This window comes from Alosa alosa, chromosome 3 (genome assembly GCF_017589495.1).
Source record: "Alosa alosa isolate M-15738 ecotype Scorff River chromosome 3, AALO_Geno_1.1, whole genome shotgun sequence".
NCBI lineage: Eukaryota > Metazoa > Chordata > Actinopteri > Clupeiformes > Clupeidae > Alosa > Alosa alosa.
The window spans coordinates 16155265-16258430 of NC_063191.1; the positions used below are offsets into that span (position 1 = coordinate 16155265).

General features: G+C 42.2%; 7 protein-coding genes and 1 long non-coding RNA gene across 10 annotated transcripts in view; 4 read left to right on the plus strand and 4 right to left on the minus strand.

Moving 5' to 3' along the window:
• LOC125292565 overlaps positions 1-967 on the plus strand; it is an 18226-nt gene extending 17259 nt beyond the window's left edge. The window contains exons 2-3 of the long non-coding RNA XR_007193224.1: positions 479-761; positions 867-967. This is a non-coding gene — a long non-coding RNA (uncharacterized LOC125292565). The remainder of the gene's footprint in view (positions 1-478; positions 762-866) is intronic.
• Positions 968-12148: 11181 nt separating this feature from the next.
• On the minus strand, positions 12149-28435 carry tmem163a (transmembrane protein 163a). Its single transcript, XM_048239440.1, has 8 exons — positions 28152-28435; positions 24976-25095; positions 16194-16237; positions 15484-15575; positions 15196-15292; positions 14867-14978; positions 14378-14519; positions 12149-12818 (listed from the first exon to the last, which is right to left on the minus strand). The coding sequence occupies exons 1-8, from the start codon at positions 28321-28323 to the stop codon at positions 12758-12760; spliced, it is 840 nt and encodes a 279-aa protein (XP_048095397.1). The 5' UTR covers positions 28324-28435; the 3' UTR covers positions 12149-12757.
• A 689-nt stretch (positions 28436-29124) lies between these two features.
• Positions 29125-34236, plus strand: acmsd (aminocarboxymuconate semialdehyde decarboxylase). Its single transcript, XM_048239409.1, has 10 exons — positions 29125-29225; positions 30152-30196; positions 30353-30449; positions 30534-30583; positions 30878-31114; positions 31479-31572; positions 31847-31942; positions 32143-32315; positions 32937-33035; positions 33160-34236. The coding sequence occupies exons 1-10, from the start codon at positions 29169-29171 to the stop codon at positions 33220-33222; spliced, it is 1011 nt and encodes a 336-aa protein (XP_048095366.1). The 5' UTR covers positions 29125-29168; the 3' UTR covers positions 33223-34236.
• Positions 34237-39527: 5291 nt separating this feature from the next.
• On the plus strand, positions 39528-49947 carry ccnt2a (cyclin T2a). 3 transcript variants are annotated; one of them, XM_048238981.1, is made up of 10 exons: positions 39531-39733; positions 41652-41733; positions 42254-42382; positions 42707-42767; positions 43377-43439; positions 44015-44099; positions 46103-46266; positions 46512-46582; positions 48185-49418; positions 49538-49947. In XM_048238981.1, exons 1-10 carry the CDS (start codon positions 39576-39578, stop codon positions 49609-49611), a joined length of 2121 nt encoding a protein of 706 aa, XP_048094938.1. In that variant the 5' UTR covers positions 39531-39575; the 3' UTR covers positions 49612-49947. The 3 variants fall into 3 exon arrangements, 2 of the variants coding, with proteins under 2 accessions (XP_048094938.1, XP_048094939.1); XM_048238982.1 differs by having other exon boundaries at positions 44054-44099; XR_007193094.1 differs by lacking the exons at positions 46512-46582; positions 48185-49418; positions 49538-49947 and having other exon boundaries at positions 39528-39733; positions 44054-44493; positions 46103-46238.
• Positions 49948-51242: 1295 nt separating this feature from the next.
• On the minus strand, positions 51243-58500 carry map3k19 (mitogen-activated protein kinase kinase kinase 19). Its single transcript, XM_048238980.1, has 10 exons — positions 58446-58500; positions 58249-58358; positions 57500-57560; positions 56648-56735; positions 55164-55390; positions 55009-55049; positions 52993-54924; positions 52805-52897; positions 51633-52330; positions 51243-51530 (listed from the first exon to the last, which is right to left on the minus strand). Exons 1-10 carry the CDS (start codon positions 58471-58473, stop codon positions 51455-51457), a joined length of 3354 nt encoding a protein of 1117 aa, XP_048094937.1. The 5' UTR covers positions 58474-58500; the 3' UTR covers positions 51243-51454.
• Positions 58501-58660: 160 nt separating this feature from the next.
• Positions 58661-60370, minus strand: LOC125291619 (death-associated protein kinase 1). Its single transcript, XM_048238443.1, has 3 exons — positions 60206-60370; positions 59351-59542; positions 58661-58825 (listed from the first exon to the last, which is right to left on the minus strand). Exons 1-3 carry the CDS (start codon positions 60335-60337, stop codon positions 58661-58663), a joined length of 489 nt encoding a protein of 162 aa, XP_048094400.1. The 5' UTR covers positions 60338-60370.
• A 1236-nt stretch (positions 60371-61606) lies between these two features.
• Positions 61607-65105, minus strand: LOC125291883 (FAST kinase domain-containing protein 3, mitochondrial-like). Its single transcript, XM_048238842.1, has 7 exons — positions 64901-65105; positions 63333-64640; positions 63052-63137; positions 62613-62787; positions 62222-62291; positions 61956-62070; positions 61607-61866 (listed from the first exon to the last, which is right to left on the minus strand). Exons 1-7 carry the CDS (start codon positions 64965-64967, stop codon positions 61774-61776), a joined length of 1914 nt encoding a protein of 637 aa, XP_048094799.1. The 5' UTR covers positions 64968-65105; the 3' UTR covers positions 61607-61773.
• Positions 65106-65110: 5 nt separating this feature from the next.
• Positions 65111-98310, plus strand: rab3gap1 (RAB3 GTPase activating protein subunit 1). Its single transcript, XM_048238843.1, is given in 26 exon segments — positions 65111-65171; positions 65294-65349; positions 67116-67191; positions 67701-67833; positions 68753-68831; positions 69081-69200; positions 72032-72197; positions 72970-73069; positions 73442-73523; positions 74065-74133; positions 74972-75045; positions 75506-75598; positions 76157-76326; positions 77624-77734; positions 78192-78364; positions 78728-78782; positions 79592-79966; positions 84713-84889; positions 87846-87875; positions 87877-88041; positions 89651-89747; positions 90001-90104; positions 91615-91733; positions 93405-93507; positions 95941-95961; positions 97024-98310. Coding segments are annotated over 26 exon segments (3015 nt in total). The 5' UTR covers positions 65111-65150; the 3' UTR covers positions 97270-98310.
• The last annotated feature ends 4856 nt before the right edge of the window (positions 98311-103166 follow it).

Genomic DNA, 103166 nt, shown 5'->3' on the forward strand with positions numbered 1-103166 from the left:
GTTATTTGTTTGTCCTTGTGAGCGATGAGCATTTAGGTACTGTTTGTCTATGTACTGATATGTGAAGGCATGTATGGCCTATATTAGATTATCACTACCAAGATTACCTGTATCAAAACCCATTATACCCTATTTCATTAATACTTTTCTGTAAGGGAGGGAAGGGGGCGGGGGGTGGGAGTTGGGGGGAAACTGTTTCATTGTTAGTACCTTGTTTCACAAAATTAATCTTTGTATTAATTTCACTTCAGGGATGAGGTGTAATATGTATCTGTTATTCTCAAAATCCCACAAATAAATCATACAAAAAAAAAAAAAGATGATGTTGACAGTTGATGACTTGGCATAATACAGGAGGATGAAGAAAATGTCTGAGTCTTTTGCTCTGACTCTAACTGTCCTGATGTGAGGCATTTTAGTCTGGATGTAGTGCATGTAAATAATCACCCTAACATCTGTTTCTTCATGTTTTGAGCAGATCTCCGGGAGAAGTTCCTTCGACACAAATCCAGCATTACATTCTACCCTGTAGGCTTGACCAGCCTCTATGAAAATGACAGGCCTTTGGATGACATTTTCCATCATATCTTGGGAGCTCCAGTGATCCAGTAGTAAATGAATGAGTGCCTTCTTGTTTTCATCGTTTGTGAGAAAGGCATCTAATCAGCGGGGCGATGAACATTCAGCCCATTCACAATAAAACGTTCACCACAGCCTCTGCGATCTCTCTCAGCTGATTTTGGTGAATGAAGATGGTTCACGTAAGTGTCTGTGCTGAATATTGTTTCAGCTGATGCAGGTAGACTTGTGAATGTTCTCTCTGACTTGAGCCATTTCATAGCATAGTTGTTTTGTCTGTGTGGCAGCGGTTGCCTGGGATCTGTGACCTTGAAACACAAGAGAAACAGGTTCCTCCTCTAGGCCAATGTGCTCTCATTCAGGATGGAAATTCCTCATTGTACATGCGTGATGTACCCCAGACAATGAAGGCAATATCAGAGAGAACATTCACAAGTCTACCTGCATCAGCTGAAACAATATTCAGCACAGACACTTACGTGAACCGTCTTCATTCAAGAGAAATTAAAATAAAGAAGATGTGTGGGTCAAACCTTCGGATTCGTCAGGGTCTCTCAATTGACCTATCAACTTTCCCACCAGGGTCCTCAAACAGCACATCAAACGTACAAACTTTCAAGTGTGCATCTGGAAGAGGGCCCATGAGCATTACCCAGAGATCCCAAGTCCACTTAACCATGGGTTTCACATAAACACAGATACTGGGAAGCTTGAACCACTATGGTTTGAGGGTGATGTAATCCCAAAAGCTCTAATTGATGTCTTGGCAGAGGAGGACACGGATGAACATGACATGACTGATGAAATCCATACAAATGTGGATGAAGATGAGGAAGAGGATGATGATGATAATGATGATTATTAAATGATGATTGAAAGTTCTTATTCACATTCTACACTACTGCTGTCCAATACAAACCATTCCTTACATACATTTCTCATTTGATACATTCCTTTTGTGTGATAGTACCATGTGTTGCATCCTGTTCACAGTCCACCAATAGGTGGTAACATTAGTTATTTTTGGTAACATTAGTTATTTTTGATGCTATTCACTTCATACTTTCATTCATTTCATTCAGCCATTTTCAAGTCAAGGTCAAACACTTTAAAAATATGGTTTATGTGAAATTGATGTTCATAATCCCATATGAAATGGTAATGCCTGAAAGTGTCTGAATGCCGGCCAGGAGGCTAGTATTTTCGGATAGGCTACAGTGAATAGCTTTGGACATAACAGCTAGCAGCTGTCAGCTTGGACTTAAATTGAAGCTCATGAACTTGGGTAGTTTTCTATTTACATTTGAGGGACTAATGCATATCATAACAGAGTTGAAAATGATCAAATTTGAAGACAATTTGTCAGGCGGACAAGCATTTTTTGGGCTTTTTGGGTATGTTAAAGATGATATTTGACAGAAGAAAAGCACCAAGCCCTGAAACATTTTTCAAGTTGGTTCCCCTATGTGACAGGGTGATCCATGTAAATTTACAGGGTTCTAGGACCATTTTTGCAGTTGCAGTACCTTAATATTTACAGCTATATAATTTCGCCTGCAGATTTTCCTTAAATTATGGTTTTTTGGGCCCTGAGACCAAACGGGGCCGAGTTGGGAGTTGTCCCTATCAACTCGTTATGGCCCAGGGTATAGGCTAACAGGAAATCATAGTGAAAAAAACATAGCAAAAAACATCCTGAGGGGTATACGTGGCTCCCGGCCTATAAGTAGTTAGAGAGTAATTATCCCTTCTATCTGTGCAAATTAATATAAGCTTGGTTAGTAGCCTACATATTGTAGCGTCGTCGGTGGATGTACATGTCTGATGTTGAATGAGTGTTTCCCAGAATGCAGTGCGAGTGAATGCTATAATGTGTAATGTCGGTTATAATAGTTGTATTTGCGTTCACCGTGTTGTGTATTTGTTAGCGTGTTAGTCTCTTTGGTTGTACCTCATGTGTTATCCCCGTGTTGATGTGTGTGGTAAACCCTTATTGTGTGTTACATGTGCGGCTGAGACTACCCCTGTGTTGCCCTATGTAGTTATCTGAGTCTGTCTGTGTTTGCCTTGATACTTTTTCTAATAAATGACCGTCTTGGCCAAAGGTGATTCTTGTCTGTGGGTGAGATCGCTACATTGGTGTCAGAAGTGGGATGGGCCCCTCCAAGGGCGCAAAGATCCACGCCAGATCAAGATGGAGAAGAAGGCTGAAGACCAGACCAGTAAGATGGTGGCAAAACTCAGCTGTTCCAATTGTCCTTTTAAGGACTAGCCAGCTCGCTGAGCTCGCCACTGCGGAGGGTGGAGGACCTTCTGGCAGGCGACCAGCGGGGCCAGCGCTGGAGGAAGCGGCCCCGGCTGATGTCGCGGAAGTGTCCGCCTCCAAACGCCAAGACTTGCGAGCGAACAATTCACTCTGAAGGGAGCCTACAGCTGAACGTTAACCTTAACAGACAGTAACGGTTCTAGCTGTGACCCTGTTAGCTCAGGCTAAACACCAGTGTGGAGAAAACAACAATAATTCACTGTGTAAAAGGTAACGTTAACACAGATAAACCACCATGTGGAGACAACATACAATGAGCAAAATAGAATAACCCCCAAGCGCTTTCTGTTGGAGCTCGTTGGTGCACTTTGAATTCAGCTCTGTGAGCTGAAGGCAGGGTAGCAACCGCTACAATGCCCGTCCGACTCGCCGGTCGCTCGTGGCGGAGACCAAGTGTGTAAACTCAGCTCCTTGGGAGGTCGCAGGTCGGGTAGCTCCGGTGGGTCCAGCACCGGAGGTAAACAATTGAGTCCCTCTCCACAGCAGGAGATAACAGGCGTCGAGCTAAGGAGTTGAGGGCCTATGAAAAGCACACGTTCAATGGTCTCCCCAAAACCAGCTACTACCGCAAAGCACACCCTCTCTCTTCACACAACCCAGTCTCACTCCCAACTCGTCTGGCCTGACGCATGGTCAAGGGTCCTTGGCGTTAAATTCCAACGAGAAAGGTGTACCTTCTGCGTTGTTTTCCGACGTGGGGGTCCGTCAGATAGACATTCATGTTAATCCCTCATCGTCAAATATAGACGAAAGGAAATAAATGTCCATCAAAGGTGATGCCGTCACGTTAGACTAATGATTTGTTTGAAATGATCTAAAAACAAAAATCGCAGACCATCAGAGCCATAGGCTACCGGTTACTTTAGGTTACACTCCTCATTCATTCAACCCTGCTCAACTTTTGCCACTTGCTCCGCTGAACTCGCTCCTGAAGGTCACATTCGACCGTTTCTCGGAATCATACCAACGTCAGTGAATGAATAAGTCTGCACTGCTAACCTGTGGTAAAAAAGACTGGCGCAACTATACTGTCACGGAAAAAAAAATGTGTTGGTGGTGAAGAATGTGATTACATTCTACAGAACCAAACGTAAGTTAGTGTCTCTTTCTAGTTATTCAATCAAAGTGTCCTTCAAGTTAGTGAGGTGCAGTGGTAGCCTGCTAGCTAGTAACATCAGACCAGCATTGATCAACGTTGTCTTTGAGGGCTGCGTTTCACGAACCTGAGCTGATCGAAATGTCCTGGGTTGCGGGAGATGATGATACACTGTGAGTTTCCACTTCTTGTCCCTGCTCTGCCCTTTTTTTCTAAAGAAACTTCTAATATCCATTTGTCCTTCTGTACACTTATTTCGCTAAGGCTAGTTAGTAGCAGCACGAAACAGCAATGCGTAATAGCGTAGAGGAGAAGGTACTTGAAATTGCAACATTTTGCAACAAATGATTCTAAACCTACCCAGATCACGTCAGATTTTCTTGCGCTGCTGTTAATGCACACAATGGACACAAAACACAAAAGTCTCTTCTACAGGGCTATTTATTTCATTCACGATTAGAGTTTTTGTTGTTGTTGTTGTTGACGGCCCATAGAGCTATAGCCCCGAATGCCCAGGTCTAACGACGCGCCTGCTTCAAAGACCAAGGAGATGGTGGTGGATTTCCGCAGGTCTAAGCCCGCTCTGCTACCAGTCTCCATTGATGGGGTCAATGTGGAGGTGGTAAGCACCTATACATATCTGGGTCTCCACCTGGACAATAAACTGGACTGGTCAGCCAACACTGATGCACTCTACAAGAAAGGACAGAGCAGGCTGTACTTCCTGAGGAGGCTGCGGTCCTTCAATGTGTGCAGCAAGCTCCTCAGGATGTTCTACCAGTCTGTTGTGGCCAGCGCCCTCTTCTATGCAGTGGTATGCTGGGGAGGAAGCACAAAGAAGGATGCTGGGCGACTTGACAGGCTGGTAAGGAAGGCGAGCTCTGTAGTGGGAGCTGAACTGGAGTGCATCACTTCAATATCTGACAAAAGGACCCTAAACAAACTGATCAACATTGGACAATGAATGTCATCCGCTCTACAGCACTATCAAAAAGCAAAAGAGCTTGATCAGCTGGAGACTCGCTCACTGCCATGCACAACTGAAAGGCTGAGGAAGTCATTTGTTCCTAGGCCCATTGAACTGTTCAATGCCTCACTAAAGGGAAGAGGAGAGATAGACTTCTCTGCTTAGTCTGTCTGCCTCTCCACCCTCTCCATGTTTGAGTACTGACTGCCCACTACTGCTTTACTACTGTTTTACTACTGTTTTACTAATGTACACAGCCTAATGTTTTCACTACTGTTTTACTGCTACACTGTTTTTCATGCTATATTAGCACACATGATCAATGGCTGCGGTCAGGCTTCTGCTACAATACTGAATGAATGAATGGCTATAACCCTATTACCTCAACCTGTTCTTGCACTGAAATAGTTTTTTATTTTACCTTGTCTACATTATACTTTACTCTCCTATTTGTCCATATTATTTATGCTGGTCTCTAGACCTTACTCTTGCACTGTTGCACTGTTGGACTAATGTTGGACTACTTTTTGCACCTTCACCATGACACTCACTCTCTTGAGCACCTTGCCATGCACACATAACTAAAGGACTATGGTTGGACTACTTTTTCACGTTCACCATGACACTCACCACCTTTAGCACCTTACCAGTCCCGGCCCTGTCACTACAAGCGTCTTATGCTTGATCACCCTCAAGCACATTGGACTTTCTTAATTTAATTTATATAGTGTATTTAGTATTTAGTTTTGTTAGTTTTCTTATCTTTCTTATCTTCTACTGTCTTTATTGTACAGTGGAGTTTAATTATATGTTTATACTTATACTTATGTTTACCATTTCTGCTGTAAGTGCATGTTGTGTGTGATGTCTGTATGCTACTGAGACCCTTGAATTTCCCCATGGGGATCAATAAAGTATCTATCTGTCTATCTAATTACAGTTATACCCAGTGCCAGCCAGCCATGAACTACATGGGGAGCCTTTCATGCTGGCATCACCAGCATGACTACTCAAGTACTTGCTCCACTAATTAACTATACCACACCCATCCCTGAAGTCAGACAACTGCCAAAGACGTAGGCAAGGGCCAATTAAAAATGGGATGATTAATAAATCTTGTTTATTTTTGTACTGGAATCACGTCTGTCTTCACTTATGTTATCTGTGTGTCTTGTCAAGTATACTTGGGTTTACAACATATCTTGGTGTGAAAGGCCCCAAGTGGCGTAGTCGTACACGTATTTGGAGCCAAGACCTTATGATAGTCTTGGCTCTGTATCAAAATTAATTATCCAAATAGCTTCAGGCAGTCCAACTGAAATGTCAAATGAAACTTGGGCCTAACCCAACAGTTAAAAACAGCCCAAACAAGATTGTTGTAATTTCCCGAAACTCAATCTCAACAACAAGAGAAATTAAACTGCTCCAACTTGTCTTATAGATGTGGGAGTTGTGTAGCACATGTTAATGTAGTGAGTGTGTGGAGCGTGGGAACACTGAAATTAATTCAGTGATGAGCAAGTTTGCCTGTGCAAGTTCACAGAGCAAAAGGCACCGACAACGCCAACCAGTCCTATTGCCTCAATGCCAATCCTTAAAGGAAAATTCCAGTATTTAGCACTTTGAGTCCCTTTTCTGATTTGTTTTGGATGAACTAGAGTGGTGGACACCGAAATTTTGACAATTGGTCCTGTCTCGACTTTTCTGACTCGTTTTGAATCGCCTTTGACTAGTCAGAGTGGCTGCCTACAGGCATGCTCAAACATGTCCTAAAACAACCCGGGTCATTCCACATCAATTCAACCAGGGCCCACACACTTAGGTCTAAAAAAAATCTGAAAAAATTACCAGGTGTACCTATGTTACCCAGGAGACACACTGTAAAATGTATTTTATGTAAGATCAATACTTTCCAAGATACAGCCAGTTTTACGGGGGGAGGGGGGTGTCGATTTTGTTCGGCCTCTTTTTTTTTTGTCAAAGTTCACAAGCCCATAGAGCAAGAACTAAACCATGTAGGAGGCTCTGTTTAGGCCTTCAGAAGACCAATTTGTACTCAACAGGCTCTTAATTTATTTTCCTTATTGAGATAAGTAGAAACACTCTCACAAAAAGTAATCAACAAAAAATAAATTCCTTCAGGGTCTGAACAGCAGACCTCACAAGTCTGAAAAATCATTTTGGTTCTCATTTTCAGAGCATCCAAACACCTTGTGGGAATATACAAAGAATTTTTTAATATGTTTTTCTTTATTCTCCATGATCCCTTCTTTTTAAAAAACACCAATTTGACTTGTCTTATGCAAATCTTTCTTTTTTATTTTCCTCCCTGAACATGGTCAAAATGCCCCACAGGTCTGAGAATGCGTGCGCTACACAAGTAGTGCGAAGGACGGAAGATGATGAATAACTGAATAAAAAGGCCTAGCCTAAATGAATAAAGAGTAAGGCAAAACAAATAGCCTAGTAGCCTAATGAAACATAGGCCTACGGATTGATGCAGTATCTTTGCAACATTATTAAATTAATCTGTCACCATAGGCTATGCCTACGTTTGCAAAGAGGAGAACATTTTAATTTAATTCACAATGAAACGTTACATTTAATTTACATGTTAACAATGAGTAGTTTTGGTTGTTGTTGGTGCCGTTATTGCATCCCTTTATGAATGCAAATTTGTTCCCTCACATTGGAAGCTCCTGTTGTCAAGATAGGCTACATTTCAGAACATCATAGCGTGAAATGCCACAAAAAGCTGTTTGTGAATAGGTCTTAGTGAGTTTGGAGTCCTCTCGACTTCTTTTAAGCTGTCCCAGAGTTAGGTGCTACTTTTAGGTCTAAAATGCTTCGTGAATTACTTTTAGTGAAATTAAGTCCTAAAGTTAGGAGTGACACGCCCATTATTTTTAGGAGTTGCTCCTAAATTCGCCACTTAGGAGCTACTTTTAGCCTTAAAATTATTTGTGAATACGGCCCCTGAACTTTAGACAGGCCATTTTAGCACTCTTACAGTAACAGAAATATAGTTTAAATATGTGCAGAATTAATTTTTACATAGTTTTCTTGAAATATTCAAGGTCTTACAGCATTTCTGTATCATGTCTTAATAACATTTATTTTTTGCATGATAGAGTTTACACTTGCATTTATGAATGGAGCATTAAACTGTGCTCATAGACAATGGTATCAGAAGTTTTCCCAAGCCCATTTAATGATTTTCTTTACAGAAAAAGGTCTGGTTTTAATGCAGTGCCATCTGAGGTCTAAAAGACATTTTTTCAGCTCTGTCCCTTGTTTTAAATATTTCTCTGGATTCTCTGAATATTTTAATAATAGCATGTACTGTAGATGATGGAATCCCCAAATGTTCATGTTAAGAAACATTATTCTTATATTGTTTCATCATGTGCCCACACAGGTTTACACAGAGTGATGAATACCTCCACATCTTTACTTCTGAGACTCTTTTTTGTATACCTAATCATGATTCCAGTTCACCTAATTGGTTGTGAAGAGTTTCTCCTTTTGTTGACTTAATCATTACACCACTTTTCCACCCTTTTGTTGCCCGTCTCTACTTTTTTGAGACTTGTTGCTAGCATCAAATTTAAAATGTGCTTATATTTCCCGTGAAATAGTCAAATTCAACATTTGATATGTTGTCTATGTCCTTTTTGCAGAAATGTCTTAATAACATTTATTTTTTGCAGATGATTATATTGTGTTTTTATTTACATTTTACACGTCACAACTTTTTTGTAATTCGGGTTGTATAAATTTGTTGTCTTTTTATTAGTTTTCACCACGTATGTCTATGTGTGTGCTAAACATACTATAAACAGCCAGTATTAAGAATGTTCCATGTAGTCATTTAATCTGGGGGAGCTACGGTGACAATCAACATGTTATAAGGTGTCCTAGAAAGAGTCAGCCTTGGACTGTGTACATCAGTCAATAATGCTCCTTAGTGCCATCTAGTGGTACAGTAGAATAATTCAGAGCTGTTGAGAAAGCAGTCATTGGGGAGGCATTGCAGAACAATGTATAGGGATTTATTGCTATTGTGTGGTTTTGCTGTTATGGTGAGTTGAGCAACTAAAGAGTTGACAATGACGATTAATTAATATCACATTGAATAAAGCTATCTTTTGTTTCAGGTGAGAAGGGGAGGTGTCCATTGTATTGTTACGGAGAAATCAAGCTATACCAATGCAATTGATTAGCTTCTTTAGCTTTTTTCCCATTTACATGATCCCTGCTCTACAAAGGCTTCTATAGTGTAAGTGATGTTAACCATGTATATTAATAGTATACTATACTTGAATGTGTAAATTCAAAGACACAACTCCTAGAAGGTCCAGGGTCATATGGTGCATCAAAGAAATTGGAACTATGAAATGACACTTTGGGACAAACATTGTTTTTAATTATCATACCAAAATATTCATCCTAGTTGATCCAATGTCAAAACATTTCAACTGAAACTGAATATGCAATTTTAACTTTGGTCCAGTATACTGTACATTTACACATGGGTGCATTGATATGTGTGATGGGGATAAACAAACAAACTTAGAACAATACTGTAAATATGTAAGCTGATGTGTGAACAGCATTATGAGAGTCGTGCAATTACAGATTTTCTTCATAAATGCATTTTGAATGCAGTTTCAGAAAATGCATAAAGCCACCTTCTCAGCAAAGAAAAAATAAACCGAGAAAAGGTAATGTGAAATAAATATGTAACACAAAGTAAAGTACATAAATATCATGATGTACATTGCTGATACATTCAAAGAAAACATTTCCCAAAATGTTTGACTTGATTTAAATACTCACAACTCACAAAATCACTATCGTGGCCTGTAAACACAATATGTGCATCTTTTGAAAAGGCCTATAGAAGTTTTGGCTTCTATACATCTCGTATGTGAAAATCTATAATCTATAGGTTCACTTGATTACAGTCAAAAGGATGTGAGATGCATTGGAATGTCTGTTCAGCCATGTGTGTGTACAGTAAGTGAATAGAGGTGGTTATTATACTAGCATGTATTAGAGTAATGTCCACAGAGTGCAATGTGTCTATAAAGTTACAAACCCCTGTTCTACTCCAAAAGGAGGCGATGATGGTTCAGCAAATATTGACAGTTCATCAAGTGACAAAAAAGAGAATAAAGTCAAGCTGCACAGTCCTGTATGTACAATGTGTGGTACATTATCAGCATTTTGGTAAACATTCTTGACCTGAAAATGGTGAAACACAGACAAAACTTGAATACTGACAACTTATTCTAAACCTTTCAATAAATATTTCATAAGTATGAGCTTCATTGTTTTTATCAGCAGGTGATTTAACATCAGAAAAAAGCACCTGAAAAAAAAAATCAAACTTCCCTCATGTGGTCATCAGAGGTATCAATAACACGATCGATCATTAAAAATAATACACAATATCATGCATATCTTCAGAAAGGCCAGGGCCCATATTCACAAAGCATTTCATCTTACCACTAGGAGTACTCCTAAATCGCACTAAAAAGATTTTAGCTAGGAGTTTTCTCTTAAAAGTTATTCACAAAGCCTTTCAGACCTACTCTTAGTAAGGAAAAAGGCCAACTCCTAAACTAAGAGTGAGTCTTCGTTGCTATGGTTGACGTCATTACTCATGCACGAGCTTGATTGAAGTGACCACCTTGTTTGGCTGATGATTATAACGCGGGAATGATGCCAAAAACCTCCCCTACGACGATGAGTGACAGGTGACAAGTCTTTGCTGGTGAGAATGCGTGCGCTACACAAGTACCGCGAAGGACAGAAGATGATGAATAAATAGCCAAATGAATAAAGAGTAAGACAAAGCAAATAGCCTAGTAGCCTAATGAAACATAGGCCTACGGATTGATGCAGTATCTTTGCAACATGTTTTAAATTAATCTGCATGCAGACACGTAGGCCTATACATTCGCAAAGAGGAGAAACAATTGAATTTGATTTAGGCTACAATGAGACATTACATCTATGCAACGTGCAATTATAGTTTTGGTTGTTGGTATTGCATCCCTTAATTAGGCTACAGTGCAATTCATTTCAAAACATGAACATGCGACGTGAAATGCCACTAAAAGCAGCTTAGGATTGTTTGTGAATAGGTCTTAGTGAGTTAGGAGTCCCATTTCATTTAAGCTGCCCCAGACTTAGGTGCTACTTTTAGGTCTAAAATGCTTCGTGAATTACTTTTAGTGAAAAAAATTAGGAGTCCTAAAGTTAGGAGTGACACGCCCATTATTTTTAGGAGTTGCTCCTAAATTCGCCACTTAGGAGCTACTTTTAGCCCTAAAATTCTTTGTGATTTTATCTTACCACTAGGAGTACTCCTAAATCGCACTAAAAGATTTTAGCTAGGAGTTTTCTCTTAAAAGTTATTCACAAAGCCTTTCAGACCTACTCTTAGTAAGGAAAAATGACAACTCCTAAACTAAGAGTGAGTCTTAGCTGCTATGGATGACGCCATTACTCATGCACCGCAGCTTTACTGAAGTGACCACCTTGATTGGCTGATGATTGTAACGCGGGAATTCCAAACACCTCCCTTACGATGATGAGTGACAGGTGACAGGTCTGAGAATGTGTGCGCTACACAAGTAGTGCGAAGGACGGAAGATGATGAATAACTGAATAAAAAGGCCTAGCCTAAATTAATAAAGAGTAAGGCAAAACAAATAGCCTAGTAGCCTAATAAAACATAGGTCTACGGATTGATGCAGTAGGCTAGGCTATCTTTGCAACATTATTAAATTAATCTGTCACCATATGCCTACGTTTGCAAAGAGGAGAACATTTTAATTTGATTCACAATGAAACGTTACATTTAATTTACATGTTGACAATGAGTAGTTTTGGTTGTTGTTGGTGGCGTTATAGCATCCCTTTTATGCCTACAATGCAAAATTGTTCCCTCGCACATTGAAGCTCCTGTTACATACCCATTTCAAAACATCGCAACGTGAAATGCCACAAAAAGCTGTTTGTGAATAGGTCTTAGTGAGTTAGGAGTCCTCTCGACTTCTTTTAGGCTGTCCCAGACTTTGCTACTTTTAGGTCTAAAATGCTTTGTGAATTACTTTTAGTGAAAAATGAAAAAAATTAGGAGTCCTAAAGTTAGGAGTGACACGCCCATTATTTTTAGGAGTTGCTCCTAAATTCGCCACTTAGGAGATACTTTTAGCCTTAAAATTCTTTGTGAATACGGCCCCTGATGATTAAGGGCTGTTAGTGGCATGCCAATTTATGTTTTGGGTCATTTTGACACTGTTCAGTGCTGAACATTAATCAAGGTCAACAAAAACCTGTTAAGCAACTCAGAGTCCACATACAGTATCAGTTGCACAAGAACCCTGATTTCACCATTACGCAGACACTAAATATTCAGAGGACAGTTTGAACAGGTTGTAGTGGTTGATGGCCCAACAAGCGCCATCTACTGGCTGTACAGTAGAAAAAGTAACAGCAGATTTTGTTGGTTAGAGAGGCGAAACAGACACTCTTTCTATCTCCTCTCCTCCAGGTTAAAAAAAAGGGCTTACAAGGAGACTATGATGGTCAGTGGCCAGTAAAAAAACAAAATGACGTTGACGTGCCTGAACAAACAATGGTTTTTGTTCTATCAAAATGAGACACAGAGGGAGAGAGGGAGATGGTTAGAGGCAGAGTTAGTGTGGCCAAAAGATGAAATGAATGGCACAAGCGAGCGAGACCATAATTCTTCTGCTGCCTGGCAGGCACTTATTCACTCGAACCGCTCATAGCTGTCTGTTTGCCTCACCCTGGGAGCCATATCAATCAGTAGCCTGTGGCAGAGGGAGAGAAAGAGAGGGGGGGCTTACATAACTCATCACTGTCCTTGAAAACAAATGATTCAAAACAACAGAGAATATGATTTTAACGATTTCAATGATTCACACATATTGAATACTCTTGATGTATGCACATCCACCACATGAGAGTGGAGCCAACCACTTTCATCTCCGAGTTAAGAACACATGAACATTTTTACTCTATGCTGTAATGTATAATTTATTAAAGAAATGATAGAGTATACACACCAAATCTTGCTCCCAAAAACATTAATGTCTTACTAACATGTTTTTTGGGAACAATATCTTGTGTGCAGAGAGTCCTTTTTCCCAGAAATTGCTCTCAAAAACACGTTCATAAGACATAAAACGTTTTTGGGAGCAATATCTGGTGTGCTGACTCATTTTTTTAAAAGATTTTTTCCTCTGGCCAACACCCAAAGTTTACCTGTGTTGGATGTGTCTGTACTTTTGTTGATTTTTTCACTCTCGTATCATGTATGATTATAACTCCCTTTCGTTTTGGTGTGCTAATCTTTGTCTGTCTTGAGTTGGGATTGACTGTGAATCTGAGTGAGACTGTGAGATTGTGGGCTGTATTTTGCACACTGGCGCATGGAGTAAAACTCGTTTTCCACCCGGCGCAAAGTTAAATTCCTTATTTTGCACATTTAATTTTTAAACAATGCGCCCAGGGGTGTGGCAATTAACAACTTAGGGAGTGGCTTAGCGCATTGTCTAAAAATCGCTATTTTACACGGTCAGAAGTCTATGGCGAGTTGTTTATACGTTATTTTAAGAGCGCATTGTCAACAGTCATATTGGCGGGTGCACCTATCATCCATGAACGCACACCGGCCACGTCCAAGCAAAACATTAGAAATTGCACGATTACAATAGGAAACATAATTAGAATAAAGATTACAAAATCCTGTACATCTCATGATGAGTAGTTATTCACCATCATTTGCAAATTGGTAATTTGAGCAATATTAGGGTAAGTGTTGCTTTTTCCAGCCTGTGTTTTCGATGGTAACCCATTGTCAGTCAATAGTGAAAGTAACTGCATATGTTAGTTAGTTAGTTTATTAGTTGTCCCCTTAGGGAAATTCTTTTTCACATTTTCCATACCGCTTTTCATCCATATAACTGTCTTGTCGTTGACACCATGGTGAAGTTAGTTTCACTTTGCCAATGAGTTCAAATAATAGGAGTGCAAATGCGTGAAGGCTATGCTAGGTTTTAGTAAAGCCTGGTTTGGTGGAATGACTATTCCATACGGTCTCGGAAGCAGATGTCAGATGTCAGATGTCAGCAGATGACAGATGTCATTCTCATTGGTTTAAATGATGTTATACGCCCCAAACACACCCATGACTGATTAAAACACCTAGGAACACCTTGTTGCGCCATGCGCTCGACGTTTGATAATGAAAACCCTCCCAATGTGGACTGGACACATCCTACTAAATTTGAATAAGCTTTTGACGAGTGACGATGCGCTTTTGACTGTCATGATAGGGCCCTGTGACTTTGGTGGCGTTAATATTTACTTGATTCCATAGGCGAGGATGGTGAGTCCTATGAGGATTCCAATGGTGCCATCCAGGAACCAGACGCTGTCGTAGTATCGGAAGACCTCGGCACTGATTAGTATAGAGAACCCCATGATTCCCCCGACAAAGGAGTTAAATCCTGCAAGTAACATCGACAGATTTAATAAGTGTAAACATTTCTTTACTTGGAATACAGCTTTCTAAGAGCTAAGTAAATGAGAAAAAATATACTGTACAGAACTAGAGTACAGAATTGCTTTGCATCAAGGCACTTAGGCTGGAGAAAGGAAGCAGTTAAGGTTATAGTGAATTTTCAGCAGAACATCTAGGAGTTCTCCTAACCCAAACCATAATTTCTTTAAAATAAGATTCAACTATTTGTGTACATTTAAAGTAAATAAGTACAATATATTTGATTATAAAAAAGTGTTGCCTTGAGAGAATAAAGGAGTGAATGAATGAAAGAGAGGTCCTGCATCTTTATACCATCAGTGATGAGTGCTCTGCTGGTGAGAATCTTCCCCAGTAGAAACTTCAGCACTGCCAGGATGAGACACACCACCCCACTCACAATGGACACAATAAAAAGAAAATCATCCTACATCAGGGCAAATCAGTGAGAGAGAAGGTGTATTAAAGTTGTATACTGTTTTTATTATTGTCTATTGTTGTTTTTATAAAAGTATACCTGAGAACACAAAAACAAATTACTTTCTTAGGGGTGAATCTACAAGCATCAACAAGAGTTAACAATTTACACAGGTATATGCCGTCATACATTATTTATTTTTTCCGAGTTGGCTCTTGATACTCACCACTTCAGGCAAGACCTGAGTTACCAGGTCATGGATAGCCTTTCCCAGAATGCACAGGGAGGACAGGATGAACACAACCCCCAAGATCAAACATGCTCTACACGGTAATTAAAAATAGAAAAAAAAAATAGTTGGTTTATTCATACATTGTCATACAAGTACAATTGTAGTGTTAGAGAAAGAGAGAAAGAAAGGGGTTAGAGAAAGAGAGAAAGAAAGGGGTTAGAGAGAGGAGAAAGGGAATAAATGAGAACGAGAGGGAGGCTAGAGTGAGGGCTGGGTACTTGCATGTATTCTCTGTAGGCTGAGTGCACAGCTGCTGCATTGTTATAGCGCCACAACACAATAATTGAGGACAGTACATCTAATGTAGCATCAAACTGATGAGACAAAAGACAGAGAAAAAAATTACAAACATGAAAACCCAACAAGAAAATTGCACAGTTGCCTCATTCCCCATAGTGACAACTTCGAATAGCCTTCCTTTCAGTGATTCAAAGCAAGCTTAAACCAGTTTAACTACACTGATGACAGTTCTGAAAAGTATCATCTTGTGTCTTAGCTGTAATTGCAAAGCTTCAGCCCTACCTTCTCTAAAACACTGCTGTCTCCAAGAGCGGAAAGATGTAACATGACTTAATTCTGGAAGGAGTCATCCTTCTAAAATAGCTCCACATAGCTCTTTACTGTCTAATCACCAGGGATGCTATAAACTATATAAGAGATAGTTGATAAAGCTAAAGTTAAACTAAAGTATATTTGCTGTAAATGTCCATGCCATGACCTTGGCATTATCAACCAATCAAACTGATTTTTTTTATCCAAGGAAACTAACACATCTGTAAACACTGCACGTCAGGTTATGGTGTGATTTATGTTTTAATCATAGGATTCACTTTTATTAAATTATTGTAAAGTGTACCATAAAGGAAACCGCTCCATCTAAACAATCACTATTTCTTGTGATCAATCAATTAATAACAGTAAATGGAACTTACACCAAATCCAAAGGCTGACACACTGTTTTTCATAATAGAAACAGCTAGGGGGAAAAAAACATTAATTCATGAGAACATGAATGCATGAAACTCTCACAATATTCTATATTGTTAAAAAACAGTAATACTCAGATAACTAGGAAATATTCACATATGTAATTTAGACAGGGTTAACCATCCATTGAACCTTGGCAATAACACATATCTCATACATGTCTCTCAGCTGTTCAAAGCTGCATCAGCAGGGGCGGTTCTAGAGGCGGGGCCACAGGGGCCCGGGCCCCATCTGAAATCTCATTGGCCCCTGACTGGCCCCTGTACCGTCAATCATCAATAAGTGTCAAACTTGTTGAGAACGACGTTCAGAGATGCAATTCCATTCCCAAACAACTGGTGGCAGTAATGTACCTATGAAGCCTGAAAGCTAAAGCACACAGTGAACTGTAAAGGAAAGAATACATTTGGCCAGAGAATGTCTAATAGGAAGACGGGCTCTGATTTGGCTAATGTGTCTCTGCTAATGTGAAGAAAGGATACATTTGGCTAACGGAAGTATCAGCTAACGTGAAGAACCGATACATTTGGCTAACGAAAGTATCAGCTAGAATTCTAACGTGAAGAACCGATGGCAGCGTTTCATCCTCCACAGAAGTTTCTTGGTGAGTCACAAATCTCTATGTTGGTCATCATCATTATGTGAAAGGGACGTTTATTTGTTGCTGTCCCAATATGTTAAGTTTTTCAATTAAATTACAAAGCAGCAGCAAGCTTGCAGTGAACTGTTAACTGACTTAGTCAGTGAACTGTTAACATTAACTTAACGTTAGGTTACTTGAGTTGAGGTTTGATTGTTATTTATTGTTAGCATGCTGATAGATTTTATGTAAGGTAATGTATGAAGTGTTTGAAATGGTGTTATATGAAATGCAGAGAAATGGACATCCTGTTTGTTTGGGGTCCGAAATTAATAATATTACATGCGCTAGTGCGCCTTACCAAATGTATATAACGTTCGATTTGTTTTGCTTGAGGAAAAAGTTTGGCAGCTGCTAACATGAACATGAGAATACATGCCTAATAGCTAACGCTACGTTTTTGTAGTTAATGTGAGCTATCATTGCAAAGTTATTAACCACTATTCTGAGTTTATTTGATTCATGGGCTTCGCATGAATTCTGTCTCAAAATGTTAGGACAAGGAGAGTTTCATTGAGATAAATTGGTTAAATTTTCTACTCTATTCACTCAAGCTTTATATGATTAAAAAAAACAATAACTGGTTTTACAGTTGCCAGACGACATGCTGAATACAAGCATGGATTTTGTGACACGCATTTGTGTTTCACCTACAGACTGGGATGGCGCAGGAGCTGGTGACTTCAACCAAAGTCCTTGGTTCTCAACCAAAGTCCGAGATAACAACACATGATTGGCAAGATGTCTTCACAACACACCATATGATTGGCTCAATGTATTCACATGTCGACGTTTTGCCGAGGAAGGGGTGGGATATGTGTAGACAACGGCCATATTGGCGTGACAAACTAGCCCCATGCATTTCTATGGAGTATTTTTTGAGTGCTGTGTCTCCACATTACAAAGTCTCTGCTTCAACCCACAGTCTTCAGAACCACCAGTCACCAAGCATAGCTGCTCCTAATGGTATGATGCTATTTCCTATTGCCACTACAGTGAGCATATTTTGTCATTCATTTTAGAAACGCCCGGTTGACAGTGGGTTATGAAAGTTAATAACAATTAAGTTACTCAAACTTGTTTCATTTTCTTCTCTCCAGACATTTCCCATTCTAGAGCAGATGGTTCTGTACAACCTCTCCTAAACTGGTATTCCGCAAGATGCAGCACGGAAATGGGAAGAGGCCACTCAATGACTTCTGATACAAAGACTTCAAATGGTAGGAATCAGGCTTGGAATTTCACCATTTTGGGGGCAAGGCCACTTGGCCTTCAGTTGGGTATATTTGGTGGGGGGCACAAAAGGCCACATGTCAGGGCACCAAGGCCAAAGTTAACCATACAGTAGGCTATAAAAATGATTGAAATTGTATTTAGCCTATTCAATAGACCTGCATCACTGTATGAAACATTACAAAAACATGACATATTACATAGAACTGTAAATCATCTGATCATCTAATATTTACAAATATCTAGGCTATATTTAACATTTATTTTATATTTAGCGTGTTATGAAATCATGTATTGAACAATTTAAGCACAGCTCAGCTTTAAGAAACTCAAATAGCCTAGATGCATGCTTAGCATTTTGTCATCATTAAGGCTACTTTAACAAACTCTAAGTCAGCTGTATATCCTCTGATTTTAATATTTACCGACATCTAGGCGATATTTGTAACATTTATTTTGTATTTGGCATGTTATGAAATCACGTAGGAAAAAAATTAAACACGTTGTGAAACTTAAAGCCCAAATTTGGAGACATGCATGTCGAAATTTGCTACAAATTCAAAACCGGATTACTCTGGAATGGCTTACTATACAGGGGACTGCTTTAAACCTTCGTGTTCGGTAAGGTCTGCTGTTTATTTTGATATATGGTTTGCCATGTTTTGTATTTCAAGTATTCCAAGATGAATGAGGGAGATGGGCGCAGATCCTAGAATTTATGATTCAATTTAATCATAGTATTTATTTGTCTCGCGAACCGTTCACCAAATGGCTAACATCGTTTAAAAGCTGAGAAAAAGCTCTTTCATGTGATGTGATACTTGTGATGCCTGTATGATGAGAAGGCGACTTCGCGAATAGTTCAACTGAGAAGAATGGGAATCTGGAAGCACTTACTTTCTTGCCGTGCGCTGTCACTTTTCCACTGCGTAAAATGCTACAATAATTTGCGCTGTGAAAGATTATTTTGTCAGGCCATAGGCTAATAAAATACGCTATTAGTCCGACGCAAACCAGAATATTGAGAGAAGGGGGCACCAAGGCCACAGTGGCCTGTAAACCTCTGATTTTCAAAGGGGCATCTCGGCCAACGCAAGGGGCTACGGCCGCCGTGAAATTCCTACCCTGGTAGGAATATTCCATCTTTAGTGTTTTGCTACCCCTTCCGTAATTTTTTCGCTTTCAAATGACCCATCGTCAGTCTTCAAATCAGAATCAGGCTTTTCTAACTGGAAGCAAGACGGTGGCTTCAAAGACTATTCCAAATCAAACCATTGTAAAAATAGTTGTTGAAAAAATTGTGTAAATATGATGTAGTTGTTGCTCATGCTATGTGTGTGTACTATGCGTGTGTGTTTGTTTTAATGTACGCAAACTGGCAGTGAAAGTGGTTTCTCTTATCAACAAAAGGGGAAAGAGTTAAAGTAAAACTTGTTTAATTGAACGAAAAATGTGTGTATGATGATGTATGATTTCTGTTTAAAATATCAATGTATTTCCACTGAAGTGTCTATTATATTTTAGTTTTATATTGTGTTTTCAATGCACATTATAAATAAATGGGAAAATTGTTAAGAATTGTATTGGCTTTTTTGTTTTTTAGCATTTAGCATTCAATTTGAACAAGGTAAGACTGGTGAAATGTATGCACCTTACTGCTGTGATGTAGGGCCCGTCCCATTTCTCCCCCCTTAAAACTTCCACTTGGTTTTGATTGCCCTCAACATTAAAGCCCCCTCGACAAGGGAAGTGGGAAGGGAAGATCTTTCTCTATGAATTGGGATACCACTATGCAAATTAGCGTAGCGAACGTGCTCACCTATGTCACGAGCAGCGCCGACGTACCGGTAGTAGGCCTAGCCTGCTACAATTTTCATTCAGGAACATGCCCGTTCCAGCGGTCATTGTTGTGTGGGCTGTGCTGGTTTATCTACGTCTGGTTAATCAACAACGTGAACGCCAGAACACACCTTAAATATTGACAAAACTACCCAGATCAGATATATAACGTTATTTGATGGGCAGACTCTCTCAAAGCACTCAGCAGATATCATGAACATCGTCAGATAGCTTCGTGAGATATTTTCTAACATTAGTGTTCAAAACTCAACAATCCATCAGATCTGCATCAAACTAACATATTCCAACATATTTCGAAATTTTAATATGCTTATTTGCGAAAATATAGGCTATGAAAATTTTGTCCGGCTCGCTGAGCTCGCACGGTATCCTGGGTAATTTCATCTCCCACTTCGTTTTAAGCCTGCATCGGTCCTGGCTATATCTTGAGGGTTGCACGAACATTTCTGCCGAATAGGATGCCCGATGAGTGCCAAAAAAGCGTTGCAATATGGCCGTTGAGTGGAGGGACTTGCCTAAAAGGACTTTGGGTATACTGCGTATATTCCTGCATATCACGTAGACTACGTGCCTCTGCCTTACTGAACAAGGGATTTTCTGTGTATGGATGTTGACCGGTTCTTGGCCCCTCAGTGTATGATGTGGCCCCTTTGTGGCCCCTGTCTCAGAAAAATCCTAGAACCGCCACTGTGTATCAGAGCTGACCTTGGTTAATCTCAGTTTGATGCAATACTCGGTCTCCCCTTATTGAAAAGTATTCAACATGTAATCCTGATGTCTGAACCCCAACTCTAGTCAATACTCATGAGGTCATCACACCACCTGAACATCAACACTTTACTAGAGACTTAAATGAGCTGGAACGGTGTGGTATGGGTTAGAATGGAATGCTGTAGATGGAACACAGAGACCCCTTTAAGCAATAAGCCTCAGGAGGCCGTAGTACCAGTGGTTTTAGAACAACTAAAGCCCAATTCACACCAAAGATTCGCAACGAGAAAAAAACGTTGCAGAAAGGAGTTGCAGCGGTGTGAATTAGATGTTGCACGTCGTTGCAAGCTCTCGCAAAGCATTCACCATGTCTAGTCGCAGTTGCAAGGTTTTAAAACGTTGCAGCAAGTTGCTGGTTTATAGAATGTTGCAGCTCCTCTCGTCGTGAATCTTTGGTGTGAATTGGGCTTAAGAGGCATTGTTCCCACATCCTGTGGGAATCAACCACAATATATAAATCTACACCCCTCGAGGAGAGACCATTGTAAACCAATCGGGCTATTTTAAGCCCAGGACTGTCTACATTCCAGAGCGAAATCCATAAGAACACAGAACAAGGTGGGGTGGGGTGGGATCACAAGGAGAGGATCAGGAAACACATGGTCAACACAGCCAATGTACCAATGTTTAGACATCCATGGCCAGTGACTACTTACTACATGGAGTATTTTCACTTAGTAAATAAGACATATCACTCAAGTCTCTACAACCAACTCCTAATTTCCTGTTTAACTAGCTACTTCGTTTGTAAAGAAAACATGCATGCACTTCCAACACCGTTCCTCAGACATACTCAACCAAGCCACAAACAACCCAGCCCATACACCCCAACAACCTCTCCCACAAGTCTGTATAAGAACAGAATGATAATATAATATATTGGCCCACAATACGATCCCATTACTGCCTTGAGGCAGCTGCTGAAGATGTTGACGAATTCCCTTTCCGTGTTAATTGCCTGCTGTTACTGTGCACCCAAATTAGGGTGAATGACTCCCAAATCACTTCCCAGAAGAGCTCGAGAAGGATAATTTGAGAAAACCACAGTAAGCTGAGCACTGACAATTGGATTGTGTATGTCAGTTACACACTAATGACTCTATACAAAACACATTTGACCAACACACATTTTCCTATGATATAGTGTATATGCTTGTGTAATTTACTGTACACAAATATACTGACCTGTACATGTAGGAGTTGTTCTCTTTACATTGTGAAATACACTCAATACATCTATTCATTTCCAAATGCATTTTGCACTGGAAATCTGGATATAACCCAGTCTTTACAACCAATGTTGCTCAAATTATTTGATACATGAATTTAGTCTTTGTCCACTCGCTACTCCATGTGTTTACTATGTGTTTTGTAAATCAGTGTGTGTAGAGTTGCAAAAAGTGTGAAGCTGACAATTTGCTAATAGTTGTGCAAATCTGTCTTGTTTTGTTTTCATGTCAACACTTTGCTGACAGTAAGAGATGCGGAATGTTTACATTTAGTGTTATGGTGTATATAGGTGCTGTTTGTGGTTGGGGTAGGGTTGGGGTTTGAGGATTAGGGTCAGGGTTGAGTGATGAAAATGAGTAGAGTAGTCTATCATTGTAAAAGTTAGTGACAATTATATGGCTGAAGTATATAACAGTAAGGCAGATAAGCACAGTATATTGTAACATCGGCGCACAAGACATTGCGTAGCAAACTTTCACGCAGGGCATGCTGGGATGCGGGAGCGTACATTTGGTGTTTATGTCTGTATTTCTCCTTAGTTATAAGTCTAATGTTAGCCTCTTTATTGTAACTTGTTTCCCTTTTAGTTCTCCCTCGTGTGTGATCCTCTTTGTGTGGGGGGCTGCGTCCACCCCTGTATGTGTAGCGTATGTGTGTACTTGACCTGCCCCGCGTGTATTGTGTTCTGGGTCTGTGTCCCTGCCCTCGATCCTGAATAAAGCTTGCATTGAACGAAGCTCTATGTCCTGAAACCTAAAAACGTTACAATATAATAGAGATTGCATTCGTTTAAAAACCTATTTTATAACTTATTTTACAAAGGATCATGAAGTGTTATAAGAGAATTGTGAAGCGTGTTACAACACTTCCTGAAGAAATATGTTGCCCTGATGAAGATATCAGAAAGCAGATCAGTATGTTGCTCTCTCTGTCACAGAACGCCTCCATAAACCAGCTGGGGTAACAGACAGCTTCTGTGGCCCATGTCTGATGGAGAGTGGGTATGTTTAAACTGTCAGAGGCTCTGCAGAAAATAGTCGACTTTGCTCATCTAAATGCCTACTATTATTATCCTCTTGTCTACCCTCTTGTAATTAACTCTGAGTCAATGACTGCAATAACCTCTGAGTCGCTGAGGGAAAAGGGAAAATGTCAGTGTTGCTAGTTAGCACAGTAGAATGAGAAGTTGAATTATGCTTATTGATGTTTATTGACTGGTCTGGTATGATAAATGAGAAACAGGTCTCCATTACATAATTTCCCCCAGTACAACATTCTCAGATATTGCTCTAAAGCATGACTCTTCTAATTTTTCATTACACCATTTGAACAGCAGAGTGTGCTCTTGCACATCATTCTCTCATGAGGGATGAGGGAGTTACAAACAGATTTCTTCCCCTTCCTTTTTCCCTATTTCCTTCATTTTTTTATTGCACTCAAAATTCATTAATACTTTTGAATACTTTTCCTACTTCATATTCAGTTTTAGGGTAGGATACTTCCCTGAATAACTTTTCTAAATCATGATACAAGTTCAGAGTGGTTCATTACAATGTACTTCCATACATTCCATGGTCTTAGCTCACGTTATTGCTGTTTATCAAACAGATATTACATTCTTAGGAATATTGTGACAACAGTTGGAAGTCGAATCTCAGAGCTGTGAATCTTGCATTACACACACTTCTCCTCATGGTCGGATTATGAACTTTCGGGCCCCTGGGCCCAGATGTATTAAGGGCCCCCCAGTAATTGTTGCATATGTGGGAGGGGGGGTTTGGGGGTCCTCCCCCAGAATTTTTTTAATTTGTTTGATGTGATTTCATGTATTCTGGTGCATTTTGGGGATGGCCAATACTACATTCAATCAGATTCATAGCCTATCCTAATTTGTTGATATTGAGGCAATAATTCCATGCAAAAGCTTGTGCTTCAGGGCCCCCTGACCCCATGGGCCCCTGGGCCTGGGCCTGGTAGGCCCGTGCAGTAATCCATCCCTGCTTCTCCTAGTTTGGACAGATGCCAGGTTAGCAGTGAGGCAGAAAATCCCATCTCATTAGCTGTGTCACTGACTAAACTGTGTATTCTAAATTCCATGTTCTGTCTACTCCACACATCATCCAGCAGCAGGTATTTGTGCTGTCAGATAAGGCCATAAGTAACTCTACGAGACACATTCTCATAATTATTTGGGATTTTATTTATTTACATGAATTGAGAATGGCAGGATTTGTTTTTCCTTTAGCCATTCCTCGACCATAAAGAATCAATTCTTTGAGCGTAGCACCAGCCCAGATATCATTGCATCATATGATGTGTCCTTCTGTGCGCTGCTGGCACCAAGAGGCGGAGAGTCTCTCAGGACCAGATAGAGTGGACGGAGAAAACAACAGCTTCCTGTGTTTACACTCTCCAGGACTCAGCTGAGGGACAGTCACAAGCTTAACGCAGTTGGATGACTCAGTGTTTTTTGTTTTTTTTTCGGTAGCAGACACTGGCAATCAGTATGCAATGCCTCAGTGTTCGATAAGACAATGGAATGGAAAGTGGCGAGAGGTATCTCATTACACACGTGTGTGTGTGTGTGTGTGTGTGTGTGTGTGTGTGTGTGTGTGTGTGTGTGTATGTACGGGGGGTTGATAAAATAGTGTGTATGCTGCATTTAGGAGAAGCCTCCGACTCCTGCACAGAGGATAGTTATCCCCAGAACACAAATCAGATTGCTGCTCATACCAGGCAGAGATTGTGCTAATTCAACAGAAAGACATCGTTGAGACTGTCTTTCGAAATGAAGACCTATTTGCTTGTTAATAAGATGATGGTCTGTCTTCAATTAACTGATCATAAAAAACATACTGGTATGCATTATCTTTCATCTTTCAAATTATAGAATAGTCATATACAACATATAAATAGGATATATTGTAGGATGTTTTGGATAATGTTTTGGATAAGTTGAATGTAAAGATTATGTAAGGAAATACAATACTCACTGAAGGCCGCAACAGCCAGGATGAGTGTAACTATGATGGAAATCCACGACACCCACAATGCTCTCTTGCGGTACCTCTGAGCTTCATAAGGTTTCAGTCTCAAGCTGCTCTCCAGTAAATCTGTGTGGAGAGGAGAGCGTTTACAGAGAGGTTTCCACATTACCGGGGGAAAGTCATGGGTTGTAGTTTAACAGCCAGCAGACAGTAAAATATAACCGCATGTGACATTTAGTCAGAAGATGGAGATATGTGTAGGGAACTTCTTTTGAGATTACACGAATCCCAATGATGTTAAGCTTTTTTTTTTTTTTTTGATGTGTATCTCAATACATTTCTAGATAAAGTTGCATAATTTGTGTCATATTTATACTGACTTGACATAAGGATTGCACTTCTGCTAAATGTTCCAGGAGTTAATTACATTGTACATAAAGTTATAAAATACATTTATTTCAAAGAATATTTGTTTTATATGTTGATGTAGCCACATGATAAATCTCCATATGCAAATCACGCATAGGAATAAATATAAACCCAACCAAAGGACCAAAATTCATGATACAATAGGTCCTAATTTCAGTGAGGGGTGATATCTTTCCAACTTAACTTGTGGCTGCAGTCACAACATGATTGCAAATCCAAGGCCAACAATGGTTCTATGATAGCTATGGCGACACTAAGAAATCATTCACTGTGCACTCAAACTTTGAAAAAGACCTTAAAAAAGAATCCTCACACTGGCTGTGCTAAGTGACACCAGTAGCTCATAGAGACATGGCATGCCCTCATAGAGACGTAGCCATGCACCCATGCCCTCAATGATCCCACCATTCACAATACTATCTTACAGAACCCAAGAACACCTCAGGATATTACAACTAAAACTACCATCACTGTATAGGGGAGGGAAAACATCTGCTATAGGACTCTCTCTCTCTTTCTTTCTCTCTCTCTCTCTCTCTCTCTCTCTCTTTCTCTCTCTAATACAGTCTTCAGAGATTTGTGAAGACAGTCACATGATGTTCCCTGCAGTAGAGCAGGAATGGGTTGAGTCAATATCAGATCAGTGTGATTATGGTGGAAGCAGCTGAGAGTGTGAGTGAATGTGGCCCCCCTCACATGATCCATACTTTCAGTTACCGCTGAGAACATGCGCTGCCACAGCACTAAACCCTTTAGTCTAAACACAGAGGAGGTCTATGTAAAGAATCAGGCACTGCACACACACACACACACACAAACACACACACCCACACACACACACACACCTGGCCATAGTGAGCAATGCAAAGCAACACACTCATAGAGACCCACATGCATGAGCAAAATCAAACATGCACCAACTGAACACATGCCAAGATACACAAATTCACCACCACACTTTGAAATTCTGTCAGTTGTTGACACACAAACATACAGACAGACACATACACAAACACATACACATGCACAAACCCTGCTAAAGCAATCACAGGCACATGTAAACACATGGATAACTACAAGTGCATGCTCATGTGATGTGTGGATATTGCAAGCTGCATAAGATCACTTTGTCTCAGTAACCAAGATTTTTTCACAGAGCTATGTCCTATAGAGTCCATAATCCATACCACACACACACACACACAAACACACACACACACACACACACACACACTACTTACACGTGAATATCTGAGATCTGAGACTATGGCTATCAGGAGAACGAATGACAAGTGGGAGAATTTTTTTTATCCCCATGTCTGTTCACTATGGCTAACATTTCTCTTTCAAGGAATTACAACTCTCATGACTCTAGAGTAATCCAGCGTGAGGATAATGGCAAGGTGAAAAACTGCAATACTTATGAATTGTAATGCCATCCTAATAAGACAGATTTTTACTCCAAAGCTGTTTTATTCATTCCACTGAGCGAAATTATGAATGCGACTTTTCACACACACACACACTCTACTTACACATGAAGATCTGAGATCTGAGACTATTGCTATCAGGAGAACAAATGACAAGTACAGGTTACTTACTCAAACTGTGTGAGAACAATTTGTGTATCTCCATGTCTGTTCACTATGGCTAATATTTTTCTTTCATGGAATTACACCTCATGACTCTACAGTAATCCAGCTTCCAGCTTGAGGATAATGGCAAGGTGAAAAACTACAATATTTATGAATTGTAATGCCATCCTAATAAGATAGATTTGTACTCCAAAGCTGTTTTCATTCCACTGATCAAAATTATGATTGCGAATTTTCTAAAAAAAAAAAATTACAAAAAAAAGAACAATAGGGTGGTTTGTAGTGGTGGTTCAGGACTTCATTAAGGGTGTTGTGAGGGCAAATGTAACCTTAACCCTTTTGGAAAAAATATATCTGGCCCCATGTCATTTTCCAATCCATCATCAGTACATTGCACTGCTCTCTATGGCTGGGGCATATATAGTATTTGTGACAAAGATGTTGATTACTTGGCATGCACATTGGTACTATTTTATGGAACAATTGTGGTATCAGAACTGATAAATGTGGCTACACATAACCTGTAGAGTAAAGATTAAAGCCTGTCACGTAGGCCACAGATGATTTACAACAACTTCCAAACTCGGATGCATAAAGAGAAATGGGCCTGAACACAATTCTAAATAATCCAAATGATTCATGTTGATGTGATGTAATGACTGAGAACATAAAGTTGTGCCTTCCACTACACATATGCGCACCAATACCTTGGATTTGAATACGTTAATTTGCTTTGCGTCCGTTGTTCCGTTCGAACATTATCTAGTTATTGCCAGAAATCATGTCATATCACATCAGAAATTCATGTCATTAGACATAGCCTATACAATAATCGTGGCTGTGCGAAAAAGTCCAGTCAGCCTGTTGTTTACGTGTTAATGTCTTCAAAATATTTTTTTGTGAGCATCTCATCTCATTCATGCAACTTGCTTCTTATTATTTTTGCCAATAAGTTTGTCCCTATAAGTTTTGGACTTATGTGTCCACTTTTGGCTGTATTACTACAGCAGTATCCAATTTGGATCTTCAAAACTCAGCTTTGAGAAAACGATAGAATCAAAATATTTGAATCATTAAACTCCAGTAAGTATATATTTGGCAGCTTTAGATACGACTAAAACAAGTTGCCTTGATTAGTAAGGAATACAGATCGCCTACCTTGACCCTCTGCGCCCTCTCTAACTTTCATCTCGTGGTCTCCATCCATATCAGCCGAAGTCGACCGGGGCAGGTTGCGACTCTGAGGAGAAGTCCGTCCGTTCATCACTGTTGTGGAACCCATCGTAGAATCTGGGTTAGTGTAGGATTCTGAAGCAACAGAGTCCGTCATCTTTCAACACTAAATTTGTTTTACGTAGCCTACACATGAGAGTAACAGAGACGAAAACAATTTGAAGTTGAAATGCTCATTGAATCAGCGAACGACCGACCCTTCCCCTCTCACGAGCTCGCAAACAAGACCCATTAACTGCAGCAATCGGATTAGTTCGCCTATACAAACCATTAACGCAACGCGGTTACCAACTGGGATGGGCTGAGCTGAGTCCACATGTGTGTATGCTAATGTGTTTTTTTTCAGTAAAGAGTAAAGTAAAGAACGCCTCTCCCATTCAATAGATTTTTGTGCATTCTCCATAGTAAATCTTATCATAGGCCTTTTTATGCTGTAACAGTCAGTGAAACTGATTTCCATCCACATTACTTACTGCGTCCACAAGATGGCATAGCCTGCACACTGGAAATGTCTTGGTCAACTCATAATTTCATGTAGGAGCATGGCATTTCATACCAACGTAAAGTTCAGCCTATCATAAATTCAGTGATGAATGAAGTAGGCTACTGCAATAGGCAATATTATAAAGGATTTGTATTTTTAAGACCAATATCTTTAGCCATGATCTTTTTTCAATCAGTTTTTGGAGAGGACTTTTTGAGCACTCGTAGGCCTAAGACAAACATAGGCCAACCAGTACCCTGAACTTATTTAGGTACCTAGGCCTACTATATTGATTTTACAGGTAGGCCTAGGTAGGTTCAAAGTCTAGCTTGTTTCCCGCCCTCCTTTTCATTGGGTTGCGCAGGTGGGTAGAGTCAAGAAGGAGGAGTAAAACTATGAAATGTAACGGGGAGATATGTGGTACACATCGAGAGAACAGTCCACATAGGCTCTGTGAAATGAAGATCGATATTCATAATCACATTTTACCAAAAGATTGGCCAAATCTCAAAGAGGTAGGAAAAACTGAGCGTGGTGCATGGACCTTTAGAAATAGTTTACATAGGCGTCAAACGTCTGCTGAATTTTACGCACGTCTTTTCCACTTAAAGTATCTTTTACTAGCGTTTGTTTTCCTGTGCATTGTTGAGCGCAAGTACTTTTGTGTATGCTACTGAAAGCCATCATAGTATTCACGATGTGATCATGAAACACATACTGCACAGTGACGTGCAGGTGGTGCTCTGGCAAGCAAGGTCCTCTCCGGGAAAGTAACAGCTTCATGACGCAGAAGTGATTCTTGTCTAATCTAATGTACTGCCATTATATTCTAGTCATTATAACTTTCCCGTTCCATATTGTCAAGACAGTTGTCGTGAAGCTCTTGTAATCACAGTAAATTGCACTAAAGGAAGGTGTGGTCAGAGTTCAGGCATTTTTTTTTCTGTTGAATATTAACCTTGCAACTTGAACTATATCGAAAGCAATCATATGCATAAAAACCTTACTGGTGGACGGTATAAAGAGTTGCAGGTGTGTTCAGCCTAAATTAAATTCTCATATGGATTGGAGAAAATACATTTTAATGTCAGGTGTAAAGGATTGCATTGTGACTGACAGTTAATAGGTTACTATGTATTGTGCCAAACTACCCCAGGGTTTGCCTTATAGGCTTGCCCGCTGCTATTTCATATGTCAAGGCCAGGCCTACCACCAAAACCTACAAACAAGTTTCTACTAACTATCAGACACTATAAGGATAGGGTTCCACCCCTACATTTAAAGTTGGTTTAAGTTAAAGTACTCAGAATTAAATGCATAGCTTAAAACACATTACTCTCTTAACTATCGTTTTATAGGTAATGCCCTGCCTCCTTCCAAATAGACTGTTGGATTAAGATCATTTCACTCTGTTCACACCTTTTCTTTCTGTGTTCTTCAGAGGTATGGCTATGACGGGTTTATCCAGCTTCATCACCACTGTAAAGTAAGTCACTCTCTGTAGTGTGTTAAATCTGAATTGATGACTTCAAAAGCACCCATATAACGATAATCAAACTTAAAGTGACCCCAACTCTGTTAGCATATGGACTATGTTAGCAAGGAACTTTTAAACCAGTGTCTGTGACATTTGGGGTTGTAGGGGGAGGCCCAAATGATGAAGGATGGAAAATTGTTTCGAGTGATTCAAGAGAATTGTTGGGATGCAGAAGCTCGCATTCGGGACATGGATAAATCAGGTACCAGTGTGCAAAAAAAAAGAATTAAGAATTGTAGAAGGCCTAATTTACTGAATGAGGTTTTGTTGTGTTTTTTTCCCCCAGGCGTGACTGTGCAGGCTCTCTCCACCGTGCCTGTAATGTTTAACTACTGGGTAAGAGTGTTTTCTTTTCCATTTTAAAATGCATCCTGCTTACCGGTAAACTTGTATTATTAATATTTACAGTAATATGACAGCTTTCAAGATAAAATTATTTTTCCAGTGGTTGACAGTGGGGCACTGGCACCTCTGGTAGTCTCTCTGTTAAAACAGTGGTCTAGATGGAGACACATTTTACACTTTTTATTGGTGTTCACATTGTCAGTTTTGAAAGTCTACTGAAACATGGAACACTAATTCATACAACAACATTTTATAACATTTCTTTCTTTTTTTATTTTCTCACAGGCTAAACCTCATGACACCTTGGACCTATGCGGCATCCTAAATGATGACTTGGCGACCACTGTGCGACGTTATCCAAAGCGCTTTGTTGGTCTAGGTACTCTCCCCATGCAGGCTCCCGATCTGGCTGTGCTGGAGATGACCCGCTGTGTGAAGGATCTGGGCTTTCCTGGGGTTCAAATCGGCTCTCATATCAACAACTGGGACCTTAATGCCCCTGAGTTATATCCCATCTATGAAGTGAGCTGAAGACTATTGCCTTCATCGTGATGGTTCATATCTACGTTTCTTAATTAGCAACTCATGAAAAAAAAATCACAGATTACAATCATTTATGACCACCATTGTTACAGTCATTTACACATTCTGTGTTTACTCCATAGAAAACATTGCTATTGCCATGTCTATAGTACATACTGTATCCTTGAGGTTCAAATGATTTTTCTTTATTTGTTTTTCAGTTACTTCATTACTCCTAAAACTAGTCTGTATTGCTAAGGAGAACAATATTACCCTGTACAAGCATACGAAAATATGCAATTGAAACAAAACATGGAAAATTAATGGAGAGGAACATAAATGATTTGTCCATCTTGTCCATCAGGCTGCAGAGAAGCTCAATTGCTCTTTATTTGTACATCCTTGGGACATGCAGATAGATGGAAGAATGGCTAAATATTGGCTGCCTTGGTTGGTTGGTGAGTGATTCCTCTAACATCATGGTCTAAATTGTGTCTGTATAAGATAAGATTGATGTACTAAATCAGCACCATTAGTTCGCAGGTACTGTGATATCATGGTCAGCTACTGAACTCGCAATATAGGCTGCTACTGCGTCCTTTTGACCATGATGAATCAGACATGATGGGTTATTTCCTCTTGAGGCAAATACAGGCCAGACACTAATGGACATACCTATACCTATGCAGTGTGTGTGAAAATTCATGTCACCTACCAAAAATGTTTCAACAGGAATGCCATCCGAGACATCTATGGCCATATGCTCCATGATGTTTGGTGGGATTTTTGAGAGATTTCCCAAACTGAAGGTTTGCTTTGCTCATGGAGGTAAAAACAGCTGTATGGGGAACTTCAGAAGGGCCCAGTAAAGGCCAGAGAGCACTATACATATTGACAGTGTTGTTCTTAATTGAAAATCCAAAATGAAAACTAAGGAAAGGTCACTTCTTATATTTTGTCCTATATAGAGCACAATAAAATATTGTATGTATGCATGTTTGCTACTGAAAATATTGTGATTTTTTTAGGTGGGTCATTTCCATACACAGTTGGTCGAATAGAACATGGATTTCAAGTGCGACCTGATTTGTGTGCTGTGGACAACAAAATCAGTCCACGGAAATACTTGGGCTCCTTTTACACAGACTCCCTCGTTCACGACCCCCTTGCTCTTAGGTTTCTTCTTGATGTGATTGGAAAGGTGTGCTAAATGAATAATAAAATAAGCCCTTCATGGTATATGTGATATTTATGCATTGATTACATGCAGGATTCTGAGAGTAGAACTATGTTGATTTGTCACATCACTTTAGCAACCAACTAGGAGAAAAGTAAAATGTAAAATTTCAAAGCAAAGAGGACAACAAGAAAGATGTGTGGCTTACGCATCCATAAAATCCAAAAAAGTGTATCGCTGTAGTAGAAATACCCTAAATCAAGAAACCATACATTACTTACATTTTTACTGTCTTGATATACTGTATACAAAAACTGGTGTAACTTACAGCAAAAATACTGGCAGCTGTGGTTTCTAGCAAAAATATGGTGACAATATATAATACATTACGGTAAAAAATTGTCAAATGTCAACAGCAATAGATCATATCATCAAAAATAATATATCCTCTCTTTGGAATTATTGAAGTAGGGGTCCACAGCTAGCAAAAACCAAACTGAAGTTTAGACTGTTGAGGTTTTTTCCCCATCCATTTCCATCAAACCCAGAAAACACAGATGTGCATTTAATATTGTTGCAGTATATTGTAAGTATATTGTTATTAAATCACCTATCTAATTGTATGGTACTCTCTGTACTCTCTAGGATAAAGTTATGCTAGGAACAGACTATCCATTTCCACTGGGAGAGTTGGAGCCTGGATCACTGATAGAGTCCATGGAAGACTTTGACCATGCATTGAAGGTAAATCAGATGCATCTGTTTGAAATTATCAGTGGATAATGTAATACATTTCACTGTATGTACCGTAGTTGCTTGTTACATAACTAGGTAAAATGTATTTGTAATTGTCTTTATTCTGTTTCAGGAGAGGCTACTTGCGGACAATGCTCTTGAGTTCTTAGGCCTTAAGCGACAACAGTTTGAATAAACTCGTCAAGGAGCTTGACAAAAGCATTGCCTATAGAAGAATCTTCGATAAAGACAAAAGAGTAGTTTACAGTCAATGTTTAGTCTGTGTATCTGATGCTACCAGAATGTGTGAACCTGCCCTTGGCCTACTGTGCAAGATATAACATAGTTGCAATAAAAAACATCATCTCTCTGCTTTGTCCTAAGGAAATAATGGGCAGGGAACATGTTAATGATTAAAGTGTCAGTTTTGCAAGAAATGGCAGTAGTCCCAAAAACATCCCCTCTATGCTTTGTCTTAAGGAAAACAGAAATGGACAGGGGAAATGTTAATGATTAAGGTGCTAATAGTTTTCCTGTTAATTGAAACAGAACATGTAGATAACATATTGCACGATAATGGAAAACGTTTGCACCATATACGGTATTATGGAACAGATATGGTAAGCAATACATAACACTTGTCATTATCAGCACAGACAGATCATTCCCTTTTCTCTTGATTTAGCCTTTCTATGAGACTTACGATGTTTTCACTGCATCGCACTGGAACACACTGATCCCCAGGACTATCAGGAATTTCTCCTTGGGGATCAATAAAGTATCTATCTATCTAACTACCCCCTTTTTTGTGTGTGTGTTCCTCTCAGTCTCTCAGGTCTATGTGATACATCCTGGACACATTGTCAGTGATGAACTTTGAATGGTCAGGTGTTTCAGGTTTTAACATCAAACACTCACCCAGATATTGCACGGATAACACCACCGTATTTTTCTTTGGTTGTTTAATTGTTTACTGCACTCAGGTTAATAAGGGGAGATTTGGGCACTTTGGGACTTGAGAGAAAACATAATGAGCCATTAATAATAGAATATGTTGTGCTAGTTTTCAAAAGTCTTAATGTCACCTTCACCGTCAACTATGTTGAATACAATTTACCAAGCAATGCCTTTCACAAGTGACATGCAAAATAAAGTTGATGTATAGATGGTTGGGGTAAAACTGATCAAATAAAACCTTACTGAGAACGAGGCCTGCATATCCCTGTCTAGTTTTTCAGTGAAATAAACAAAATAAGTACATGACTAATCAATTCCCCATTTGAAAAAATGATTTGTTTTTGCTCTGCTTACAGTATGGGGTTATATTTGCATGTATGGTCAGTAGATATTTGCCTTCACAAGGGCATTGCCTAAGGACACAGGTGTCCATACACAGCCTGGAGTATTTCATTCCTGTTAAGCCATTCATGTTGTTTATCCATTACTCATTTCAACCAACCAACTAACTAATTGTTACGTTGAGAGGCACAGCAGTGCTGTGCCAGAATGAACTGCAATACGGAGGGAGAGCACAGGATGCCACTCTAGGTTGCTAAAGCAGCAAGCAGGATCTCTCACTGAAATGGCTTGGGTGTTGTCCAGTGGTGGATTGAGCCTGATAATGAAAATTTCATGATCATTTTTTCCACCAAGACCAGAGGCTATATTAAACTTATTTTTCATCCATTATTCATCATGTATACTGTGCATTAAATTTGAAATGGAAAAGTTTCTGCTTTGTCTTGATTATTCAATTGAGCGCTGTGATTTGGTCATTTAAATAATTTAATTAAGTATTACTACAACTGGTTTAATCAAGTTTTATCTAAGCTGCTTGTGTTGCTCATTTGTTTGCATTTTAAATGGTCTGGCATGTGACTTCTGAGCCACATACTTATTTGCCTATGGCAGGACTGTCTGCTTCATGTAGCAGAGAACAACATGTAAGACCAGACAGCAGACATGCAGGTTAACCTCACTTTTGTTCTTCTGGGTGTTCTGTGGGGACTGGCAGATGGCCAGGTATTCAGATCTTTTTTTTTTTTTTTATCGATGAATAGAAGACTTGGTCAGAGGCTCAAGATTATTGCAAGGAGAAATATATAGGCCTGTCTATTCATGCGGATGAACAGGAATTCAACAAGCTCCCTGAACAAGCCAAAGAAACTCGCTCAATCTGGATTGGGCTTCATTTTGTTGAAAATAGCTGGAAATGGACTGATGGAGAGGGGATGTCCTTTACAAAAATGGAATGACCTCCAGCCTGATGGTTCTGGACAAAAGAAGTGTGCTTTCATTCAACAGGGCCGTTGGTTTGCTGATAAGTGTGAAACACAACATACTTTCATCTGCTTTAAGTGGAAAAGCGAGCTAATCCTGGTAAGAGAGAATACAACTTGGGAGGATGCTCTGGTACACTGCAGGTCTCACCACAATGATCTGAAAAGCCTAGTGGGAAATGTCATGCTACAAATGGTCAAGAACATCAGCCGTGAGGCCCAAACTCCCCATGTCTGGACCAGCTTGAGATTCCTAGCTGGAGAGTGGCTGTGGGTAGACAGGGAGTCCCGAACAAAAAATTAGGTACCAGGAGAACAGTATACTGCCCCAGTGTCCCTCTCAGTCCTTCAATTGTGGAGCCTTCGGCCGGCAATCACACGACTTGACCAACAGGGACTGTCAGGAGAAGCTCAACTTTATCTGCTACGGAAACATATAAATGGGGAGGGGGCAGTAGTAACAAGTGACTAAACTAGTGTAACATGACTAAAATGATCAGTAACATTACATGATAAGCAACTTCGTGATTCTTAACTTTTGTGATTTTCTATAATAGGCGTGTTTGGTAGCAACAAAAGTAAAACATTAATTCAATGATTGAAATAGGAAATAGTTTAAACAAATGTTACTTTATGTTGATATCCTGTAGCCTATAACAAATAATAGAAGTTATTTTGCATTGCAACTTTGGTCCTGTTGGGATTCTATAAACTCATTTTTAAATGTAAAGTTACTTACTGATAAAATGAGGAACACACTTATAGTTTGTTACTTAATATAACATGATGTTGATTTGTGGTGTCTTAATCTCAAGAAGGGTTCATTAATAGGCTAAGCTTTATCAAAATGTCATGCAGTGGTGGGCAGTAGCTTACTACTTGTAGCGAAGCTACTAGCTTAACTACATTTCAGTAGCTTGGTGGTAGCGTAGCTATTTTCTGAAGCAGATAGCTTTTCACTAGCTTAGCTGTTTTTTTACCATGTAGTGCAGTAACTTTTACAGAAGCTACATTTAAAGCATTTGTGGAGCTCACAGTAGAACTTCCTTCTGGCCACCCATACATGCAAGTTCAGTTCTATTCAATGGATCTGACAAACATGACACGTTTATCCACAGGGACGGACTGGGACTAAAAAAAGGCCCTGGACTTTCTTCCATATAGGCCCACTACCATACAAGGATACAAGGATACAAGGAAGTTTATTGTCACATGCATATAGTTACTAGAAGTAAGAATGCAGTGAAATTATGTCTGGTGTCAGCCTATTTGTGCAAAGTGGGGCGCATGGGGGTAAAAAAAGTGCAGTAGAAGAGGGGTTTAGTAGATTAAGGGCAAGGGCTGCATAAGAAAGGTGGGGAGGATTGGAATTGGGGGCACCAACAAGGAGCACCCAAGAGCAACAGGGGCAAGGAAAAACTCCCTTACCAAGGAAGAAACCTTGGGCAGATCCACGGCTCAAGGGGCTAACCCAACTGCCAGGGGTCTTGCATGGTGTGTGTGTTGGGGGGATGACAGAGATGGGATAGTGTGCTGTGTATGTGGGGAGAGGGCAGTGTGCAATATGTGTGTTGGAGAAGCTTCCTCATGAGACAATGTGCTGTGTATTGGGGGGACAGTGTGCTGTAAGTATGTTGGGGATGTGTGTTGGAGAAGCTTCCTGAAGAAATAATGTGCTGTGTTTGTAGGGGGGGGGGCAAAAGTTGGAGAAAGTCAGATATGTGTGTGTGTGTGTGTGTGTGTGTGTGTGTGTGTTTTGACGTGTGATGAAATAAGAAAATAAATAAAAGGTCTATAGCATAGGGAGAGGGATGTAAAAGTGCTAAAAGTCTTGTAGGTGTGTGTGGGGGGGGGGGTCATGAGTGCTGAGGAGTGAATGAGTGCAAAGTCAGTATAGTGTGAGTTTAGAGTTGGGAAATGTTTGAGAGTGCTGAAGAGTGAATGTGTGCAAAGTCAGTATAGTGTGAGTTCAGAGTTCGGATGGCCTGGGGATAAAAACTTCTCCTGAGTGGCTTTGTGACTACATAGGCGTCTTCTTGATTTCAGCGGTAGGAATAATCCATTGTTAGGATGAGAAGAGTCCTTCAGAATCTTTTGGGCTCTTAGGAGTACTCTTCTGGAATAGATATCTTGTAGAGCAGGGAGTTGAGTTCTTATAGTACGTTCAGCTGAGCGCACTACTCTCTGCAGAGTACTACAATCTCTAACTGTGGAGTTCCCATACCAGGTGATGATGCTACCAGTTAGAACACTCTCAACCGCTGAAGTGTAGAAGGCCTTCATGATGGATGTAGAAACTTTGAATTTCCTTAGCTGACGAAGGAAGTAGAGTCGTTGTCTGGACTTCTTCAGAACATATTGAGTGTTAACAGTCCATGTTAGGTCTTCAGTAATGTGGACACCAAGGTATTTAAAACTTGTGACTCTCTCTACAGGTTTCCCGCTGTTCATTAGTGGGGTGTAACTGTAGTTCTGCTGCTGCCTTCTGTAATCCACTACCATTTCCTTGGTTTTATTGATATTCAGTGTCAAGCTGTTAGATTGACACCACTGTGCCACCTCATCAACCTGATCCAAGTAGAGCTGTTCATTGTTGTTACTAATCAGGCCCAAGATCACTGTGTCATCTGCAAACTTGATGATGCGCATACGCAGTACACACACCCTTGTCCCTTGCTGTCTCACATACTTTGCCATTCAAAAATAGGTGGTCACAATTTACGAAAATGCTAATTATTTGCTTCTGGAGAATTTGAGCCCCATAACGTAAATACTTTTGGGCCTCCCAAATGCTAGGGAGGTTGGGGGGCATGCTCCCCGTTATGACATTTTTGAAAAATAAATGATGACTTCTGGTGAATTTTGTGCAACTAATTGATAAATTGACTTGAAATATATTACATGCATTAAAGGCATAATACAGTCTATAAAAACCTACACAGGTTGTTATATTCAACTCATTTTAAGCAAGTCTATTGGAAGTTTGATCTCATCACATAGGCTACTACATCAATGGAGTAAGCCTAGCTCCTGAGCAATCTTTGAACAAGGTAACGGTCACACCTGTTAAACTCACCTTAACATGACATTACTGAGAGTAGGGGGGTGGAATCCTACTGGTGAGGGCTTCGGGCTTGTAACCGAAGGGTTGCCGGTTCGATCTAGGTTCGATCGCCCACCAGTAGAAAAAATGAGGGCGGGGGAAGTGGTTGAGCACTGCTCTCCCATACCCACAATCCACGGCTGAAGTGCCCTTGAACAAGGCACCTAACCCCGCACTACTCCCCGAGCACCACTGTAGCAGGCAGCTCACTGCTTCGAGTTAGTGTGTGCTTCACCTCACTGTGTGTTCACTGTGTGCTGTGTGTGTGTTTCACTAATTCACGGATTGGGATAAATACAGAGACCAAATTTCCCTCACGGAATCAAAAGAGTATACTTATACTTAAACTTAAACCTTAAATACCTTAAATCTTATAGCCTAAAGCAACACTGTCAGTCCTACCTCTAGTCTGTAGGAAGGCAAGGGTAACCCTGCAAATAACCCCTTATAACATGTAAGTTATCTGTTTACATGTTGGGCTATAGTCTTAAATTGAGTTTATATATATATATGTTTATATATATATATATATATATATATATGGATTGTCTTGATTCATTCAGTCCATGTCCAAGTTGGGTAGGCCTTTTGGTTTCTGACATATGGCCAAAGTGCTTCTCAAACCATTTGAATTGTCTGTCTATGTGCCAATATCATATTTTTGAAAATAGTGATGATGGCCTATCCCAGTCATGTTTATGCTGTTAAAGAAATAAAGATCAAAATAGCAGATTGTTATGTAAAATGAAGTCCATGCATTCATACAACAGACCATAAAGTCAAACAACCTGTTAAATTCTCTTTGGATAATCAGCTTTGGATAAACCCAGAATCTGTGGGCTATCTGAGACGTTCTGGTGTCAGTCAGATCAGACACGACCATGCAGCCTGCACCGAATGCGCCTAATGGGCATATCGTAATTTGCCACTGGAGGGCAATCTTGTGTAGCGAATTAGTGAAATTATTATGCTCTAAAATTTCGCGTTGGGAATTGTAAATTCTTAGTGTAAAATGTAATTTCAGAATATTTCGAAGTGAGATAAAACATTTTTATACGGACGATAGGCCACCGTACGATTATTGTTTAACAATTATATCACACGTAGTTACGTAATGACGTCTATGCATTCTGTTGTGTTCCGATACTGGACGTTTACTCCGGAGTAATGGCGGCGTACCGGGGATCTTCGTCGAAATGGTTCTTCACCCGGGAACAGCTCGAAAGCACGCCGTCTCGACGCTGTGGAGTAGAACCGGACAGGGAACTCTCTTATCGACAGCAAGCGGCAAACCTTATTCAAGATATGGGCCAGAGACTAAATGTGTATCCTTTTAAATGTAATTTGCTATTTGGATTTCACAGTCTTCAATGTTCGGGGAGGAGGAGGCCCAAGAGCAATGGCGGCCTAGGCCCATTTCCGAGCGGCCTCGTTCGTTAAATTGTCGACTTGACGTTTATAGAAACGTTGTTTCCATACGAATTACCTCACAGTACAATACTATTTTGCACAGGAGCTATCCATGTAACTAAAACATTCAGTTTAGCTGACGGATAACGTTTAAGCGGGTTGTTGATGACAAGAAAGCTAGCCGGCTAACGTTAGCTGTCTTAGCTAACGTTGCATCGCAAGCTACTGGTTTTGTAGCGATAAAGTTCGTAAACTGCTGAGTTGGCCAGTTGCTGATTTATGGTGAAATGAACGGTGTCAACCCCTTCACAGATTTTAGTTCATTGTGGCTACGTTAGTAGATTGCATTAAATGCGGCACGCTATTAGCTGTCACTTGCTATGTCTTGCGTCATTAATATGCCGCCAGCTTGCTCGCCAGCTAGCACTAACGTTATCTAGCATACGTGACATATTTGTTGACATTGCACTAGCAGTGTAACTTACAGATATCCCGCGCACCCTAAAGTCAACTACATTTAATTTGCAGTGTTATCCATTCTCCTAGGGTAGAGTTTACCTTGTATGATCGCGAATGCAAACAAAATGAGACGTGCTGTCAATCAACGGTGGTTGCATGATTAACGCTAACGGCTATGTCGGACAGCAAGCTAATGTTAATTGGTAATGACTATTCTGTTGGCGAAATAAAGGTAGTCTTTACAGATGTCAGTCCTTTGCTCACTATTACAACGAACTTTGCAAAGTTGTTAACGTTATGTTGTCTGGTATAAGCTTAACGATGACCTGTAGTTTTGTCCACTAGAGAGCGTCATTATGCAGAATTGGTCCCTCAATGTCACATCTTGGTTGTTGAGACCGTACAGCTTGATCCTATAGGACTGACTAGGGATGTAACGATTACCGGTATAATGGTAAACCTCGATAAAAATGTTGACGATAACAATTACCGTTTTCATTTCAAATATCATAATTATCGCAGTTGATTACCACGGTGTGGAAACCGTGTGTTTAATCCTTCCCAGCTTTATCCGAGCCTGCTTTTGACATACAGTAGGCCCGGTACAATGGGAAAAAACTGGTACCCTACTGATTCTATTGTCTAATTGATGGATTTAACTGCGATTCGGATTAGGCTACACCAGATTTTAAAAGGCGGAACATTTTCACCGCAAAACGTGTACTGTATCATGTGGCCACTTCGCGTCTTTTTATACTGCGATAATACCGAAAACCGTGATAATTTTGATCACTATAAGCTGAGGTTAAATTTTCATATTGTTACATCCCTAGGACTGACCAACCCTGATTTATTTTAAAAGAGGTATTAGATACAGATCACGATTCATGGACTCCATTGACACCTTGTTAGAGCGTGGCTGAATGGAGCTGACAGAATCTAAAATAATATCTGAAAATGTCAGGGAGAGAATTGGGAGCAAAATTTCACTTAAAAATATCAACAGATGCCTGGGCAATGACTAGAAGTTGAAGCCTTTATTCTGCATGAGTATTTGCTCCTGAATATGTGTCAAATGAAACTGCTAATTCTGTATTGCTTTGTATTGATCCTGAATTAAGACCTGTGTCAGGTCTGTGTTAGGCTGCCTGTTCTTGTATTGCATGCCCCTCTACATTATTGTGTGCACCAGTTGCGTACATTGTGTATATCACAGACATTAAGTACAGTTTGCACCAGTTCATTCTGGCTGTTACAATGATGTACACAATTTCATGCTCGATAAGAGTTTATGTATTATTTATTTAATAGTAGATTAAGATAGACATTGAATAATAGCCATTCAAATGTTTTCCTTAACTGTATTTTTTTCAGCTCCCAACTGACAATAAATACTGCTATTGTTTACATGCATAGGTTTTATATGTACCACTCTTTCACAAAATTCCATAGAAATGTAAGTATGCCTGTTTTGCACACATTTATGCTCATATATATATATATATATATATATATATATATATATATATATATATATATATATATCAAAATGATCCGCTTTTAGATCATTGTGTAGATGTAGTATTAGACTTAGAGAACTAGCCTCATAGTGCTTTTTTATACCTCTTTTATAACTTCAGGGCTTAAAGTGTTCAGGCACCGTGCCTCAATTCAGGCGTGAGCTCAGCTGGTATGCTTAAGATTTGAAAATAGGCAATATTATAGACTACAGTATATATGACGTCCTCATAAATGTCTGATAACTTCAGGCACAGATATTTCTATTGCTTTAAGCCCTGTATCTTTGTTCACTTTTGCTTTAGTTGTATATGCAGTCTGATTAACTGTTTTGTACATGTGTGTGACGAAATGTGTGTGTGTGTGTGTGTATATATATTTATTTGTGTGTATATATATTTATTTGTGTGTGTATATACTTTTATTATTTATTTATTTATTTTTTCCCCTCAAAATAGATCATATCCCCTACCACCTTATTCCTGGCTGCCAAAGTTGAGGAGCAGCCGCGGAAACTTGAGCATGTCATTAAAGTGGCGCATGCCTGTTTATGCCCTCAAGAGCCTCCTCTGGATACAAAGAGTAATGTAAGTGCATCCGTCACTGCACACATAGTTTCATTCCCCAATCAATCACTCCCATTTTCACCCTCCCCTGGCAGAAGCTCTTTGCCTGTGTGCTTCTGTTTGGCTTTATGAGATCCCGGTCACAAACAACTGGCATTTGCCATTTTTGACTGGATGGGTTAGCGACCGATAGTCATAACCAGTAATGCACTAGGCATCACACGCCGACTTCAACCAACCAGGACTGCCAACTACTGTCTGTTAGTCAATGAAAGGGTTGCATTCTGGATTTGGGGTAAGAGACACATTACAAGCATCATGTAATGATTGTCTATTGAACTTCAGGCATACCTCCAGCAAGCTCAAGAGCTGGTGATACTTGAAACCATAGTGCTGCAGACTTTAGGTAAGTAAAGGTCAAACTCTGAGAAGACAGGTGGTCTCACGTGAGTGCATACAGTGTACATTGTGAATGTATTGGAGTGTTACACTTGGGTGTAGGATGCTCTTTTCCTGCCTTTTGTATCCCCACCATCACCTGGGCATTTTGAGGTGCTGCCTCAGGTACTGCCCTTTGGACTGGTCAAACACCAGAGACCTTTCTGAGGATCCCAAGAAGACTGTCGCGTATGCACCTTTAATTTGAATTAGGGCCATACAGAAAGCCGTGCATATTAAGCACTTTCAGCTGGGTGTTATGTTCATCTACTCCCAGTCTGTGTAACCATTTAAACCTCACACGGAGTACTGTTTTTCAACTCAACAACACCACTTTTTGTGTCACTAGTCTTCCATCATTTGAAAATTTTGCCTCGTCATCCGTTGTCTGTTGTCGTGCCCACATGCACACGGTTATGCCGTCAATATTCCATCTGGTGTGTGCTATAGACTTGAAAGAGCTGCACTTTAGTCATGTTTTAAATCAATTGATTGATACTTCTGTCTAGATATATATTTTTTTGTTGCCGTGTTTGTTGTTCAATGATCTAACACTGGCATATGTTTTTGCTTGCAGGTTTTGAAATAACAATTGAGCATCCACACACTGATGTTGTGAAATGTTCCCAACTAGTGCGAGGTAAGGTTTTCCTTCAGTTGTCTGAGTGTAGTTTTGTCTGGGACTGAATAGGACTGAAGACAGGGAAAAGTCTTTTTTCACAAATGCCTCAACAGTCATTCATTCTTTAACCCATTTACTCCTAAAATGCCTGCTAAAAACGCCTATAGAATCTTATGGCATTCTAGACTAAATAACCTGAGGGTTTTCTGAAAACATACTAAAACTTGTCAACGTCTACCAAAATTTAATATCTAAGCCTCTGTAGCACCTAGAAACATGAAATAAAAAGCATGCTGCGCTACGCAGCATCCAGCGGGAGGGTCAATGTTGCGTCATGCAGCATCCAGCGCAAATGGGTTAACTCTAGATTATGCAGGAAGTGCAATAAATTAGACAATTTTGGTGATTGGCTCTTAAAAGCTGCAGTTTTCCAAACACGATTTCAGAAAAGATTGAAGAAAAAAATCAGTTCAGCCAGTCAGTACCCACATGGCTGATAAGGATCACCTTACTTTTTTTCTCTGTTGTATGTTTGTAATTTTAGAAATTGGCAGACTTTCATTTATCTATTTTTATTCCTTCATTTCTTTCAGAAGCTAATTCTCATCCCCCTCTCTCTTCTTCTGCCACAGCAAGCAAGGATCTGGCACAGACTTCCTATTTCATGGCTACCAACAGGTTGTTATCCTGTCCCTCATTTGTTGCACTGTGACTGCACACTATAGCTTCCGTTACTGCAGGGTACCCTTGTAGTGTCCAACACCCTCCTTGCGCTGGTGGCTTCTGGAACGCCGCCCCTTCTGAAGCTTCCACCTCAGAAATGGGGGCGGGGGGTCGGGCAAGAAGGGGGCGACGGCGATCCGGGCCCCGGCTGCAGTGCGGTGTATTGTACGAGGGATCAATGTTGGCACCAAGGGGGCTGAATGCACATTGCGAAGTGTAGTGGTGCGCTTGAACCTCACGTTTACTCGGTTACAGAGGTGCATTTGTCTTTTTTAAAAAAAGACATTGTGGTAGCCTGAGTAGCAGAAAAAGATTACACAGATGTAAACATTGCATAGAAGTCCATCTGGTAAGTACCATAAGTCTTAACTTTTTGTTTCACTTTGTAATGTTTTTTGCATTTTTATAAGATTTTTATAAATAAGTGCGTGTTGAACACTATTTAGTGGAAATGTGGGAATCATTTATTTTTTTTATTTTTTAATGTCCAAGTGTTGTATTGACTTGAATTATTTATTTGTTCATGTCTGTACTTTTTTTTAAGTTGGCGCCTAACCCATTAAGGACCTATTTTTAAGATTGAAGGCCATAAGCTGTTTTAATAAACTAGCCAGTGTGATATATCTTGCATTTTGGTCTTGTAATAATATGCATTGGTTTTGTAACAGAGTCCCCGACATTGTTCGAGTCCTTAATGGGTTAGTTGTAACAGGAATTTGTGTGTTGCATAGTACAACTAGTTTAGGCGTACTGTGTGCTAGGTAGTACCAGAGATGCTTTGGTATGCATTTTCTTTCATTGAAGCCTTACAATGCCTGGACGTGCGATTCAAATTACAACTACAACTACCATTGCTGTTTTTATAGGGTTTGTCAATACTTTTGAAACACTTAAACAGTTTACACCAAAAGAAGCGTCTCATTTTTCTGCCGATTTTTATTGAATACATTCAAAGTTCTTAATTTGCCAAGATGACAATCTTCTTTTGGGTTGTCTCTGTTTACTGTGGTCAGCTGTGGGCGGGGGGATGCCATATTGGACATTAAAAGGTTGTTTTCTGTAGACAGACGGATGTTGACCTAAAAGAGCATCAAAATGAAATGTGGGCCAATCTCTTTACAGCTTCATAGGGTCAGCGCCCAGACATTGTTCTTGTTTGAAGCACAAGGGTACCATCCAATGTTTACCATCACTATATTAGTCATTGGCTATCAATGACCTAAAACAAATGGTGTGAATGTCAATGTACCTAAATTTTGACTTGCTTCTTGGTGTAGTGTGACACTTGTGTACTCTCTCCTTTCTCATGTCACACTAGTAAGGCTTGTCTTGTGTTTTGGATTTCCTTTGTTTCGGAAGGGCTTAGTTCCTGCTGTATTTGTCTAGAGGTGAACACGTGGATGGTAGCTGTGTGGCTCCTGCCACATTTGATGTGATTACAAAACAAAAACTCCTATAAACAGAATAGTCTAAATGAATTTGCATGATCAGAACTTTACATGTTATATCCACGATATCTGTGCTTATTATGCTAACACATATATGCCAAAGTTGTCCTTAATTTTGAATGGAAGTGTTTTCCTGTCATCACATGTTAGTAAGCAGTTATAAAAGTCACCATAATCTCCTATCAATGCAGAAATATATGGTCTTAAGGGGCCAAAGAATGTGTGAATTACTCCGAGTCATATATGACTAGAACAGAATGAATATACCATAAATAAATATATGTAAATAAATTATGTGCATGAAAATGTGCTAGGTCTATATTAAATACTACGTCCTTCAATATACACAAGTCACTCACAATTGAGGACACACTACTGCCATGATATTTTACTACTTTTAAACAGTTTTATGGTGAATACTGCCACTGTTATTGAATGTTGCCTTGCTGCTGTTGTAAGTATGTACGCCCCTCTCTCCCCCTCTTGTCCGTTCTTCTCCCCCACCTGCAGCCTCCACCTCACCACCTTCTGTCTGCAGCACAAGCCTACGGTCATTGCATGCGTGTGCATACACCTCGCTTGCAAATGGTCCAACTGGGAGATCCCAGTGTCCACCGATGGGAAGCACTGGTGGGAATATGTGGACAGCTCAGTCACCCTGGAGCTTTTGGATGGTGAGACAGCAGATTAGTTGTATGCACATCCAGCCTGTTTTGAGGCCAGGTGCCAGACAAAGATACACGAAAAGAGTAGAAGTATCCACACATTTGAATACAGCTCCCAGTATTAAATTTACTACAAAGACCTAAAGAAGACCCTTTTTGATTGAGATGTTGCCTTTGTAGTCAATTATATGTATCTTTTTTTTTACACCATAAAGGACCACAAATCAACAACTTTTTATTTTTCTCCCCCTCAGAACTGACCCATGAATTCCTCCAGATTTTGGAGAAGACACCGAGCAGGCTAAAGAGGATTCGTAATTGGAGGGTAAAAATCACTTCATTGAACAGAGTGTGATGGTACTTGTATGTTCTGATGTGACCGATGGTGATTGTTTTCACCTTATAAATCACATTGCTTTCAAATGGACCTTGCATTAATATGACCGCACTTGTGTAGAACTTACACGTGTACCTAAAGAAGTGATTACACTGGTGGGTGGATGTCGTAGTTGTGGCTGCTTAATGTCATCTGTCTCTTAAAGCATTGGTTCCCAAAGACTGGGTCGCGACCCACAGGTTGGTCGCAGGAGATTTTATTTGGGTCACCAGCATAGCCTAGTGACAATTTATGTTGTGTAATAGGCCTAGCTTATACCTTATATAGCTTAGGAAAGCTAACAGGTTTCTATTAGGATCTAGTTTGTTAACAGTCATGGTTTTGTCATAACTTCCTCTGTGCATTTTTTAGTTATCTCACTTAAACAATATTTCTGTCATGGACTTTTGCAAAATGCAAGGGGACATGAATCAGCCTATATTTGCACAAACAATAACAGGCTCTTCAACTTGGCCCGTTAAAATCTAAAAACTATCAACAACTAAGCAGACATCCATGGACCAGGACATAAGGCTATTACATTTGCGTCATAGGCTGCAGATAGCCTACCGGTAGTTTCAATTGTAGATAGACCTATTCTTTAAAGTTAATAGCAGTCTCCTCACATTCCTTCTTATTTCGGATTTCAAACGCACAAGAGTGCATTAGATTAGGCTATAATTTAAATTGACATTTAAACGCTATTTGCCTCTTTCCATTTCGTGAACTGTAGCTACAGTATGGTGCATTATCATTTATCTTTCGGTTATGTTGCAGAAGCCTCTTGTTCTGATATTTATTAATTTCATATTCTTACAACATAAACACAACACCAATAAATAGGCTACAATATAAAGACTTGAGTTGTCCACGGTGTTATGGATCCATTTGTCTGTAACGCAACAGGCTACAACAACATCTAGGCTATCTTTAGAAATACAGGAGCAGCTTACTATATGCTGAAGATGGATGACTGCGTAGCATGCCAAAATATCCCCAAACTCTTGGATGTACATTAAAATGGATCTTTTCGGTAGGCTAGTCATTTCCAACTTCTCAAGCTGATGGTGCTCAAAATGCAACACAACCGTGTTCAAAGCAGGATGAGGACAACCTGAGGTTGTGTGTTTATAGATAACTGAGCTAGAATTGAACATATTTGAACATATTTAGCATTGTTTCATGAGTGTAATTGAGATTGCAGAATTGTGGGAAAACTGAGGAGTCAGTGCATCACCAAACCCTATAATAGTAGTGGGCCAGACCAGGCGCTAGATATCTATCCAACCACTTAGATATGGCACTGTAGAATGGTTATAGAAAAGTTTGAGAACCTGTGGCTTTAAACATCAACGTTTTGGGCAATATTGGTGGTTGCATGTTAGATCTGAAGTGAATTGGGTCGCGATAGTCTGTCATTTAAAAAAAAAAAAAAGTGGGTCCCCAGAAAAAAAGCTTGGGAACTCTGTCTTTAAGAATGAGCTGATTGTAATATGAATGTTTGGAATGAGCTGATTGTCATACGAAGTGCCATTTGGGTCTCTTCCTTAGGCGACACAAGCTGCCAAAAAGCCCAAAGCAGACGGCCAGGTGACTGACGGCAGCGGCACTTTCACGTGTCCATCCCTGTCGCAGGATCATTCCCTGGTTGATGCCATTCCTGGCGTGTCTGGAGACGCTGCCTTCTCCAAGGCCTCGTTTCCTGTCGGCCTGTCGGGCAACTCCGGGAGCCTCTCCCTAGATGCTCTCACCGGCGTGGGGGGCACCGCCTACACGTACACGGCCCCGAGCGACTGGCCTCAGGACCAGGGCCACTCGGACCCTCTAAAACCGGACACCCTGGGTCTCCAGCAGGGGGCAGCACCGTTGCTGCCCCAGCACGGCCCCTCCTCCTCGCACCCGCACCGACCCGACAAGGGTGCCGAGTTCAACCCCATCAAACACGAACACAAGGCCGGCGGAGGGGCCAAACACCAGCCGCCGGTCTTTCCCGCACCCGCACCTCCACCACCTCCCACCGTCAAGATGACTCTGGACAAGTACCGCGAGAAGCAGGCGGCCGAGCTGGCTGGGCAGAAGCGCCGGCATGAGCAGCAGCAGCAGAGCTTGGAGCAGGAAGGTCGGGACGCGTACAGTAGCGCCGCCCTGCAGACTGACCACCGCAAGCACCTGCAGGCCCACCTGCACAGCCAGCTGCCGGGTCCCGGCAGCAGTAGCCTGTCCACCGCGTCCCCTCTGAAGATGAAGCTGCCCCTCCCTGGCCAGGAGAGGTCTCAGAGTGGCGGCAACAACGGCGGAGGGGACCGGCGTGAAAAAGGCGCCTCGCTGAAGCTGCGCCTCCCGATCCCTGCCCCGGGCGAGAGGAGTGGCTCAGGCAGCAAGGAGGAGCTCAAGATGAAGATCAAAGTGTCGTCGGAGCGGCACAGCTCCTCGGACGAGGGTGCTGCCAAGAGCAAACATTCCAGCCCGCTGGTGGTCAAGGAGAAACACCGGGACCGGGAGCACTCTGGCCACCGGCACCACCACAAGCATGGGCACTCGCATTTCCACGTGCACAGCGGCAACGGCCGAGGGGCCCACGAGGGCTCAGGGTCCGGAGGCGCCCTCCTCCGCAGCCCCCTGGGCCTCGCCGCCGACGGGTTGACCATGATGGCCCCCAGCGCCTCAGCCACTGCCACCTCAGCGTCCTCCAGTTCCTCCTCCTCCTCGCGCAAGAGGGGCTACCCCGAGAGCAGCCACAACCACCACTCCTCCAAAAAGAACAAAAGCTCCAAGGGCAGCTCAGGTAGTTCCTCTCATTGTTGCTCTGTTGCTCAGCAGGTGTGTGTGTCGTCTCTCTCGCAGCTCTGTTCTTAACCTTCCCTTCCCTCCTCCCTCCTCCTCCTCCTCCTCCCTGTCACGCAGCTGGAGGCCTGCGGACGTCCCAGCAGCACCCTGGCGACATGGGACAGGAAGCCGGCGGGGAGCCGCGGGCCTGAGCGCGTCGAACAGCCACCAGCTCGCGTCGGTGAACTACAGAGACACTTTTTCACGTGCTTGTCTCGCTGTTGAGCGCCCCCAAGGAATGAACGCCTGAAAGCCACCAGTGGGAGAAGAAACGGGGATGTAGAAAGGAGAAAACAATAGAAAGAATAAGAGAAAAGGCTACTTCAATATAGATGTTTTTCTCTTACTGGAGAACTAATGAGAAAAAAAAAAAAGAGATTGCTGATCTTTGGTTTCCTTGGCAATGTCACCCTGGTCTCCCCTTCTCTCTGTGTATGTTGTTGCTGGTCTCCTACAAAGCCCTGTCAGTGGGTTGTGGAGAGAAGGCATGGGGGCATTCTAATTCAGATGGATTTAAAATCTCCATAGACGCTAGAAGATGATTGGGAGTTGAATTCTAAATACTTAAAACTGAATGATGCAACAACTTTGTTTTTATTTTTATTTTCATTTATAATTTAAGCTATCTCCACAATTGTAATTCATAAATACTATTAGGCTCTTCCAAAAATGACCTATTTCCTGTTCTGAAAGTGGATGTTTGTGTGTGTGTGTGTGTGTAAATGTTTGAGTCAGTGAGGGCATGAATGATGTCTTTCGTTTCTATACTGTATGTATGATCTGCATGTTTCAATCAAAGGGATGAAGAATGATAGACTGCTGTTTACAGGAAGTGGAGATAAATGTACATACATTTTTGTATGCTTAAAAGTGATAACATAAATACTCAGGTTTGGAACTGCTTGTAAGTATAACAAATCGTGTGTGTGTATGAGAGAGCACACAGATATGTGCGCCTGTATGTATGTGAATGAAATAATGAAAAGAAAAAAAAAGACTATTATAACTTGATAAGAATCCATTCTTTGATTCTGACTGCAGCATTCCAGTGACGTGCTTATAAGCCTGTATTCTCTGCATGGGCGGCCAGCGAGGACCCACCATGCTTAACCAATCACCTGGCTTGTCAGAGGCCTTGCAGTTTTGTCCTTTTCCTTCCCCAAGGTGACTTTAAGCTGGATGCCAAAGGTTGTGCCTCAAAAGAAGAGAAAATAAGAGGACCCTAAAGTTTACATAACCTTTGCTGTGAAGTGCATTTAAAATCTCTCGGCTTCAAGCTGTAGCCTATAGGTGCGACACTGTAAATCAATAATGGAAAAATTTAGGATTACCCTTGTTAAGTGCAGACGCATGAAGAGATTATTTGGGAATTTAATCAGTGTTGAAACCATGGAGTTTTAAAATAGTTTTACTTTTCCATGTCATGCATTCCTGCAATATGCATTATTTTGATTGTGGGGTGAAGGTTATTTCTGTAAACGAGTCATTTACTTCATTGAGCAGAATTTGTACATGAGGTCAAGAACTGCAGATTGTTACTTTATTCAAGGGCACAGAGTTGGAGGGTTTATATACAGTGGAACATATCAACATCCAGTCAAGTCTGCCCCCTCCACTACCCTCTCAGTTAAGTTGTACAAATAAATCCCAAGGTTTCCACTACATGAATTTTGAGTGTGTGAGAGAATTTTTGACATTAATACACAATCATATAACAAATTAAGTTTGGCACCTAGGGTAAAAAATACCATAGTTTTACTGTTCCTTTGTCAGCTAAACCTGGACAGTTAAAATATTTGAAAAATCGGCTTCAATTTTATTATTCGGTCTGATATATTGAATGATAAAGATAATTGGTCAATACTCCTGTACAGCTGTGTTTGTACATTTTAATGCAGTTTGTTTTTGATTGTAAGGCATTTTGTAATTTACATTCCAACGTAGCATTAATCTGAAATGGCGAATCAAATCAATTTGTCTGGTGAACAGGGATGTTTAGTCAAACCATCGTCCATGCATAATGAAGGGATGTTCCAATAGCTGCTCTGCAGACGGTCTCAGATGCTGATCACTGCAAAACAATAATCAAGATCTTTAATGTTCTCTATCCAGGTGTTTCCTGCTTTCTAAATGTTTTATCTAAGACAAGACAAAAAAAAAAGAAATCACTAACCTTGTCAGACATGCTTGTACAAAATGTTTCGCATGTTTGGAGAAGTTGTCAGGCAAAGATGGCATCAGCCCTTGTCGAGCCCCTATGTAGAATAAAGCAGCCATCTTGTCCATGTGAGTCAGTGGCGGTTTGCCAGTAGCCATCTCAAACACAGTGCAGCCAACACTCCAGATATCCGACTTCCGACCATGCCCAGTCTCATTAATCACTTCCGGTGCCATCCAGTAGGGCGTACCGTGTGCAGACTTCAGAAGGTTGCCGTGACTGCCGGTTTGGTTGAAATGGCTAAGCTGGCGGGCACAGCCGAAGTCGATGAGCTTGACCACACCAGTGGGCATGAGCATAATGTTGTTCCCCTTCAGGTCTCTGTGGATGATTCTGTTGCTATGTAAGTAGGCCACCCCCTCCAAGATCTGCTGGGTGTAGATGGCAAACACCCTTTCCGGTAAGGGACCGAAACGATGAAGAACACTGGCAATGGATCCTCCAGGGACGTACTCCATGAATATGCTGATGATGCTCTCGCTCAAAGAGGTGCCTAGGAAACCAACAATGTTGGTGTGGTGGAGGCTTTTCAGCAGGTCCACTTCTCTTTGGAGGGAGCCATACTCCTTATCTGCCGTCTCCTTGTCCATGGCATCCAGAATTACTTGTTTCACGGCAATAAGCTGCCCCTGGCTAGTCAGACCACAGTAGACCTTAAAAGTGAAGGAGAGAAATTTAACAAGCAAACATGACTCGGAGAGAACATGCCCCCAATATGACCTCACCTGAACTGCACCTGTTATCAAATCATGCTCAGACACTCAGCTGTCCAGTAATTGGAGTTTAACCTCCTGTATAGGCTACGTGCACCAAAGGCTCTCTGTACGCTCGTTTGTTTCCGGTGGAGACAGGTGTGTTTGAACCTGCTGCTATTGGTAATGTAATTAGAGTCTACACGGACCTGGTTTGGTGTTGTATTAGGGAATCAGCACGTTAAGATAAAGAAGGATTAATGCGGGTCTTGAAATTGTTGTTATTGAGCAAAAAAGATATTCAGTGTCCAAGTGAAGATGTAAGGAGCAGAATATAACACAAGATGCTGTTACAACACAGTTAACTCTACTGGAAATAAATGAGCATACAGGAAAAGTCTTCCGTGCACGTAGAATGGTAGTAACATCACTTACTGTTCCATATGCCCCTCTACCCAGGACTTCTCCTTTTGTCCATGTGATGGCTCCATCGTCATAAGACCCTTCCATGTTGACCACCCCTCTGGCCTGTGAGTTAAGCATAGGTGACATGCATGGATCACATTAATTTATCAAAGGGATGATATTGATATTCAGTCAACACCATGAGTTTGAACGTGTACCTTGTGGAACGTTTGTTGGGTCAACAGTGGAGCTTCTTTTCTGTGCCCGTCAACTCTGGTGTTCTCGGAATGGTCAGTTTCTATTTCTTTCTCCTCCAGTGATATCAACTCATCCACCAGGCACTGCATCAGCTCATCTGTAAGAGGTTCGTCCTCTTCTTTATCCCCATATGTCTGAAATAGAGGCAGGCGTGTTCGCTCCTTTGTGCTTGATGTCCAACTGTTGACTTTTCCCTGTGCAGACCATTCTTGTGAACTAATAAAGTCTGGACTTTGATTACATTCAGTGTTCGGATCAACCTTCACCTCAGGTTCTTCATGGACTTCCTGATTGCTCCCTGTGAGCTGAGTGGAGGCTTTCCTTTTCTCAGCAGAAGTGCCAAGATATTTTCCTTGCAACTGATTGCCAAGCATAGGGGCCAGGGAGCTAGATTGAGATAGAGCTTCTTGAATTATTGATAATACATGCGCTTTTTGTGTTTGATCTTCACTTTCAGTAGCCTCTATTTCTTCATTTACCTCAACAGATGATATAACCTCTGGCTTCCTTGTGCTGCTGGCATGATTTGGATTGGAAAATGATTCAGTGTTGTCTATTTTCAAAGATAGTACATTGCAAGGCTGTCCTGTGGCTACAGTCTCCCTATTTCTTTTCGGTTTATTCTTATCAGCCTGTTTCTTTTTCTTTCTCTCCACTTTTTTGGGACACCTGTTCTTGAAGTTTTGGATCTGGTCCTTGATTGGTGGAGCTGACTGCACCTGCCTCTCTCTGTCAGAGGACCTTGCCACTCTGAGTTTGTCATACAGCGGGGTTGCGAACATCTCAAAGATGGCCGGCCCATTGTCTCCGTGCATGATCTCGTGAAACATGTCATTGTACGTTACATAATCCACAGCTGATTTGGCCTTGGGTTGTCCTACAATCTCCGTATTGGGGAGGTGTTTGGTCCTATTCTGGTCCTTTTGGTTGAGTTGCTTTTGACTTTGTGACCTTATATTACTCAGACGTTTCTTGTCAGCACTACCCCTTCTGGGCTTTACTGACTCCGTAACTCGTTTTCGAGTGCTTGCTTGTGCTGTGTGTGTGTGAATACCTTTAGACATATTTTTGTTGACTAAATCAGATTTTCCATCTTGACACTTTACATGGAATGGAACGGTTGGATTTTTCCTACTCTGGTTTTTACATGCCAAGACATTAAAAGAATTATTAGTTTGAAAAGGAGTGCTTCCCTTTCTGTCTATCTTCAATCTTACCACATGTTCGTCCTTTGACAATATGACATTTACAGTTGGAACAAGAAGAGGCTCAGTACCAACTCCCACACCGTGTGAGTTTTCAGTTATGACGTCATACACTGGAGTGTCCTCAGTTGTGGAATGTGACTTTGAATGTGATTGCTCTGCCCTGCATGCCTCTGATGAAGGATTTTCAAAGCAGACCACCTTCTGCTTAGCTTGTGCCTCATCTGCATAGTCAATCTGAGGGTCTTTGTCACCCTGTGCTGTTTCAGTGTTAACGTCTGTATGCTGAAATTCACAGTTTTCCTTGTCAAACAGAGATATGACACAAACACCTTCCTCAAACATCACACCAGTAGACTCACCATACAGACTGGGTTGTCCTGGGTTTGCTGCACACTCAAACACACATGAGTCCTGATAATCCACCAGGCTCTCTTGATCACAATTGTCCCTATTAGTGTCCTCTCTACCCAGTGGCCCTTGTCTACCACTGGCACAGCTTCCTTCTCTATCCTCTCTGGCTGCCTTTTCTGTCTTGCCTGAGGGGTCAGAAGATGGAGGAAATAATCCAATAGGTTTGAGTGGACGTGGTGCGCGAATAAATGATACTTGAGGGATATTTCTGCACCCTCTCTTCAATGGAGCCAAAGTTCTTGGAGTCCTGATTTTCCCTGAATCTGGAGAACCCTGCAAGACATTTTTCTTAAATATAAATATCAGTCATCACTGATAACCTTCAGTGGAAAACATTTTTCAGGAGTTAATAATTACCTTCTGACCCCATTCATCAGTCTCTTTGGAGTTTGTCAATCCTGCAAATAATATAGATGACTTTTCACATGTGGAACAACTGGTTCCTAAAATGTTATCTATGAACACCGTCACTGAACATTTTGGGCTGCTCAACATGAAAAAGATTTACGTACGATTGTGAATGTTAGTCCGCACTTGTAGAAGGGAACTTGCACCAAGGAAAGGCTCCATGATGGTTGGTGCAGACCGGCTAAGCAGCGATGACTGTGGAGCCGGGGAGGCTGGAGGAACAGGCTTGGTGCTCATGTCTGTCCAGCTTGCAGCTGATATGCCATTGGGCTCTGTATTCCGCAGCATAGTGGTATTCATAATATCTAACTTCGGAAGAAGTTTCGTTCGACTGAGGGGAAACAGTGAAGAAGAGAGTTCAGATATTCAAGTAAACCAGAGGTAGAAATGTTCTCTCTGTTAATGGGAATCTACTATTTCTATATAAGCCAGTCTAATATTTTCCTCTTAATGTTCATGATGCCGTGCCATCTGATTATTTTCATTACATCCTTAACTCCAACAGACAATTTGTCTAACCAACCTTAAATATAATGTCCCACAATTTAGTGACTTAAATAAAAAAGGGTCTGAGAAACTGCGCATCTAGGCAGCAAAGTGATCGTCATATATTACTGTTTTCTCATCAGAATTGCGGATCTTCAATGAAATTTGAATATATATTTAATTTTAAGTTGACTCTGACGTCATTGTAGTCACAATAGACAAAGGACTTGTAGATACAAAGGACAATTTTACCTACAAAAGAAGTAAACTACAGTCTGGTCCAAAATATGTCATTACTTTGTCAAAATATGTCACTTTGTCATGACATTATTTACGTATTATCTTTTAGCGTGAGGTAAAATATGACAAAACTACCAACTACCTCACAGTACTTTTTATCCAGTATTTTGGTTCAATAACAAACCCAAACTCTTCATTATATTCAAGCATGCTGCGTACTGTAACCTGTTCATTCATACTCAAGGCAGTCCAGAGGAACTTGGCATTACAAAACAGCAATACAGAGGAGCAGTGAGCTCCTTTCAGCAACAAGAGATCAACAAACAAAGGTCTGTTTCACCCACGAGTCTCTCCCCCTGTGCCCCTGACTCTGCCCTCTTCAGCTCTTCTGTACACTGTTCTGGGATAATAGCTCACCTTTGAAACAGGGACAGGCATGCTGGTCAGGTAACAGGATATTTCTGTCCTGTGTTTGTCAAAACCAACACTGAACAGTGCACAACACTGTAAATAACAGCATGTCGTTTGTTAAGAAATTAAAAAATCCTGAGTGGATCACGCTGCCTCTTCAGTAATTTTCACCTTTTGAATGTGAGCTTCAGTGTTGGTTTTGAGAATTTTTTTCTGTTTGGAGCCTACGCACCACCACTAGTATTATAGCCTAACATGTGCGGATTCACTCTTGCATAATGAACCTGTGTTTGTGGCACAGTAAAAATAAGATGCAATGCATCGCAACATTTTCTAACAGCCTGATGATGACTTTCCTGTTTATTCTGTTTTGCTGTTGACTCTTGTGGGTGTGTTTGAGGTGTGTTACTACTGTTTGTGTTTGTAACTTGTTTCTTGTGAGTTGACCCACCTGTTCTCCTTCCTCCCAACCTGGTCAGCATGTCTCATCTCCCTTGGTGTGCCCGGGCTACTCCTGGTAAACTTCGGGATCTTCTTATCTGTGGGACAAGTAACACAGGCTCAAGTTTTAGGTCAGGTCAACAGGGATGACAATGATCACTTCAGTCGTGGCTGTTCAGGTACTGAATCTTGCACATAATCTTAACGGGATACAAACTTGACTAATAATATGAGAAGAATATATTACCTGAGAAAATTACTACTATTTATAATTAAGCGCGCTACAAATTGACATTAGACCTCATCTCAAGTAATAAAATGTAGTTTGAGGTACCTTAGAAAGTGTAAAGACTAAAAAGTATTCTACAATTTATTCTTACATCTTAAAACATACTGTAAATGACATAGGCATACATAAATTCAACAACCAGGATTAGATACTTGAAAGTTTTATGATCTTTTATCATCTTATCACATGAGCATAGTGCAATCTGTTACTAAGCATTACTTACGGTGACTGACAAAGAGCAGATAAACACCACATCTGCTACCTGTTGCCCAACCTGCTTGTCCGGAGGATGAATGGTCAGTGTTCAGTTACACTCACAACTCACAGAGACACTGTGTTCCCTGCCTCACAGCTACTCGTTTCAGTGTGACAGGAGTCAAGCAGGCTCTCTCTACCTCCTGTGTCTGCTGACCCGGGGAGGAGTGCTTTAACTCACCGGGAAGGACCCAATCAGCTAATACGGACACACCCCTCCTCTTTGTCCCTGACCATCTGCAAGATGGTCTGTATAGGGTGGGTTTGGTTATATAGTAGCTGAGCAAATGACAGGGATGTGTGTGTGGGGGTGCTTACCTTGACTGTTTATTTGGTGCTGTTCTGACAGGGGCCCACCATCCAAACACTGAAGTTGACTCTGTAGGAAAGAATGTTGTGTTGTTGAGTAACAAGTATGCCATTGCTAACTGACAATTATCAGGGACTGTAGCATGCATTATGACTCCTTCATTATAGACTTCTTAAAGACGGATTAACTTGAATCTTAATTGAATTGATTATCTAACAATATTAGAAAAACTTGTCTGTTATGTAATACAATTTTGTATTTTTGGGCATCACCAAAATGAGATGAGAATCATTCAGACATGAAAACCTTTTTGAAAACACTTGGGCTTTAACTCCAACTTAGGCAGTAGATAAAACTTTGTAAAACTAATAGTTCATCCACAGATGTGTTACACTGAATTCCACCTCAGCCAGTCAGCCATTATTCAGTCACCCTTACAAAAATAGGTTTCTGGCAAACAGTTGCGGTTAACTTTTGGCAATGTTGCAGCAAATTTGCAGCAATGTCATATGTAAATTAGGTGGCACTGGTACAACATTGGCAAACCTGGCAATATTCTCTAGTGAACTCATTTGTTTCCCACAAATCACCCACAAGTTTGCTGCAAATCTGCCACAAACATTTCATTTTTGAAAGGCTTTTCGGACACAATTTCATTTTATATTCTGTACAAGCTTACAAACTGACAAACACTGTGAGTGCATTTTCCTCATGATTAAACGCTGGAATAAGCCATAAACAAGAGTTGATGCCTTACCTCAGAAATGCCAGATGTCTGCTCAAGGACACCACAGGGCGTGAAGCAACATGAGATACTCTCAGAGGATTCCTCATGATCCACCATCTCCAAGGTCAGGTACATGACTGCTATATGACAGAAGGGGTGATACTGTTTAAATCAAGAGACAGAGACAGCAGTGTGTAGCACCTGGAATTCCTGTTATCTCACAGTACCTTGCCGGTGGTGGGCATCCATTATCATCTGCACCAGCTCCTCTCTCAATAAGCAGTTAATTTCATAGGCGTACTGCAGTGCGGAGTAACCCCTATGGTCACATACCTCCAGGTGACTGGGATAAGGAGACAAGAGAGATTCTAAATGACATAGAATGGGGAATAAAGAAAACAAACGTTTATGGTAATATGTCGCTATGCCCTGTATGTTTCACTTACGCAGAAGCGGTCAGTAGCTCCTCCACTACTCCCAGTGGATTGTGTTCCCACGGTAGACTTATGTCCAGACTTTCAAACAGGTCAACATCTCTCACAGCTAGCATGAGAGGGGTTAGCCCATCCCTGTTTGGTGCATTCACGTCCACACACTTGTTCTGAGCCTTGGAGAGACACATTAATGTGACAACTAGAAATGTTTCACCAGATAAACATAAGTACCAGAATCACCACAGATTACAATGTGAGTAATTTAGTCATCTAAAGAAAGTACTGTAGGCCAATTTCTACAAAAAAAAAAAAATATATATATATATATATGAAGAGTTCAGATGCAAAACCCTCTAAATCCGTCTGACCACTTTTCTTTTAAATGAACATTTCCTATAAATCGATATTTCAGACCAGGAAGAGAGTGGTATTTAGGGGGTTTAGAAGTTAAATTATTTGATTAGCGTATACTATGTGTGGAGAGCATCCCCTCACCATCTTTATCTCATTTTTGACATAGGTGGCATTTAGAGGCTTTTGCATCTGAACCCTTCATATATATATATATATATTTCAATATAAGATGCAAAATGCCAGTAAACTAAAATGGTTTGCCTTGCCATGTCTGATACCATTATTAGCATCATACGTAGAAACAGACAGGCGAGATAACAAAGTGTTTGAGCTTTATCTCGTACCAGCCAGTGCTGCAGCAGGTGGAGGTTCCCCTGCCAGCAAGCCTGTCGGAGTTGTGCCTGGGGAGGCAGCGGCCTGAACATGGCCAACAGCAGCTCCTCTTGGAGCTTGGGATGGCACACATGCATAGCTGTCTGGTTGCTCTGGTTACACAGCGTGACATCGGCTGCATGCTCCAGAAGGGTGTGCATTATCTGGCATGTACAAAACAATAATATGACATGTTACCACCATCACAACACTGAACAAGTGCAGTATACAATACTTAATTCTTTATCTTTTTGGTTAATTAAGTGATCATTGCTGTTTGGAGGTGACGTCATTTGACATTGACCTTACTTGATTAAAAGACCCAAACAACAATAGGGAAAAACCCCCTCGTTTCCCTGTTGGCCCAAGCAATTCTATACAGTCAGGTGCTTGTTTTGTTACCAAAGCCCAATGGATTCATTGTTATGTATACAGATTATGTAATTAATTCCCTAATGTACATAAGTCATGTGTATAGCGACTTTAACAGCCACACATTATAAATTCATTCTACTGTATTCACATCAAACTGTTTAAGTTTGATTTCACATTTTTTTCCATGAATTAAAAGATTACATATGGCTACTACACAACCACACTCACTTTTACTTACACACACACTCTCACTCTCTCTCTCTCTTTCTTACACACACACACACCCACAGACACACTCACTTTTACCACCACACCAAGAGCTATCAGACCACTATCCATTTCCATCCAATTTCCCAACAACCCACTGCTTTTTATTAGTGCAGCTGCCACTGGGCTGTAGATCCATTCCCAGATAAGCCCATTTTACCCATCTCTCCCTCGGCACCCCTTACCCTGTGCAGGCCCCTCTGGCAGGCACTGATAAGCGGTGTGGAGCTCTCTGCATTGTGTGGACGGTCCACCTCCTCCCAGTGCCCGAGCTCCAGCCGCGAGACCACCGCCTCCAAGTCCTCCTTCAGATCCATCTTCAAAGAGCTGTTGTCCCTCTATGCCTTCGTGCTAAGATAACGCTCTGTGGTGCGGTGAACACAGCAGGAGTCGGAACCTTTAGTCTTCCAAATTTTGAGTCACACAAGGCTTATTCTGTGATCTCATGCTCTGCTAGATTCTTGATGAAGAGCTACACTTGTGCACTGATGATGTTACACCTGCTCTATTGTTTGTTTAATCTATGACCTCATCAGCCTAATATATGCTGGACCTGTTTATGTAGTCTAAGCTTGTTGTCATGAGTCTCAGGTGAATGGGACAATCCCCAACAGGGCACATTCACAAGGGGGGCCCAGCAGACTATCTGATAGTAATTTTCCACAATGAAACACAATGGTGTTCAGATTCTTTGCAATGTGGCTTTGACTGAATGAACACACTTGAATGGCTTAACAGTGACATTAGTGAAAGCATTGCACACGGTTTAATGATTGACAACTGAACATACATGCTTGCAAAATAAGTTTAAAAACATTCTTTATGAGTGTTTTTTTCTCTTAACAACTATGTGCAAAAGCATTAAGGTCAGGTTAAGTTCAGCTAAAAAATGTTTTGTCAGGTTAGAAGGCACTCACCTTCTGTCTTCTATCAATCACGTGGCATCTTGCCTCATGAAACTTCCAGAATATTCAAACTTGAGCTTATCCTGCACATTTAAAACGACACATAGTATGACTATGAATCCAGCATTTTACATTGCAGTTTACACCTGGAATGTCAAACTGCCTCCAGCAGTCATCTGTTCTATTTTCTCCTACAGAGTTTACATTCCGTTGCCAAGGAGATAGCCGAGCAGACAGACCATGAAACAAACGACCCTCTGATTTGTTGAAGTTACTTATTAAGGCCGCCTTGTACAGGTCATTTTCCAAATGTTTTAGTTTGTCAAATATGTTGATGGTTTTAGTTAGGCTCATTTAGGCTGTTATGAATGCTTAATTGTAAACTCAGCACAAGCAACAGGATGTATGCTTAAAATAACAAACTAACTGTAGGCTATTATTTGTTTGTTTGTCTACCTGAATGTGTCTATAGAGGGGTGCATAAGTAGGCCTAACCAGACGCAAAGAATAAACAGGACTAACAACTTACAAAATTAAATATTTATTGTCAAAACTTCCAAATATACAGTATGTTTTAACTACCTTTCTGCAATAAAGTGCCACCAAAGTTACAGTATTTAAAAAGCTTAAACAAGCAGTTCAGTTTACAAAAGTGCCAATATAATTTAGATTTATGGAACATATTAAATAGTTAAACAACTTAACACAGTTACAAATCTGATGTGTATCTCAATTTCAAATGAATTATTTTAGATTTTCTCATGTTTAATGTTTTCAACATGAATTAAATTGTAACATCAACAACACCATTTTGCTTTGGAGTTTTGTCACATTGAAGAATCCATCCTTCATCCTTCAGAGACTGTGTGACTTATCTTCTGATGAAGATATCGTGTTTGCTGTCTCTGTGTCCTCAAAATCTCATATTCAAAGTAAGGAATCTGTTGTAAGATAAAAAACATCTTTATGATTAAAACCACTCTAAATTAAAAGAGTTGCCAACCACAGTCTTTACACAAAAGTATCTCACCTGTATCACCACAAAGCCCAGCTTTTGGAGATGTCTCCTCTTTGTGACCTCCTTGCCCAAAAGGTGGTGTGTATTTGTGCAGAATCGGTCAGGCCCATCCAAACAAAGGGCAATTCTGCAGGAAGATTCCAACACCTTCACTTTACCTCACTTCCAAAGTGCAGTATCATCCACTCATTAAAATGTGGTATGGCCTGTTTGTTAAATCTTTAGACATTATACATACATGCATATGGGTTTGCTTTTGCCATAGTGATGGACATTACCTTTTGTGGGTCTGATCCCATTGTGTGAGAGGCAAAATCAGGCCTTCTTCATCTAAGCAGATCTCCACATCTGAAATAACACAATCAAAACAAACAGTTCTGTTAACTGTAATGGCAGGAAAGAATAAATTGATGCTTCTAAATCATTAGGAATTTAGATAGTTTCTGCATGTGTTCATGACCAGTTAGTTGAAAGACATATTAGGCAGACAACACTACAAAAATGTTCAGATATCAGGCCTGTTATAGCAAATATATAGATGTTTTAGCACTAATACAGGTCATGACTAGTACAGTACAGATACAGTACTACAGTACTACTGTTCTTCTGTACATTTCCACCTTTTTACATTTTTATCTTGTATGATGACTACAGTATAGCAGGGCTTACCAACAGTGTATCCATTTTGTGTGAAAACCCTGGTGGAAAAATAATTCCTTCCACCCAGCACCTTGCAAAGAGGACCATGGACCTTTCTGAACAGAAAGCGGTCCAGCGGGCTCTCGAAAAAGTACTCAACTGCTGGGAACTTCTTCATGTGGTAATGATATGGAAGTTTTGGCCCCTAAAGGAAACAACAAGGAAGGAAGCACCAAGCCCAAATATTAGAATTTCAGTACAGAACTAAACACACATATCTTTACTTTTATGCCTTTATTCAAATAGGGCAATGAAGACTGGCAGGAGGTGAATGGGAGGGAGATAGGGTGGAATCAGGATATGACCGCAGGTTGGATTCGAACCTAGGTCCTCGTAGGCACTTGGACCTGAGTGTGGTACAGACCTCTGAGTGTCTGTTTTCTTTTCCCTAATGCAGACTGTTACCAACCTGATAGAAGGTGCACTCCAGCGAGGTGCACATACTGAGCTGTGTGAGCTGTGCTAATGCTTTTTTGTCCAAGCCATGACCTTGCACTGTGGGAAAAAAAGAAGGGTTTTTTTTTTTCAGTTACTGTACCTCTTCCATCTCTCACCATAAGGCAATGCAGTGACAAACATTAAAAAGCATGAAGTTGAAATCACACACAAGAACTCTAGTGTAAATGCATTTATATACAGTATGTGCTACAGGATGTTGACCAACATAACACACAAATGACATTAGGTTACCTTCTAATCTTTGAAGAAAGGTGGAACTGAAGACTCTGGATACAAAGTTCAGAGGGAACCTCTCCAAGTGGATGCAGGAGTGCAGCATGTTGAGTAGAGTCCGGGGCTGGAACTGAGAGAACCTTGAGGTGAGGATGCTCTCCAACTTCTTGAACATCTCACTGGCACAGCTTGGGAGATAATTCAGTCTTCCCATGGCAACAATTTGCTGGGCAATTTGAGTCGTGCTGTACATCTCTGCATTTTGGACTAATCGCTCGGCGACGGCTTCAAATACAACGCTGGTGCACCAGCGCACATGTAGACAGTATTCCATTACTGAACTGATAAGGTCTGGATCACATTCTTCTATTCTGTTAACTAGCTGATGCTCAAGGGAATATAGGAATTGTGCATCGTACTGTGATAACCGTGCAAGAGCACGGAGAATCCCACTAAGTTCTGCATCACTAAATGATCCCATGGTAAGAGTGGAGCGCTCTATAAGCCTGGGAATAAGCGTGACAGACTGACCTTCCTGCAACACAGCCAGGGAATGAAGGATGTTGCTAATGGCAGTTGGCGGTAGTCTGTGTGCCAACCTCTCTGTGCACCTGTTCAGTCTTGTCATGAGATGTGGGTGAATGTGTTGGGTCCCAATCAATGCAAAGAAGGTGTAGAGATGAGAAGCATCCAGTGGCGTTAGATCAACATCAACACTATCACTAACTGATTTCAAAACTTCACTGAGAAGAGGTGATGCACCCTCCAAGCTATACACCACCTCCCCAAGAAGGCACAAGTTAGTGATAGGCACATCTTCTTCATTGAGTATCCTAAGGCACTCCTTTTTAAGTTTTGATATGAGGCCTGTTGGACTGTCAGGGTCCATGCCGATCTTGACACAGATCCCCATTAAGGTGGCAAGACCAGATATGCTCACGCCGTTAGGGGTGTTCTTTACAATGTTCCACATCTCACTGTCGTTAAAGGACTGAAGAGTCTGAAGAGTAGCACGTCTATTCGCAGGCGAATGTGTTAAGTAGGCTTCACCGGTAGGCAGTGTATTTGACAGTGTGCGATATCTTTCAATTTGATTGATGAAATCGAGACTGTCCTTCTCAGTCACGTTACTGAACTGAAGCGCTTGAGAACCCCTCCCATGTGTCATATGCATGTTACATACATGTACCAGCTGCTTTGTACATAACCCATATGGTTCAGTTCTTTGAATTAACCTCCGACACGCTGAGTTGGAGGTTAACTTACCAACAGTTCTCACAGAGGTTGATATATAAGATATTGAATTCATTGTTGCGGTGAAGTTGCCTAGAATAGAAATAGATTGTATTAGCCTATTTCACTGCAGGGTAACAGAATAATGCACTTTAGTTGATGAAAGCAACATAACAGTGATTTTGAAAATGTTGTTTCTCTGATAATGTGATGAACATTTAATGCACATTGTTCCACAAAACTTTGTTAACGTCGCATGCCTCCTGTGTAAAAAAAAAAAAGACGCTACAGTCTGGTAAGTTAAGGATGAGCAATGAACAAAATACAGAAGTAACAGAATGTGTAAGACTTACCGCGTGTTGCTGTTTGAAACAGGGGAGGCTTGTACACTGGCAAACACCCAGCGTTTTCAACTTGCATTGGACGTTTGATAACACGTTGTGTAAGGTATTACATAGCCCATACTAACATAGCCCATTCCATAAGGCTCTGGCCCATTCTTCTCTATGCTGCCCCCTGCCGATGGAATATATAGAACCTTTCATTTTCTCGCTCATCAATCCCACAATGCAACGTAGAGGCAGAAAGTAAACAGTGGAATCCATGATGGCGGCTGACAGTGATGTGAGTGATGTGGCTCTTCTAGTGATATATTACTCTAGTTCTCCTTTATGCATTTATAATGTCACTTTCAATCGATGTCAGTTTAAATATATGATTAAAACTCAATTCCTTCGTCATTGCAGCCTGAGTCGGAAGTGTTTGAGATCACGGACTTCACCACCGCGTCGGAGTGGGAGAGGTAAGATAGGTGGAGAAAATTGTTGAGCTAACCAGCAATCGTTTGCTAACTTGTTACAGTTGTCATACTCTGGCTGGATGCATAGATAACATTGTTTGATAGACAAGCACATTAGTTGTACTATACATTTGTAGTTTACCAAAATAACGTTACTTGCAGCTTTAAGGCTACGGTTTTACTAGACCGTCATGTGGAAAGTCCAACTGCTAACGTTAATCTGGGATAAATAAAACGGTTCGTTCTTGAACGATATGCTGCGACTGTCCGTGGTTGTCTATCGTTTTATAAGAACTGTCAATTTGCTTATGGGCAAGCAGTTGGCTTGGATCGTTAGTAACAACAAGTTAACAGGATGTCACTAAGTATTTCTACATTGATCTAACGTTAACCAATAACAACAAGCTAGTCAGCAATCTTTCTAGCAATCTTTTCAGTGAGCTAGCAATTAGCTAAATTCCACATAACATTGATATAGTTAAGTACCTAGACAGCTGTTCGACGAGGTGTACTGTAATAATGTTGTCTAGTCTGAGCCTGTCTTTATAGGCCAGCATTTCAGGCTTGTTACAAACGCATGGGTACGTCAGACTGTGGTGTCTGCATAGTTGACAGAACAGATATCAGTATTGTCGTGTCAGATATTTTTTTTGTTGTGTGTTCCTGAGTGATCCTTTGCAGCTGTTCAAATATGTGGCTGGCAAAGAGCTTGTAGTTCTCCCCAAGACACTGTGATATATTTTTTTTAAGTATACTCTTTTGATTAGTGATGGGCAAATGATGATGATGCCTTGGTGAACCACTGAACGACAGCAGTGTGAACCTAGCGACACTAGCTGAAAAGCAAAAAGATGGCCGTCACACATACATTTTTCAACATAAAAGTCCTTAGCAAACCAATCATTTTGGTTACATAAACTGGTTTGGGTAAGGACTTTTATTTTGAAAAATCGACATGTGGCAGCCATATTGGATTTTTTCATTAGTGTTGCTAGCTTCACACTGCTGTGGTTTAGTGGTTCACCAAAGCTTCATTTGCCCATCACTACTTTTGATCCCGTGAGGGAAATTTGGTCTCTGCATTTATCCCAATCCGTGAATAAGTGAAACACACACAGCACACAGTGAACACACAGTGAAGACACTAACCCAGAGCAGTGAACTGCCTGCTACAGTGGCGCTCGGGGAGCAATGAGGGGTTAGGTGCCTTGCTCAAGGGCACTTCAGCCGTGGATGTGGGCATGGGAGAGCAGTGCTCAACCACTTCCCCCACCTACTGGTCGGGGGATCGAACCGGCAACCCTTCGGTTACAAGCCCGCAGCCCTAACCAGTCAGCCACGGCTACCCCAAATGTATTGCAAAGACAGTTGTGCTGAAAACACACTTTCCATGTGTTTCCTTAAGCACCAATGTGGTACCTGTGTTGTTGACAATGTATTGTTGACTCTAGGCACTACTGGATAATCTGCAAGCCAGTGTAATTAGGCATAGAGAATTTGTACTATGTGTTGTGTGCATCATTTTCCTGAAATCCTATCTAATGATGGTAAGTATTTGCTGTTTGTGGCAGTCCTGAGAAAAATAAACTTTTTTGTAAATATACTTATTTTACTATATATTTGGAAAAAAAATATTTTTGGCAAGATTAGGAAAGTAGTTTAAGTTGAGTCATGTTTCATCTGTGTTCGAAAGTGCCTGTTGGTGCATCAAATAGAGGCTTGGTTGGAGATGGTTGTGTGTGCATGCTGATGGTCTTTTATATTTTAAGGTTTGTATCAAGAGTGGAGGAAGTCCTAAATGACTGGAAACTCATTGGGAGTATTGCTGGAAAACCCCCAGAAAAGGTTGGTTAACTTGATGATGGGTCTTTTTTAAATTGGCTTCTTTTGATAAGTTTTTATAGCATTGAGGAATGTCATGGACTGAAACGTTTGCACAGCACTTTGCACTTTTTGTTGCACCTTTTGCACATTTGTCTGTAGAGTCCTGGATATATACATAAACAAATCTAAAGATGTTTTGAGACTTGTCTGTCTTTTTTGCCCTCTGTATGCGCGTCCATCCTGCCTGTTTTGTAGCATTTCTTGCAATCGAGAGTTTGCATGAAAGAGTGCTGTGTTAACATACAGTCAATATTTGGATGTTATGTCAACAAAGGATCATGTTTGCATAACCTAACCAGCTACTCTTCACAACTCACACAATAATGCACACTAACTAAAATATAAAGTGACGATGTAGCATTTCTCTGAAGGATGCCCATGGGATCATGTTTGATATTTATCAAACCATAGGCATTTATTTGCATGGTGACTGTCTGTCTGTGTCATTCCTCTGTGTCACTTGTCTCCAGGGAGATTACACGAGCGGCACATGGGAGGAGAAGAGTCAGGAGATCAACTTTGCAGATTTCAAATTCTCCATCGCACACAATTATCTTAAGCAGGAGACTCCGGAAAATGAGGGCAAAGAGGAGACGGAGGAAGGTATAGCAGTTCACGAAAGCACAATCATGAGAACAGTTACCCACATCATGATGAGTGATTGGGCCTCTGTACTGGCAACATTAATGGCAGTCAGATGTATAATGCTCAGTTATAGGATAGTTGGTGAACAAGTCTAGTGATAAGGGTACATTTTGAGAAGAAATACTTTATTTATGGTCAGCACTTATAGAAGTATACTGCAGTACAGTACAGTTTTAGTTTTTTTTTAATAGAGATGCATATTGTGTGAGGAGAAAGCAAAAGGGTTTATTTAGGAAAGCAAGTAAATGCATTGGGCATGAACATGGTGTCATCGATCAGATAAAATCTAAGCATGCTTTTTGTCAGTTGCTATATGGAGGAAAGATCAGCTACTGTACACATTCGATTACTTATGAGAAGTCAGTCCGTGTTTAGACAAGGTAATAAGCTAATAAGCTTATCCATCCCACATTTTCCGTGGTGAGTAGTATATTTTCTGGCTGACAGTCTGATTACCTCCTTCAAGTTGGAAAAAGTCGTTTTTGATTATTTGCCTCAATAAGACTCATGTGGTTACTTGAAACTAGAACCTACTGATAAGGGTCAGCTTTGGATTTTGCCTTGGGATTGTGGAATATGTTAATAGCTCGTGTTAATATTTCACACTATCAGGATTTTTTCTGTGTTGCTAAATGTTGTCAGTTATTTGTGGTGAAGCATTGTTTATGTGTTTTTCTTTCTTTCTGAATGAGTATATGACTGCATGAAAGTGCATGGACGTTTGATTGTACGATCGTAAATGTTTATCTGCACGTTTGTCTTTTGACTGTTTTAAGATATGTAAATATTAATGTAGATAAGTAATGCATTCCTTCCAGAAGACAGTGCTGAACTTGTAGGTCGGTCCTTGATCTGTCCTCCGTTGTTTTTCTCACAGATGCATACCCTGCGGCCATGCAGGACCTGCTTTGCATGAACAATGACTTCCCTCCCAGAGCCCACTGCCTCGTCCGATGGTGCGAACTCCACTATGAGCCCAAACTGACTTGATTTAAACTGATACAAACCCGTAACCTTTTTCTAGGGGTCATAGCTGGGGGGTGGAGGTCAACTTTGATAAACAGTGTAACATTTCAGTGTCCATACCCAAACAGTCTTTTATAATGTGGGGCAAAGACAGAGCACATCAGGTCAGTCCTGAATCTGTTGAATGATGAATTGGGCATGAGGTTACATCATTTGTTTATGTTTGTGTTTGTCTCCAGGTACGGTATGCGTGAGTTTGTGACCATCTCTCCCGGGGCAAACTGCGAGGCGATTATCAGCGAGTCCAAGTGTAATCTGCTCCTCAGCTCAGTATCCATCGCACTGGCGAACACGGGCTGGTAAGCAGCATGGTGCAATTATCATAATGACTATGTCTGAAACTGAAAACAAAATCCTGCTTTCTAAGATAGCATTAGGTGGCAGCCAGGCATATCCGAATCAAATATTTCTATAAAATGCTGCCTGCTAAGATGCCTTTGTTTTGCCGAATTTTGCCAGCGTGTGCTGACTTCAATCAAAGATTCTTTAGAATGTCTCTGCTTCATCTCTTACTGATTAGGTCAGCTGTCGGTAGCCTGGCAATAGCGTTTCTGTGTTGTTATCCTGCTACACCGTCTGAAAGAAAGTTCATAGCTACTATCTTGATGCCTTGACAAGTGACTCGTTAGACAGTTGAAGGCAGTGAGGCAGCAGGCAGCTGCCTTCCGTAACGCACACACCCACAATGTCTTCTGAAGTGATGCATGTCAGGTCTACATCTTAATGTAGATTGCAGCTAATAAAATGCTTTGGTCAGTTGACTAAATTAACAACTAAGTGGTCAAAATGATAGTGTTAATGTGATAAAGTGGTTGGGTCCTAATTTGAATGATGGGACAAAGTTTGAAGTCTATCAACAAGCCAAGATGCAATTATAGCTATCATGTGTTATGTGGCAGTATAAACTCATCATGAGAAAACATTATTTTATTTGCCTCTAGTCCTACTGTACCTTGTTCAAACAAAACCATATCTAACATTCTCAAACAAAACCACATCTTACGTCATTTCTGAATGCTGAAGCCTCTATCTCTTGTCATGTCAACATGAACTACCCACTAGTCTGTATAGTTAAAGGCTTAAATTCACTGGAAAGTGTTTCGGAGGCTGTTTTTAGATTATCATACATATCTCAGAATCGGAAAGCCTAGATCTCCCTGTATCAATGGGTTTCAAATAACAAATGCGTGGTGACAAGGGGAGACCTTGCAAGGGTTGTTTATTGCAGATGTGATGTTCAGCATGTGGTTCATTATTAATTCCTCTGCAGCGATTGCTGTGTGTGCTTGTCTTCCGTATGATTATGTTTTTATCCCTTAAATTAAGGATTTTTAATTAGAAGCGGAGGAGGAGGAGGACGTCAAAGAAACATGGTTTGTCAACTGATAAACAACGTCCCAGAAGGAATGATCTGAGACTATTAATGAGCTTAGTGGGAATGAACCTGGCTGGTATATCAATAACGAAAGATTAACAAAGCTCTGAAATTATAGAAGCTTCTTGGAAACCCGCCCCAGAACCATTCATTACAAGTTTGGCTGGCATCCTTTCGGCAGCTTAGATAAGGGGAGTTTCACTATTCCCCTTGGTGTCTTTGAAGGACACTTAAAGGATATAGAATGCAAATATAAGGCTGCATGTATTGTACAGCATGTGTACATTTGACAGTTATATGCTATGATGATATATGATATGTTTATATTTATAATAATATTTATTATTATTATTATTATTTATAATAATATATTGAAAAATGTAGGTGGTTCAGTCTGTGCAACATATGAAGCACCTGGCCAGGTATATTTATTAGGCCCAGCTGCTGTTCATTGACCTTGTACAGGTGGAGCATACGTCTGAGATCGAGAGTGGGAGAATCTGCTCATCGGGTGGTGTATTTGGCTTAAGGATGACCTTTTTACCCTGGTCAAAGTGAGCATGAAAGTAGTTGAGCTCACTGGGGGAGGAAGACCGAGTTGGTTGGGGACACAGTGCTGGGTGGTTTTTATGTCTGTGATAGACAGACAGACAGACAGTCTGTGACAATGGGAGTCAAATACTAGTATAAAAACCCAGTGTAAGCCTGGTTTCACAATGTTTTTGAGGTTTTTGTGGTCGAGCCTGCTGGCTTCCAAAGCAACATGCTTTCAATAGGTTGTGACATTTCACTTAGCAACTGAGGCAGAAGATGAAAGCATCGCCCTGGCAACGTGCCCCTGTGTGTCAGCCGATGTCCTTGGGCCACGCAGGTGGGATCGGGCTGAACATCTGTGCAGCCATTCTGAGTACATGACGCCTGATCTACAACTTTCCAAACAGCCAAAGGGTCTTAATTTACTTGACAAAAAGGATGTTTATAGGCTGACTGCTATAATATGGAAGTATAAACTGTTTTAAAGGTGATACCAGATATTATTTGTTCTGTATCCTTATTGTAGGCAATTGCTGTTGGTTTTGCATATAATATACTGTAATGCATAACAATACAATAAAATAGGTAAAGCTATTGATGAACAGAATTGCAGTTATATAGCAGTTATGTATCCTCAAATGTGCTTATTGCAAGTCTAGAAACATTTATTTTTGTTGGTGTCAAAAAAAAAAAAAAAAACTATTGCCTGTATTGTTATGTTAATGACTCATAGCTTCCTGCAGACTATATAACCCCACCTGACTGTAATATGTAGATGCTCTTGGAGGGCCTGAGTTTTAGAGGCAATCACGATCTATGCTCATTTTAGGTGTAGTGGATGTTGGATCAGAAGCATGTCTGCAGTTGATTTCAGTGGAAGCTGTCTAGAGAAAATGGTGTACATAATGCAGAAATAAAGGTTTGTACTGGAAATGCACACCAATGATAACCATTTTTTTCAAAGCTACCACTGTAAGGTTGCCACCAGGTGGCAGTGTTGGGCTACAGAAGCACAGAGAGACGCAACCCTCAATTCTGCCTTTGAATTGCAGTCATCAAATATCAGTTTGTGAAATGAGTTACAGTGGCCTTGACCAGTTCTTGATGACATGATTCTCTTGCACACATTGGTCAATGTTAGGATGCTGCGGCCGCTATCTTCCTCAGGTTTAACACACAGGACTGTAGACCTGTTCACCGGGCGTGTCCTTTTGTCTCCAGCCAGGTGCCGGTGTTCGTGCAGATCCAGCAGAAATGGCGGCGCATGTACACCGGTGAATGCCAGGGCTCGGGTGTGCGCACCGACTTCGAGATGGTCCACCTTCGCAAGGTCCCCAGCCAGTACAACCATCTCGCCGGACTCCTGGACATCTTCAAGTCCAAAATTGTAAGACAAATCACTGTCTGGACACTGTGTAAGCTTAACATGCATTTCTTTTGTGCTGGAGATTTATGCTAGACTCCTCCCCACCTAGGTCATGGATAAAAATTGAGACATATACACCCCTCTGTCGCAGCAATAATCCATCACTGTTGGTTTATTCACCTGAATGTAGCACCTAAGAAAGAGTTCACAAGCCTCCCACCCAAAAACTCAGTAGCTGGAGGTGTCCTCAGCTTGATAAATGGTATGCTGTTCACATATGAGTAGCTGTGAGCCAAAGGTGCTGGGTTTGGGCTCAGCCGCACCACCCCGTGACTGCCCTCATCTGTCACACCGCTGGGCTGTCGCAAGATGGCAGACCGCAAAAGAGGGGCCGTGAATCTGCTGAGGGGTGGGGGTGGCTCCGGGAAGAGCCGGGTCATATGTACCTGCAGGGCATCGCTCAGAGAGAGCTAATAGAGTCCCCAGGTTAAAGGGTGGAGCCCCTTCTTGAATATTATTAACATTCAAAAGATGCTCAGTCTTGTTTCAAACAATATTACAAAACCACAAAGGCGCATATTAAATTAATTTAACCCTGGCAGGCAGGTTGTGCATTATTCGTGTAACCACCAAGGCTTTCTGAACGGATTGTCTGTGTCGTTTCACATTCAGCTCGTTACCAACGAACAAAAGAGAGACTGTTTACGTTTGTCCTCCTCCTTCTCTCTCTCTCTCTCTCTCTCTCTCTCTCTCTCTTTGTTTTGTCCCTTTCACCTTCTCCTACACCCACCAGGGCTGCCCTCTGACGCCGCTGCCACCCATTAACATTGCCATCCGCTTCACCTACATCCTTCAGGACTGGCAGCAGTACTCCTGGCCACAGCAGCCCCCTGGTGAGTAGTGAGTGATGGTACTGGTGATGGGCGGGGTAGTGGTGCTGGTGGGGAGAGTTGGGTAGGGTTAGGAACCGCCTTGCTCATGGCCGCAGCTGCACGCAAGCTCAGCTGCTGTTGTTTGCTGTTGTTAGACTTCTTTGCAACAGCAGTTAATTCCTTGAACAGAAATCATTGACTCCAATAATTGGCGAACGAAAATAAAAGTGTTATGATGAACGATACAATGAAAATCTTACTGCCAATTAGATTCTCCAATTATTAACTATTGTGTGAAGATTTTTCTAATGCATTTGTGTGTCGTAAAGACGAGCAGTACAGCGGTAGGCTGTATAGATATGTTGTAAGATGGTTCTGTTGCTCTCATGGCAGACTTCGATGCTCTCCTTGCTGGAGAGGTGGGTGGAGTGGAGTTTGGAAAGCTGCCTTTTGGGGCCTGTGAGGATCCAATCAGGTTTGACTTTTTCTCTTTCTCTTTCTCTTTCTCGCTCTCTATCTCTCTTGCTCTCTCACTCGCTCTCTTTTTCTCTCTATCGCTCTTTTTTCTCTCTATCGCTCTCTCTTTCTTCCCTCCTCCCGTCCTCTCTCCCTCCACTTTGTAGAATGACATTTCCCCAGGAACTACAGAAATATTGATGTAACACGTGACTTGTGTCTGTATGTACTTTATCGATGCTGAGGTGTAAAAACTATCAGGAGTCTTAAGGGTCATTCACACCAAGAACGATAACTATAACGATAACGATACAGCAAAAAGTATCATCCCAGCTAACATGAAGGACAATGTCCACACATAAACGATAACAACAAGAAGAATGATATCGTTGGGGATCACTTTCAGAGCAATTTTGTGAATGATAAAACGCAGCCAATCAGAGTCCATCAAATTGTACTTGCACTTGCCCTTAGATTAAAAAATGTTCTATTGCATTGATTGTCCTTGATATGAATATTCTCAGTTAAAGTATTTGATGTCTTCCCTGTGTCCTTTCCAGTGAGCTCCACCTTGCAACCACTTGGCCACATTTGACAGAGGGGATTGTGGTGGATAACGATGTGTATTCGTGAGTACATGACCATGTGTATGAAGGCCTCCCTCTCTTCTCTTTACTGGAGTCTGGGAGGTTCCATGTACATGTACACTTACAGTTACATGTATTCCTTTACTCATTTAGAAGATGTTTTCATCCAAAGTGACTGACGAGTGAGGAATGATCTACTTAATGTTAAATTGCTCTCCTGCTACACCTTGCTGGCTTTAACAACACTGTTCGAACACTTGACATCAAAGTTAGGCTGTGTGAAGAAAAAATTGAGAGAGGGATGAAATTAATTCACAGTAAATTGCTTTCCACATCTGTGTCTTGTGACACCAGGCTCGGTTATCTGCCCCCCTTTTTTTCTTTTCACATCGGTGCTCTTTCACAAGTTTCTCTCCCATCTGCACCCAGTGTTCTTGCTGATGTTAGAGAATGTTTCTATTTTCAAGAGTGTCGGACATATTTTTTCACTTTTTAACAAGTAGGGCCAGAAAGTGGAGATAATGTAAAGGGAACCTTGTATGGGCAGCAGATGAGAGAGCAGTTGAGAGGGTTGATGGTGGTATTTATATATTCCGCACCAACACTGGCAATCACAGCCCCAATCCCAGCTGCATGCTATTTATTTCTTGTCTTTGGCTGCAGTCCTAGTTGAAATGGATATTAATTGGAATTGACACACGAAGGGAGTTGTATCTAAAGGTCTTTTAATTAAGACGATGATAGCTACTTAACGCATTTTTGTGTCCAATTTTTTTTCCTAGCTGACAACTTTTTTTCTTAACTATTTTGTCTACTTTGTCAACATGGTGGTTCAGTTGAGTAAAAATGGTTTGCGTGTTGTGTGCATGTTTCTTCTCAGTGACTTGGATCCTCTTCAAGCTCCTCATTGGTCCGTGAGAGTACGCAAGGCGGATAACCCCCAATGCTTGCTGGGTAAGAAACTTCACACCCATCTAACTGGAAGGGCACTCCGAGGAAGTTGTATCTTGCAGGTTAAAAGATGAAAATAAATAGCTGTATCTGCTATCTTGTTCTGGATCCACTCAAAAACATTATGTATGGGTATTCATTGACTCCATGCTACACTCCTCTGCCAAGTTTTATGAACACGGCCTAGTAGTCTGTACGTTATTCTGCTGATTAACAAACAAGCAAGCAAAGAATAGCATAGTAGATTTGATGATGATGATGATGATGATGAGGACAATAGAGTTGAAGTTTGTGTGGTTGATGGCAGAGAGGGGGATTAAGGATGATTATGATGAGGATGATGACTGTAGACTTGATAATAATTACTTTAGGTAGATTGTGTCTGGTTTGACTATATGCATAAACCTTGAATGTTTCTAAATGAAATGAGCTGAGGTACTGTGCCATGTTGCTCTGTTGCTAGGTGAGTTCCTGCTGGAGTTCTATAAGCTGTGCCAGCTGAAGGAGTCTACTGAGGAACTGCTGGGTAGAAGCGCCGGGGAGGAGGAGAGCAAAGGTAACGCATCAGATCAACCCGTTCCCTGTGTGTGTGTGTGTGTGTGTGTGTGTGTGTGTGTGTGTGTGCGTGCATTTACTCGAGACGCTCACTCTGAGTCATGGGCTGCAATACACACTGAATCATCAGCTTAGTGCTCTCCGCCAAACATGTCGCATATTTTAATGCGATTACCACCACTGAATAATATCAGTGATATGCAAGGTGGTTGCAACACAGCAGGCGAGCGACAATTTGACAGAACGGGAGGGGGAGAATTGCCGTGATAAAAAACGAACATGGTCATGCCCCCTAGGTGTTTGTTTTCATCATTTAAATAATCACTAGGTCCTTTTTTCATCACTAAATGTTTAATGTCGTTCTTCTCAAAGATTGGCTATGGTGCAGTCCTCTTTTTGAGTCTCTGAATCTGATTTATGAATATCATTGTGGGTCTGTATTTGTTTAGCCTGTATCACTGTTGAAGACAGAACTCCATGCACCTCGTGTGTGTGTGTGTGTGTGTGTGTGTGCGTGTGTGTGTGTGTGCGTGTGTGTGTTTGTTTGTTTCCTTGTCAGAAAACGCAGACATAAGCCACGCGCTGTCCAAACTGACCGAGCCCACGACTGTGCCCATGTCCAAGCTCTCCGTGTCCAACATGGTGCACAGTGCTCGCAAGCGCATTCGTCGCCACAGGCGTGTTGACGAGTCACCCCTCAACAACGACGTCCTCAACTCCATCCTGCTGGTGAGAGAAAACAAACAAACACAGACCCATTGTTAGGAATTAGCGTGATGATTACACACTGAAATGACATGAAGCTGGCTGCAAATACTGTCTTTGAGGGCCCAGAAGGCCAAGTAGGAGATCTGGTAAAAAATGAGAGCCTTGCTAGTTATTGTTGCAGTAGTAGGCTTTTATAATAATATCGATACTACATTTAACTTAAAAAGTGCCTTTCATGACACCCAAGGTTGCTATACATATATAAGTAACTATGAAAACTGATATAACAGTTGGGGGGGGGGGGACAAGTCTTAAACAAGTCCAACTAACCTCAAATTAGCCTAAGGAAATCACATGACAGTATTCACCATAGGGCCAGTCTGTAGAAAGGTCAGTGTCTTGGTTATTCACCATAGGGCCAGTCTGTAGAAAGGTGAGTGTCTTGGCTATTCACCATTGGACCAGTCTGTAGGAAGGTGAGTGTCTTGGCGATTGACCATAGGGCGGTCTGTAGGAAAGTGAGTGTCTTGGCTGGCTTCTGCAGTAGGCTGGTAATGAGGCAGACAAACTCAGAAAGGAAGGAGAGCAGCAACAGCAGCAGTAGTGTTGTTGTTGGTAGGAGTGACACTTCCATTTCAACGTCAATTGACATCCAGAACCTCGGTGCACTGACGTAGGTGGAGCTTCCCTAGACTGCAGAGGTGGACAGTGCCAAAGCTGAGATTGACAGCGGCGGTGAATATGCACTCGGTAAACATTGTAGGCTCGTCATGACAAAAACTCTGCGACTCTGTCTGTCTGCAGTCAAGGCAGAGCAGACGGTCACAGGAGATGCCCCACTGATAGCATACAGCCACCCAACACGTCTGTCCACTCGTTAGTCGGTCTGTCAACCGTCCGGTCAGCTGCCGCAACGATCAGGAGCAGGAGGAATATGTCCAGTCGTCCGACAGCTGAGCAGAACAGCTTCCTCAATGGAATGAGGAAGCTAGACAGTTAAAGTTGGATTTAGTCTTGAGCAGCAGAGCAGTAGACTATTACATCACCAGATGTGCTATTTTAGCTCTGAAGCCCAGAGCAGTTGTTTATGTTCTCAGTGGGGTAACTTAGTTGGCAATATGCAAAATAAAATAATTAAAGAAAACCACACACAAAACATATGGAAAATGTGTAAATAAGTTAAGAATTAAGAAATAAGATACAAATTAGAGATCGAAAACAGCCTAGACAGAGTGACACACAGTCTCCAGAGTCTCCATTACTAGGCAACACGTTCTGGTGTTTACACTGTTTGTGTTTATGTTTGTTTGTGTGTCAGTATCTGTTCCCAGATGCAGCAACAGACAAGCCTGCTGATGCAATCGCGGCCAAGGCCAAACAGGGGAACCCTGACAGGAAAGCAGAGCAGGAGATGGAGCCGGATGACTATGTACATGCAAATCGCTTATCCCCCAAACAAACTGTCACTGCAACCCACAGCTTATGAGAAATCACTTTTGTCATTGCATATGCAGATATTTCAGCATTTATAGCTTTAGGCTTAAGATGGCATTGCAGCTGAATTGTCATTAGAATTCACAGTATAGTCCAGGCTTGAATTTAACATAAGGAGATTATGGCAGATGGATTTTTGTACTAATTGCTCAGTAAAATTCAGCTCCCCAGAAAGCTACTTAAGGAAATCTGACAGTTAACTACAAATGTAGGTGCTGAGGTATAAAAATGCCCATTTTTTCCCTTCCCTTCCTCCTTCATTTTCTGTAAGAATAATTGAACAGTGTAAATATTTAAAATTGTAAGATTATTTCAGTTTAGCATTATAAGATCTTTTAAGTCTAGGCCACTTCAGTTCAGTCCTCTCCTCTCCTCTCCTTCCCCCCTCTCAGAACTTATTCAACCAGTTCAAGTCTGCGCCCTCAGACAGTCTGACGCATCGTCTGGCCCTGTGCATCTGCATGGTGAACTTCTACCACGGGGGCGTGCGTGCGGTGGCTCACCTCTGGCAGGAGTTTGTGCTGGAGATGCGCTACCGCTGGGAGAACAACTACCTCGTCTACGGGTAACGGCAACCCTCTCTTAAAACAGCCACTCCGAATACCTCGAAATGATGGACACATAAGAGACGCACACACAGTATGGCAAAGTCCATTGGCCGTTAAAGTTGTTTGACTCCTGGGGGGAAAGCGCAGCATAGTGGCGGCATTACCTTCCCACATCCCATCTGGGCCTGGTGCCCATGTCTGGCTCCGGCGTGAAGTCGTCTCTCGACCTCACTCTACCTCTCCCTCTCTCTCTCTCTCTCGCTCGCTCTCTCACGCCTCCTGTTGCATCCCCACTGTACACTCAAAAAAGTCCCAAAAGTCATAATCTTCAAAGGTGTTGGCAGCCTGTACTCATGTTCTCCTGCGGTCCTCTCTTTCAGTCTGGCCAGTGGGACTCCGGACCTCAGGTGCTGTCTCCTCCATCAGAAGCTACAGGTGACCACTGCCCTCATATCACACTTAGTTCATGTTCAAGGTATGTCGGGTGATGTGATGTGTCCTGTAGGAATGAGGAAGTGTACCTTTAAAGTTGTAGTGGTTGTGAGCGCTTGTTTCATTTGCTTGCACTTATTTTGTTGAGGTTTGGGGAATGTGATTAATGAGAGCACTGACAGTGCCTCATTAAGGTTGGTATTGCATCTTTAGCATTCTTTTGGCCGACCCAGAGCTTCAGCTGAAAAAGCCATCTCATGTGTCCTGCGTCTTGGGTTGCCATTTGGGTTTGTTTTGGTGCATCCTTATCCACACTGCATCTCTATGAAGATGAAAATGACTAATAAAGGCAAAGAGAAGGCGACGGAAACAGTGTGTGTGTGTGTGTGTGTGTGTGTGTGTGTGTGTGTGTGTGTGTGTGTGTGTGTGTGTGTGTGTGTGTATTGTAATGGGATGCAGATGTGTTTAACTGCAATCAGCAATCAGCTTTCCCAAGCCGTTTGGTCATCAACTGGAGTGCTTAACTGGAGCACTTCTCTCATTCTCTCCTTTCCTCTCTTTATTCTCTCTGTCTCTGTTTCTCTCTCTCTCTCTCTTTATTCTCTCTCTATCTGTCTGTCTCTGTTTCTCTCTCTGTCTGTTTCTCCCTCTCTCTGTCTGTTTCTCCCTCTCTCTTTTTTCTCTCTCTCTCTCTCTCTCTGTCTCTCACCCACATTGGCATGCAGTAGTTAGATGCATGTTGTATGCATGGCCTACTCCACCCTTGTGAAAGTGAAAAGATCTAACGAGCAGTGTTCTACACGTCCCCCTAGATGCTGAACTGCTGCATCGAGCGCAAGAGGGCCCGAGACGACAGCCGCCAGAAGGGCGCTTCCCCCGAGGGTCCCCGGGAGCGGAAGGTGTCGGGCCCGGAGAACGGGCGCCTGCCGACGGAGAGCTCCAGCAGCCTGTCTCCCGGTGGGGCGGCGGCGGCGGCGGCCGAGGTGTCGCCCGGCAAATCATGGGAGTCGTGGAGCGACAGCGAGGACGAGTTCTTCGAGTGTCTGAGCGACACAGAGGAGCTGAAAGAGACGCCTGCCGACCGGGCCAAGGAGACCGGCAAGGCCAAGCCAGAGGGCCGTCTGCAGCCCCACGGGAACCTCACCCTGCTCAACTCAGACGAGCCCCTGTACATCCCAGTCACGCAGGTACTCTATTGATCTATCAATCTATCAATACATCGGTCAATCAATACTTCAATCAATCAATCAAGCAATACATTAATCAATCAATAAGTTAATCAATACATCAAATAATCAATAAGTTAATCAATACATCAATCAATCAATTCATTAATCTATCAATTTGTCAATCCAGTTACCAGTTTATCAATCTGTCAATCCATCTATTGATCAATCAATCAGTTCATCAATCAAACTTTATCAATATCACTTTTCATACAAATCCAATCACAAATTAAAGTGATTTAAAAACAATTGACAAAAAGAAAGCATATACCTGCATTTCACAAGGAGCTAAGACTTTTATTCCCTGTATTCTCTTAACCTGTAACCTTTTGGTCTAAAGCTGTTGCAAATTGCTGCATACTTTTTCTTTTAATCGTTATTCTGAGAATGGTAGCAACACTACCAGAGTTTTCTTTTTACTAAATTATTGATGCATCAATTGATGCAGAAAATCTGGTGTTCAGCCTCAAAGGCCAATGTAATGTATATTAGCACTCAAAATGTCTTCAAAAACTGAAAGGAATTAGTCTACCAACCTCTCACTGCCCAACATCAGGCTACATCATTAACAACTTTGTATTTTATCACTGCGGCAGAGTTTGGATGCAGGCAAGAACTCAATTTAGAATGCATTTGGCACCGCCTAGCTCTCTATCCTCTCCCCCGCCAACAATTAACACTACTTAGTTAGAGCCTGTGTAGAGGAGTACTGAAGCGATAACCTTTTTACAGAGAGTGAATATTTGAATTAGGACAAGGCTGGTAGTCCAGATTGATACGAATGATATTTTGTGTGGTGTGAACACCATATTGTTAGACTGCTTGCTTCTGCGTTCATTTATCATAAATAATGTCCTTTGATCAGTCCTAAACCTTTGGAGGCCTCTTCTGCGCCATAGGTTTGTTGGCAGTGGAAACAAATTCAGAGCGAAGTGCATACTTCTGAGGCTAATCCTACTTTATCATGTGCTGTCACAACAACAACAACAACAACAACAACAACAACAACAACAACAGGCCCAGACGACACCACTGCAGTCCCACAACAAGCCCCCATCGTTTCATGCGCACAAGGACACCTGGTATCGATCGCGGGGGTTTGGACTGTGCCTCTCGCCTTTTCGCCCCAGCTGTCTGAGTGACGGTGTGTGTGTTAGTGTACGTGGGCACATCCACCTCCACCTCATCAATTATACAGGCGCCCTGTGTTGTTAGGGCTAATGAAGGCTAACGACTGACCCCTCTGCATAATGAAAGCATGGTTTTTCATCAATAATCCCGGAGATGCTGAGGACAGGACAGAGCCCGAGCCAATGCACCAAAGGGTAGAAGAGCGAGCATCATGACCACGTATGGGGGGGGTACATCATGACTACGTATGGGGGGGGGGTGCATCACATCTACGTATGGGGAAGTGCATCACGACTATGTATGGGGGGGTGCATCACGCCTACATATGGGGGTGCATGGGCGGATTATGAACTTTCGGGCCCCTGGGCCCAGATGTGTTAAAGGAGAATTCCGGTGTGATATTGACATAAAGTGTATTGAAACATGATACCGAGTGTGAACGTATGTCTCATAGCCCATCTCGGCTTGTCCGGCTTGACAAGACGATTTATACAGACAGTATCTTCACGAAGTTTAGCGTTTGCAGCCATCTTGGATTTAGTCACGATGGCTGCAAACGCTAAACTTCGTGAAGATACTGTCTGTATAAATCGTCTTGTAAGTAAACTACCAGTGCTTTTTCAAAGTTCTCAATGTCTCGCTTAAATGTCAGGGCCCTCGAAGTCTACCAATGAAGTGTGGAGATACATTGAGCCTCGTAAATGGGTGTAAAACAGTGATTTATTTGCATGGCTAGCCCGATGCCGAAGCACCACTATTGAAAAAGCTGTTGGTAGCATCGGCTAACTAGCGCCAGATTTTGGAGTGCAGGGGACAAGCCGAGATGGGCTATGAGACAGGTTCACACTCGGTATCATGTTTCAATACACTTTAGGTCAATATCACACTGGAATTCTCCTTTAAGGGCCCCCCAATAATTGTCGCACATGTGGGAGGGGGGGTTTGGGGGTCCTCCCCCAGAATTTTTTTTTAATTTGTTTGATGTGATTTCCTGTATTCTGGTGCATTTTGGGGATGGTCAATACTACATTCAATCAGATTCATAGCCTACATCCTGATTTGTTGATATTGAGGCAATGATTCCATGCAAAAGCTTGGGCTTCAGGGCCCCCTGACCCCATGGGCCTCACGTCTACGTATGGGGAGTGGCATTGGGAGTCATGTAAAATGAAATCAAAATGTAGGCAGTCAGCATTTATGCCCTCACCATTAACATCAACTGCATCCGGCGGCCATCATTTCCATGTCCATCATGTTCTCTTTCTTTCTTTCTTTCTTTCTTTCTTTCTTTCTTTCTTTCTTTCTTTCTTTCTTTTTCTCTCTCTCTCTCTCTCTCTCTCTCTCTCTCTCTCTCTCTCTCTCTCTCTCTCTCTCTCTCTCTCTCTCTCTCTCTCTCTCTCTCTCTCTCTCTCTCTCTCTCTCTCTGGTGTTAATGGTCTATTAAGTGTCCGTGGTCCTTCAGATGGCCCCATCTCTTATTGTAGACTTGTTTGTGTCTGGCACTGTTGCAAGCTTCTTAATCCACCACACATCCATTTTTTCCGTTATGCTTTATCCCTCCATCTCTCTTGCTCTCTCGCTTTCTCTCCCCGCCTCTCTATTTAGCTGTTTTGGGCGCTGTGAACATCTGCCACTGCTGCTTGTTGTCTGATCGTCACAGGTTTCAGGTGGGGGACCTGTCACTGGTCTGTCTGCACATGTAGTCCTGACATCTCTCAACTGTAAATTGTGTGTGTGTGTGAGTATAGATGTGTATGTGTTGTTGTGCTGGTTGTGTGTGTGTGTAAATAAGTGTACGTATGTCTAATGTGTTTGTGCTGTGTGTGTGTGTGTGTGTGAGTGAGTGCGCATTTATGTTTATGTGTTGTTTGTGGGTGCTGGTGGTTTGTGTGTGTGTGTGTGTGTGTGAGTGTGACAGAAGTGTTATGGCACGGTGATGTGGGTGTTTTAGATGCACGTTGGCGCCACTTCATGTCTAATGAGGCGACCGGCATTGGAGTCTCACTTTCTCGGCTTTTAATTAGTCTCCTGATGAGGTGGTGTTTCTCCAGGCTTGTCTGGCCTATTTATACCCCCATCCCCCGCCAAACCCCCTAACACCCAACCCCCCTGAAGAGTTTTGCGAAAGGGTCCGTTGACTTGCGGTGATTTTTACATGCACTTATTTTTTATTTTTTTATATCAGTAGATGTCGCCTTGAAACATTTAAACCATTGTCTGAATTTCAGTGCGCTCAGAGAAGAGAACAATCAGTAATGGAATTCAGAAATGGCATGAAAGTAGAGACCCCTTTCTCTGACAGGCACAACTAGTCATTATTGTTCACTATAAAGCAAGGCTACGGTCTATTCCCTACACTTTCTGTAGACATTTTCCTAACCTGTCTACATCCAGCTGGTTACAGCCACAGGAGATGCTGCACAGCCTGCCTTGCACAAACAGCAGGATCGGCTTTTGTCTCAGCCATTGGACTGAACGCAAGGCGACGGTGTGCTAAAAACACTCTAGCGCTGTACCACTCGTATGAAACAAATAAAGAAAAAAGAAGAAATGTGAAGTGCAAAGATGAGTGAAAAACAAAACTGATTGTTTTGACATTTAAAACGAGCTAAATCCTTGCTGGCAGACTTGGCTGTATTGCTGTTTTACCATGACAACAGCTTGTCTCGATAGAATGTCACAGTCAAACTATTCTATTGTTTTACTTCATGCGTATGGTGCAGTTGCACAAAAGACAAAGCAAAAAAAAAAAAGATCCATTTCCATTACACTCCATTTTACATTTGAGCATAATGTTCTTCTATCTCGGGTCATCTGAACAGTCATTAAACCGCAGCAGACGCCTCGTGATGGAGAGAATAATCTAAAAGAGTTGAGCCTGGAGCTTGCTAGGCTCAGCCACATTAGAGCCGCTTTGTGGATGATGGGCTCCGTCATAGGAGGGTAACTAGGCATGTTTGGCTGTTCAGGAGGTAGGGGGTGAGGTTGGATGTGCTCCTCTGGAGACAAGCTAAATGAATGGGGAGGCCTGCTGCTTAACAGACAGGAGGATGTGCATGGTCCAACCCCAACACCTGTTTGACTTGCCTTTACCACGATGACATCTGTCTGCATTTAAAGTCGCTCTAAGCCCAAAGGAAACTGTCTCTCTGTCTTGTTTTTTCTGCCTTCACTCTTGCTGTCTCTCTCTCTTTGTGTCTTCTCTCTCTCTCTCCTCTCTCTTTATCTCTTCATTTATTATCTAACCCTCCCCATCCCTCTCTCTTCTCTCTTCCGATCCTTTATCTTTACCTGTCCATCTCTCTTGCATAATGTTTTGCATAATAATTATTCTCTCTACCCCCTTCCTCTCTCTCTCTCATGCATATTCTCTCTATCCCTCCCTATATCTCTCTCTCTCTGTCTCTCTCTTTCTTACTATCCCTCCCTCTCTCCCTCCATCTCTCTCTGTCTCTTTCCATCCCTCTACTTTCTCTCTCCCTCCATCTCTCTCTCTTTCTTTCTTTCTTTCTTTCTTTCTTTCTATCCCTCCATCTCTCTCTCTCTCTCTCTCCCATGTTCTCAACCTATCTGCAGGAGCCTGCGCCCATGACTGAGGACACTCTGGAGGAGCAGTCGGAGGTGTTGGCCAAACTGGGCACGTCGGCGGAGGGAGCCCACCTCCGTGCCCGCATGCAGAGCGCTTGTCTGCTCTCTGACATGGAGTCTTTCAAGGTGGGGGACCCTCCAAACATCTCCTTAACATCCTTAACAGTCCTTACCATCTGCAGAGCACCAGATCTTACATTAAATGAAAAATGTCAATAGCATGTATCAATTCGCACACTATAAATTTGAACTGATCTCTACGAACAATTTGCTAAAGCATTAAACAATAGAAAATAATGCATAGAATTACTATACACATGCGCATAGAATTGAGTAACTGATTTAAAGAATAAGTCGAGTATTGAGCTTGAAAATGGTTGGTCTAAGGCTCAGCTCCGCACAGTTTGCTCAAGAGTGTCGAGGTCAGTGGTGCTACACCACATTTCGAAATAGTAATTGGGCTCTTTCTGAGCAGCGGTGTGGTTAAGGTGGCATTGTGCACAGGGTGACAGTGGTGGCCTGTCTGACGCGCCTGATTGTGTCACTGGAGAATGATGCAGGCTCACTACATTTGTTGGGAGATGTGGAGCTGTGGAGCGAGCTGTTTTTTATAGTGCAGCTTATTAATCACTGCGATCACTGAAGTATGCCTTTTTTGGATGCTCTTGAGCACGATGATAGAAAGGAGAAAATGACCTAACCTTGCCCTGCTCAGCCAAAGAAGATGGTTAGTGGTTCTACAGGAGCAGTACAATAGGAAAGGTCATAGAGACAGTCAAAGTAGCTACCTTCAAATGGATAAAACGGGTGAAGGGCTTAGCTTCCAATTTGTAACGTTACAGTAAGTGTGCCACTTAACAAATCAGCATGCCGTAATGCCCTGTGGTATATCTTTATGGTAGCCATAGAGTCAGTTGACACGGCTCATTTACCTTCCCGTACCCATCATGCCAGTGTTATTTTTAGGAATGTGACTGTTCTGTGGGCCATTCAGCCAGTGGCCCAGTTGCAGAATCCCAGAACGCAGGTGCAGCCAGAAAGCGTCTGTGTAAGCAAATCACTGAGTGCTTACTTTGAAAAGGAAGACTGAGATGGAAGACTTGTTTTTCCTCTTTCTTCTTTTTTAGTAAGGGCCAACTCACCTGTATTTTTTGTGTTATTTGTCAGAGAAGATGGTTCAGGTTAAATGACATGTAATTAGATAGAACGAGCTGGACTGTCCATTACAATTACACAAGGACTCAGACTGGGCTAACACACTAAGATTTAAAAGAACATTTATGGTAATGATTTTGCTCATCATCCTGGTTCAGGCAATTATTTAAAGTGCAATGGGAGAGGGAAAAAACCGCAAATCTGCGGTGACCACATGCCTTTTAAGTTACCAGAAGAGATTTCGTGTCTTGTTTGGTCATTAAGACCTTCCTCTGAAGAATCTCTTTGTTCTTTGCCCAGAGGTGGAAAAAGCCCCAGCCTCAAAGCTTCTGAGTATCTACACATGCGCCCGCGTCCTAATTGATTTGGTGGTTGGGGAGGAACTAATAGATGTATGGGTATAGAATGGGAGGCGACAGCAAGCAGCTGAAGTGACGGTTCATTTCATTTTTAGAGGCTTATTAACTTTTGGAGGCCCTTTATCCAGTCTCTTCTTATAGCCCCTCTCTCTCTCCCTCTCTTTCTCTCTTTCTAATGGCGCTAAATGATCTGCTTTTGTTATGCCGTTGGTGGGTGCTCAGGGCTTCTCGTGCATCAGAGAAGATAGGAGGACCCCCTCACCGCATTATGCGCTAATCACACAGTCTTTCTGCCGCACCCCTTAATTTTAGCTAATGGCATTTACTGTCGCCACTAGTGAGTTCGAAGCTCTTTAGCCGTGCGACTTTATTTCCTCTTCTCTTCTCTCTTCTCTTCTCTTCTCTTCTCTTCTCTTCTCTTCCTTTCTTTTCTTTTTCTTTTTCTTCTCTTTTCTCTTTTCTCCTGTGATGATGAGCTCGTTTCGACTGCCCCACAAAATGCTCCAGTTTCCTTGCCCGGGCGTGCCGCCCCATCTACCCTTCCTCGGCAAAACTGCGGCGCTCGGAGTAGGCAGGAGTCTGCAGTAAATGGCCCCCTTAGCTGAGAATGGCCTCTATATTTAGACAGGAGGAAGGCCTGTAATTGTGCTTAGCCAAGCATCATTTGGCATTTTGGCTTTAATTACCATGTCCCTCTGGGTAGAGAAGCCAGTGAGTCTTGGTTATGATGAATGGTATGGCTTATAGATATGACAGTGCCCTCTCCTCCACCACCACCACCACTTCCACCACCACATCACCCACACACCTACTCGCCCCCTCCTCTTCCAAGCCCTTCTCAATACCTTCCTCCCGATAAAAAACAAGCGAGAGGGTAGTATCCATGTCTGTGAGTGTAAGGGGAAGCGTGTGAGCGAGCAAGGCCTGATTTCAACACCTGCATCTGTCCCGCCCCCTCACCCTTTCTACTTCCTTGTCCCTCTTCCCTTTCCCCTTCTCTTGGTAAACACATTACACGAGAGCGGCTCACTTTAGTAAAACTTCAGATCATTATGTCTTGTTCTCCTCCACGCTGGTAATTATTGGCCGTAAGAGTGTGCGCGCCTTCAGCAGACAGACAGAAAAGGTCACGCTGGGAGCTGAGAGTGTGTGTGTGCGTGCGTGCGTGTGCGTGTGTGTCGGAGATTCGTCAGCTAGTTCATTTGGAGCGCGGTGGCTGACACCCTCACCGTGCTCATTGCTCACAGTTTGGGTGATTCATGCGCTGTCACCGGCACGCCACTAAAGAGACCTGAGCCCCGCTATGTGTGCACTTATTCATGTCCATTCACTCTCCATTCACTCTCCATTCACTCTCCATTCACTCTCCATTCACTCTCCATTCACTCCCTGGAGCCATCCACAAGACCTCATACTGTCATCTTCTAGTCCTCTAGCCATCGGTCACCGCCACCGTTTAACCTCTGCTCTCCATTCACTTCCATTCATTTGACCTTCCATGACCTCCTCATAATTGTCCTTCTAGTCCGCAGCCATGGTCAGGCCACCGCTTAACCCCTCTGCTGCCACCTGGAGGACTTTGACCTCTGCACTGGTGGCCACCTGAGGACTTGCGGTGGTACTGGCCTGACTACGCGGGAGGAGGAGGTGACGAACGAGGCCGGCCAGACGGTAGTCAAGGGCGACCTCAGTGCCCGCATGAAGATCCCGGGCAACATGTGGGTGGAGGCCTGGGAGACGGCCAAGGCTACACCCGTGCGCAGGCAACGACGCCTCTTCGACGACACCAAGGAGGCCGAGAAGGTTAGAGTTTTTGGATATGATTCTGTACGCAATAACTCCTTGTAATGTGTATCTTTTTTTAAAGGAATGTTATATATTTCTGCCTCAAATATTATGAAAGCATAGTCTCGCTCACAGGTTTACAAAATGTCTCCAACATTGTTTAACAATTTATGTCTTATATATGTCTCTTTTAGACAAAAGACAAAATAACGTTCTTTAGTTTTATTTAGATTTTTCTGAAATAATTCCAGTTTTCCCATACCGATATTGCGAAGACTCACTGACTCACTGCCCTTCTTTGCACTGCCTTGCATTCTGTTTATGACTAACCCAAACATTAGCTCTCAGCATCTCCATGTTCATTTCAGCCGTTTCCGCTCCTTGTTGGAAGCCTTGCACTGCATTGCCTCATCGTCTCTCCCCTGAAAACAGCAGCGGAGGAGGGAGGGAAGGACAGCCGCGTCTCCGGAGTGTCACTTTCGGACACCCTGTTGAACGCTTTCAAAACAAATTTAGCTAAGGACATGCCTGCATATTTAGTGTCAAAAAAGGGTGCTTTAAAAAAAGGGGGTAGGTTGTGGGGGAGGTGGGGTGTGTGCTGTAACTTGAGATGGCAGAGGTGAAATGCAGGTAGCGGTCACCGAGCTTTGCATGAATGTGGACCCAGCCATCATCCAATCAGGAGAGCGCGTGTGCATGCGTGTCGAAGAAAGTGGGTTAGAGCATAACGTCTCCCTGTCAGGGGTCCGCGGCGTTGCGTCGCGCGGGACTCGAGGAACGGTTCGGGGGAACCTTGCCCAGCTTGAAGGTCGTCATCTCCGACGTCCTTCAGCATCCTCCTGGGCTCAGCTGGGGGAAACTCCAGGTGCAGGATTTAGTCTGAATTAATTTGCTGATTTTAATTTATTTTTTTCCCCAACTCACCCCTCCCTTTTTCCATTTTTCCTCCCCTCCTCCGACCTCCTGCGAGTTGTCCTCGGAGATGACTGAGGCGCTCATATTTTTCCAGTCCTCTGATTGCAGTCAAGATCACAGCCACAAGGAGGTCACCTTGCTGTGGAGGGAGAATTTGTGCCTTATGCCAGAGAGCCTAAAGGCTTGTATGTTATTGGGGACATCAGTTTAGAATATAAAAAAAAAAAACAATAAAAAAAAGAAGAAGGAAAGAGAAAGTGAGAGCAACCTTAAACTTTCCGGCCTGAAAAACAGAATTATCACACTGTAAATATGAGTAAACGCAGGGGGATTCGGTTGATTACATTTCGGGTGCCAAACGTGCTCAATGGTGTGGCGCGTCGTGAAGAGGCACTTGGAGCGGAGGGAAAAAAGATGGGTTGCTGAAGAAGTGCTTTTCCTCTGTTGTCATCCACACAAAAGCACCAGTGCTTCAGCTCAACTCTGCCGGATTTCCACAGATGCGCAGAGTATACACACACACACACACACACACACACACTCTCTCGCTACTCTGGAGAGACTCTTGACCCACAAAAGCCACCAAAGGAAAAGCCTCTTCTGTCACCATGTACACACTACACTACCCAAAACACACACACACACACACACACACTAGCACACCCAGATGCTGTTGTTATGTGTGACCCCTGCCACTCTCTGCTTCCTATAGGTGCTACACTACCTGGCGGTGCAGAAACCAGCTGACCTCACGAGGCACCTGCTCCCCTGCCTGCTGCATGCCGCCGTGCTCAAGGTCAAGGAGGAAGGTGAGGTCGTGTAGGAAGAGACAGTACGAGAGAGAGAGAGAGAGAGAGACCGTATGCATGTGAGAATGAGTAGTGCATGTTGAAGAGCTGTTGAAAAGCTGAAATGGTGTTTTGTCCACTCTTTCTGTCGTTCTCTCCTCTCACACACTCTCCTCTTACTCTCTCTCTCACACACGTTCTCCCTCTGTCTGTTTTGCTCTGCCTCTCGTCCTCTCTCCTGCCCACTCCCGCTCGCTGCCCTTCCCAAACACAGAGGCCAAGGAGGACATCTTGTCGGTGCGTAAGGCCATGCAGCAGATGATCTCCCATGCCAGCAAGCTGCTGCGCCACCCCAGCCCTGACTACAAGAAGGTTGAGGTGAGTGTTTCTTTCTCTCACTCTCTCTCTCTCTCTCTCTCTATCTCTCTCCATCACCCTCTCTCTCTATCTCTCTCTCTATCACCCTCTCTCTCTCTCTCTTTTGCTCTCCCTCTCTGCCCACTTTCTCTTCCTCCATTCCATATGCTCTCTGTCATTTGTTTCAGGCCATGTGCTCTCTCTCTCTCTCTCTCCCTCTCCCTCCTCCTCCTCCTTACCCCCTTACCTCAGGGGTCCCCAACCTTTTATGTACCATGGACCGGTTTGATTCCTATTTTTTTTCCACGGACCGGGAGGTTCGGGGGTTCCATGTTCCATATGTGTTGTGCATGCATTACTTGAAAAGAACTAGCTCCAGTTATGTATGAACAGTGAAGGTAACGATCTCTTAAACATGTGAAAAAAAAAATTGAATATGAATGAACTATGAATATTGAACAACTTGAAGCTACATCTATAAGTGTGAACATGCTTAACAAAATATGGGAACAAAACATGGGAACTAAACGTGCATTACGAATATAATCAGTGGGAGCCCTGCTTATGGAATGATGGAAGACAGTGACACCCTCAGTGTGTTTGAAATATCCAGTCGATTGCGCAATTTGGTCTTAGTTGCAGTCATTGCTGAAAACCCGGCCTCGCATATAGGTGGTGGGAAATGGTAGCAATGTTTTCAGCGCTTTTACGGCTATCTCGGGATATTCTGCTTTGTTTTTGATCCAAAAACCCGCCAGAGAGGTTTCCTTATAGACACTCTTAAGACCACCGTCATTTGCAGTTTCGATGAACTGCTCTTCCTCCTGCGCTGACAAGTTAGGACTATTTGGGATATTGACAAATGGGTTGCGGACCCACTCATTGGAACATATCAAATACACCCCGGTCCATTCGTCGTCCCCACAAATCAAACCTGGCTTTAAATGCAGCGACCTTATCTGCCAGTTTAAAGACAGTCGTCATTCTCCCCTGGAGTGACAGGTTGAGGTCATTAAGCAACCCGAATATGTCACACAGGTAAGCGAGTTTTGACACCCAGTCCTCATCACTAAAATGTGCAACTTTTTTTCTGTAAGAAATCTCTGCAGCGGCTCTCTCAACTCAAACACTCTGGCCAGTGACCTGCTAAAGATGCTTGTTTTTGTTGCTCATTCTAGCAGTTTAGCTAACTTCGCGGTGACATACCGTTCGCCAAGAACTGATCAAGTGAAGTGAGCTGACCTGAGGCTGCGCAGCACTGAAGGCAATATGTAAAAGTGTTGAAGGTGGGACAGACAGACGTAAGAAAATAGACCTTGCAAAATGCAAACATGCGTGCAATCAAACAACTGCATATAGGCCTATGCCATGTAAAAATGTGACATTGCAAATTAAATTTAGTTTAGTTTGCATGCATTTTTTTTTAAACTCATGTCGTAGGCTACGGCCCGGTTAGGAATGTTCCGCGGCCCGGTGGTTGGGGACCGCTGCCCTACCTGACGGTGTGCTCTCGGTCTCTCTCTCTTGGCAGGATCTCATTAACCAGGTCATGGTGCTGGAGGCAGTCATAGCCCGGGCCCGCTCCCTTAAAGCCAAGTTTGGCATCGGGAAGAGCGAGCGAGAAGGAGAGGAGGAAGAGGAGCTGGAAAGGTGGGCTTAACATCAGAGCTGAAGCACACACACACACACACACACACACAGATACACACACACACAGATACACACACACACAGATACACACACACACACACACACAGATGCACACACACACAAACACACACAGATACAGATGCACACACACACACACAGATGCACACACACACATACACACACACACACACACAAAAACACACAGACACACACACACACACACACACACAGACACACACACACACACACACACACACACAGATACACACACACACACACACAGATACTGTACACACACGCACACGCGCACACACTGTACACACACGCACACACACGCGCACACACACACACACACACACACACACACACACACACACACACACACACATACACTTAGTGCAGAACTTTGTGTATATGCATACAAACACATATCTCATGGACACACACACATGTTATACAGAGATGCTTCCATGCATGCACACACACACACACACTCCTATGCACATCTACAAACACTTCAGATTCACATAGAAACACTCACATAGAACACTCACACATTGGTAATAACATTAGTGTTCCTTGCATGTGATTGGTATGTTATCTTTAGCTCCCTTGCCCTCTTCAACACTCTGTCCCTTTCCCTCTTTCATGGCGTCATTCGCTCCCTTTCACTGGGAGGGTGTACTGTACGTGATATTGCATATTAGGTAAACAGAGCAGAGATTGAATTGGGACTTGGGCTTATTTAAATTGCATAGAGTCTTGTAGGGCCCCCCATTCAGCACACATATAGACTGACTGGTGTGTGTGTGTGTGTGTGTGTGTGTGTGTGTGTGTGTGTGTGTGTGTGATGGAGACACCGCTGCTCTCCACTTTATTAATGCTCTCCCCCAGTGCCCTCGACCCTCACACACACACACACAACACTTCTAATAAGTGGAGATGGGTTATTTGGGGCCGCTGGGGCAGTGGTTGGCGTGGAGACAGAAGAGGGGGTGGGCTTGTCTCCGGTGTCTCAGGTGGCAGTGAGTGGCAGGTCGAGGGTTGACGGGGGCCACGGGAGCCGCCGCTGCCACACCAGCCGGAGAATGTTCCGGAACTTCGTTAGTCCCAGGGGCCGCTCAGGGGCCACTGCAGGGGCCAGGCGGCCGAGGACAGCCAGCCTCATTAGGGGCACATCCCAGAGCTACCCCGGGGGAGGGGAGGCCCCCATCACTAGCCAGACGCCACTTGTGCTTGTGTGTGTGTTCGTGTGTGTGTGTGTGTGTGTGTGTCGGTGTGTTTCTGTTTGTGTTGAAAGTGTTTTATTTGTGTCGGAGCACAGAGCCACTGTTGCAGGGGGAGACGCTCCAAACCAAGTGTGGGTGCTGTGGTTGCTTTGTCCTTTCGTCAGTAGCGCTGTGGAGTCTGATTGCGTTATCATTGTTGTCCCAGTGCAGGTGTATCCACCTGAGGTCTCCCTGTCGTCCACTCCAGCCACACTGGACCTTTCTCACGCTTGTTGTTTATTTAATAATGTTATAACCTCGTCTCTCTCCCACCGTCATCCTTTTTTTCTCCCTGTCCGACTCGCATTGTTTGTTTCTCTCCTGTCCTCCCATATCATGCAATCTTTCTCTCTCTCTCTCTCTCTCTCTCTCAGTTTCTCTCTGTTTCTGTCTGTGTTGTCAGGTTTGTCAGCTCTCTGCTGGAGGAGCCAGAGGTAGCGGTCCTGGGAGCGGGACGAGGCCCAGCCGGCACCATCATCCACAAGCTGTTTGTCAGCTCACAGAGGGTAAACATGGCTGCTGCAGCATCTCCTGGAACTGTCAGAACATATTCACACACTCATTTTCATTCTCTCTCTCTCTCTCTCTCTCTCTCTCCTCTCTCTCTCTATCTATATTTCTTTCTTTCTTTCTTTCTTTCTTTCCTTCTTTCTCTATCACTCAGCTCTCTCACACGCACACTCACACACACACACACAAACACACATACACGCAGAGCGTACAGAACTGTCTTGGGATTTGGGGGTGGGTTAGGACAGTGGGATTGAGAATTTGCACGTTTTGATTGCGGTCCTGATGGAGGCAATCCCTCTTGGCTTACATGCATCTTCCTGCAGTATGAGCAACAACACACCACCTGCCTGGCTCCCCCCAACCCTGCGTGTGTGCGTGTTTGCTGCTTGGTGTGTTTTAACTGCACTTCCCGTTACGTTAAATCATATGAATTAAGACAAAGACATGTGAGAGATTATGGTGTTCTAATGTAAATGGAACCCCAAAACTGGAAGAAATGGATTTCGGCGCATGAAACGAGTTTTGCTCAAACAGTCGTAGTAATGAAATCAATTAATGATAAGCAGATGTCTGCCGTATGATTTAATGTGACGTGCAGGTAATTAAACACGTTTGCCAAGTGTTGATGTAAGCACGCCTCAGTAAGCACACACGTTTCTGTCGACTGTGTTGTTTGTCTCATTTCTCAACACGTCTATCTACATTAAAACACTGCTCTCTGGATCAGAGGGAGGGAAAGGCTAATGTTAGTATGTCGTGCAGACTTGAGAAAGTACATAGTCAGTAAGCCTCAGTGATGGTGTATATTTGGTGGTATTGTTAAAGCAAACTGGTTTATTTCTTACAGGCAGGCTACACCAGGCACATAACTGAAGCGTTCTGTTTGCGGAGCATAACAACAGTTTTAAAAGACTGGTCTATTTTTTTCCGAATGTATGTATGTGTCGCTATCATGTCTTGTGTAGCCAGTTCCATTGAGTATAGTGGAAGCTAATTGTTGTAGCATATGCTCAGCGAATGGAATGCTTCAGTTACATGCCTTGAGTAGCCTGCCTGTTAAGAGTCGAGTTGAGTAGTATGAGATATGGGTTTGTGGCAGGATGGTTGTGTTGACATGGAGCATTTAATAGCATTTAAATGTACACAAGTTTTGTCAATATAGTTGTGGTGTAACCTCTATTCAGCACGTCTACAGTAACACAATAGATGGTCTCTGCAGATCTCTTTGATGCCAGTGAGCTTGGGAACTGGGGACAGGTTTGTTTTATGGCAGTATGTCTGTAGTTGTAAGGTTAGAACCACAGCATATGCCACCTCAAAGGAAAGTCTTTTACATATTGGTTCATCAGTTTGTTTTTCTTCAGGAGTCATGTAGTTGTTTTAGCTAATATGTACAAATGTGCTTTTATAAAAGCAATTTATGTTGAGCTAATTGTATTGATGTAATCATCAGATAATGGGCCAATAAAATAAGATTTTCTTCTTCCAGTAGAAGGATATTTTTTTTATTGCCAAGATAAGCTCAATGCATTAGTGTGCAATTAAACACCCTCAACAAATTACTAAAAAGGTTCCATCTCAGAGGTTTAAACGCAATAGAAACCTCCATTTTAACCCAGCAGTGAAGCTAAGAATGAACATTAGTGTTAGTTGTTAAAATCAGCTGAAATTATTCACTTCGTAGAATCCCTTCGTAGAATCCCTCAGCAAGTTTGCATGTCTCTGCCCACCTTCAGAGTGTTTTAGGTGGAAACCAAACACTGACACCTGTGCAGCCGGTGTGCAGAAAGCAAAACCCTGTGTTTTACTATTTCCTCTAAGATCTAAGCCTTTGAATGTGTTTCGCTTAGAACTCTCACAATCAGTTTTTGCTCTTTTTTTTCTCTTTCATTTGGGGCCGACATGAGTGTGAGTGTTAAATTATACCCCTTGAGTTGTCAAGCTGGAAATAGAAAGGCAATAATTATCCCGAGCATCCCATGTAAATCACTAGAAATCAGCCTTTCAAAGGAGCCAAGATTTCAGGGAACAGAGACAGTTAAAGAATCTGAGTTAAATAGAGTAGAGAAGAGAACATGCACCATTTAAAAAAAAAAAAAAAAAAAAAGGAACACTTTGTATTTGACCAGAACTCTTTTGACGCATGCCACTAAGATTGACTTGGCTTGACTGTCTGCCTTTGAAAAGCAGCCCAGTTGCATGTTTGATTTGAATTGTGATCCATAGAGGTGTGGTGTGATGCAGACATGCATGCAAGTTTGTTTGGGTGAAGACAGCTGGTGACTTGCTGCTCTTCAACTCAACCACAGACAGATTATAGTCTTTCTATTTGTCCTGCGTTCTGTCCATTTCACCTTTTTTGTGTGTGTGTGTTTCTGTTTTTTTGTTCTGTTATTTTTAATGCTGCTTGATTCATCTCTGTCAAGGTGGCTGACTTCAATGATGAGGTAACCACCCCCCCCCAACATAACTGTGGTTTCTCCCTACTAACTAACCCTTTAGCATAGATTTCAGTCGGATCACTGTTCCTGGGAACCATTACCAGACTGTCAAGTAAGTTCCTCTGTGAACATTTGCCCGCGTCAAAGACGTGCGTCATTGGGAAGCACACGACCCCGACCCCACGACACACACACATGCGCATTGATGACGCAATTCTCGTCACGCGCTGCGCAGGAGACACGGGAGCATGTGACGGCCTTCACTCTCTTGCCCAGCTGCTCATCCACCGACACTCTTGTCCTTCCCAGATACATTCCTGTCCCTGAAATAATCAGACCATTTCTGTTGTGTTCCCTGCATTCATTATCTTAATGGGGATTCTTTTCGTAACAAGGATTTTCTAGGGGAGATGGAGGTTTGTGAGTTTGAATATCATGTGTCCCTGTCCTGCACCCTGGTGTTAGTTTCATGCTAGAAAGAGTTTTTTTTTTACTGTAGTTGTTCCATTCAAGTCGGCTCACAAGAGCTTCTTTGCAATCCGTTGCTTCCTTTTTTATTTATTTTTTATTCCTTGGCTGTATTTGTACCACATTAGCAAAAGTTTTGTTCCAGCTCACTTGGAATCATAATTCTGCTAGTTTATTGTGCTCCTGCTCCTTGCCCATTAGATTATTTTTTCTAATTGGTGATGTGAAAAGACATTTTCCTAATTTGTAATCAACTTTCTAATTAGTGTCGTTTGTTAATTGCTTAGAGAGGGAAGTGGCTGCTGTATGCACGTCCACACTCCCTGTCATTATGCCTTGTTTAGTACAAAATAAATATTTTTCTCTGCACTAATAAGGGAGAAGGGTTTGGAGAATATTTTTCTCCTCCTCTGCTCATTAAGCATGAGCCATGTGAGTTGGAGAAATGCATTTTTTTTTTTTTTTTTTTGCAGAAGCAACCTTTAGGTTTAGGTTAGCTCGCTCTCTTCATTAGCCTAGCTTGGATTAGCTTAGCGCTCTCACTTCATTAGCATTTCTGTCCTGTAGCCGCGCAAGCTTATCTCTCCTCCTACCCCCCAGGCAGCCCTATTGGCCCCATTAGAGGAAGACAGCGGCCGTCCAGGCGGCGTCGAAGACAAGAAGCCTGCGTCGGCGGGCGGAATCCCGGACTTCCCGCCCCCTGCTGGCCGCGAGGTGATCCTGCGCACGTGTGTGCCCCGCCCGGCGCCGTACTCCAAGGCCCTGCCCCAGCGCATGTTCTGCGTAATGTTGCGTGAGGAGTTCCGCCTGGCTGGGGCCTTCTCATCGGACACTTCCTTCTTCTGAGAGGTGGTGAACATGGCCGCAAGGGAAAGGGGGAGGGTGGGGATGGGTGAGGGTGCTGTGAAGGAAAAAGGGGGCTGTGGGTGGGTGTGCTTTGGCTATAGGAACAGGCGCGAGTCAGGAGGGTGAGCCCCACGCTGAAGGCAGTGTTGAAACAGTGGGAGTCCAGTGAGTTCTCAGCGGGAACTCGCTCACTACTTTGGGGAACCAGCCTTCGTTGTTCCGAATCCTTCTGCTTATGGCTTTAGCTCATATTGGGTTGGGTAATCCACTCCATGGGAGTCACGTTAGGTTAGCCGAGGAGCTAGTCCTTTTACACGATGCACAGGTATGCGCTTTAGTTCCACTCCTTATTGGGCAGGGGGGGGTCCTACCTTTATCTTACTTCAGTTAACACAAAGAAGAAAATGTCAAAATCACATTAAATGAAGCAAATGTTTTAAAAAAGAAAGTATTTTAAAATGCACCAAAATCATGCCATTTGACTATTGTATTTTGTGGGACACCTAGTGCTGCTATGACAACCAGCCCAAAACTAGCCTAGTATTTCTCTGCCTCTTCTATTTCTGCACATTCATGCAATTGTTAGCGCTTTACAATGGGTATACAGTCACTGGTCAGTTATTTGTGCATCCCACAATATCTCAGCCATAATGGTAATTGTCTTGTCATTTTTCCTCCAACATCTGTGTAAAGGACCTTTGCTGCAAGTGCAATTCTACAGGTGACTGTATATATCAAAAAGATGTTGGCACTCACATATTCCAGTGTAGAAAGGTGTCATTGTCAGTGTCATTGGTGTCTATGAACAGTGGTGTTAAGTGCTATTAATAGATAATCTAATTCATTTTTATCAAATCATCTTGGAAGTCAGTATGGACAATGAGAAACTGTTGGTCAGCGTTTGACTAATGGGGCACACAGACGCTGTGGAACTAACCAAAGTCTGTACATGTCAGATAAGTGCAGTAGACCTAAATGTACTGTAGCATATTCTGTTTGTTTAGTACTGCTTAATTACAGTAAAATTAAAACTTGAAAACATTTCAAATGGTTTTGTTTTAATCTTGTGGCTGTTGGAACCATGGTGCTATAGAGAAGCTCAAACCAGTCAAGCATGCGTGTATGCAATCTTAATCATACTGGAGTTTTACTTAATCATAATTACATTTTTTGTCAGTCAATAGTGTGTCTGCCCAATTAAAGGAGCGAAAATCTCAAAAGGTGCAGGTAGTTTAAATTTAGCAAGACTGTCATATGTTAATAATATATGACAAAAAAATACCATTCTAGAGTTTGGGTTCATCTGCAAATAGCATCGTAAAAGTTTAATTATTGCGATTAGAAGTACTGGTATTTTTAATAACCTTTGAAAAAAATGAAGGCTAAAACTTAGTAATGTTATGCTTAGACTAATGGGCATTGTTTTTAAGGGTAGACAACTTGATATGTTTCTCTGTTAATAGCTTATTCATGTTCACAGTCATCATCACCATCACCGTCACCACACACTCACACACACACACACACACACACACACACACACAATCATATCATGCACACATGCCAAAGTCAGTGTAACTTCATCAAGCTCTATTTTTAACTTTTCTCACCTGTGCTCCTCCAAGTTAGTCAGGAGTGAGACGCGTCGCTACGTCGTTGGTTTGGCATGCAGCGAAGCCTGGGGCTGAGGGAGAGGAGGAGACTTGTTAACAGCTTTATCACTGGCTGTTGGCTGCTCTCTCTGTGATCTTTTCCATAAAGAGTGCTGCCGCCGGGCGGAACACACTTAAGCACTCCGAAAGCACTTGCTTATCCTTCTGTCTCTGTTGCCATAGCAACTCTCCACACTTTGCCTCTACCCCCCTTATCCCACACCACCCCCAAACCTCAGTTGATTTTCTCTCTCTCTCTCTCTCTCTCTCTCTCTCTCTCTCTCTCTCTCTCTAAAACTGGCAAGCGCAGGGGTGCTGTTGGGCAGTGGAAGGTGTGGGTAAGAACAGCAGGCGTCCTCAAACACGTCCTTCTCCCAGCGGACCCTGTGGGCAAATAGCACTTTCTCAAACCGAACTGATGGCGACCCAACTCTTTACTTTAATTCCCAGCAGATCCTGCTGATGAAATTGTTATGAGACAATACCATCTGCAAATTAGAGGAATCTCAAAGAGGTAAAGTACAAGGCTTGGGGCCGCCAAAGCCTTGAGTCAAAATCATCATATCTGTATATCTCATATCTATATACCACAGTGTTTGCTGTCCAAACTGCAAACTGCCCCCTATTATCCTCTCTTAGGATTAATATGCATCAAACTTGAGTCAGCATTGTACAGTGAGGTTCAATGGGCCACAGTGATAAAGGAGAAGTTAGCCAGGCTAGCTAACCCAGATAACCCTACAGGAGAAAAAACAGCTGTGCTTTTACTTTGATATTAAAGTGCAGTGTTTCCCATTCATTGACTTATTTGTGGCGGCCCACCACATCATCAACATTGACCACCACACAATGATTTTTCCAGGTTTTGCTAAATTGTACTTAAATCTGGTTAGCATCATAACCCCGCTGCACTAATTTGTTAAAAACTGTTGCATTCAAGTTAATTCTGCAAACCTACCACCACAAATAGAATTAAATTCTGTGGGAAACACTGAAGTGTATATAATTGCCTTCTCTCAGATTGGCCAGCATCTTTAGGCATCTTGCAAGTATATTGCTAAGTTGCTGAGTGCCATGGGCTCCACAAATAGATTGCCACAGGCGGTCCAATGTTAACAGGGAACTGAGCATAATGAATGAGATCATGTAGAAACCATGCGTTTTTATAAATGGCCCTTGCTCTATGACCATTTCTATGGCTATTTCAGGCGGGGAACAGTCCACTTTGAAAAGGCCAGTTTGTTGGCTGTCACACTGACATATTTTATCTCAAAAGCAACAAGAACATTCCAGCAGCATCACTCAAGCATGACTTAAGAGTACAGATTACAGATCAACAAAAGGTTTGTAGTTGCTTTTAATACAGCACTACAAGTATATTAGTAGACTAGTGGATGATATAGTAGGTCACATATCTCTGTAATTTTTCCTGAGCAGATTAGATGTTTTCACAAAGCACTCTCTGCACAGTGTTGCCTGAAGCAAGATCGCTCGTCTTCACCAAGCATTGTGAGCTCTAGTGGAAAAACAGAAATTGCAGCGTTTGTGCAGCAGGTTTTTGGATGTCTCCTTAGTAACCAGATCATAATTTTAGACGTAATTGGGCAATGTGAAATCATCGTGAGTGCCATACTGTCAGCTTTGACTCATTGGGATCATGTTGGTTTGCCAGTTTGCGCCAACTGAAAAGGCAGACGAGTAGATTAGCGCCTTGGCGGTGCAGGTTCTTTATGAGGGATTAAAGTGATCCCTGAATGGGGAACGGGAGATAGGAGTGGTGTGGGTGGCAAATGCACTCTCTCTCTCACACACACTCACTCACTCACTCAATCTCTCTCTCACTCTCTTTCCGCGCTCAGCCATGAGCTGGATTCCGCCACAGCCAGCACCTCGAGCAAAAATGGAAAACGCTTGTTATACAACCATCCAAAAAACCCCATGTATTTTTATTATTTGAAAGAAGGAAAAAAAAGAATTGCGAAAAGAAAAACCTTTAAAACATTATACAGTATGTTCTGTGAGGATGCATAATTCTGTAAGGCTAATGTCATCTCTTCGCTGCTGACGGATGCTGATACAGTTCTTGTCTGAAAATCACTTTAAGGCTGTGATTGGGTTTGGATGTGCTGAAGAAGGCCAGGAGAAGAGGGGAAATGAAGAAATTGGCATGGACTAAAAAGAGGACAAGAAAAAACTCTACCTCCTCCTTGATTGTTTTAAAAGAACACATATGCACTGCTGACTACACAACCCAAACCGCTTAAACGTGAAATTACCAGCCTTTTTTACACATTGCATATATATCCGTAATGTATAGAGGATAATAATGTATAGAGTAATGTAGAGTACAGTAAATAAAATAATCTTGCCAGGCTAAAGTCATCCCATATCGAGTGGTAGAATTCCTCTGCTCTGGCTGGTCCAATGGAAAGGCATTGTTACCTCTAATGCACAGGGCTTTGACTGCGTCGACCCCTACCTACCATCACATAAGATGTGGATCTGATCTCTGCTGGAGTCAGGACTGGCCTATGGGGAGAACCCTACTGTGGCTCACAAAGCCTCGGGTCCGCTGCCCCAGGGGCCAGATAGCCTCCTCAGGAAGACCGGGGTCTCGTCTCTTTGGAGGGCAGAGGCAGAAATCGATCCTCCTTTTCAGGCTAGGCAGGACTATAATTAGACAGCGCAGTGTAGGCAGGCACACCACAAAAGAGCGAAAAGGGGGTTACAGTGGGAGTCTGCACCTTCTCCCAACACTTCCCCAAAGACCTAATCCCCCAGAAAAAAAACAACAATCCAAAAAACTCCCTCTCTCTCCAAACAGCATATTTTACAGGGCACTGCTGCCTACTGCCCCTCCACCACAGCTGGCTAATCGTGTTTCGGTATGAATGATATTCATTAACTTGGCCTTGTTCTCTGTGATATGATGGTTTAGCAGCCAAAAAAGAAGAAGGAAAAAAAACAACACCAAAGCTGCCATTGATTTTTCTCAGAGGGTGAATTTCAGGGGCTTTCAGAACAGAACTACAAACTGCGTCCACCCACTGTCAGCAGTGGGACCTTGGGAAGAAATTGATGCCAGTTTTGTAGGGTCTTCAGATCCTATTTCCTTTCAATTGGCCTAGGGGCTTAAAGAGCATTACCGCCAATTCTTTTTTCCCTCTCCCTCTTCCTCTTCTTCTTCCTCCTCTCCTCGCAACCTTTTTTTCCCCGAACGAGTCCCTCTAGTCTAGCTCATCAGCACCGACGCCCACTCACCTCCGTGCACACTAAATGCTCATTCTCTTTGGGTGCCGCTTCTTCTCCTCCTCCTCCTCTTCCTCATCCTTCATCCAAGCGAGTCCCAGGCTGAACGCTGTCCCTCTGTCAGTTGCTGGCATGGCTGTCGGCTTCCTGGGGGAGTGCCTCCCACACCGCTCCAGATCATTTATCCTCTCCAAACACAAAGGACAAGATCACGGGAGGAGAGGGATGGCGATGGAAAGAATCTGTTTCATGTACCCCCCCCCCTCCCCGCTTACATATTTCACATATTTCTTTTTATTTTATTTTTTTTTATTGTTTTTATTCCTCTTAATACACTAAAGCATCAGTGGTCAGGGAGAGAAAATGAAGGAGTGGAAAAGAACATGCTGATTATTACACCCAAGCATGTTAAATTCAAACCTAATGGGCTCTCAACCTCTCTTTTCTGTCTCCACCTTTTATTCTTAGGAGAGTTAGAACAACATTGTGTGTTGGATTGGTGAATATATGGAAATAGAGCCTGAGTCTCCACCCTAATGAATCACTGCTGGGACAAATCCATGATTAGATGCCTGGCAGATACCTAGTTTTAATCAAAGACTAATTTATGGCCTCAACACAAAGGCATATGACACCGAGGGCTCTTGGCAGGAAACAGTAAAGTTTCCTTTTTTATGTAGCCCATTATTTCCTGACTCTAACATTTTTTTCTTCCTGCATTATGTCTTGAGTGGTCTGAGCATGTGAAAGCTGTTACTCTTGACCGGTGGCCATCTCCCTTAGTGGCTGATTGTCACCACATAGTCATCTCTTCTCTTCGGTTTTAAAGGCCTATTTCACACAACATGGAGGGAGCAAATGCAGTGTCTAGGGCTTATTTGGAGGCATGAGGGTAAAGTCACGAGGGAATAGCTAAACATAAAGCACATTCATGTTTGCTTTGATGTTACTTAAAAAAAAGTTAGGCAATGTCCAGTCTGCAATACCCACTTACAC

Excerpts from the sequence above, each read along its gene's own strand:
- LOC125291883 (XM_048238842.1), bottom strand. The coding sequence starts at position 64,967 with ATGCAAGTTGAAAACGCTGGGTGTTTGCCAGTGTACAAGCCTCCCCTG. Across the intron at positions 64,641-64,900 it reads GTTTCAAACAGCAACACGCG|GCAACTTCACCGCAACAATG; the intron begins GTAAGTCTTACA and ends TTTCTATTCTAG. Across the intron at positions 62,788-63,051 it reads TGGAGTGCACCTTCTATCAG|GGGCCAAAACTTCCATATCA; the intron begins GTTGGTAACAGT and ends TGTTTCCTTTAG.
- acmsd (XM_048239409.1), top strand. The coding sequence starts at position 29,169 with ATGAAGATCGATATTCATAATCACATTTTACCAAAAGATTGGCCAAAT. Across the intron at positions 30,584-30,877 it reads CTGTAATGTTTAACTACTGG|GCTAAACCTCATGACACCTT; the intron begins GTAAGAGTGTTT and ends ATTTTCTCACAG. Across the intron at positions 31,115-31,478 it reads AGTTATATCCCATCTATGAA|GCTGCAGAGAAGCTCAATTG; the intron begins GTGAGCTGAAGA and ends CTTGTCCATCAG.
- map3k19 (XM_048238980.1), bottom strand. The coding sequence starts at position 58,473 with ATGATAATGGATGCCCACCACCGGCAAG. Across the intron at positions 57,561-58,248 it reads AGACATCTGGCATTTCTGAG|AGTCAACTTCAGTGTTTGGA; the intron begins GTAAGGCATCAA and ends TCTTTCCTACAG. Across the intron at positions 55,050-55,163 it reads GCGGACTAACATTCACAATC|GATTGACAAACTCCAAAGAG; the intron begins GTACGTAAATCT and ends TATTATTTGCAG.
- LOC125291619 (XM_048238443.1), bottom strand. The coding sequence starts at position 60,337 with ATGGATCTGAAGGAGGACTTGGAGGCGGTGGTCTCGCGGCTGGAGCTC. Across the intron at positions 59,543-60,205 it reads GCCAGAGGGGCCTGCACAGG|ATAATGCACACCCTTCTGGA; the intron begins GTAAGGGGTGCC and ends TGTACATGCCAG. Across the intron at positions 58,826-59,350 it reads ACCTGCTGCAGCACTGGCTG|GCTCAGAACAAGTGTGTGGA; the intron begins GTACGAGATAAA and ends TGTCTCTCCAAG.
- ccnt2a (XM_048238981.1), top strand. The coding sequence starts at position 39,576 with ATGGCGGCGTACCGGGGATCTTCGTCGAAATGGTTCTTCACCCGGGAA. Across the intron at positions 39,734-41,651 it reads ATGGGCCAGAGACTAAATGT|CTCCCAACTGACAATAAATA; the intron begins GTATCCTTTTAA and ends TATTTTTTTCAG. Across the intron at positions 43,440-44,014 it reads ATGTTCCCAACTAGTGCGAG|AAGCTAATTCTCATCCCCCT; the intron begins GTAAGGTTTTCC and ends CATTTCTTTCAG.
- tmem163a (XM_048239440.1), bottom strand. The coding sequence starts at position 28,323 with ATGACGGACTCTGTTGCTTCAGAATCCTACACTAACCCAGATTCTACG. Across the intron at positions 14,979-15,195 it reads CTCAGGTCTTGCCTGAAGTG|GATGATTTTCTTTTTATTGT; the intron begins GTGAGTATCAAG and ends GCCCTGATGTAG. Across the intron at positions 12,819-14,377 it reads ATCCTCGCCTATGGAATCAA|GCTACTGATTGATATGGCTC; the intron begins GTAAATATTAAC and ends CCTCTGCCACAG.